The following is a 107,827-nucleotide window of genomic DNA, read 5'->3' as shown; positions in this document are numbered from 1 at the left end:
TAGGATGATGCATGGTGATCGACTAAATGCTGAAAATTCAGCAATGCTGACACCTTCTAAGAAATTCTTGAATTCTGAGAAATTTAATATATCATTTACTTTTTATTATATGCAAATAATATATAAATCTTTACTAATAATAAAACTGAAAGTCTCTCTGTCTGGATGTCTGGATCTCTGAGACGCCTGACGCGCATAGCGCCTCGACCGTTCGGCCGATTTTCATGAAACTTGGCACAAAATTAGTTTACAGCATGAGCATATGCACCTTGAAGTTATTTTTCAAAAATTCGACGTTGTTCTTTTTCTATTCCAATTTCAAGAACAAAATCGAATCTTCAAAAAATCACATTATCATAACATGTACGAGTAAACTACTATAAAGTGGACGAGAAATTTACCATAACATGGGCGAGGAAAATAACATAGCATATTGGCGAGAAATTCATCATCTATTATTTGTAAATATACAGGCATACCAAATGATCTTTTAATTTACTACGGGCAAAGCCATGCTGGTACCACTAGTATGGTGAAAAACGATAATAATTACATATTTTCTTTTGTTAAAGAATAAGCAAAAATTGGGCCCATCATTTCGAATTTATCGGGGGGGGGGAGATGGGTTTTTCGATGCAAATTTTCAAATAAAAAAAGGTAAAAACCACGCTCATGAACATGCAAATACATTAATTTTACAAAGCCAGGGGCAATGAGCCACCTGCCTTAACCCCCAAAATGACGGGCCTGTCATAAATGTAAGGTAACATATTGAATTAAACATATGATCTTATTCTAATTATGTAATGCAAATTTAGAGTCAGGGCTCAGGGTTGCCCGAACTAACATTTTGGGAAGGGGAAAATTGAAAATTTCATAGCATCATTACAATTTTTTTATGCAGTTTTCAATGCTGGCACCAAATTTTCCGAATAAGTAATTTTTTGGGAAGTCACAATGACCTCCCGTATTGCAATTTAGTAACACGCGAACCACATTGTTAATATTGAGGGCTCCCAGCAGGGGTGCCCACCAACCTAATAGCAAGGGCGCACCCCCTAAATATCGCGAAACCTCCCCTCACAAAAAATAAGAGTCCCTCCCCCCCCCCCGAAAAAGTGAAAAATGCCCCTCAAAACAACTCCCTAAAAATGCGCCATGACCCCCTCCCCTCCCCTTGATGGGCACCCCTGCCCAGCAAAGAGTCCGAAGCTATGTAGAAGTTTCCAGAAAAAAAATTAAAAACTATGTCAAGGGAATTTTCTTTCCGTTTACAACGCCTGTTCACGGTTTCTTTCTTCAGAAGCAACGACGTCACACACGCGAGCGATTTCCGTTTCAAACTGCTACTACTCCTCCCAAGCCGCAGCAGTTTGTCGTTTTGCGCGTAGCACAAATTCGTATTAGTTTTTAGTATCTCGCTTTTGGTTTAAAACCAAAACATGAACTTTTACTTTTACTTCATTATTTATCATTCTGCGCAGATGCTTACTGCACATAACATCGTGACAATGAATCAGCTGTGATCATAATTTTGAGTTCATTTATTAATTTATTTACTTTGAAAATCCGATTTGAGAATGAAATTTTTGTCGCCAGTTGGCGACTGATTCTGTTTTTACATTTTGTTTCTTCTTCCGCACAACTTTTCCCCTCGCCTGTAACCTGTAATCTACGCGATTGCTTCAGTCACGAGTTTTTAAACGAAACAGACGGGTGTTCAAACGTCACATATTCGACTTTAGATCTAAGGTGTGTCAGCGGCGATTTACAGACCCAGTAGGCAAGATTGCTTACCTGTAATCAGTCATAGAAGGATATTTTATACCGTCGCAAAGACCTACAAGTGCTTTTTACATTGTTTGATTTCGGATTTTAAACATCGGCGTTTCGTGCCTTAATACGTGAGTGCTTTTTTTTTTTGACCCATTTCATGGAATGATGTCAGTTTATATTTATGTGTTTTTATTTATTTTAACAAAATCCAATATTGTGTGTTTTGATGTTAATATTCTTTAAATCTCATCTGCTATAAACTCGTTAAAAATTGGGATATTTAACGAAGTTCTCAATTTCGTGAAGTATTTCTACTTCCCGAGATTGCATACATATTTTTCATATGGTGTTGTCATTAGATATCGGACTAAAGCATTTGTTTAATGTAGATGCGTCGGTATTTACAATTTTAATCATGTTAACGGTCAAATTTGTCATTCAATAAATATCTTGAATATGGGAGAACTAAACGGCTACCACCCTCATTAATTGTCAACCAAATTCATTTTTAGTCGTTTATAGTTATTTTATCTTCATGAAAAACCATTTGGTTTTATTTGTTTTGTGGGTTTGCAGGGAAAGATCTACGTTTCAGCAACGACTAATGCTGAAAAACATTTTAAGCTTTTCGCTCCATTTTTTTTCTTCAAAAAATAAATAAATAAAACAAAACAAAATCCAAGCTTTCTGGTGCGAAAACCATACTCTTTTTAAGCAAAATACTTAATTGCAACTTAAAGATTTTAATTTATTTACCAATACTATCATTCAATGTCTAAAAGTACCCGAAAGATATAATTAACAGAATTCGGGTAAGAACAAGGTGTTTTTTACTATTGTCAATCCCTAATCTTTACTGTTTGAAGTAATGATTTGAGGAAGATGGATTCATTAAGCTTGGATTTGGGGAGAAGGGAAAGCGAAAATGACACCCTCAAGCCTCATAAGTAATATGTATCAAGGGCGCCCATACAGGGGGGCAAGTGGGGGCTCGAGCCCCCCTCTTTTGAAATTAGAACTTCCTTGCTTTTAGTACTTTTTCTTTGCAAAAATGTAAAAACATTTCTTCTCCAGCCATTAATGAATAAGTTATAAATAATGTCGAATTTTAATGACTCTAATCTGTCCTGAAATCAGTTTCCACTGGGAAAATATCCTGCTAAACCACGGAAAAAATATTTGAGCTCCCCCCCCCCCCCTGCAACTTTGTATATGGGCGCCTATGATAATGTGTAAGGCAAAATTTAGTTGAAATAGAATTTTTTTTTCCATTCTTAATTAATTTTTTGCATTTACATACTTTGCAACTTTTTTTGTGAGGTATAGCTTAACTTGTGCAGTGCCTCGCTACGAAAGGAGGGGGGGGGGGTGTCAACCGTCTGGATATAAAACCCAAAGTGAAATTGCAAGTTTTTGATATAAAGCTAAAATGCATTCTTAAGACTACAAATTTGAAAATTTCCGGGTCACCACAAATTAGCGCCCTGGGTGTCACCCATGCTAGATACGTCACGGACGTTTGCTACATTTTTATTTTTTACCCCACTAACATCCGTAAATGTACGATTGATTCCAGTGACATACGTAAGTTTTAACGCAATGTCATACTTTTCTCCACATCACCCCACCTCTTAGTGATGAGCCCTAGGTCACGCAATGTTATACTGCGGAAGGGGGGGGGGGGTGAAGGGGTATGACACTTAGACACTTTTTAAGGCACGGGTGTCCCCCCAAAAGCAAGGGCACAACCTCCTGACTCTTAAGACTCCCCCCAACAGTGTGAACCCTCACAAAAAAAGAAAAATGCTTCTCAAGACTATCCCCCCCCCCCCCGCTAAATAGTTCAATCGCGCAGTCTACGCCATGAGTCCCCAAAGTGGGCCACCCCTGTTTAAGTGGTAGATGTCATGGTAGAAGATTTGAGTCAAAAAAGATCAGTTTAGATTACTTAGTCGGCTTTAATTAAAAATCAGCTATTCCTTTATTTTTTTCGGTGGTTTGATATGAGTTTGTATAAAATTTGAATTATTTTTACAATAACAATTCAAGTAATTTCAGAGAACTGCGTTCCCCGCTTCTCCCTCCCCTTCCCGCCAGCTAAAATACTGCCTACAATAATAAACGCCAACTAGGATCATAGAGTAAGGAAATTTCCTTACTCCATGACTAGGATAAACTTTTATTTATGTTTTTGAAATTATAACTAACGAGCGTTATTTCGATGCGTTGAGGGAGGAAAACTCTGTTAACAATTCATCTAAAAGCAACAAAGCGATGATTCATATTTGGATGACTCACTTACAAAAAATAAGGGAATGCCCATTTTCATAAGAAAGCAGCAATAAATTCAATGTAAAATTATCGCAGTCAATCGTCGGTTTCAGTACAATATTTAGCTACGCATGTAAAGACATGTGCGAGTAGACAGAACTTTTTGTGCATCATTATTAACGTTAGTTTCAACAACATTTTAGTTCAACCTGTTGAAATAAACATTCTTTAACTAAAAAAATAATATTTTTTCATCTTGTATTGAATTATTGAATATTAAATTTTAGTGTTTTTATAAAATGTCGAGAGTCGCTGCCGCCGTACGACGCTCGTGCCAGTGACGTAGCCGGAAAATACGTTCGGAGGGGGAGGGGGGTATGGCTAACTTTAGTGAGGTTATAAGAAGTGTAAAACTCTGCGTTTCGATGTGATATGTGCCAGTTCCCCTTGGTTTTCCATTGCACTTGTACGTTGTTCTAGTTTAGAGGTACCCAAAGTGGGTACTGCAGAACGCCTTGGGACCACGAGGAGAGGTGACGGGTTCCGCGAACTGTCGATGGTATCTATATGTTTCACCAAAATGAATTTTATTTGGAACAGTTGCTAGCTCTTTTTCTTTTCTTTTTTTAATACTGTTTTAGATCTCATTCCTTATCATTTAAACTCTCAATGAGGAGTTGTCCATGTTTTGATGTGAACATTTTATGCGAAGGCTTTGAAATTCTAATCCATAACCTTTTTATGTGCCGAAAGTGACGTAGTTGCCTTTTAATTGTTGTCAAAGGCAATGGAAAAAAAAAAACAGTAATAAAGTTCGTTTCAAACTTAACAAATTAATTTCAAGGGTGAACTTTTTTCAAGCATATATTTGGGTGTCCCCCTAGTTTCGCCGACACGAAATCCCCCTCCCCTTATGTTTTTCAGTTACAATCATACCTTTTGATATATTTAAGGGGGGAAGAAATTTCAAATGTCGGCGAAACTGGGGATAAACCCATGTTTGACTTTTGGATAATTCAAACTTTTTAAAAGATGCATGTTTTCGAACATTGATTCAAGTCAAGTTTGTTTAAAAGCGTAATCCACAACTGCTTAAGTACAGCTCTGAAATTAGTTTGTTCACTTTTATAAACAAAATTAACTTTGTAATTACCATTATTTTTCATTGTTTTTTTGGAAACAACTAAAAAGCGGAATTTGTGTATTGTTTAGTTTTTCTGTTGGGTTAATAATTTATTTTTCTATTTGAAATATACCATCTTGTTGTAAATATACCTTAGTCAGGCGCAGAAAGAACAAGAGGGGGACGTGAGAAAAAACATGCGGGAGAAGTGACGTATCAGAATGTAAAATTTTTTTTTCTCATCTATCGTGTGTAGTGATGTAAAATACCCGGGTATATATTTTTAGGGGTAAATACCCAGGGTATATACCTGGGTATACCCGGGTATTTATTTCAAAAATGTATATTCAACTAAAATACTTTTCTGTATGTATTCCACTATGTATATATACAGAGTGTTTTGTTTTAACCTTCAAGACCTCTATTTTTGCAACCGTTAGTCCTAGATGCATACTTACAATTGCAAAAATGTTCAAAATCAGATGCAGACTTAAGTTATTGAAAATTTGAAGTAAAAATAAAAATGAGTAAAAAAATACAAATTTTAACTTTTTACACGGGCCCCAGATCCTCTGACCTATTGATATTTAGGGAAATAATCTCCACTGAAAAACAATTACAAAAAAAGTTTGACATTAGTACGACCAATATTCACTGAGATATGAAACGCAGCGTTTTGTAACTTACACCATTTTACACTCGCCGTCAGTAACATCTTTTGGGGGAAAATATAGCAGTTAATGAGTGTTTATATAAAATTATATGTGTGCTGAGTTATTTTTCAAATTGTTCAAGGTTTTTCAGCATGTTTTGCGTATCACGGCATAACATTTGCATGAATTTTTGAGTAGAAATGAAAAATGTAATACCTTGTGTTTTTTACTTTGCCAACCTGTCATTATTCTGAAAGGGTAATAAGTTTTAATCTCATCTTCTGCATGGTCCCTTAAAACTTTCAAATGGAATATCTCCTTGAGTTTTCATTGCACAAATGTCAAGTTTTTTTGTGTCAGTAAGTTTTAAATTCAAATCATTTCTCTAAATATAAGTTAGGGACCTAGAGCTGTATAAAAAGTTAAATTTTGTAGTTTTTGACTCATTTTTATTTTTGCTTCAAACTTCCAATATCTTTACTCTGCATCTGAATATTTTTGCAATTGGAAGTAAGCATCTAGGACTAACGGTTGCAAAAATAAAGGTCTTGCAGGTTAAAACGAAACACCTTGTATAAACAACTATATACAAAACAATAAATTTTTCCCTAAAATTTGTATTTTGATCACATATTTAAAGAATTATTGTGTGAAACAACTCAGCAATCTAATATGATATTCACATTAAATGTGTTGGATATGCCTAATCAATGTTGATAGCCAAATTTCACATATAAAAAGCAATTCTACAAAAAGTAAAAAGCTTAACTGGTTACAAAAAAAAAAAAAAAAAAAGCAAACATCATCTTCAATTATGGCATTGAAAAAAAAGATCCTTTGGTTCGTGATATGTTTCTTTCATAATTTCATTAAGTCTTTCGATAAAAAATATTATAAACTGTGTAATACATATGTATCAGTTTTACCAATTGTTTCATATTTAGATTAAAAAAAAAAATTCTCATTCCCTTTTTGCATTTTTTTGTAAAATACCCAGTTTTTGGGTATTTACCCAGGCCTTGGGTAAATACCTGGGTAAATACCCAAAAAATATTTACCTACCCACTGGGTATTTACCCGATCCACATCACCGTGTGTCTTTACGATGATACACAACTTTTTTTTCCAAACTATTTTTGAAAGTTATGCTTTTAAAAATTCTACTTTCGATGTTGTCAGATCTCTCAGTGTCAGAAATGGTAAACTGAATGGCAAGACTAATTATCTACCTTAAAAATTTTATCTGATAAAGTAGATTTTCGCGTGTTGCCTTTGTTTGAACAGCGTTGGAGAAATCAATTAAGTGCATGCATGCGTCTAGTCGGCGGCCTGGCACTATAACAAGAGCCTCAGACATTGTTTGTAAATATAGTTTTTTTTAATATCTACTGGATCTAGTTTCGCAAGTTGTTTTACCCTTTGAAGAGTTAGATTTTTCTCACGATGCCTTAGTCATTAACCTCAAAAACACACCCTGCTGTCCTCACAAATACAACACCATGAACTAGTAGTTAGAATGAAACGAAATTTTACACACGTGATGGCAACATTGATATTAGTTGGGTTTAAATACGTTATTTTTAAAAAGCACTATGTTGATAAATAACAGCATGAAACACTATTTTCAAGATATTCATTTGGGATCGGGAAGTAGAAAAGAAATTACAATAATTTTTCATTGTTTTGGTAACGGTTAAAAAATAACTACGTTACTTTCGTCACGCTAATTGGTTGCGGATCAGAATTTCAAAGCCATCGCATTAAAAGTTTCAATTTAAAAATTCTCGGTACGGTTTCTTCTTAAAAGACTGCAAAAAGAAAAAAAAGTTCAGAAAAAGATTCATGCAGTTCAAAAGCGGATGATTGCGCAAAGAATGACGACATGAGTGTTGTTTAGCTAAAATAAGCTTGGTTGTCAAAATTTCGCAATATTTCATTATTTAGAAAATTTATTTCATTTTACGAATACGGAAATTATTAGCTATTATCCTTACTCTTTTTCTTCCATTATGGAAAAGCTTCTGCATAAAAGATATGATTTTGAGGAGGAAAAAATAAGTTGAAATGGATATTCCCTTTTTGTAACACTTGCCTTGAGTGTACAAATTTATATCTTGAGTCCGGATTATGTGCACAACAAAATCATTACTAAAAATCCAAAAATTATGCACTAAAAATTTGTTTACACACGCAAATTTAAGTTTTCACATTTGAATCAAAAAACACGAACGCCTTTCTATTCTTGCATTTTTTATTTCTGTGGCTTAAAATTTTTAAGTTTTGGCAACAATATGCGAAAAAATGTGTGCATAAATGGTATGCACAAAAATCAGACAGCCAGGGTTTTTGTTGTTTGCATGAAGAACAAAGTTGTTTTTTGTTGTCATTTTTATGAAAAAAAAGTACATAAAAAAATAAATAAAATAAAAACGAGTGAAAACGCCGAAAATGCAGTTACAGCATAACTTCGATTTAACGATTTCATCAATTTAATGATATATTTCACTGGTCCGGATTTGACTACATTGAATGTCTATGAATTTGTCTGTAGAATGCCAATGCTCCTCAATTGCACGATATCCTTGATTTAACGATAACTTTTTCCAGCCCTTTGACAATCGTTAAATCGGAGTTATACTGTAATTTGAAAATTTGCCGTTTTTATGTAGTTGTATTCCTTGACGTCATAAGAAGCAAAAATATGCCATTGCATATGCACATATGCATTTGCTTATATCTGGGCTGTACGTATATTTTACTAAGTAAATGAATGTCTCACAGTTCTTTCTTTTTTTTTAAGTTTTGTTCCCAAAGGCAGATTGATTTTTCAAGAAATACAGGCTGAGGATTTTTTTTTTTTTTTTTTTGAAGATGAAGCTTCAACAGTTGTGTTCGCTTTATCCAGTATCTGATTTGTTTTTTTAAATCGAAAATCAACTGTATCTTCTCTCATTATAGCATTTTTTTGCTCCAGTTTTTTCCCACTAAAAGCATATGGTTTATTTCAGAATACAATAATTTTTTATGTATGTAAAGTAGTGTTCCCATTTAAGTTAACAAAAGTACAGTGATTAATTGAAACTAAGACATACACACAATATCCAGCCCCTGGTATGCATTTGAATTTTGACGTCTTGGAATTCAAATTATGTGTTTTTAAATGACAAATTGCGATAGGACTCTACACGTTGCGCTCGCATAGGTCCATGGACCAGAGGATATGGACGTCATCGCTCAGGAGGAGGGACATGCTCGCGGAGGCCCGTGGACCAGGGGTGCCCAACTGAGGTAGGGGGGAGGGTCATTGCGCAGACTCTGCCATTGATTTTTTTGGGGGGGGGGAGGGGTGTTTTGAGGGATATTTTTTCTCATTTTTAGGGTACTCTTGCTTTTGGTGGGTTTCGCAATATTTTTTTGGGAGAGGGCCTTGATCTTAAGGGGGGGGGGCACCCCTGCCGTGGACCATAGGAGTTTGCGTTATTAGCATAGGCATAAGAAAATATAATCAAAGGAACATCAACTACGGGCAAGTAAGAACAATAAGCAATCGTGATTGCTCAAAAAATTTTTAGTGCATTGCTTGTTTCTGTTTGGTCAAAATAAGTTATTAGATTTTTGGTTCCCACGATATTGTATTGAGAGTGGCATTCTGGAAGCCACTGTGCCCCTTAAAGAGCACGTAAAAAACGCAATCAAAGCTATTGTATTTTTCAATGTAACCCTAGGATTTACAATCGATAATCCATTTTTGGATTTTTGTTTCATATTTTCTGCAGAGATAATTTATAAAATTTGCTGAAGTTAAGAAATAATAATTAATGTTTTTTTTAAAGTGCCTTAAAACACCAAAAATCTCTAAAAATGGAATGATCAAAACAATTTAAAACTATAATAAATGTCTTATTTTTTCTCTTCTTCTCCAAACTATAAGGTTAACATGTATTCAAACTCATTCATCTGCGACATTAAATTGCACCTAGCATATGAAACTTTCCATATTTGATCAGTACAGTTCAACCGTGTGCTACGTTGACCTTTAAGAACAAGTCTACCCACGGTCACAGTTTTGGGACTTGACATTCAGAAGCTTTTCCTCTACTCTCCCTCTGTGCCTCTTTATATTTTCATTTTGATGACTGCAGCTGGTGTGACGAATTCGTCACCTTCATCCTTCATTGTAACCTATTCCAACTTAAATGACTTCGCATTTTTGTTTTCGTATTCGTCTTGCCATTCAAATTTACTGGCTTATTTGTTCTTCAATTGAAAGCAAATGTTTCACTTATTGAATAGAAAAATGCCACGGAAAGGAAGGAATCATGAAATTATAGCATGGGATCATTTTGATTCCTTTCTTAATTATGTGAAAAAAATTAAACTTTAAATAACTACCTGGCATTAGGTAAAAAAGCCAAATCTGCCGGTTCATTCAGGAGATTCCCAAATTTTGATTCCTTCTCTCGAAAATGAAGTAAATGAATTTCACAAAAACAACGATTCTCTCTAATAAAGGGATTTTTCAGTGAGTATAAATTATTTTCAAATAAAAAAAGAACCGACTTCAAAAAACAAAAAGGAACTGAAAAGTAAAAAATAATGGCTCATACTTACATACGATTTTTTACCCAAACGTATGAATCAAATTTATTTTAGAATTCCTGTACAAAAATCTACTAAACTAAACACCCAATTATAAATTAAACACTGATTTTTATTACCGTACGATGAATTATTTTAATACCTAACTAATTATATACGATCTCTTAATTTTTAATAACCTTTTGTAGTCGGGGCCTCCTATAAACTACTGCCTAACGTAACTGACAACCCACTAGAGTTGAACACGAATTTAACTAAACGCGAAATTGGTCTTCAAATCTAAACCTACTCAGTTACGTAAGGAGGCCTCGACTTCAAAAAGTTATTAAAAATTAAGAGATCGTATATAATTAGTTAGGTATTGAAATAATTCATCGTACGGTAATAAAAATCAGTGTTTAATGTATAATTGGGTGTTTAGTTTAGTAGATTTTTGTACAGGAATTGTAAAATGAATTTGATTTATACGTTTGGGTAAAAAATCGTATGTAAGTATGATCCATTATATTTTACTTTTCAGTTCCTTTTTGTTTTTTCCGTCGAAAAAATGCACCATTCACGCCAAAACCACGTGACCTCCTGTGAGGTATCGCGCAGTGACGAAAAGCTGGTCTACGTATCCAAAACGTGTGAAATGTAAAGTTTCTTAGATTTCTCCGAGACCCCTCAATAGATCCGGACAAAATTATCATGGGACCATCTGGGAAGCATACCCTTCCAAAGAAAAAAAAAGAATTTTTCAAATCGGTCCAGTATTTTTGAAGAAATACGAAAACACACATAAAAAGCCGCAAGCCGAAATAATAACCTCCTTTTTTGAAGTCGGTTAAAAATTCTCGCGGAAAATCCTTAAACAGTGAAACGATCACGATCGCAAAAACAAAACCTTTTTCTTCACAAGTACAAAAATTGCATGTGTCTGACAATTTTTGATGTATGTTTATTTGATTTTCCTTTTTACTTCCTTATAGGAAAAGGAAGTATTGTATTCGCAAAAAAATTTCACTCAAAAATCGGCCTTAATTTCCGCCCCCGAATGAATATTAAGTTTTTTTTTTTCAATTCGATCACACGTGGATATATACTTATTTTGATCTATCTGATTGGTTCATTAAAAAAAAAAAAATTCTATTAATAAAGAATATTTTCTTAAAATTTTCTCAAAATGCTCCACTTCAGATGCATTACTATACTGGTAAGTATTTGTAATGCAAACAAACATATTATAAAGAACTGTTAATTCATTTTCTGCTTTTACTTTTGATAAATTTTCATGTGAGGCAGTGACGCAGCGAGAGGGAGGGATTTGGGGTAAAACCACCACCCAGAGGACTTGGTTGTAACATTTTTGCCAATCAGTAGGTTGTTCACATTGAAGGACTGTTTTGATTGCAATAACTCTCAAGCATCAGAGCTTTGTGCTGTAACTATCTAAAAAAAATGTTTTGTACCCCGGTAAGAAATGAAAGAGTGTAAAAACCACCCGAATTATTTTTCTATGTGATAAAATAAATCTTTTTGATCAGAATAAAAAAAAAAGTGGGGGGATTATTTACCACCCACATATTGATATCTCATTTTGAGTATAACTCCAAATTTGGTTTAAAAAACCTATTAAATTGTACTTTAGAAATTTTTCATTTTTTTTTTTTTTTTGTTTTAATACTGTAACGGATCCGGTGCGACTTCCAACTTTCTTGAAAGGACGACATAGTTCTTGATAAGAATACAGGAAATTTATTTACACTATGTACAGGGAAGATCGTCAACAACTGCTAAATTAATCATCAGCAATTAAGCAAATATCACACAACACCGTAAACTCAACAGTTACACACGTATTTACTTCCAAATACGAAAAACAACACAGCGAAATGCCTCGCAATAAACAGAGCTAATACACTCAGTACAAATTCTCAATCGAAACTAAACTTTGTATCATGCATAACGCTTTTTATACACACCGAAAGAGAACTCTCAAATATTCCACAAGATTCCAAATGCTTCTCGAAAATCGTAGGCCGTTATTTTATTTCTTCTTTTTATTCATTCACGAATCTTATCAATGAAAATTGGGAGGACCATATACTTCAATCGAATGTATAGGATATTCATTACAGGAATCTATTTACAGGTTACGTTACTACAATAATTACTATTTACAGAATTCGTAACAATACATACTGATAAAATTATATTTTTTCTATAATCCGTGCATTATCAGGTACATTTGGAAAAAAAATCATCAATATTAGTTGGTAAATACAGAAGTTATAATTTATTTTCTGCATGAATGCAAATTGATTTTCCTGCGCGCCAACGGCAAAAATCGTGAAATTCCAAAAACTCAGGCCCTCCATAAAATCTAAACCGCTTGAGATAGACCAAAAAAAATTTGCATTCTTTCTTAAATCTATAAAAGAACAATCATGCCAAGTTTCATCAAAATCCGATTCTATGGGTGTCAAAATCTCATTTTTTGGGTTGATTTGACATGGAATGACCCTGTTGTTAAAAATACTCATAATGAGTATTCTCAATTGGAAATATAGCTCTATGAATCTGAACTTGCTAATTTATTGATTACATTAAGTTGTTCAGTAAATCAGGTTCAAATTTACGTTTAGTGTATTTTTTACTTAAACAGCATTTGCATATTTTTGGATGTGGAGACTTGAATAAAATATTTTCTTTTCTTCCTTCGTGATTTTTATATATACTTGGAAGAGAGGTGCAATACCTTGGTAGCAGTACTAATACATACATATGAAGAAATGATTTGGATACTTATACTAATAAATGATTTGCCAACCTCTAGTATTTTTGAGCTTATCCAGTAGCATAGCCAGAAATTACCTCCTGGGTTGAATGTTTGGTCAAAAAACTCTCATATGTATATAAACTACCATATTAAGGTTGGAAATATGTGTTAAAAAACAAGGGCTCCGGGAGGGGGAGGGAACTTCCTCACGGCCTCTAAACTGTACGGCCTGTAAACTCTTGCAATACCTTCTATCAAAACGAATTCTGTTTAAACTGGTTACGTAAAAATTTTTGTAAATGACTATGTGCTAAGATGTTTACTTTAAAAACTGTATCGAAAAGGTCTCAACTAGGATGCACTGATTCATCGGTCCCTTAACTGATTATTTATAATCAGCCAGTTTTCAGTTAATAGGTAGAAAATTTACTTTGTAGTAAAAATTACTCTGTAAGATCGTTAGTTACATGCTTGCTTGTCGCTCCCCCTCCCCAATTGTACAGAAGGTGATAAGGAATTGTATCATTAAAAATCATTATGGTTAATTAACGAATTACCTTCACGGATTTAGCAGCAGGCAGCTAATTTGCCTTTTGATGCTTCCCTGGATTGGTCCTCTTTAGTCCCCTTTTTGATTGAAAGTGCTCCTCTTTTGCCCTTCTCTATCTGTAAAATGTGTTGGGAGACCGGATTCTGTAGAAATTGAATTAAAAAAAGGGAAAAATTTGTTTTTTACAAATTAAAATGTAAATAATATCATTTTCTTTGAAAACATAAAAATGAATATTTAAAGAAAAATGCGCAAAACACCAAAAAAAAAAAAAATCACCTCAATTTGGCAAATTATTAATCGAGTATAATTTAGAGTAAGATGTAAGTTTTGTAGATAGAATCAAATTTTTTGTCAGAAATGGTTCCTTTTTTTTTGCATTGTAAGATTTTAAACAGTTTTTTTTTTTTCATTTGTAAGTTTGTTACATGCATTTATATAAATGTGTGTACATTATAGATAGACATAAAATGGAAAAAATATTGAAAGTTTTACTTTAACATTTCCCCTAATTCCTAATATATATACAGTGGCTCCCAAAAGTCTTCGTACACTTACGACTTTCAACGAAATAGGCCCCAAATCATTGGTTAGAATTAATATTTCGGAATAGGTAATTTTATTATAAGATCTATGATCAATTTTTAACAAAACTGCATGAAAAGTTTTTAAAAAATATTAAAACTTAATTTTTTAAAAATCAAAAACCGAAAAGTGCCGGAAATTTTATCTCACAAAAGTCTTCGTACACTTTATAAAATGTCTATATATTATTGACTAATCTAACTTTTGATTAAGTTATTAATTAGTAGAATATCATACAGTATTCATAACACCTTTTAAACATCTGGGAATAGATTTCATTCTTTTTCTTTCTTTTTTTAGCGTAATTTCTGAGTAAGTGTTATACCACACTTCGAGTATTACTATTTCTAGCTCTATTTTCGTTTTAAAGCCCTATTTTCGTAATCTAGCCTCCAGATATCTCTAAATACGTTACATTAAGTTGCAATCTGGAGATTGAGGTGGTATTTTCTAAATTTTAGGACAATTTTCGAGGCACTAGACGCAAACGTTGAAAACCGTGTGCTTCTTATCGTTATCTTGATAAAAAACAAAGCTGTTTCCAATAACCAAATTTTTGACTAAGAGTTCAAAATTGGTTTTTAAAATATTTAAAGGAACAGCATTATTCATTATTTCATCAAAAAAATACAAACTACCAAGTCCTGTTACTGATATGCACCCTCACACTAAAACACCTTCACCGACCTGATTAACTGGTCCAACTAAGTTCTTAAGATTAAGTTCCAAATTTTTTCTTCTACTTACAGTTATACAACAATTTAACCAAAAATGTTGAATTAATTTTTTTCTGTAAGTAAGACATGATTCTAAACTGTTTTTAGCTTTTTTATTATTGATTTTGGGCCGAAAAGCGTAAGCTTTCTGTCTTTCGCACGACCAAGAAAATTTCTGCAGGAAGAGGTCCCATTTAATCCAGCTAATCAAAGAACTTGGCGAACAATTTCAGGTGAAAATTAAATGTAAAATGTTTCATTTAACTCTGCAGAAACTTTTACAGTGCTCAAATGTGTATTTTTCATTAATTTTTTAACTTTAAATCTACGATCACGTTTTGTCAACTTTGCCGGTTGACCTTTTCTTACCTTGTTTTCGGTCCGATTTCTATCTTTAAAGCATTTTATCAAGCAATTTTCTATACAAACAAATAAATTAACTAATTTAGAGACATTTTAAACCAATTTACCACTACTATGGGAAAAAATTCAAATTTTGAGTGGCGTTTGCGGTTTTTTACGAATACCAGCCATTTTACAGTAATAAGCAATATATTATGGAATAAATAAACCAGAAATTAAAGCCAAATGACTTATAAGGGTCAACACAATGCAAAAATATTAATAAAACGGCATATGATAATTTTAATCATGAATTTATTCGAAAATATTTAAGTGTACGATGACTTTTGTGGCGTGTTATTTCTCTGTCTCTTCGTTTTCTGACCCATTTCAAAAAGAAGATCCGTCAATATTTTGAAAAAAACCAATGGGTTATATTTAGAATGACATAGGAATGATGTGAAAAAATATTGGACTTTATATTCGAATTCAGCTTTGAGTTATTTTGGTTTTACTAAAAAATTTCCAAGTGTACGAACACTTTTGGGAGCCACTGTATATATAAATTATGTTCTGTGCATTTACAGTGTTAATGAAAAAAGTAGTAAATACTTTAGTGTACACAGAAACTAAATTAGCTTATAGCTTCTATTTTAAAGTTAGTGTTTTCATATGGGATAATGAGCATTAAACAGTTTTGAAACGAAAAACGCATTGGAATGTGAGTATTATAAATTTCTGAATACCTAATTTTGCACCTGAAATATCAAACTTTTCAATCATTTCCCGAATAAAAATAAACTGCAGTGGAAAAAACTGAAAAAAATCCCCCCCCCCTTAAAATTCCGTTTTTTCTTCCCGGAAAATTCCATCTCTACTCTGGACATGGTCAAGCCTTATTTGAGAATCATTTGTTTCCAAAAAGCAACAGATGCACGTTTGATTTTGCAAGCTCAAAACGCAAATTCATCAGTCGCGTGCAAGTGGTAGATGTTCTCTTCATTGTTCCATGACCGCTTGTCCTTGGAACATGTTTTTAACACCGACCTGAGTGATAAAGCTCGTTTGGAAAAGATAGATAAAATTATTCATCCCATCACCGTGCATTACCGTTTATCAACTCTTCACGGGCGATTAGTTCAACCTCTCACACTTGTTGCTTTTGGTGCAATTGATTTTTTTTTTGTCTGAGAAAATTACAGTCGTTTTGCTGTGTTTTGCATGCATAGCCTTCAGAGCCTTGAACACAAATTTCTGGGAAGGCGAAAATTTCTCAATTTGCCGAATGATTGTAATTTTTGCGAAAGGAACTTCAAATTTCGCCGAATGATGTTAATGGGGTCGTTTCCAAAATTTTAAAAGTATTTTATTAGAAAGAGCATACTTAAAAAAATAGGATCTGACCATTTTTTTAATAATTTGACTAAGTTTAATATTTAAAAAAAATTACTACGGTGCGCTTTCATTGTTTACGCTTCTGCCGATGACATCACAAATGATGAAATGCCATTCAGTGTTGCCATTCACAGATCAATATATTTAATCCGCATCATCAACGTGTACTGGCAACGATATGGTTGATAGCAAGCGTAAATTAAAGTATTTTCTGTATCTGTGTGTTTTTTTAATTTTTATTTTGCTTATTTTACCAATTTCAGTGACTTAAAGTAGTACTTTTGACTGAAGGAAACAACCCCATTTCGCCGAATAGAAATCCAAATTTTGACGTGTAACGATAATTTTGCCGAATTATCAGACAAAATTGCCAAATAAAGAATTTTTTTGGAAGGTCAGAGTAATCTTCTGTGACCTCCCCTCGGGGTGCCTGTGCGCATGGTCTTCTGGGAAAATAGCACAGGACCAGTGCTGGATCTGGGGGGGGGGGGAGAAAGCCTTTATTTTTGAGGGTTTTTTGAAGTGATAACTTCTTATGGGAGGGTAAACCGATAAGTGACATAACGCGTAACGGCGCAACTCTCGTCTGATATTCCTTTCGTTCGCGCATACGACAGAAGCACGCATGCTCTGGGAAACTGTTTTACTCTTTGGATCAGCTTTAAGAGCCATTATTTTGAAGTTCAGACAAGGTGTGGCAGTGACCATTTTTGATTTTTATAATTTTTTTATATGTCAAAGTAGGTCATGAGAAGTGAACATTCTGAAATTTTTAGCCTTCCAAAAAATTTTTTTCGCTCGTTAAAAATTCCCAAAGTTTGACGTTTTGCAGCGCTTTTTAGAAAAATTCTAAAAGTCGCGTTTCAGTGCGCTTTAGCTCTTTACAGAAACACCACCCCACGGTTATGTTTATATTTATTGGTTGTACTGTACCTAGTGATGATGACTTCATAGTTATTTTGGTTGGGGGTTGTTGCTTTCTTCAGATAAGGGGTCGCAAAGTATGGACTTTATCCGTTTTCGCGCAAGTTGAACCTGCGTTATTTCCCCCAAAAAGCCACCCCCTGAAAAAAATGTAACATATACTGAAAGTTTATACTATGAAGAGAGTAAATGGCACAAAATTTGTTTGAGGTTTAATTTTTTTTAGGTGAAAAATACCCTGATATTTTTCAAATTATCAAAAATTGTGCTTTTTTGATCGCAATTAACTCAAAACAGCATCACTAGGAAAAAAAACCTTTTATATATTATGGTACCTGGCTATGTGTAAAACATCATGAAAAAGAAAGCAGCATGGGATCTCTTCTTGTTTTCCAGAAAATAATTTTTTTTGTAGCTCATTTTATGCGTTTTTTCGTACGTAAAACATGTGTCCAGTATGCAGATTAGATCTTCTAAAACTTTAAGGATGTAGTAAGAATGTATATATGTGTGTATAGAGAAAGAAAAAGACTAGTAATACTTTATTTTTCTGATTTTTAAATTGATGGTATTTTAATTGCAGGTAATTCAGAAAACAATAAATCCATATCATATATATATATATATATATATATATATATATATATATATATATATATATATATATATCTTAATATATAAAAATCAATGTCCTGAGATAATATATATACATATATATATACATATATATATATATATATCAACGCACAGCCGAAACCGCTGAAGCTTCAGACTTGAAATTTGGCAGGCATGTCCGCATGATTACGAAAGTAACCACTAAGAAAGGATTTTTCGAAATCTCAATTAGTTCGGGAGAAATTAATTAAAACCTCTTAATTTCTGAGAAATTAAAACCTGTCATTGAATTCAAATCCCTTATTTTCGAAGGCTTTCCTCCATTCAAATCATTATTCAGTACTTCATCTCAACTTTTGGTCGATAGCGAACTATAAATTTGATATTGTTTTTGTTTCTCACGTGGTTCTTCGAGGCTTTTCTCAAGTCAAATCATAATGTTTCTGTCTATTGCTTTCATTTCTTCAAAACTAGAAACGAAGTTTTTAAGAACATCATCACAGGCGAACTATCCTTTTGAATTTAGAAGAGTACAGTTTCCTGTTAAAGTTTGCTTTGCAATAACCATTAATAAATCACAAGGACAGACATTAAAAGTAGCAGGGACCAATTTAAGAGAAGACTTTTTTTCACATGGCCAATGTTATGTAGCTTTCTCCAAAGTCAGTTCATCAAGCAGCTTAATAATTTTAGCACCAGAAAAAAAACTAAAAATGTTGTATACAAAGAAGTTCTTGCTTAAACATAGGTATATCAATAAAATGTGGATGGCCTGTGTTTGCTAAGATAATCAATACTTTAAAAGGATCGTTAATAACAGTTAAAGATCGGTTAAGGACAAAGGCATATATGTAAGGAGTCCAGGGGCCACGGGATCCTCCCCAAATTAGAAAAAGTTATAGGTAATAAGTAATTATTATAGGGGATTTTCGAAACTAGGTGCACCAAGCACTGTTAACCCCTGCTAATTCCATTACCCGAGCAATGCCGGGTACGGGAATGCTAGTATATATATATATCATGAACAATATCTGCTTCACTTTCCTCTAAATGTCTATTTTCTATGTCATCTTCAAATACCTCTAAAAGGCTGTCAGTTCTTGATAAATCAGTATTATTCGCTTTTTCTTGCTTGGGATATCAGCTAAAAACAGTTTGAATTTGACTTTTTGTCAGATATTCGTTCGGTTGGGATATTTTTATGTCTTCCATCATCTCTGTTCTCATTGCATGTTCTACTTGGTCGGACGTCTGTTTTCTGCCGGTTTTTTTACAATAAAGGAACTTTTCATAAAGAAATTCTATTTGTTTCAATGAAAATTGTGTACTTTTACGAGTTGGGAGAGCCCACCCCTCACATGAGATTTCCAAAATGTTTTCTTCTTTGTTTTCTCTTTTGTTGCAGAACATGCAATGAGAATAGAGATGATTGAAGACATAAAAATATTGCAACCGAACGAATATCTGACAAAAAGTCAAATTGAAGCTGCTTTTAACAAATGTACAAAGGAAAAAAAAGGGGGATAATACTGATTTATCAAGAACCGACAGCCTTTTAGAGGTATTTGAAGATGACATAGAAAAAAGGCATTTAGAGGAAAGTGAAACAGATATTGTTCATGATATTTCTTCCATTGCTACGGGCATAAATAAGAAAGAATTATTTTGAGATTGATACGATAAATCTATATATATATATATATATATATATATATATGATATCGACATCGTTTTCTGAATTACTTGCAATTAAAATAACATCAATTTGTAAAAATCAGAAAAATAAAGTATTACTAGTCTTTTTCTTTCTGTATACACACATATATACATTCTTACTACATCCTTAAAGTTTTAGAAGATCTAATCTGCATACTGGACACACGTTTTACGTACGAGAAAACGCATAAAATGAGCTACAAAAAAATTATTTTCTGGAAAACAAGAAGAGATCCCATGCTGCTTTCTTTTTCATGATGTTTTACACATAGCCAGGTACCATAATATATAAAAGGTTTTTTTTCCTAGTGATGCTGTTTTGAGTTAATTGTGATCAAAAAAGCACAATTCTTGATAATTTGAAAAATATCAGGGCATTTTTCTCCTAAAAAAAATTAAACCTCAAACAAATTTTGTGTCATTTACTCTCTTCATAGTATAAACTTTCAGTATATGTTACATTTTTTTCGGGGGGTGGCTTTTTGGGGGAAATAACGCAGGTTCAACTTGCGCGAAAACGGATAAAATCCATACTTTGCGACCCCTTATCTGAAGAAAGCAACAACCCCCAACCAAAATAACTATGAATTCGTCATCACTAGATACAGTACAACCAATAAATATAAACATAACCGTGGGGTGGTGTTTCTGTAAAGAGCTAAAGCGCACTGAAATGCGACTTTTAGAATTTTTCTAAAAAGCGCTGCAAAACGTCCAACTTAGGGAATTTTTAACGAGCGAAAAAAAATTTTTGGAAAGCTAAAAATTTCAGAATGTTTACTTCTTATGGCCTACTTTGAGATATAAAAAAAATTAGGAAAATCAAAAATGGTCACTGCCAAAATTTCCGTTTTGTGTCTGAATTTCAAAATAATGGCTCTTAAGCGTTAAGTCATAGTAGAAAAAGTAATCAAACTAACAGAAGATGGATGATCGTCGCAAGATAACGGAATCTCCTAACGAAAGGTGAGTTTAACAATACAATAAAATACCAATAACATTGTAATCAATATATATGCAATACAGCATTTAATCTTTAAATTTATTTTCAAAACAAAAACATTTTTGCGATTAGTTATACTAAAAATATCTCGCTTCATTTAGGGTTTTGAACTGTGATAAGGTGTACATATTTTAAACGAACTTCATCCCCGCAGACTCCGCAACGCGGGGGTTGGGGACGGCCAAGAAAACAAAAATAATAAATAAACATTGAATTTGTTCATCACATAGTAAACATTTAAAATGTTTCGTAAGTTTGAGTGTTTTTTCTGATAAACGAAATATTTAGAAACGACGCGTCATTTAATCTATTGTTAAACGTACTGGGCAATTAAAGCGTCAAAATATAAAAGCAGGAGGCGTAGCAGTTTACTCAGAATGATCTTGATTGCATAAATATTGTCACTCCAAATATAGGATTGCATGTTAATAATACTACAAGCTTTAATACGGCTACAAAAAACGATATTGGTGAAATGTGTTAGTGGAATGTCTCAATGAAGCAAAGCAACAAATTATTATTGCCAACTTATATATCTCCAAACAAAAGTATTTCAAGTATTATTCAATTTACTCATAAACAGCTATTAAATCATACACAAGAAGGTTCTGCTTTAGTTAATGAAAATTATTATACAATTCCTTTAATTTTAACCGGTGATTTATTGTTAATTTTGCTTCTGATCGAGCTAAAAATTTAGTATAGTTTCTACAATCCAACATAAAATTACAAATGATTAATAAGCCAGAAGAAGCCACTACAAGTCACGGAACTGTACTTGATGCAGTCTTAGCAAGATTTTTAGATAACATACAATGCAAAAATTTCGTTGCTTATTATAGCTACCATAAGCCAATAGTTACTTTCATAGGATTAAATAATGATAATTCAATCTTATGAAAGTTATCACTTCTGCCGAGCGTCCCGTGACGCACATTTTTTTTCTCTCGCTAAAACTGGATTAAAGAACTTCAGGGAAAATGGAAAAGGGCAGCAGTTTTAAGATTTGCCTCGTCTTGGAAAAATCATAGATCCAGGGGCACCCCGGTGGGAGGTCACAGAAGACCACTGTGACCTTCCAAAAGCTGCTTCAGTCGGCAGATTTTATCTGATGTTTTGGCAAAATTATAGTCATTTAGCAAAATTTGGAGCTCTATTCGGCAAATTATCATCATTCGGCGAAATTTGGAGTTCCGTTCGGGAAAATTATCATTGGGCGAAACTTGGAGTTCCATGCGGAAAAAAATTACCATCATTCGGCGAAATTTAGAGTCCATTCGGCAAATTGGGAATTTCCGCCCTCCCCAAAATTAAAGTTTGGGGCTCCCCTGTATAGATCTGGCGCTGCACGGGACCTCACAGATCGGAAAGCACTTCCTGTGCAACAAATTCAAAATTTAAATTCACATTTTTTGCAGATTTGTTATTTCCACATTATTTTGACTGACATTAAAATTGGTACAACTAAAACAAGCTTCAAATCGCTCCAGATTTCAACTCGTGATCTGTGTTAAATAAACTAATAAAAATAAAATGATATATATATCCAGTGTCTGATTATCGCTTGTGCAGACATGTAAAGTACGTACTCCACATGCCAAAGGGGACCGTAAACTAAAATTTTGCTTTTTCTCTGATTTCTGACAAAAGTTGAGAAAGCTAGCAAATGTTGTGATGATCACAGTGACAGCAATATTATTTTCAATGTAAACATTCTAATTCTTACTTTTATGCTGTGTTGTTTTACTTCTGTTTCCCTAAAAGATGCATAGCATTCTCATAATTTTGTTTGGTTGTTTGGTTCAATTATGTTAACTTTTTTTTTTTTTTTGTGATGGTCGAAAATGTGCAAAGGGGCTCTGTCAGCTCCAAGATTAACTAGTCGACCCGTGCGGAACTCCACACTGTGCTTCGAATCGTTTCATAAGGTATTTCGCTCTTTAAGAATTTCAAAGGAAGAACATTATGCAGAAGAACCGAAAAAAAAGTAAGCGCAGATGAGAAGGCATGTAATTTAAAGACATCAGTAACAAAACCTCGTTAAATACAACGTTGTGATAATTTGATCATCGCTCACCTTTTGGTCGAACATATTTTCAATTCAAACATAAATATCATTAAAAGTGTGGCTGAGTAGTGACTCGTGAAAAAGCAATAATTGTGCATGTAAAAAAACAGGTTGTGGCAAATACAGTTCTGCCCATGTGAGCATCTGACCGGAAAAAAAGAAACATTAAAGAGATATTTATTGGCACGGATTCGAATTGGCGCCATTCTGATTAACAGCCCGACACCCCAACAAGCCTTGCAATTGCGCCTTCCTTTTAGAAAGCTATTCATTGAAGGAATGCGTAGTAAAAAACAACAAAAAAGCTTTTTGCCAAAAAAAAAAAAAATAATAATAATAAGATCATGCTTCTATGTTTTGTCATTAACCAGCATGTTACGATTTAAAATTATTTGCAAAGCATGGAATTTGATTAAAGAATGACGAAGATCTCACGTAGCGATTGAAACGAACATTCTAGAGAAGTAATAAATTAGATTGAAAATAAGTATTTTTATCTTTGAATATTGAACTATTTCACATAGAAGGTTGCTTTAACCGTTACGGCTTAAATGCCCGCACATGTTTCTCTTTTAATCGAACACTTAAAATTCAAAACCAGAACCAGTTGAACTGAGTCCGTTTTTTAAGTGTAATTTTTCGAACGTAGACAAAATGTTTTTTTTTTTTCAGCAGAAGGCAGAGGAGTAGAAAATGATTTCTTGCTAATGAAGTTGATAATAATTTTAATGCTTTATATCGTATTCGCACGAATAAAAAATTAAAGGTTTACTGGGTGAAACTCGTAGTTTTAATTTGGCGTAGTATTTTTTCATTTGTACAAAAGGTCGAACACTGCTATTAGAAACATCTACATTTCAGCATACAATGAAAATGTTTTTCTGCACAAAAAGGATTTCCTTTAGGTAAATCTAATACTTTTTTATGCTTACATTATGCTGAGTGATCTGGATGTAGTCAAAATTTAAAAAAAAAAAGGAAGAACACCCTTCGATTAACAGTCAACTTATCCGAATGATAACTGTAGCCTGCATAAAGGAGTCGAAACACCAAGTAGCATTCCCACTGCATTTATTTTATTACGTTTGTATGTTATGAGTACATGTAATGCGTAATACTAATATAAATTTGATGTTATATCAGACAGCCCAAACTTGCCCGAAGTTCAGATAGTTTATAGTCGAACGCTCTACCGAAAAAAATTTATCAATTTAACCGAACAACTAAGTCCAGTGCTTTTAAGCTTTATTAAAATATGAACACACACACAGGCTTTTTTTTTTTGCCGAAAGCGACGTAAAAAATCGAAAACTGCATTCGAACTTTGCTTTTAAAAAATGCATAAGAACTACAGGCAGCATCAAGGTTTTGAAACAGCAAGGGGCGTTTTCGAAAACTTGATTTTTTGACCGTAAGTCTATTTTTCTTTATTAGCCAGCCTGATAAGTTTTAAAATGAGAAGGGAATAATATATAAAATAAGATATTGAAGAAACATTTTTTATTCTTGAAAATTTTTACAATTTGTTACCGCAGGCTGCTTGAACCGTTATGACTTAGATGGCAGCACGTGTTCATCAGTTAACAGCACGCTTAAAATACAAAATAAACTGAACTATGCTCTTTTTTAAGCGTAGCTTTTCGAATGTAATAAAAATGTGATAAGCTATTTTTTTTTTTTTTTTGCAAAAAGAAGAAAAAATATATATTTTACCCTTCAAATTGAGGTAGTAATTTTTTTATTTGTAAAGAGTCAAAAAACTCATTAAAAGAATATATATTTCAATATACGATTTATTACTTTTTCTGAACAAAAAACAATTCTATTGTAGTCTGAAATCTTAAACCTGTTACTTATATTTTCGCTTACATTATGCTTTAATTTTCTTACCAGAGCCAAAGCTTAAAAAGAAAAAAAAAAACGTACAATTCAGAAGTAATTTAGCACAAAATCACTTCAAGTTTTCATATCAGCAAGGAGCGTTTCCTTCTCATTTATTCTATTCCTGCATAGTTGTTAATCACTTAATTAAGTGTTCATGTAATGCGCGATATTTCTCTAATTTTTTGTTGCAGATTGTCCGGACGTGGGCCCGAACACGCATTCTCCTGGTTACGAAGAGAACGCTCTGCCGATCAAGCTATTCAGCTCTGTCGGTCATAGCGCAAATTAAAGTTATAAGTTTAACCGAAAACCTCATTCTGGTTCTTTAAAACAGGTTTTTCGGCTGAAAAAAAAAATTTAGACCGTGGGTCTATTTTTCGTCAGTAGCCAGCACCATAAGCTTTAAAATAAGGCGTAAATCAAAGAAATCGATCAAGAATTGATGAAAATCTGGCGTAGAAACCAAAAACATGCTACAGAAATAATATATAAGGATAGGATTCCAACGAAGTTTGAAAGTCAGTGAAAGTCATAAAATAAAAAGGTTTTTAAAATTGTTGTAGTTCTGGGAAACTTGGGGATTTTTCTTTAAACTGACTTGAGTTAGGGAATTTATTAAATTTGTTACAAGTCAATGGGAAGTTGATTCTACTTTGTCTAATTGCTGAGTCGAATCAATTTATTACTGTCCAACCACGGATTGTATGGAATTTTCAAACGTGCAGATGAGACGAATTTATCTGAATGAAGGGGGAAAAATAAAAATCTGATGTATTCCGCTCATTTGAATGAGACTCTGCTTCTGCAAAAGCTGACATCGCTAAAAATAATAGATTTGTCCATTTCCGGCTATAAAACGGATGTTTGTCTTTCCATACAATCCGTGGTCAGACAGTACACGGTATTTTCGTGACAACTGGGGTTACATTTTGAAATTATCGGATGCTGTATGAAAACAGCACTGCTTAAAATTGCTGAACAAAACCAGGCAAAAGAGGTTTTTAAAATGTTGAAAGTGAAATAAGTTGAAATAAAAGGGTGATAGAGTTGGGGGGGGGGGCATAAAAACATAAGCTTTTGACACTTTTGAGAGAAAAAAATATGCTACAGAAAATGGGCTATCTGCATTTTACTTTTTGCCAATTGTAAACTTCCCTATTTCCAATTCAAAATCAACCCCCAACAAAGGAGGGGGAGGGAAGCAAGGGTACAGGTTTTAGATGTTAATAAAGCTTCTATTATCTTTGATAGCTGTGTTGCCAATCCCAGAATCCAAAATACAACGTACCTTTTCTTCTTCCTATATACTTTAGTAAACAACTTCAAAAAATACCGTCATCACATAGGTCACAGATTATGTAAGTTGTGTGTCGTGTATGTTTTGGAGAAATCTAAATGAAGTCTTCTTTCGATATTGGAATTTAGTGCATTCTCAGTGCAGATCAGTTTTTAGCTTACATTTTGGCAGTGCTCTATTCTTTTATTTGTTAATGGTGATTCATTCAAGGTGACTTAAAAAAAAAAAAAAAAAACGTTTACTCATAATTAAAACTTTATCCTAGTTTTACTCTAAAGACTTTGAATGTTTGTCTTTCTAAATCACGCTGGATAGTATCATATCTAGAACATCTGCTTACCACAAAATAGATTGGCGTTTTTTCTTGTCACCTGCACTAGCTGTTTAGGGCTATGCGTAAATGATGTCATACTTTTTTTCAACATATTTGTCTCCTTTTGTCACTAAGTGTCGTGTTTCATCACGCCCCGTGCTCAACCCCCCCCCCCCTCTAAGTCTGATATCATTCAGGGCGGATACAGACTAGCATTTTAGGAGGGGTCACGCTAAAGAACATAGGGTTTCTGGTACGAAATATTTCAAAAATTGGTTGAGTGTGAATAAAAAGCACTTAATCAGCTAGGAATAAGGGACCTAGTAGGACATAAATAATACTAATTAATTTCATCAGCAATGGAAGGAAGTAATATTTAAATCTTTTAAGAAAGATTGATTCATTGAATATATTATTGCAATAGTTTATATTTTATTCAAAGTATTTGAATTCAATGTGGATGAGTAATATTGCCGACGGTTTAGGGGGGGTCATTACCCCATGATACTCCCCTTGTATCCGCCTCTGGTATCATTTGTGGACGGCCCCTTTCCAAGTTCTCATTCATTTTTTACTTAAACGTCATATGAGGCAGTGAGAAGCAAAGGGATGTAAGTGGCCTTTTTTAAAAATTCGGAGATAACCAGTACAAATGGTAGGTGAATTCCTTCTCTGTCTTGGGACAAGATATAGTACTAGTAGCCCTGGTAGGTGCTACTGTATAGCATGATTTAGAAAAAAAATCAATGTCAGCCTACCTAGGACGTTATCTTTTAAGTCGTTTTACTCAAAACGTTTCATGTCCACTTACACCTCTTTGCTTCTCACTGCCTCATAATGTTTTAGATGCTTTATTAAAAAAATGTTATTTCTTACAAATAATTTATTTTTCTTCGCAGATTAAATTAAAATCATGTCACAATATCCTCCTCCTCCACCCAGCTACGGCGCTTATGATCAGCCACCGCCTCCTGGTTTTGGTTACCCTCCTAACCAAGGTCCTTACTACCCGCAGCCTGGATATCCTCAGCAACCAACCACATGCCCTCCCGCACCGGGCGGTTACTATCCAGGACAACCGGCTACCCAGACTATGTGAGTACTTGTTTTTGCATGCGTACTTAATTGTTGAGAAAAGTATATTATGCATTTACAGTGAAACCCCAATTTTACGTTTATCAAGGGACTGTGTTAAAAAACGGAAAATACGGGAAATACATAAAGCAAAAATCAAATAGAAAAAAAAAACTAAAGGTGTTAAAGGTGACACTTTTAAAAGGTATATCTATATGTATTTTACGAAATAAGAACATTATTTTACTTACCACTTTAGATCATTTTAATTAGGTAATACGTTTAGTTACTTTGGCATCTAGGGTTAAAATAGTCCGTAACATAAAGGATGGAGCAGTAGCATTTCTGTTTTCATAGATTTACTTTCAGCAGCGTGGATTAGCATTAAAAAAGCACAAAAGAAAACATATTTCTTATTTTAGGGCTTTTGCAGTGGTCGGAAAAACTACATTTTTTTTGTAGCGAACTACAACTACTTTAGTATAAATGTAGTTTACTACAACTACAACTACTTTTTTCAAAATGTAGCAACTACAAACTACTTTTAAAAAGTAGTCGCTACTTCGCTACTTTTTAGTTATTTTTTAAAAAAGTTAATCAATAAAAAGCATTCACTTATACACCGTTTGAGGATTGAAAGAAAAAATTCATAAAATGATTTAGGTTAGTAAACTGAATCCATTTGAACATGGTTTATTACCAAGTATTATTTATTCTTTCCTTCGCTTGCTGAGCTAATTTGTCATTCAAATATTTGTAACGACTTTTACGCATATTCGCTGCAAGAAAGGATTTAAACGTGGAAGGAATTCAACCTTAAAATGTTTAATCCTTTCCTGACAGTGAATATTTCATTCAAGAAGTGCAACTCGGCTACTTGAAAATGTAAATAGATGCAGTCATAATTTGTTTTAAATTTTATATAGACATACATGTACATAAAATTGATTTAGATGAGGAAAAACATCTTTTAAACGAAAGAGAAAAACTTTAATTTTCATTATATCAGTTAATTTTATAGGAACTTTTTTTTTTTTTGCTGGAACTAATGAATTTATTTTGAGCTTCTAGCTAGAGGTCCGGACCAGAACACTATTTCCTTTCTTACGCCACTCATAAAATGAAATAAAAGCATTTTTTCAATTTCACCGAATAACCTCAAAAACTTACATTATTTAATAATTGACTTTTATCATGTTAATATATCCAACACCCAATCAAAACAAAAGTTGCTTCTACTTTTGAACAAAGTCATTGCCTGTTTGGTGATATTTTGATAGTTGAAATTGTAACCTTAACTCCAGTGGATTAACTCTAAACTCCAGTAGATAGCGTTAATTTTGTTGACCACTTTTTGGTTTCTTCATTCTCCTGAAATTACTCTTTGTCGAAATACAGCATTTCCCTGCATGTCGAACATTACCAAAGAATATTTTCAAATTATCATGTCGTGGCGTGTGTTTAATAGTTGATAACGTCAAGAGCGTTACTCGATCATTCGCTAGTATATATATGATGACATCTGAAACATGAAACATAACTAAGAATGCATACTTTACTTCAATGTGAAATTTTAAACTACAATGGACTCGCGCGACAGCGCGATTATTTAAACGAAATGGATATTTTGCGAGCTTTTCTCGAGTACTGAATTTTGGAGCTAAAGCGAATTCCTCACCTCGTTACACGAAAACTTTCGAGTGGGAATCACGGGGCTTAAGTATCACCTTCTTTACTGCCTACTAAATATTAGTTTTGTGAATAAATTTTCGCTTCCGATTCACTGAAAGCGGAAGTTCCCCAACCGAAACATCGCTTTGTTAATTTACAAATCACCACTCGCATCTTTTTCATTCTAAATATGAAGTTGATGAAACATAATTTCACATAAGCTGCTGTTCATCTAAAGTTTAAAAATGGAAGGAAAAATAGAAATCTCTGATAACTAAAGAAATGTAAAGATTTTCGATATGCTTCAACAACTAAAATGTGTATCGAATATAATTACAATATCTACTGTACAGTATTATTGTAGTGTTTCACTTTTTTTATTGCTACATACTATACGTACCGCAGTGTTTCATTTTATGCCATTATCTCCCTTTTGATTTTTGTGCAACCTAACAGTATTTTTATTCAATAACATAGCTTTTTTAAAAATACAGTAAAGCTTCAGTTCTCTATGTTTAAATTTGGTAATAGAAGGTTAAGAAATGGGTAAAAATCATTTGAGGGATGTTTTCAAATGCTTCAAAATTATTGGTATGCTCATAAAAAATCGCATTTTTCCGCCTTTTCCACAACGCGAAATTTCAACCTACGCTGGGAGTCTTGGAGCGCATCCCTCGCGTAAGTTGAGATTCCACCGTATATGCAGATGACATCTGACATGGATACCGAGAGCTTTTTCTCAAAGAGCATATTTGCAAGAAACGGAAACATTTTCGTGATCATACATTTCTATAACACTAATATTTGTTGTTAGCCGGCCAAGCCAGTTCAATATCATCCTCTTCCATAACATTTACTGTAGCTTCCATACTAGGTGGATATTGACACAATAATTTCATTGACGTCTAAAATGTTCATCCACGGGACATTCTCAGCTGCCAGAAAACAGAAACGCAGCATAGGCGCCATTTTGCATAGTTTTAGGGGAGGGGGGCAGATATTTTCCCCATTGTTTAGCAGGAGAAGTTCACATGGAAACTGATTTCACTACAGATTAGAATTATTAAAATTTGACATTTTTAATAACTTATTTAATAATGGCTGGAGAAGAAATGTTTTTACATTTTTGTGAAGAAAAAAAGTACTAAAAGCAAGGAAGTTCTAATTTCTAAAAGGTTGGGGGGTGGGGCTTGAGCCCCCACTTGCCCTCTATATGGGTGCCCATGAAACGCGGTACTACATTAACAGTTATCGCTTATTCTTTCTATGCCATTCGATGTGAATATTGGGGAAATGTGAAAATGTCGATGCTAAACAAGTTAATGGCGTCAAACAGATAGAACGTATGGTGTCAATCTGACGTCAACTCGTATTTTTTAGAGTCTTCCGGACCTGATTAGTACAAGTTTTACTCGCGTAAGACTTGCACCAGTCAGATTCGTTTGAAACCTTGTTTCTTTCTTCTTCTTCTTTTTTTTTGAAATTTTATTTAAAAGTAGTTTCCAGAAATCGCTACAAACTACTTTTAATTGTATCGAACTACTCGCTACACTACTTTTTTTGAAAAGTAGTGAGCTACACTACAAACTACTAAAAAATGTAGCTACTACAGTAGCGTCGCTACTTGTAGCGCGCTACTTCCAACCACTGGGCTTTTGTTTTTAAATTCCCGAGAAAAGCAAAATGCGGGGAATTCACAAATCACAAACTTTTCACCCTAGTTAATTTAACATTAGTATTAGAATACAGAAGAACTGAGACCCGATGAAAAAGCGTGAAATGAGGGAAAATCGGTGATTCGGAGGACTTAAAATCGAGGTTTCACTAATTTTAGAAAGCGACGACTTGGCGGATACAGGTGTGAAACTTTTCCGGGCTACTCAGAAATTCCAGGTATTGTTGTATTCTGGAATCCTGGAGTTTTTTAAATTGACGAATCCAGGAATTCCAATGTTTTTTAACTTGGCGGATTCCGTTTTTTTTTCTTCTAATGCTTTTGTTCTGTTCCAATTCTACGCACTTAGGGTTCTGAGACCCAAGCCAGTTTCACCCCTGTTAACGTCAGTAGATATTTTCCAAAGATCAAAAAGTTATGTTTTCAGTTTAATAATTTTGCTCTATTGAGTAAGTTAAGTAGGTATTTATTCAAAATATGGCTTAGTCTTTCTTAATTATATAGATATTCTTACTTTACAAGATTAAGTCGAATCGAACGATGTAAGTAGTTGTTCTTTACTTATGGCTCAATCTTTATGAAAACGTAAAAAAATATTTCTTGTGTTCTGAGTAAGGTCGGGGGGGGGGGGGGGGGAGCAGCTGATTTGTACCTTATTAAACAATAAACAGTGATGCATAATTGTTCGTTTACAATTTATGACACATGCCAAGTGAGTAATGCAAGTTTTCTCTCTTTGTATGCATCTGTAATTTCGAACAGTGTAAATAATTCTTTGTTTTCTTATATGCACCGTCCTTTTGATATTGCTTTACATATATTGATGTATTAAAGTCAAACGTTCATCCACCCTTATTTACGCAAAAGATTTCAGCTGCGTTGTTTTGCTTTTAATCAACAGTGTAAATAAATTCAATTCGGGGGTTTAAATTAATTTTTTTAAGCAGAGTGGAGACTCGTCTTCAAACTGCGTGTTTGGATCGGATCATAATTTTTCGAGAAGGAGGCAAAGTCATTTCATATTATTCTACGAAATTCGAAGTTTCGTTCTTTTTTTTTTTTTAATTTTCCACCTCCCAAAAATTGATTCGGGACGCCCCTGGTTTTGAATTAAAGAATTTAGAAATCATATCTATTGTCATTTGCAAAGCTGTTCAATTCCCTTCAACGTAAAATCTGCAAAACAATCATTTCTTCTTTTAGAAAGTGATAAGAATTTTAAGAGTATTAAAGAGACATTTTCAACTAAAAGTTAATTTTTGGCTGTAAGATTGCAGGGTTTCCTAGCTAGAAGGGACATCACGCAGATTGGGGGGGGGGGGGGGGTAAGGGTTTTTTGGTCTGGGAGTCTTCATGGCATCTCGATGAGTGTGGGAAATACAGGAAAGGTCTCACAAATATTTATGGTTGCAGTTTTGCAGTTTTCTAAAACATCCAAAAGAGAGCGCAGTGTTCATACAGGTTGGCTATTTTTGGCTTACTTTACGAAGCTATTTTCATAAATTTTTATCCGGCAACCCTGGTTAGAGTCGCGCTAATTGAAATTTAGTGAACTAGGTTAGGGTAAAGGTTGGTTGAGAAAGGGTGTACTGATATTTATAAAAATAATTCAGACCTTGACAAATGAAAAGCAACGCGTATGTTTTGCTTTAGCAGGTAGAAACAGATCTTACCCTTTTGCCCTCTTGACCTTACACCAGTGTTCAGTGGGGAGGGGGGGGGGGCAAGAGAGTGAATGGGAAAATCCCTGCCCTAGATGAATGAAGAGGAAGTTTAAAGACTCCATTATTGGCAGTTTATCGTGAACTTGCGGCAACGATTTTTTTTTGTGGAAAAGGTCGACGGTTTAATTACGCATGTATAAAAAAAACAACCAACGCTCCCATTTTTTTAATTTGAAAGAACCCTTGATTGCAACTTAGGAAAGCACAAGAAAAATCTGCCTTTTCATTTGCAATTGAGGCAGCGAGAAGCAAAGAGATGTAAATGCCAAAATTAAAAATTTAGAGATAACCAGTACAAATGGTAGGGGAACCCTCATCTCTGTTTCGGTGTAAGAGATAGTACTTGTTGCCTTGGTAAGTACTGCTGTACAGCATGATGTAGAAAACTTTCTTATGAAAACCTACCAAGGACCGAAAGTTTAAGCGCGTTTTACTCTAAACTTGCAAGCGTCCACTTTCATCCCCTTGCTTCCCACTGCGTCAATTAAGTTTAGCAATAAAAATTATATTATTATTAAGTGATTTCATTCACAAGTTTTAGTTAAGGTTTCCATGCATAGCCACTTTGGTTGGACGTCCTTTTTTTTTTTTTTTTTTTTTAACCTGGCTTGCCTGTGATCGATCTCCCTGTTTCTTTTTAAAGCGAGTTTAGTCTGTTTGTTTTAATTTGGTTAATCGTAGAAGATTCTTTATAAGCTGCTAGAAGTGCGGCAAAACAGTTGAGCTTTTTCTTAAAATTAGAAAAAATCTCGAATTTGTACTTGTCAATTTTCAATTTTTACCGAAATATAAAAAAAAAGCGTCGGAGAAAAAGAGGCAGAAAAATCATTTTAAGCAATGGGAATACAAAATTACTTTCGTTATTATCTGACCACTGTGAGAACTGTTATTTTATATTTAGCATTTAACTAGTGTATCCAGATTCATTTTGATTTTTTTTTTTTTTTTAATGTAACACCATCGTATGGCATTTTAATAAAAATGAGAACTAAAATTATAATGAAAAAACATTACGTTTCACCTAAAAAATTTGAAAACCACAAAAATGAAACTTTTTTACTGAAAAAATACCTGTTAACCCAGAAGAGTACTATCTAAAATCCCCGACTTGGTGATCGGAAAACCCCAAACGTGGGAGCTCTGGCAGTAAAACAAACGCATGTATCCAACGTAGATTGCATCAAGTATCAAGGGCGCCCATATGCAAAATTTTAAGGGGGGGCTCAAGAATTTTCCCCATGATTTAGCAAAATATTTTCCCCGTAGAAACTGATTTCAGTACAGATTAGACACATCAAGAGTTGACATTTTTAATAACTTATTCATTAATGGCTGAAAAAGAAATTTTTATACATTTTTGCAAAGAAAAAAGCACTAAAAGCAAGGAATTTCTCATTTCAAGGGGGGGGGGGGGGGCTCGAGCCTCCCTTGCCCCTTTATATGGGCGCCCTTGTCAAGTATTACTTTTTTGTTTTAGAATTCGGAATTTGAAAGACGCTTTCTACTTTCCGGTTCTTTTTCTCAGTTTGTGCGACTGAAAGTGACTTTTCAGGAGTTATTGTTCTTGTTATAAAACCAACAACAGTATTGCTTTGTTTCTATCAATGAATGATGAAAATATTCTGTAATTTTTTACAAAAAGTCGAAGTGAAATGTCAGTTTTTGGTGAACCTTTTCAGTTATTCATTATTCGAAATTAGATTGTATTATCTTAATGGGTAAACCGGGAAAATAGTTTAATATAATTCCGTGGGGGGGGGGGGGGGCGTAGTTGATGGCCAACTTTTTTTTTTTTACGCGAGGGCCATACCTTATGTTTAGATGATCCTCGCAGGCCGAACAAATGTACGTATAATTTAAAAAAAAAAAAAATCCCTTTCCAAATCTATGAAAACATGGAAAACGAAGATAAGCATCAGGTAATGATGACAGCAATTATTATTGTTATCAATCATTTAATGCTTATTCAGCATGGGTGACACCCGGGGCGGTAACCTGTGGTGTCACCACCCCTCCCTTTAGACACAAAAGAAAAAAATGTAAACTTGAAACATAAAAAAAGATGCGGGGGGGGGATAAATTTTCAAATTTGTAGTCTTGAAAATGCATTTTAGCTTCATATTTTTCAAAAATTTGCAATTCCCCTTGGGGTGACACCCGTAGTGACGCCACTGGGTTATTTGATTTGTGTTTTCTGGAAACCAATTTCTGAATATTTGGCTTAAAATTCAGTGGCATTGAGACTAATCGTGGTTTTCGATTTTTAAAATTGAACAAAACAAGAGCGCACGCAGATCAGCTTCGCGGGCCGCTCGTTGCCCACGAGCAGTTAGATTGGGTGCTACTGGTGTAGACGATCATTGCAAATTTCATAAAGAAAAACAAATTAGTTTTATCGCATTTGTGTTGTGTGTGTGCCCACGGGCAGTTGGTGCTACTGGTTTAGATCATTGCAAATTTCATAAAGTATAACAAATTAGTTTAATCGCATTTGTGTTGTGTGTGTGTGGGGGGGGGGGCGGTTCGAAGTCTAAAAAGAATATCTTGTTGCAAATGAAAAAAAAAAAAATTTAAAGGTACGAGTGTGTATTTTTTCTTTTAACTCTTTTTCCAATAAAAAAATAAGTATTAAAATTTAATGTGTTTAAAATTTATTTAAAATGTAATACACTGACGCGAAGTTAGTTTACATAACCTGGGCTTGGTGAAGTTACGTATAAACGATAAAATGAATTTATTTCACATCAATAAAATTTTAAATGAGTTGAAAATTTTTGAAAAATTTTTGAAATTTGAACTTTTCAGAACTTGCGTCAAAAAGAGTGACTTGATAATTCGCGCGTGAGAATTTTTCTCACGCCACCTATTTTTCTTTAAAAAAAAGTTTTTTAGTTCAAAATATTTCATTTAGTTCTAAACTCCAAGTGTTGTACAAAATAATAGTGTTTGATGAATCAGGTGAAATATTTGATGAAATAAAATTAAAATAATTTCTCCTTGTCTTAGTGTATTTTACTCATGGCGCAAGTTCTGGAGGGTTAACTAAAACGCTAATTTACTTTTTAGAGAACATAAACCGAAACCAAGCAGTTATCAAAACATCCGAAGTTAGAATTTTGCGTGAATTATAGTATTTGAGAAAAAAATCAATTAAAATGAACGGTACGTAAAACCTTGATTATCTCTAACAATATTATTTATTTGTTTTTCCTTTACTATTGTCGATGGTGGTGAAACTTGTATTATTAAACATTACTTCAGTCAGGGCGGAGGAGGAGGGTCTTTTTAATCGGGTGCTGTAAGTGTCTAGTTCGTTTTTCTGTCGTTTCATAGGCGGCTCGTGCAGGGAGACCGCTTCTAAAAGTATAGGAGCCTTGTTCCCTCACTTTTCAGGGTTGAAAACTAACGAATAGTTGAAAAACGGTTTTTTGCAGATTGGTTTATTTAACGAAAAAATAAACTAAAATTTTTCTAATAAATGGACTTTTCTCGTGTTTTTCAAGAGTGGAACTTTTAATTGGAAGGGGAATTTACGATGGCCATCCGGCATGATTTTCTATTACACATTTTTCAGAGTTCACTTAATCAGTATTATGAAAATCCAATAATATACAGCTCAATTTTCCGAAAAAGGGAAGCAAATTAATTTTCGGGGTGCCGCCCTCTAATCTTAACACCTCTTTTGATCTCCCACTTTTGACGCACCAGCCGCCCATGTGTTGTTTGCTGTCTTGAATTCCTTACTTGTTTCCTGTAATAAATTGTTATTCGTGAATGCTTTAAGTGTAATAATTTTAGCAGTACTCGGTATGCTGCAAAAATGAAGTAATATTTCTTTCCATTATCCATTACCAGGCGTTATAGAGCATGTAATTTCAAGTAAACTTCTTATTTTTTTTCACCCAGTTTACTTGTCGATAAAAATAAAATTTCCTGGTATAATTACCGCCATATTGCTTCCATGCGGACGCCTTGCAGTGATTTGAACTTGTTCGTTCGATGACCTTATATTCTATTCTCATCAATCTGTTTCTCCGGATTCCTTTTATTTGGGAAGTTGTATGCTGAACAGAATACCCCCCCCCCCCCCCGCCTACACATTTAGGAACATTTCTCTTATGATGCAGTTCCTGTATTTGTGTTTGTTGTAAAAGTTTCAATCGGTATGGCGCAGTTCTGAAGTGTCTTCAATTCCTGGAATATTATTTCATTACACACTTCTGTCTTGGAAGTAGAGGCTCTTCGTTGAGAGGTCACGAGATGTCGCTGTGATCTCCCCAAAATTTCCTTATCTGGAAAGTTTATGGACAGCATTGTAGTTTTGATTTTGAACGCCGTCGCCCGAAATATGTATTTTCTATTGCGAAAAAAAGTTTCAAACCACCTATTTTTATAAAAATTTATCTCTGCTTTATAAATCTGTAGCTCAGAGCAAAAAGGACGTAAGTCACATTATGGTAATTTTACAGGAGAAAGAAAACAGTTTTTTCTGATGCATGCAAAGAATGGGACGTGCGTTCTTTTAATCGCAGAAAAAAAAAAAAAATTAAACGGGTCACTCTCCAGAAAACGTAACTTTTGAACGCAAATATTTTCAATTTCGAAACCTTTTGTTTTATTTTTTTTTCCTGTTCTTACATGAAAGTATTACCTACTAGAAGTTACCATAAACAATGGCCCAGCTAAGTTCCAATTATTTTATTTTACTCATTAAAAAATTAATAAAATAAAAGAAGGCCTTGTTCATAGAAAAAAAAATAAATAAAAAAAAAACTTTAAATATTTAAAAATCGAGGCCAATTTAATATCAAAGTAGTAATTTTGTTAATTGTGCAAACAATCGGCTATTTTATTGATTAGTGGGAATATAATAAGTTCTTAATTAAAGTACGGCTTAATTGGAAGTTTCAAATGTATGTTAAAAAAATAGTATTTAGTAATTTTGAGGATATACCGGCAATTTATAATTTTGGTAGAATTTCTATTATTAATGAATTTCTCCTCCATCATTTATTTTCACCTCAGAAATAATGACATTGATAAGATCTGTCACGGAGGTGAGGATCTTTCCATTAATATAAGCCTAATAAATAAATTTTTCATGGAATTATTTTCTTCGTTTCTACAATCTGCACATGTTAATCATATGAAAACATGTTCACTTCTTTTTTTACATTAATTTACATCCCTGAAATTCAAGTTCACGGAGGTGATACGTCAGAATAACCACACTAAGTTTTTAAAGCAAAATCTATCTCCTTGTTTTTCGACAAAAATCTCACAACTTCAACTATGGCTGAAAATAAACAAGGGGGCTCCCTTGTATCATGGAAAATGAAATTTGATGTCATTACTGCCACGCGTTAATGAGGAATGGCATTTTGTGTTAAGGTAACGGAGGTGAGAGTTTATTGTGTGACATGACTTCTTGTCCTACTACAACGAACTAAAACACAATATTAAAAAATTAATGTACTTAAACAATTAGTATTTGAGACATTTGTAAAAGAAAAAACCAATAAATAAGTACAGTAAAACCTGTAAAGTTGACCACCCTTGTAAGTTGGCCACCTGTCTAAGTGGACCACTATTTTCGGGCACAGAATTAGATCTTATCATATAATTCAACCTCTATAAGTTGACCACTAAAGTAGTGCACCGCAAGTGGTCAACTTACACAGGTTTCACATACTTTTAATTAAACAAGTTATTAAGGGGTCTAAGGACCCTTAACCTTCAAAATTTTCGACTTTCTGGAAAAAATATGTTATGCATAATTTGATTCTGAACAATTTGATACTTTATTTTTTACCATACGCCAAAAACTTTTCAAGTTATCGTAAAAATGCGTAAACGTTCCCCATAGAGATTTATGTTAATAGCAGCTGTTTAAGCCTCTTTTTCTCAGGTACGGGTTTCTTCGGTTTTCTCTTTTTGCGCGCATGATATCTCAGAAAGTTTCTAATATATTTCCGTAAAACTTTTTATACATGTTTGTCTGGTATATATTTATGATCTGAACCTAAATTTTAACTAAAAATGAAAGGTAATATTAAAAAATATATATTTTTGCCCAAAATTTTGGAAATTTTTGATTATGACTTGTAAAATTTCAAAAAATAAATAAATAATTTTAAAAAAATGAAACAAATTTAGATTCAGGTCATAAATATAAACCAGACAAACAAGTATGAAAAGTTTTACGGAAATACATAAGAAACTTTCTGAGATATTATGCGCGCAAAACGAGAAAACCGAAGAAACCGGCACCTGAGAAAAAGAGGCTGAAACAGCTGCTGTTAACATAAATCTCTATGGGGAAAGTTTACGCATTTTTACAATAACTTGAAACGTTTTTGGCGTATGGTAATAAATAAGGTATCAAATTGTTCAGAATTAAAATATGCATAACATATATTTTTTCCAGAAAGTCGAAAATTTTTAAGGTTAAGGGTCCTTAGACCCCTTAAGCAACATAAACTGTTACACAAGGTGTCTGACATGCCACGGAGGTGAGAATTCACATGTTGTGAACCAAAATTATGCTAAAATAAAAAATATTATTAAAAAAATGTTGGCAGGTTTAAGATATATTTTTGATGAAATTAAAAGTCATTGTTAAATGAATTGTTCCTTAAAGTTTTTACTGTAAAAGGCGTGTGACAGAAAAGTTATTTTTTGAAGAATGACCTTAAAGTGTTTTTTTTTTTTTTTTTTTTTTTTTTTTTTTAAGAATTACGTTCACATGACTCGATGCGGAATAGGCTTCAACATACAATGCACTAATAAGCGAAAAATCGCAATTTTTGAACTTATGTCAGTCTGGCTCTGAGGTACAGAAATTACAGCGGGTTTAGTAGTCTAGACTGATTTTTTCTTTTCTTTCTTTCTTTTTTTTTTTTTTTTGCCCAAAAAATCCTTTAGCTATGAACTTGTAAAGAGGTGCGGTGCCCCAATCCTCCCCACCCTCCCCAACTTTTGACTGACTCTGTTAGTTTATATAGTTTTACATTAAATGATAATCATGCGTGAATTCCGCCGGTATGAGCTTATGTGCCGTGAATACAGAAAATTCGATTTCTATCTTTAACCCTGCTATGTTGTACTTGTAGGCTGTCAACCTTGTAACTGTTTCCCTACTGTCATTGTTTTATTGTTCAACAATTTATCTTCAGAAATATTTCTTTTATCTGTTTTGCTTACAATATCAGGTGTTTTCTACTTTTTTTGACATGAAGGACTTTGACTATGTTTTTTTGACTATGTTTTTCTTCATTGTCCAGTAAGATGAATGTGTTAACTATGACGCCATTTTATGAGTCAAATTTCTGAACAGTGCTGTTATTGATTGCTCTCTGAAATCTTAAATATCACTAAAAAACTTGAGTAATGGTCATATGCAAATTTTTAACCTAGAGAGTTGTAGAAAAAGTTCCGAAATTCATTAAATGAAGTGTCTTCTAAACTACAGTTGACAGAGATAAGTGTTTCAATAGAAAGAGGCTGGGTAAATATTGCATGAAAAGTGCCTCGCTCTACGTAGAATAATAATTAAAAATAATCAGAATTTTCGAGCAATGAAAAAACGTGTGAATGAATTTGCTTTTGCTACTGGTCTTTGGGCATCAAGCAATTTGTATTTTATCTCGACATCATGATGAATATGTTTTTTTTTTCAATGTTTTTCTATTTGCACTGATCAATACGAAATATTTCATTAAGTTTATGCCACATAACTTAGTTTTTAAAGCATTTTGGAACGAATTCTCCAAAACTTTTTTAATTTTAGTTTTTTAATTAGAAGTTCAGTTTTTCAATTTTACACCAAACGCTTAATATAGAATTGCTACGTTAAATATTGAAATAATTAGAATACTTGATTGCACGTTATACAAAGTGTAGTTTGATTTGGAGCGAATAACATAATGTTTAAAGTTTTTGAACTTAACGACAAGGTATCATTTATAAATCAATCGGGTAAAAAATGTTTTACCCGAAAATGCGTGGATTTTAAAAACACTTTTGAATGTATCTATTCGTTTTTTAAATTTCTGTTCTCTTTGAGGCACAGAACTTTTTTTTAGCAATCACGAATTGCTTATTAATTTCACTTGACCGTAGTTGACGTTGGTCTGGCTGCATTTAAAGGTCTAGCTTACAACGTGTGCTGTAATATTGACTTAAAACTGTTGCATTTGAACAGTGCTGAATAATTTTTTGCCGTTATTTGTCTTACTGGAAACGGTTTCAAAACTTTAATGCGATAAGAAATCTTTTGCCACGCTATATCTTTCTTAGCTATTCTTTGGATGATAAAAGTATTTGCCCAACCCGTGATTCACGTTTATCAGTTTCAAACTTCATCTTGGTTATCCTAATGGATCCGGAATAAGACTTGAAATTGCGCAATGGGATGTCAAAGAAATGCCTCGTTTTTAAGTGCTTTTCGCCCCTCTCACTCTAGAAATCTTAACGCTTTTTGCAGTTATATTGATTAGGTAATGAAATTTCGAGAAAGCTGGTGCAGTGTTTCCTAGCTTTAAGATCACGTGAAGTTGAACGCATTTCAGCAGTGAAACCAAGTTAATGCTAACGGGTTCATGCATGACTATGAAAATGTAAATAAACGCATGCTAATTTAGTACTTATGCTAGTTTACTTTTAAAATTGAAATAAATGAATGCTAGTTCATTGATTCTGAGGTGGCTCATTTACCATGTTGCAATCATGAGCAATCTCACAACCATTGCAGCCCGAAAGCGATTCAAAAATGCACATGATAAATGTTTTACATAGCTCTATGGTCAACGTAGGTGCCAGAGCTACAGAGTAGGAGGGAAAATGGCCGACTCCGATTCCTTTACCCCAAAATCAGTTCAACTCTGACTGTGACTCATCAGCCCTGATAGGAGCCCCAAAAAATACACTGCGACTAGCCTTCAAACCTGTAAATCGCCACATTTAAGTCTCAGAGTGCTCAGAATTGTTTCGATATCATCACCCCCAAAATGGCTAGAAAAAATAACTGAAAGCGAATTCTAACTAATAATTTTAACACGTAAATTAAATAACATCTAACACTTGGAAAATATGGTGATTATACAAAAATGCAATATTTTGTGCCCGTTTTTGTTATTATTTTACCAATAGGAAAAATGTTAATCATATTTTTTCTTGACTATTACTTTTCATTACTTTAAGTTTATAAAATATTTAACACGTTCTAACAAGTAACTCTTTCTTTCTCCCTGTTCTTTCTCCCCTCCCCTTCCTTCCCTTGTTTCGTTTGCTTTCTGTTTTGCAGAGTCGTGCACGAGAAAAGGGATGACAGTGGCGACTGTGCACGTGACTGCGCTATTTGTGCGCTTTGTGCTGCGTTGTGCTGTTTCTGCTGCTCAGACTGAGTCTTGATTCATCTGTGGATAGATAACGCAATGGAAGCTCTCTTGGATGCCTTTGAGAAAAAAAGTGCCCTTAAAACTGGAAAATATTTGATTTGACAAATATTTGATTTAGTTGCCAGCATTCCTGGAAATTGCTTAAAAAAATCAACTTGTTTTTTTGTGATCTACAACTTTTCACTTCGAGTTGTTTTAAGGTATTCTGCTACGTTTCATAGCTTGCTTTTGAAAGAAATTAGCAATGTTCAACAAATATTTTGAATGACACAAAATAGGCTTCACAATCAAACTTTTTCTACATATATTATAAACAGTCTCTGCTGTAATTACTCTTTGATATTGGAAATCTATTTCTAAACTCAGTGAAAAAGATGGCGAATGTTAAAAGTACATTTTTTCACTCCTTTATTTAAATAATATTTATATGTTTTCAAATTATTTCAGTTCTTTTGGTATGTGTGTTTTGATTTTATACCTTTTTCTGTTTGTCTCAAAACACTGCTCAAGCTTGTCAAACATATGTTTGATGTTTGTCATTGTTCTTTGTAAAATAATTTTGCAGGACACATAGAGTAATTTTTTATCTCTTAGTCTTTATCGTACTTTTCCAAAATTAATGTTTTATTTTTCATTGGAATGAGAACATAAATTGATTACCCATCTTATTGCTTAAAATGTTATCCATGAGGCGGCGGCTGTTATTGTGCATAAAATAAAGGGAAATTATGTTTCTTTAAAATGAGTTCAATCTTAAGAGTCGTATAAGTGTTGCCTAGTTGCCTAGTCATTTTCGGCTGATGGTATAAAACGTATTTTTTCTTTAGTTCACCTGATTTACAATTAACTTCTTACTAGTCCGGGAAAAATGTTGCTGTGTTCGAGTGCCTTTTTCTTTTAAGTGTTTCTTAATCTTCATTTGGGATTTAATGTAACAAATTTTGAACTTTTGACCTTCAAACCATTTTTTGACTATTGTTAAAATACAGCTGAAAATGTTTTTTTAAAATCAATTTTGTGTGCGATAGGTAGTAACTTAGACCGGTGAATGACGTAGTCGTATACCTTAAAGCGAGTTTATTGTCCGATTGTAAATTACACATGGATAGTTCTACTTCTAAATGATATTTATATATTTTTTCTACATATCAAGAACAATTCGATATTTTGTACAATCTAACAGAATCGCTTTATGTAGCGTCAATTTTTAATCCTGTTGATGTTCCTCTATGTGAAATTTAGAATCAAACACATGTAAATTTTTCATGTCGTGGAAATGTACTTCTCGAATTATATACTTACACTAATTTTATGTCTCAGTAGTTTTTTTTAAATCTATGCTAAGTATTTGATATTCCATGTTTCATTTTTTTTTTTTTTTTTAAATGTTGAACAGGTTGATTTTTCCTTTATCCCAAAAAGGAAGTATATATATATATATTTGAAAATCTTCTGAATTATTCCTTACCTTAATATTTAAAGGGGCCATTTAACTTGTTTTAGTCTTTCAAATTATAATCATCTATGCAAAGCGTCTGCTTTTAATTTGAATTTTTTTTTCTCGGCTGTTTTATTGTGTCCTTATAAATTATTTTTTCTCTTTCTATGAAAGAAATGTTTTCTGAAAACAAATTCAAAATAGAGTTTTACAACTTTTTGATGTTAATAAACCATTAATTTACTAGAAACTTTTTTTCCGCATGTAGGCACGACGCATTAGCACTTAGCTTAAGTACAATCAGTTACGTTCGTCATTGCTATATCGGATGCTTCCTTGGTTTATTAACTCTTATAGCCTAGTTCAAGCTGTATACTTTATAGCTTAGTTATAAAGTTTACAGCTATAAGGTAGAATTAGAAGGTTAGCAGGCCATAAGGGTTGGATCATGAACTGTATGCCCATTTAATAACAATGGTGCCTGCCACCAGGTAAACAATCATAAGGTTATGTATGGTGGTGGCTGGTGGGATTTCAATAAATAAGTAACAAACTGATTGATCCACAATCTCTAAGTGCAGCCTAATCTTTTGATTATGGCCTACATGTTCCGAAAAGATTTCTTGTAAAGATGCCTGCCTTAATAGAGTAACTTCTTACCTAATAAGTGTTATGTTAGACAGTAATCGTGCAAAATTTGGACAAATTACCCTTTGATTCTGTACCGTATTTTGACATGCATTTTTCTGAAGTTTAATGATCGAGCAGGGGTTCTTAAAGTCGGTGCCGCGGTACCCTGGGACGTCACAAAGATAGACGAGGGGTGTCAAGAAATGTTCAAGGAGTAAATACATAATAGAGATAGACTAGGGTGTCGTGAGAAAATTCTAATTCTTCAAAGGATGCGGCGAGCAGGAAAAGTTTGGGAACCCCTGTTATAGAGCTTAAAAACTAGTCACGTTGTGCGTTATGCGATTTCACTAAGAAAATTTGATTTTCATAAACGCTTCGATAAAAGGTAACGCAATAAAATAACTATACTTGTAATGTGTTTGTAAAGTTGAATGTAATCTTCTTGGAAATGCCTGAATTTTTAGTGAAATTTGGATGTCTAATTGTCTTAATTCTAAAGTTTAAAGTTTTGTTTATCTCTAAAAAGTAGAACTCTGTAAAAAGATAATCGTCATGAAAGAAATATTGTTTTTCTACGAGAACAAATGAAATGGTGAAATGCCTGTGTAAATGTATCTGAAGTTAAATTTTAAGTTATCAAGTTGTGCTTGTGTAGATGGTTTTTTACAGTTTTGTTGGGCATGAGGAAAGAAATGTATATTTTTAGAAAGTATTCATGTAATTGGTGTATATTTAATCAATAAATCAAGTATTTTAAACAAAATTCTTGAATCTGTTTCTTTAGGCTCTTAAGAACTTTCTTGAATATGTATAATCTAAACATTTCCAGACATTCAAGACAGTCTATATAGTTAGCAAATTTGAAGCAAAAAATTAGCTACCAACTACATTTTGAAATAGTTTGCTGTTATCGAAGACACCATGTTCAAAAATTTGCCTTAAAAGTTCCCATAAACTTTATCAGAATTAGAGTTTTAGATGCAAGATATTTAATTTTTGCTTTTTAAAATATTCAAAGAAGAAGAATTATCAAGTTTTGAAAAATCGTGTTAAAAATTATTAACAAACATCAGTTTAATGACATTCATTTCTGCTTTATGCTGCGTTGTACACTCAGAAGCAAAGCTACTAACAGCTAATCGGGAAGAATTTACCAAAGGAACAAATCTTAAAATTAAAAAAAAAACACAAATTGAGAAATTTATTTTTAAAATGCGAAGTCTCGCTGTTCAGGCTACATGTTTGGAGAATTTCATGACTAAAAGTACAATATATTCGACTGGACGAAGGTCACTGCTTTTATAATTTGATTAGACTTTTTACTTGTTTTTAGCAATATTTTTACATTATGTAACTAATTCCTTTTGTTTTTAGAATTCATTTATTTTTGTTTACATTATTATTATCTATTTTAATTTGAAAAGAAAGATGAAAAGATATTTTTAACCCGATTGTCGTTAAAATTATTATTTCTTTATCCTTTAACTCTTACAGAAAAATAAGTTGAAAATCGTTACATAATTTTTAGGAAATTTTCATTATAAAGTGTAAGAGTGCAAGACTTTTAACCATTAATGAGAAATCAATGTTATGAAGTAAATATTTTTCAACTTTTAAGAAAAACTTCAAAACGTTTAATAAATGTAACTACTAATGCGTTGAATGCATAATCTGAATATTCTCTTTCAAAAAACTAAATTTGTTTTTCCGCACCCCCTCTCCTCCTGTTTGTCGTCGTCTTCCTTCGTTATTCTCTTTCCAGAGACAAAACTGAAAAAAGTTCTCCCAAAAAAGAGAAAGAAGGTTTAGTTCGAGCAATGCATGTGTTCACTGTTGAAGCAGGTACGAGAAAGTCCATTCCAATGTTGCACAGCAAAAAATATAAATTATTGAATAATGAAGAAGAAACACCAGTATCTGCGGAGTTGGATGAGGAAAAGAAGAAATCGTATGCTGAAGATTTTAAAGATAGAAAATGTCAGTCAATAGCAACAGAAATTTCTGATGTGAATAATGACAATTGCACTTTAGAATCGAGCGATAAGAAGCATACTACAGCAACTGCAGAATTGGTTGATGAAGAATGTGAATCAAAAGCTCTCGAACTGGTTCATGGGAAATATTCTCCAACTGCTTCAGAACAGGCTGATGAGAAATATTTACCAACAGCTCCAGAACTTAATGATGAAAAGTATTACGAAAATTCTATGGAATGGACAAGCGGTAAGAAGTGCAAGCCAACTGCTCCGGAACTCGACGTTGAAATGTATCCACTTAGTGCTGGCGAGCTGGTTAAAAGAAAAGCCACACCAATTTCAAGTACGGATGACCTAACCGTTCGTACAATCGGTCATGGAAAGTACCAACTGAACATTGATGAATTAACGGGTAATCGAGGTTGCTATCCTGTTGAGCAAAGATTGGTCAACGTTACGGAATTAAATGATGAGAAGTATAAGCCATCTGCTCCAGAACTAGTCACTGGAAAATACCAACTAAGCGCTGCGGATCTGGTCGATCGGAAGTTTAGCTCAAAACCAAATGTGGATTATGAGAAGTATGACTATGAGAAGAGTTATGGTTCAATGGGTAAGCCATACACATATCCTATTACGGAAATGGAGGGACGATCAAAGCCATACCCTGCTGAAGACTGTTATACAGGAGCACAAAATTATGACTTGAGAAAACAAAAACAGGATGATGATAATGGTTGGACTGCACAGGACTGTGCCGGCTGCTGTGAGGTTACCGGATACTGTTTGTTATGCATTTTTCATATACTGTCAGCTTTTAAAAATTAGCCATTAGCTTTTTCAAAAATGTCAAAGGACAATAAAAATATTTTGTTTTAAAATGTATTTCTAGTATGCCACTGAAAATCTGACTTTTTTAATGCGGATCTGCGCACTGGTTGAACCGATATTGTGATTAGGATTGAAAGCCTAAAGTCATTATAAAGAATCTGCTAACTGACTGAAACGATATTGTGATTAAGATTTGAAAAAACCTAAAGTGGACGATGAAGAATCCCAAGTAATCGCTGAATATTTAATGTTCGAATGGGGATGATGAAAAACGTGCATTGTTTTAATTATGTTTTAGAATTGTTGGGTCGCATTTTTAATTTTCGAAAATTATACTTTACTAATCCTTTGTACCTGACAAAATAAATAAATAAAAATAAATACATAAAAATAAAAAAAATTAAAAAAAAACTTGAAAAGGAGATGTTTTTCAAGATTAAAACCATTCTGTACAGGGTGGGTATAAGGTATTATGAGCTTCTGGCCATCTTGAGTTCTTAAACTAGGGTAGACGGGGCATGTTTACGTGGATTTTTTTTCAATAAACCTTTCTAATTTTATCTTAAGCTGGGAAATTGTAGACATTGTGCAGACATAGGAAATTTTAGACATATGAAGCAGTTAATGAAGTTAAAATTTGTATGTTCAGTTTTGGCTCAGCTTATGTTTTTAACCGTGAAAAAAATGTTTTTTTCATTCCAAGTCGGTTGCGTACACTTGCCCCGAACACGGGGCAAGTTTTCGCATCGAGTTACGCACGACGTTTACGCATATTAAAAATGAGACCAAGGAGCAAGTGAAATAGATATTTAACCAAATTTAAATGTTTTATTTATCTTAAAACACTTTAAAAATAAGAAAATTAAATTACAAATAATTAAAGAACATTTTGTAGGCTAAACTAAAATCATAGGTCTTACTGCTAATTAAAAACAAACTATTTATTCAACTTCTCTTCATCACTGTTAGATTATACTTAAAAAAAATAACGTATTTCTTTTCGCATACTTGTCATGGGACCACGTTTTGACATCAAGATTAAAACCAAAAGAGACTTTAAAAAAAGAGTCATTGCCAATCAGAAGTAAAAGTAAATAATGTCAAATTTTTCATTCCTCATTCAAAGCGTTTCTTCTTACTAAAAGATCTTGTAAGTAATAACATGCAAGAAGTAAAATTTTTTGATGCATCAGCTCGTGTCATTTTTTATTACCTTTGTTTTAGGTTCATAATTGGTAACCATTTACTCATATCACTGAAAATAAACTACCCTATAAAATACTCGAAAAGCCAGCCAGGGATGCGTACCCTTTTGAATACTCACGACGCTGGGAGGGAGAGAGGGGGGGGGGAGCATTCGGTGGGTCCCGGTTGAACATTTCAAAAATCTGGCAAGCCTAACTATAGAGAAAGGTTGGAGTTTGACGTTTTTTTGGTGTGTTTTATTATTCATTATTAAATCAAATAAGCAATCTTGTACAATAAAGCTTAAGTACCATAAAAGACAAAAGTGCAAATAAATAAATAAAATGAATAAATAAACCAACCAAAAGGAAAACTGCTTTCTCTCTCTTCCCACGGCAGTGCACCCCTTTTTGAGTTTTCAAATCTCAAATAGGGGGTACACATAAAAATGTGTGCATTGTGTTTAAGACTACACTCCCTGAAAGTAACTGGGTATAAAAAATGTGACTTTATGACTGTTTGTTTCCTTTTAAATGATATATTTCCTTTAACCATAGAGACTAGGGAGTAAATGAAAGCATCCAGTTTATTTCCCCATGCGGTTGACGTAGGTAGATAATCGCCCTATACACAAGCAGTTTAGAAACTTAAGCAGTTCTACACCAACAATACTCAATTTGTGACCCTTAGGTCGTATGCGACACTCTGAATCCTCCAAACGTAATCTGAAATCATTTTAGAAGGAAAATCATACAAAAAACTTAGTTATGCACTGAATTTATGTAAAATACACTCAACCGTAATCATTGAAATAAAATGTCAACTATTTCAACAGTCTTTTCAATTTAACATTCGTCTTTATTTTCAAATCAGTCGACACATTATTCACATAATTAACTTTTTTGTAAGATAGATTGAATTTTAGATTGCTCTTAGAATTTAAATAAACATGATTCAACTACTGAGAATCTTGGAAAGTTAAAATAATAATTGTATAATCATTTCTATAAAGAATTTCACATTTGTGAGTGTTTTTATCCGGGAACTCCCAAAAATTATCCATAAACAGATAAAACCTTAGATATCGACCTGTTATCGAATATTATTGCGCAATTGATAGATTACATAAATCCTTTTTTCAAAAATTACTTTTTACATCCGAATAGCTGTTTTTATCACCCACGTATAGCAGAATTCTTATCACTCTGAAGGTACTTGAATCTGAACCGATGGAACTGCATGCTTATTCGTTCAGTACGCAATCAGTAGTTCCTAGACTGGGAAGGAGAGAAGTTATCTACTCTTCCTGCACATGTTCTGACGTTAATATTATCAAAAAAAAAAAAAAAAAACATGGGGCTAAATTTCATATAAAATGATTGAATAAAGAAAAACATGAAATAGTGAGAACTAATATCTCATAAAAAATATCGCCATCGAATAATAGTGGGGGGATGAATTGAAAACAAGCTTATGAAGTATTACAGAAATGCTTGGAAAAAGTCGAAATTAAAACCAATAAATTAGAGTGGGTATTGGAAATAAAGAGTCAAAGCGTGTGTCTCGTTCTATAAGTCTGCAAGGACCAAATTAAGAGTGATGTTTTTAGGGTTGACCCCCTTAACTATTTGCTTCGAATCGTGTTACCAATGTTAATTGCGAGTACATTTATATCAGGGTTGCATCGTTTGGCTGGCGTGGTGGTAAGGCGTTGGCTTCATACGCTTTGGGTCCAGGGATCTGCCTCCGTGGCTCAAGTGGACGGTGGATTTTCGAGACGCAGAAAATCGTCAGCGCCCGTGTCTTATGATTATGAAACACGTAAATGATTCCTTGGGTATTTGTTTCGCTGTGAGTACCGTCAACACGATTAATTCACTAGTACAGTTTTTCTCTACCTAAACGAAAATAGAAAATTGCATTTACTTTGTCGCCATGTTTGCTCTTCTTTTACTGATACCGTATTTTAAAGGGAAACTCCCCGAAAATATTCAGTAGTTGTAAAAAAGCAGTCTGAAACTTTGCACTATGGAATGAATAAAAATGACAACAACGTGTATAAAGTACAAATAAAGTAGTATAAAAGAGTTAAAAACATTTGACAATTGACATTTACAATTGACATCTACAATTGACATCATTGACACCATACACAGGAAACTTATCAATTCAACTAATAAAAATCAAGCACTGTCTAAGATGAATTATTCTAATTTGGTTGTTTTACCCTTTTTTCCAAGAATCAGTCTTCAAATTGCAAGAATTTTAAAAAGGTTTAATTTTTCAGTTGCATTTTCTCCAGTCAACAAACTTAAATTTTCGCAAGTAAAACACCAGGTTCCGGAACTTGACCGATGGGGCATTTATAGTATTTCTCGTCAGTGTCAAGAGACATACATAGGACAGACCCGACGTTCTCTTAAATTCCGTATTAAAGAACATGAAAATTATGTCAAGAAGCAAGATTTAAAACGTTCCTCGATTGCACAACACTGTTGGTCTTTCAATCATATTTTTGATTTTTTTTCTGCCAAGGTTATTCATGGGTGTTCCTCGATTTATGATTTAGATTTTTGGGAATCGTTTTACATTTGGAAAAATTCTACTTCAATAAAATGTCAGTAATCCAACGTTATTAAGCACAAAACTTGCAAATGATTGCAGACCCGTGTTTCGGTGTTACAAGGAACACCTTTTTCAATGCAAAGAAGTGTGAGCTTTTGGATGAAAAGTCATCCGAGAAAAGCTTTTCTCGGATGACTTTTCATCCAAAAGCTCACACTTCTTTGCATTGAAAAAGGTGTTCCTTGTAACACCGAAACACGGGTCTGCAATCATTTGCAAGTTTTGTGCTTAATAACGTTGGATTACTGACATTTTAATTTTTCAGCACAAAGGTATTTATTCTTTATCTACTTCAATAGTTAATGATTTGTCGAGTACTCCCCCTTTCCCCAGTGTTTGGAAATCTTATCTTTAAACAACTTTTTCCTGTTTGTGACGTTTTTCCGCACTATAGGTGTCGTTGGTGTTCTGTGACGCATGTGTTTCCGGTTTCCATGCCTATTTACTTTGCTGCCTTCCATTTTTTGCTCATTTATCGTTCGGTTCAATTGTGTGGACTTTTAATTTTTTTTGCACTGATGAATGGGCTTGCATGTGACAGCCCCGAAACAGCTGTTTGCTGAGTTTTTAACTTTTTTATACTACTTTATTTGTACTTTATACACGTTGTTGTCATTTTTATTCATTCAGTAGTTGGTTTAACATTTTGCTTTTAATACTTTTTATTTAGTTGGTGGACTATTTAAACGGAATTGTTTACGTTATTTAATGGTTTGTTCGGCACTTGACGGCATATTAAACATTTTAATGGCGTTTCTTTAATATTTTCAGGGATTTTTTTTTTTTTTTTCATTTTACCGGAGCTTTCAGTCATGTTTAAAGTCCATTAAAAAGTCAAAATTACTTATGCTGTCGCTGCCGCCAAACCAAACGTGACGGCAAATTACGAAATTCAAAATAGCCGCCAATATTTAAAATCAGCCAAGTAACGTAAAACGGAAAAGTACGGAATTCTCTGTTTACCGTACTTCTACATGTGTTGGAAAATTTCTAAAAAGCTATTTATTCATTTAAGAAGTATTCAGACCCCGAAGAGTTCCTATTTTCCCACCTTTTTTTAGCTCTCTCCTTATTTTCCTACTTTTTCTTTCTTTAGTATAGCACTTCTAATTGTTCATTGATTCTTATTTTTACAATGCTGCACAAATAATTTTCTGCATGTTTTAATTTTGAAAAGCAAATGAAACAAGCGCATCCCGGGCTTTTCATTGACTGACTACAGTAATTTCTGGAAGGAACGCCGCGGCGTTTGCGCGTTTAAAAGTTAAATTTTCGTAAGTGACTTTTTTGCCGTTGCGCGGCGTTTATGATCGACTTTTCTTTTTATCGCCCCGACTTCAGTCCTACTGTTTTAACGGTACAATAAAGAAATAGATGCTGACACATTCTGATGCAATTATATATTATTTACTCGTCAATTAGAAGCTTAGTAAACGGCCGTCTGTTCAAAAAGTACGGAAAAAGCCGAATTTCCTATTCGCCTATTTAAACAGAAAGGCAATTTAAAACCTTAAACGGAACGTTAAGGAAGCAAAAAATGAAAAACCTGTACACTGTACATATTTTATTGATGTTAGTACAAAATAAAAGGGACAGATAACAGAAATTCGCAAAAATGGACCACTTGGAAAATAAGCGCAGAAACCAACTTTTTTCATACATAAATATGATGATTGTTCATTCTAAATCGTAAATATGATTATAAAATTTAAAAAATTAAATTTTCTTTCCTTGCAAAGAGTATATTTGCAAAAAAAAAAAAAAAACCCACGGCAAAACCTACTTGAGCAAAACGTTCCCGATTTTTGGAGAAATATCGGAAATCAATTTAAATGCAAGATTCCGTTTTTATTTCTTCACATTTTTAAAAGCTTGGGACTGAGCCATAAGCAAGTATGTACTGTTTTTTTCAATGGGTATTTTCTACTCTGATATATCGTCAATATCGAGAAGTTGCTCATCATTTGTATGTGCTGCGTTTATAGCAATGCGGCATTTCTGAACATTTAAAATTTTTTTCACAGACTCTTACGCTTTTGGGGCTGCGGCAATTATACCGATGCGGCGTATCTACTGTAAGTTATTGTGCTCAGGGCACCTGATCAAAGGGGTGGGGAAGAGATATATGCAGGCATTTGATGCCAAGTGCTTCCCCCTTACTCTCAATTTCGTGAATAATTTCCGAATAAATATTTTTGTTGTATGGTGAGGACTGAGAGAAACTATGTGCCTTCCCTTTTATGCACAGAGAAACATTAGTAACTGATCTTTGTCTTTGATAAAAATGTTATGTTTACCACGAAAGCAGGGGCGGCATTTCAACATTTCATTTGGGGGGTCGAGTTTTTTAAACATGAATTTTCTCAGTGTGGAATAAAATGCGAGTACATTTTTTTTAAAAGTAAGGTCATTAAAGAAATTCAAATTTAAATATCCACACTTTTTATTTATTTTATAATCAACTGAAACAAACAAGATCTTTTCTGTTATACAGAAAAGATCTTGATACTATTGTTTCTAAAGTAAATTTTTAATGCACGATTTTTGGAATCCAGAAGAAGAGGAAATCTTGGTATATTCCGTCAATATCCAGTGGCATGCTCTTGGCAGTATAGCTGAAGATGAAAGTCTTGCTTGTCCCATCATGCACCAAAAAAAAAAAAAAAAAAATTCTCTCATCTTCTGAGAAACGAAAATGATCTTTCACAGCTGAGTTGATTGGAATCGGTGAAAAAATAATTGAAGCTACAAAGTTTGTTAGAAAACGCATCTTTAAAATTTTTCTCTTTAAAAAAAACCACGCAAGTTTAAAATTTGTGCTCTAGTCTTCATTTTTCATCATTGAAGTACACTGGCTCTTCGCAAAACAATTCTTTTTGCTTCGTTCAACAACTTTTACTTGTAACTGAAATATTTTATTTATCTTGTTCAATAACCTGCACATTTAATATTGAACTTTGATTTATCACTAAATCTTGTGTTAATTTCATTAGAAACTGAATGAATCTATTATTTGATACAAAATATTGAGTCGATCATTTGACTTTGCATCATCATGTGGATTTTTGTCACTTTATTTATTTATTTATTTTTTAATATGTCTAATAAATCCAAATTAACAAGAAGCTCTCAATAGAAGCTCAATCAAGAGTTCTAGCTTTAACTTTTGAAGACCATTTTGTACCTCACCCAGCAAAAATATCTGTTGATGCACGAATTTTTTTCAAAAATAGCGTGTCTTTTGTAAGAATAAGTTTCCATTAAAGTATACAATGTATTGAACTGCTCAAATATGCCTCTTAACAGGAGGAATCAATGTTCACTCACTAACTGAACGTATATTTAAAATATAAGCGCAACAATGAACTCAAAATACCAAGAAACTTCTCGTAAAAATTGGGCCAGTCACACTGCACTGCCCTTTCACATTGGAAGCAAAAGCATCATCTTAACAGTGCACTTACAAATATGATGCATTTAAACCATATGAGGAAATTTCTTCTTTAGTTGAAACAAACTTATTCTCCATCTATTTTTTTTTATTATGAAAGTTCTGAAAATGATTCATGAATTTCAAAGTTTTTATCCAAATAGCGAAAAACACTTGCTCGTGGCTGGACAGGTCTCGAGTTTCATCAACTTTTACTAAAGATCATCTGCAGATTTATTTATTTTTTAACTTCCTATTGCATATGATCACTGATTTGCGCATTAGGTAAATTGAATTTCCTGATTTCTTAATATTCTGCGTAAAATATTTGGGGGTGCAACCGCCCCCTCTTGCTCCCCCTATTTGCCGCCCCTGCACGAAAGGATTTTTCCTTGTTTTTTTCCGTGACCAAAATTTTGGAACAAGAAGGAGGTAAAAAATCATCAACAACAGTATTCGTTTTTATTGCTTAAAACTGGCCCGTCATTTTGATTTTTCTCCCGGGGATGGCCAGATAAAGGATGTATACTGAATGCAAATTTTATCTGAAAACAACAAAAACCTCACAAACTTGTATAGTTAAGCATTAATTTTCAAAAGCCAGGGGGGGGGGGAGAAATTGACCCCACTGACCTCAAATGACATGCCTGAAACAAAAATTTATGTTGAATGCTAAAAATACATAACATAACACACTCTTTAGTTTACTGTTTACTTATTTCGTTATTTATTTAGTTTAATTATTTTATTATAAATTTTATATCCAAAATTTAACAACAAATTTATTTTATATAGTTCTGCATTTTCATTCTTTTTTCTTTTTTTTTTCAAATTCAAACATCTGTCCCTGTTTATGCAAGAATGCATGTCAGCTGCTGATTATTTTTAACTAAAACTAATTTAATATTTGCTCTGCTTTTTGTATCATAGTTTGTGACAACAGGAGCTGAAAGTGTTATCTAGTATTTTTAACTGATAAATGGATGCTCTCGAAGGAATGTTTTCGTTTTTGACGAAACAAATCTATAACAAAAATGGTTTTATTGCACCAAAATATGAGTTTCATTATTATTATTACGTATTGTTTTTTTTCTGGTTTTATTGCACCAAAATATGAGTATATTGCGTTTTATTCTTTCAGACTTAAAAATTTTATTACTGTATTGTTGAAAAGTGTTTCTTTGTTTGGATTTTATTTTCATATTTTTGTAATTAATATCTTTGTTCCCACCAGTTTATTTTTCATAATGATTATTGTCAGCTTGTTTCCTTCATTTTGTTTTTGAGACTCGGTCTTTCGTTAAATACCTTTTAATACTTCAAAAGTACTGTTTGTTTATTTTTGGGACAGTTTTAAATAAAAAGTACTGTTAGTTTATTTTACATTAGAAATGAAATTTATGCTAAATTTGTTTCCTCTTGACATGTGTGTAGTCCTATCTCTTCCTATTTTTTCCTACTTTTTTAAGTGATTTTTTTCGTACTTTTCCTACTTTTTTTAATTTTTGATTCCGTATTTCCTACTCCCCCCCCCCCCAAAAAAAAACCACTTCGGGGTCCGAGTATAACGCACCCACTCGAATACATGCACCTATTCTTTTGAGTTATTGAAAAACCTTTGTTATTTAATAGATGTAAAAGGATAAATGAAGAAAAGAGGTCCATTTTTTTCTTGGGAGACTTCAGTGCATAAAACTTTCATATGTTCTAAGCCAGGGTTCATGTTTTTTTCAAATTTAAATAAGATTTTTTTATATTTTTTTAATCTTTAAAATTGTGTAGTTATTAATTACTTTACATTTATAAACATAATTTACATTTATTAACACAATAATACATTTATAAACATGTTTCATTGAGTAGAGCAGTGCTTCTCAACCGGTGTACCTCGGCATACTGGTGTGCCGCGACAAGGTCCTTAGTGTGCCGCGGTATTTTCGGAGTAGTAGAAAAAGGAAGAACACCTATTTTACCTGTGCAAGAAATTACATATAATGTTCCCAGTTTTCCCAGTTCCATCAATTGTTGCTAGTTTCATCAAATTAATAACAACAGTGTCAAGATTTACTTTACCAACATATGTAAAGAAATTGGACAGGGAACGATAAGTTCGGATGCAATAGTGAAGTGGTCAAAGTGCCAATTCCAGACGATGTTATCAGGCGACTAATTAATGATATGATGAGTGACATAAAAAACAATGGTTGATAAATTGTAGTTGATTTTTTTTTAATTTCAAGTTGATGAATCAACAAATATAAAAGAATCACTATTCTTGTTGATGAGGACGGCATTCAATTTCACTCTATTTTCTGCAAAGAACTTTCACAATGTGCAACGGGTGATGAAATACTCTGCGTTGCAGCTAAATTAATAAAAAGCAACGGGATACAGTGTTACAACTGCACACGCGTATGCTGTGTGATGGAGCAGTTACCAAGATGGGAAATATCGAAGGGTTCTTGTTGCAAAAATCAAAATCCAGGTGCGCAAATCGGTTTTCTCTCCTGGCAAACAATATGAAATATGAACTGAAGTTAGCCATGGTTGAGGCAGTAAAAACCGTCAACTTCATACAACTAAAACCACTTAATTCTCATATTTTTATTGTACTTTCGGACGATATGGGGGCAGATCATCACTCCCTGCTTCTTCACACGTTGGTTCGCTGTTTTTTGAAAAGCAAGGTTCAGCAAAGAATTTTTGAGTTGAGGGATGAGGTACAAATTTCTGATGTTTCACGACGAAACGGGACATACCAGTTTATTACAAGACAAAAATGTTCTCTGGGAAAACAAGTGAACGCGGCTGATATTTTTTAGAATCTTAACGAACTGAATTGAAGAATTCATGGACGCGGTGAGTATCGTGTTCATATGAATGCACAACGATTTAAACCTAAAATTCAGCAGTGGAGAGAGGAATTCTATCGTGACCCACTAGACACGTTTAAACAGATCAACTATAGTTGGAGTAAACCTATCCTGGCAGTATTATGAAGGATACGCAGATTCAAATTACAGCGTTACGATGCTGCCAGGTTAGGTTTGCTCCAACTATATATACCTTGAGAAAAAAGCTTAAAATGGTAGTAGAACATTTGGCCATGATTCAGAACAAAGTTTAAGCACTACTTCAAGTTGACTGGCACAGAACAATATGACTGGGTCCGTGATCCGTTGACGCATCAGCAAGGAACTTTCTTCATAAGAAGAATTTATTGATCTCAGAAGTGGCCGCTCTTTATAACTGAGGTTTAGCGCCTTTGGGAAAATATCTGCTGTTAGAGAAAAGAATAGACACCAAAAAATTTCTGATCACGTAAATCATGAGCTGTTACTGTTACCATTATTCTTAGCATTAACACTTATCAAGAACAACAAAATAGTGTGGCTAGATCCTCGATTTAAAAATCTTCCCGTAGTTCTTCTCATCATAGAGCTGAATAAAGAGGGCCACTTTCCCTCAAGATGGGCACAACTTACTCAATCGTGTTAAGTGAAAATTTGTGACTTGCTAGTCGTAATAATCACTGAAATTCATGATAAACTTCAAATCAATTTCTTAAGAAACTGAAACATTTAAATGATTAAACGTTAAATCCACATGGAAACACTTTTTTCCCTTCCTTTCTTCGATTAGTGAACGATGAAAACATTGTCCCCATTGACATATGAAATTTGGTTCAGTGTGCCGTAAGAATCGAGCCAACTATCAAGTGTGCCGTCAAGTCAAAAAGGTTGAGAAGCACTGGATTAGATGATCCATTCAGCTTACTTTTAAAACTAAGATAAGTTTTTTAGCTATTCAATACCTTTTTAAGATTTATAAATACGGTATAATACTTAGATAGGGAGTGATTTTGTTTCATGCTTTGCTTAAAAATAAGGTTTCCATCATCTGATTTAAATCAACGAATCTTGGTTCTAGCTCATAGATATTGATTCCTACTTATAGTATTTTCGGTGGTTTTGAGTTATTTCACTTAATTGAGAATGTATTGCATATCATTTTGGCAATTTATTAAACCATGATGTCCATTCCCCAACCTTTCGTTCGTGTTCGTTCTCCTCCATCTCCTTTTCTAGAGAAGAAGATGAATCTGATTCTTCACTCAAAGAGAAAGAAATATTGAATCAGGGAACGAACTCTTTCCATTCTGAAATTGGAAAATATAAGAGTCATCGAATGGCATCACTTAATAAAAAACATAACTATAAGCCAACTATTCATACTGGTGGGAGCAATGGATATAAATCTTTCGCTACTAAACTGTATGATCAAAAGCAGGGATCAAGCACGCTCGACCGTGAGAGAAAGTTCACTTACGAACAATTAGTTGCTGAAGGCGATAGTGAGAAGCACAGATTGGTTACTCGAAAAGGAGATTACCGTGATGTTGAATCAACTAGTGTGAAGCATAAGTTGGTAGCTCGAGAAGGAGAACATAGTAATGTTGAATTAGCTAGTGGGAATCATAGGCTGGTAGTTCGAGAAATAGGTCACAGTGATGTTGAGCCAACTTATGAGAAGCATAAGCTGTTAGCTCGAGAAGAAGGCTACAGTGATGTTGAATCAAGTAGTGAGAAGCGAAAGTTGGTAGTTCGAGAAGGAGTTCAAAGTGATGTTGAATTAGCTAGTAGGAGTCATAAACTGGTTGTTCGAGAAATAGATCACAGTGATGTTGAGCCAACTGAGAAGCATAAGCTGTTAGCTCGAAAAGAAGGTTACAGTGATGTTGAATCAAGTTGTGAGAAGCATAAGCTGTTAGCTCGAGAAGAAGGCTACAGTGATGTTGAATTAACTAGTGGGAAGCATAGGCTGGTAGTTCGAGAAATAAGTCACAGTGATGTTGAACCAACTTACGAGAAGCAAGAGCTGGTAGCTCGAAGAAAAAATTACAGTAATGTTGAATCAACTAGCGAGAAGCATAAGCTGGTAGTTCGAGAAGTAGGTCAGAGTGATGCTGAACCAATTTATGAGAAGCATAAGCTGGCATCTCGAGAAGAAGGTTACAGAGACATTGAACCAACTAGTGAGAACCATAAACTGGTAGCTGAAGAAAATGGTCAAAGTGGTGTTGAGTCCACTGTTCTAGAACCGAATACTGATAATCTTAAATTTGACTCGAATAATGCTAAGTGCGAACCTGTCGTTCCAGAACATCATGTACAGTTGAAACTTTCGTCATTTGAATTGGAAAACGGTAGATTGAGGTCGGAAAATTCTGAAAAGTTCTTAGCTACTGTAAACGTGGATCACAAATATGAAATACCTTCATTTCAACGTCGTAAACACCAGCGGTATCCAGAAATGGTTTTTGGAAAGAATAATGAGATGCACAGACTACTAGACGCATACTTTAGAAATAAAACTAATCAACAACTTCGTTTGAATAATAAAAACCAGCCAAAAAATTTTGAAAGCGTCTATCAACGAAATATCACCACAAAACTAGCCCCTTCCCGTACAAATGGTGAATCTTACAAAACCGATTTTTGTAATGATGAATATTGCGCAGGTGACTGTGGCAGAAATGACTACAGTAGATCAGAATATTTCGAAGAGACTTGCCTAAATGAGAATAGTCAAACCAAAGAGCAAGAATGTTCTTCTGCAGCTGTTGCGGAACTCGAATGTCGCAAGAACTTGCTACCAAAAGTTCTGATTAATAACCGTCAGCTTGAAACTTTGAACAAAAGCAGTCATCGAGTCATCACCACACAACCTACTTCTTACAATTGGAATGAATCTGATGGAAGTGATTGTTGCAATGAGGATCGCTACAACGATGAGCAAAAAGCCTCGAATGCAGCAGCTGTTGAAGTCATATATCCCAATTATCTGCCTCAAAAGGTTTTGAATAACAGTGTCCCAGTAGGAGATCCAAAAAATAGCACTCAACGAGTTATTACTGCCGAACCCATTCCACCCAACAGATACGGCGAAAGTGACTGTTTTGCAAGTTGCGGTGATAACTGCTGTAACAATGATTGTTGCAAGGGCGACTGCTCTTGCGATGGGTGCTGTGAAGATAATTGCTGCAAGAGATGTTGCAAGCAGGGCTGCTGTCAGCAGGATTGCTGCAAAGATGGTTGTTTCGAGGATGGCGTTTGTGAGTATTGTAGTGATTTCTTCGATGATGTATGTAGTTGTTTCAGCGAATGTATTTGTAAATGCTTGGAGGGTTTTTGTGATTGCTTCTGCGAGGCATGTGACTGCGATGACTGCGATTAATAACGGCTGCTTTATTATGAACTTTTTTTCGGAAAACTTTAACAGCAATCTATGGATAATTTTGTCAGAATTATGAGTACACTATTTTGCTATTTCTGAACTAGTTTGTGTAAACATTTTTCTCTTCAAAATAAGTCTTTGTAAGGAATACTTCTATTGTGTGTTTCTATTAAAAAAAACTGTACTAAGTGAAAAATGTGTGCTGAATTTCTCATGATCATTGAGAAGTTTGAAAAATCATCTTGCACAGCTCTAGAAAAATATGATGAAAATCGCAAAAATTTCGAAGCTTGAATCCCCAATAAAATAGATGGTTTCATTATGAGATTACGTGACACTCACTTTATGAAACATGAACCTACTTTTCGCAAATTTATCTAGTTAAAAATGTTGTCAAAATTATCTGTTAAAAAGGAATAAGATCCCATTTTTGACCAAGATATCTAAAGGCATTAATAAAAGTTCAAATAAAGCTTATGTTTTACTAAGTGTATTCACATTTACATTTCTACTATACAAATGCATACGTTAAAATTCAATTCTAGAGCTAAACTTGTTTGAATCGGAAAATATGTTGTAGCTTTTGGATAGTACTAACCAGGAAAATACATGTTTATGTAAAAATGAAAATAAATAAATAAATGAGTTCATAAGTAATATTAACTGAGTATAAGGTATATCAATTGAAAGAGCAATATTGAGTCGTGTTTAATCGTTGTTTTCGACAGATGAACCATTTGACCCCTGTTATCGAAACATGAGGTCTTTCAGTTGGGCTACATTTTACAAACAGTCGTCGAATTTATCTAGAAATGTGCACTTTAACTGTCGCTGTAACTTCGTTAACATTCAAATTGGGGGAGGGGGTTGAGCACCCTCTTTCAGTTGAAATGGGAAGCTAAAATTCTTCCTGTACATTGCTATCCGCAAGTCTAAAAATATTGAGGGATGTCCTGGTATCTAGGAGAAACTTTTTTTAACACGTATTTTTGAACCACCCTACTGGAGGACACTTATATCATATATTATATTATGATAAAAGATTTTGGTTTGAACTCTTATTTAAATTTTAAAATAGTCGCTTTATTTAAGTTCTGACTCATAACGTTTAGTGATTGGAATTCTATTGCATGATTTAGGTTTGGGCGTCGGGCTGACGTTCAATTCGGCTGGCGAATAAAGGCTTACAGTCGTGGCCACAAATAACATCAATTTGCATAAAATACACCGCCAGCGCAGATATTTGTGCTTTGATTTCAATCTTTGAGTTGAGCCGCACTATTGCTGCGGTCAATCGTCTGGTGTGCTAATACTATATGTGCTACTAGTTTGTTTGGCTCTCTTGGCTCCTTTAAGAGATTTTCCACCTCCAGCTCAGTTACTTCCTATTCGCGGCTGATGAGGGCTAAAAAGCACGAAACTGCAGCCCTCGGTGATATGACTGGTAATAACTGAACTGGCGGTGTATTTTATGTATTTCTGCCTTAGCCCTGGCTTAGGGCGGTAACTTACTTCAAAATAACTTCAATTTACTTAAATTTTGACTGCTTTAGATTAGCTTTTTGAGCATGGAACTAGTGCAACTTATGTGAGACGCATTTTGTCCTCAGAAAACTGTTCAAAACTTAACATATGTTGAACTTGACAATCGGAAAAGACAACTTCTAAGGCATGATATGATGTCGTGCAAGTTTTCTAGTACTCACTGGTTCCACGTGCCAACAATCAAGTTCTCGAAAAGTTAAACTAAAAAGAAGCAACTTAGAGTAAAAATCTACAACAACCCATTCAAAAAAGGTTTACAAACGACAAAATATTCAGTTCCATTTAAGTAGCTTCTCTCTCTGCACCCAGATGGTAATTTTTAAAACTTACTGACGCGAACTGCTTTATATACCACATTTTATCAATTTAAATGGATAAATATAATCATACTTGATATTCATACTTTTTTAAACAATAAAGAGTAGTAGATTAAGTGTGAATCAAGAAGTGCTTATATGATAGTATTGTTCTAAAGGTAGATAAAATATCTTCTGGCCATACTTTATTAGATCAAAGAAGGATAATTATTGAACTTTGGCTGCAAAAAGCGTGCTCATTATTTCAGAAATATTTACGTATGCGTTAAGTTAGAATTACAGTAAGGCGTTACTTTTCGTTGATAACTAAACTTCAACTATAATTTGGCTTTTGTAGTCTTATCGATTTCACCTTATTTGAATAAGTACGAATGTCTGATGTGCAATTTTAATCACTGAAATTTTTAGTAATCAATTCAGTACTTGTTCAAATTTTATGCTGTAGAAAAGATAACCACAGCGCATCAAGGCATAATATCATACTTCGCGGTGTGTCAGATTCACACATTAGGGAGTCAAATCCAAGCTGGGCTGGTGTCCAGCGCACCATAGCTGCAGGCCATTATTGGCCTCCAATCCAGCCATACGGCGAGGGGGGAGGGGGGGTTATAGAATTAAAACTCCCACTGAAGATTTTCAAAATAACTCCAAAACATGCCTTTTATTATACTGTTTTTTTTCTTTTGAAAAACGTTATTAATAATTTATTTTTTATTTTATTAATTTTTCCATTTCACTTGAAAAATAAAACTATTACTATTGAAGAATTGTATAAAAACAGTGATTTTCATTGCAATGATGGCGAACATCCTTTGTTAAAAAACAATTCAGCGTTTACCTTTAATTTTGGATTTACCTTACTTTCCACAGACATTTAAAATTCCTCCCCCCCCCCTTAGTACATAAAAAGGTAAGGTTGAAATTGAAAAACGGGTGGGGGGGATTTCTTGTTGGCGAAAGTAGGGAATGCCAAATTTTGGATGCCTGACGCTGCAAAAACATCCAAATTCTTTACATTTGAAAGTATCCATTTAACCTATCTTATGTTAAACAGATTAGCATAAGATATGTTAATCTCTGTTTAACATATCATATATATATATATATATATATATATACTAGAGGACCCGACAAACGTTGTTCTGTTCAAACTTCGTAAATTGAAAAGTTGAAAAACTTCAATAAACTATCAAGTGTTTGAACCGTTTTGTTGAAAAAAATAAGTAAATAGAAAATATTTTAAGCTGCTTGGTGTCAAAATGCGTATATTTATTACAACTTGATTTATCTAGTGCCCACTGAGCAGTTGCTTCATCAACTATTTTTTCTCGCGTACTTGGAAGATCTTCATAAATTGTATGGTTTGTTCCATCAGCCATACCCAAAGTATAAAACTCATCCTCCGATATTAAGTTTAAAAAATTAACTACCCATGTAGAAAAAACGGGAAATCCCGCTGCAACGTCCCTCATATGGAAAAGAATAAAGCAATCGAATGGATATCGTTTAAAAAAATGATAAAGATAAAAACAGTACCCTGAATAAGCGAAAATTGACCCCCTCCCCTCCTGATGTAAAATATAAACGTTCGTCAACTAAAATGACTAAACACTCTTTAAAAACCAAAAACAATTCTTTGCAATTTAAAATATTTCGCCAAATGAACAAAAAATACAATAAATTACATTGACAGTAGTAAACAAATAATCACGCAACTGTATTGTTATGGCCAATGTCGTCAAGCCACCACGTTCCTGTAATCTGGCCGATCAGTAAGCGAAGCAAACTCCGACCGGTTAGCGATCCCATCTTTTGAACTAAAACTTCATATATTTGCCAAATTTTTTTTTCCAACAAAGCTAAAAATCTTCCGCTTCATTGATCTTGTATGTACAGAACTACCCTGTTATAATTTACCTGGACGAAAATAAAATTTGTTTCGTCTTCAAATTCCACCATCTTTTCCTTTAATAATGTACTGATTAGTTTGATAATTCTTTAAGTATTCTTGCCATTGGTGCAAAAACTCAGATGGATTTTAACCGAGAAACAAATGTTGTTATGTACGGTACTATCCGATCATTTCGTTAGGAAAACCTAAAGCACCGACCCGGTCACATGGTCTTTGGTTTAACTACGACGAAAAATACGCGTTTTGTGTGAACCTAGTGAAAGAAACCCGATTTCTTCCAGTACTTTAAAATAATCACTGGACCTAAAATCGTTGCTTTCAAGAACTGAAGGCTTAACTCTCTCTCTCTACGTATTATCTATTCTCAATTATTGACATATCACAGTAGGAAATTTCATTACAAAAAGCAGAGCTGGCTTTCTTATTGTCCTTTGGCAACGGGTTAAATATTTATTTCAGTTCTCGCTCAACAATAGGTTAAAATAAATATTTATCATTTGGGAGATATAAGCATCCAATGTTTTAATTAATTAATTACTTAACAAAAACGTTTTCGATTCGATCCATCGCGCTTCGAAACCATGCTTGCCACAATTTAATTACACACAAAAAATTTGATCAAAATCGGTCCAGCCGTTTGAAAGCCTTATGGTGACAAACGTCCGCACAGAAGATTTTTATATATTACGATATATATATATATATATATATATATATATATATATATATATATATATATATATATATATATATATATATATATATATATATATATATATATATATAATGTTTAACATACCTTATAAGTGTCAAAAATAAATAAATAAATAAATAAATAAAATAAATTTAAGAAATATTACTCCGAATGCGCCTAACTCATATACATGAATTCGAAGTAATGCTTCTTAAATTCATATTTTTATGTGAAACACGCACTTCTCCTTTTGAGTTGTTAAATCGTCAATTTTAAATATTTCATTTCTTTTTATTATCGGCGAAGTCTTATGTAGTGTGCACATCAGATTTCTTTCCTTCATTGAATAAATTAGTAATTTTTTGCATTTGCTCATGGTAATGACTTAAAGCAGCACCCACTCATTTAAACGACCTATAGAAACAAAAATCAATAGAATATACAGATGAAATTAATTTATTTGATCATCTATATTTCACGAGAAATAAGTTTCGTAAAACCCTCCCCGAAACAAAAGTCTGGCTACGGCTCTCTGAGGGAGGGGAATTTCTTCGTAGACCCCCCCCCCCCCTCCCCTTCCGTGTTGTACATTCTCAGGCTACTTGCTGAGGTTGGTAAGGTGGAGAAAAGCCATGTCGGATATCCGATTTTTCTAAATTCTTCGAATTCAGCGTATTTTTACAGGAATTACAAAAAAAAAAGGTACATATTGCTTTAATCCTGATGCATACAAAACTTGATATCAAACTTGCATTTCTCCTAGTCAACTAAATGTTTTCGATTTTCTATTTTTCAATATCTCTAGTGGCCAATCGTGACTCAGCAAATTCTGAAGACAGATCATTTTTGAAACCGTCTCATGAGTATTTAGACTTACTTACAATAGTCTTTCTTGCCCTTGCTAGAGCCGCTCCTTAAGCCCTTGCTATAGGCGCTGTCGAAGGAGGCGATTGCCCTCAAAACCGGTCTACCTATTTTAATCTTTTATTTGCGACTATTGACGTTGTACTATTTAAATATATTCTTGGTAGTCTACTGAACTCCAAAAGCATCATTACCGAATTTTTGCTGTTTATGTCTTAGAGTTTTGCGATCAGATTGGTACTCGCTGTTCATTGTGTCAAATTATATAGTAAACGATTTCTATAAAACCCCTTAATTTTTGTTGCACAAACCAAGTTTTAAAGAGCGAAGAGCTGGAACAAATGCAATAGAAATTAGAATCTGTAATGCAGAAAAGAAAAAAAAAAAGAAAAAAAACGCAGAAATTAACGTAAAAAATACCCGCTCGTAAAAATTATCGTCACAAAACACCTTTTTTTAAAAAAAATCCTGTACCTTATAGCGAGAAAAGTTGACATTTTTTTCCTTATTTTATTTAATTATTATTGTTATTATTTTATTTTATATTTTTCAATTATTACTATTTTTCTTTTTTATAGATTTTTTCCCTCATGTTTGATTTTTTGTTTTGCCTTTAAACTGTTAAATTTTCTATAATTTACATAATAAATTATTTCAACAAATACATAATATCACGATAGACTTACCTTGTATGTTTTATTTATTTTTTAAAATAATCTATATTTTTGTTTGAAAGAAAATAGAGTGATTTGAATATTTTTGTTACACAGTTATGTAGTGTCATTGAAAATATTTCTTTATCATCGAATTGAATGTTGGTGGAGCATTGTTTGATTTCTATTTCATTATCTCTCTTGAGTTTATCTTATACTTGGTTCGTAGATTATGCAGCTGTTCTTTGTATTATTTCTCCATACAATTTTGTGTCATGTACAATACTGATAACTTTACAGATAAAATACCTGTAGGTGTGGGTATAACTTAACAATTCAATATTAGTATTAAAATCAAAGGGCAGATTGTCTAAAGAGAGAGTGTAGAGGCGTTGGAATAAAATATGAATATTTAACAGAAATGATGCAGTAGTTTATAAAATGCCATTTATAATTATTTTTCTTATAAGATTTCTGCATAGTGAAATGAACGTGTGTTAACACTTCAAATTGAAACCCGCAATACTCTCATATACCTCATGAGAATCAAAACATACAGTTATCGATTAATTTTTTTTTGATCCGCCGTTGTTGTACTATTAAATTGATAAAAGTTCATCTCGAACAAAACAGGGTGATTAAAAATGAGTGGTAGAGTTTTAAACGTGTTTACTTCTAAAAGTGAAAATTGTACAAAAATGAAATGTTTTTGCGTACTTAAATAATTTTTAAGATGTTCTGCGTGCCCGCCTCCTGACGCATGAGCGATATCACCGACACCTGTGCTCAAACTTCTGTCGTACACGTTGTATAGCATAAAACTGTTCCAGATGTTCTACCTGCCCTCCTCCTTACTCCTGAACGATATCACATCACACCTGTGCTCAAACAAACTGTTGCCTTACGTGTTGTAGCATGAACTTAAATCATTCTCAAGATGCTCTATCTGCCCTTCTCCTGACGCCTGAACGATACCACACTTGTGCTCAAACCCCTGCCGTACACGTTGTAGCATGTACTTAAATCCTTCTCAAGATGTTTTATCTGCCCTCCACCTTACGCCTGAACGATATCACATCACACCTGTGCTCAAACTGTTGCCTTACGCGTTGTAGCATGAACTTAAATCATTCTCAAGATGCTCTATCTGCCCTTCTCCTGACGCCTGAACGATACCACACTTGTACTCAAACCCCTGCCGTACACGTTGTAGCATGTACTTAAATCCTTCTCAAGATGTTTTATCTGCCCTCCACCTTACGCCTGAACGATATCTCATCACACCTGTGCTCAAACTGTTGCCTTACGCGTTGTAGCATGAACTTAAATCATTCTCAAGATGCTCTATCTGCCCTTCTCCTGACGCCTGAACGATACCACACTTGTGCTCAAACCCCTGCCGTACACGTTGTAGCATGTACTTAAATCCTTCTCAAGATGTTTTATCTGCCCTCCACCTTACGCCTGAACGATATGACATCACACCTGTGCTCAAACTGTTGCTTTACGCGTTGTAGCATGAACTTAAATCATTCTCAAGATGCTCTATCTGCCCTTCTCCTGACGCCTGAACGATACCACACTTGTGCTCAAACCCCTGCCGTACACGTTGTAGCATGTACTCAAGTCCTTCTCAAGATGTTTTATGTAGTGATATGTCAGATCGTTAAAAAAGTAGATCCGCGGATACGGATACTGAGCCGGATCATTAGTGTCAAGATCCACGGATACGGATCTCAAAATTTTTTTTAACCCAAATTAACTACCCAAGTGTAAAATTTGCTACGGAAAGTATTCCCGTTAGGGTAATGGCACTGTTTCTTCAAAAAATGTCATCTACGGTGAAAATATAAACAAGACTCAATTATTTACTCTTTAAATCTCCATTAAAATGAGGTGGAATTGGAAGGAATGGGTACTACATTAATGCTTAGATAGAATATGAAAAATTAATTCTAGATAGACTGGTAGATGTAGGATAGAGGAGCTAAAGTGTAAAGCTGCTTCTGGACAGGATAGAAATAATTTTCCGCTATTTATTTCAATGTAAATGCAGCGTTGACCCATTCCACCCAACTTACCGCGACCGACGAAATAACAAAGCCGGGAACACCTTTGCAACTAGTAAATGGATAATTTAGTCTCTTTTTTTTTTTTTTTTTGAAGGAATCCAAGAGACAGTATTTTTTTTAGTTGAAATTAAACAGATAATTTTGGTAAAAATTTTTCAAAAATTTCATAAAGGGATCATGTATCCCCACATCAAGGGATACATGACCCCTTCACAATTTTGTGTCATGTACAATACTGATAACTTTACAGATAAAATACCTGTAGGTGTGGGTATAACTTAACAATTCAATATTAGTATTAAAATCAAAGGGCAGATTGTCTAAAGAGAGAGTGTAGAGGCGTTGGAATAAAATATGAATATTTAACAGAAATGATGCAGTAGTTTATAAAATGCCATTTATAATTATTTTTCTTATAAGATTTCTGCATAGTGAAATGAACGTGTGTTAACACTTCAAATTGAAACCCGCAATACTCTCATATACCTCATGAGAATCAAAACATACAGTTATCGATTAATTTTTTTTTGATCCGCCGTTGTTGTACTATTAAATTGATAAAAGTTCATCTCGAACAAAACAGGGTGATTAAAAATGAGTGGTAGAGTTTTAAACGTGTTTACTTCTAAAAGTGAAAATTGTACAAAAATGAAATGTTTTTGCGTACTTAAATAATTTTTAAGATGTTCTGCGTGCCCGCCTCCTGACGCATGAGCGATATCACCGACACCTGTGCTCAAACTTCTGTCGTACACGTTGTATAGCATAAAACTGTTCCAGATGTTCTACCTGCCCTCCTCCTTACTCCTGAACGATATCACATCACACCTGTGCTCAAACAAACTGTTGCCTTACGTGTTGTAGCATGAACTTAAATCATTCTCAAGATGCTCTATCTGCCCTTCTCCTGACGCCTGAACGATACCACACTTGTGCTCAAACCCCTGCCGTACACGTTGTAGCATGTACTTAAATCCTTCTCAAGATGTTTTATCTGCCCTCCACCTTACGCCTGAACGATATCACATCACACCTGTGCTCAAACTGTTGCCTTACGCGTTGTAGCATGAACTTAAATCATTCTCAAGATGCTCTATCTGCCCTTCTCCTGACGCCTGAACGATACCACACTTGTACTCAAACCCCTGCCGTACACGTTGTAGCATGTACTTAAATCCTTCTCAAGATGTTTTATCTGCCCTCCACCTTACGCCTGAACGATATCTCATCACACCTGTGCTCAAACTGTTGCCTTACGCGTTGTAGCATGAACTTAAATCATTCTCAAGATGCTCTATCTGCCCTTCTCCTGACGCCTGAACGATACCACACTTGTGCTCAAACCCCTGCCGTACACGTTGTAGCATGTACTTAAATCCTTCTCAAGATGTTTTATCTGCCCTCCACCTTACGCCTGAACGATATGACATCACACCTGTGCTCAAACTGTTGCTTTACGCGTTGTAGCATGAACTTAAATCATTCTCAAGATGCTCTATCTGCCCTTCTCCTGACGCCTGAACGATACCACACTTGTGCTCAAACCCCTGCCGTACACGTTGTAGCATGTACTCAAGTCCTTCTCAAGATGTTTTATGTAGTGATATGTCAGATCGTTAAAAAAGTAGATCCGCGGATACGGATACTGAGCCGGATCATTAGTGTCAAGATCCACGGATACGGATCTCAAAATTTTTTTTAACCCAAATTAACTACCCAAGTGTAAAATTTGCTACGGAAAGTATTCCCGTTAGGGTAATGGCACTGTTTCTTCAAAAAATGTCATCTACGGTGAAAATATAAACAAGACTCAATTATTTACTCTTTAAATCTCCATTAAAATGAGGTGGAATTGGAAGGAATGGGTACTACATTAATGCTTAGATAGAATATGAAAAATTAATTCTAGATAGACTGGTAGATGTAGGATAGAGGAGCTAAAGTGTAAAGCTGCTTCTGGACAGGATAGAAATAATTTTCCGCTATTTATTTCAATGTAAATGCAGCGTTGACCCATTCCACCCAACTTACCGCGACCGACGAAATAACAAAGCCGGGAACACCTTTGCAACTAGTAAATGGATAATTTAGTCTCTTTTTTTTTTTTTTTTTTTTGAAGGAATCCAAGAGACAGTATTTTTTTTAGTTGAAATTAAACAGATAATTTTGGTAAAAATTTTTCAAAAATTTCATAAAGGGATCATGTATCCCCACATCAAGGGATACATGATCCCTTCATGCGGGATACTTGATCCCACTTAGAAAATACATAGACTTTTCATTAGATCGGCAATTTATTTATGGATTTTAATTTTCTACATAATGTTTCTAAAAAATAACATCATTTCTAATTTTCTTTATTAGATTATAATAATGTGAGCACAAAATAACATAGCTTCAAATTTCACTAAATGTTTGTAAAAAAAATGTACACAACTTTCATGAACCTATTATGCTTTTAATCAGTTACTTATTATCCAATACTTTTGTGAACCAATACTATATTTTATAAATAACAATTTTTTTAAAGTAGCGTAATGAAACTAAAATTGCAACAAATAAAAAAAATAGGATGACAAGCACGAAAATCATCTTGTTTGCAAACATCTTGTCTTGCAATAATAAAATCAAGTGTTTTATTAATTTAATTAATTTTTAAGAAGAGGGAATAAAAATGTAGCTATCAGTGTACTAAAAAAAAGAAAGCCTATGTTATATGTTTTCAAAACCTGAAAAATCAAATGCAGCCAATTCGTTTGTTGTAGTTCTTAAAGTTCAGCTCAACCCATCTGGATGCATGCAACTTAACACATTCACTCTCATTTACTACACTTTTTGTCAATTTTTCAAGAAAAGTAGATTGATTAAGCATGTTACCTTTTCGCTTTAGAAAACTTATTTCCAACTCTAGAAATCCAACTTAGCATTCCATCGGCTAATGGGTCTGCATAATGGGCAGCTAACTTTTGTGTTGTAAATCTAACTATAGCAAAACCATTTTTTTTTCTTTCAAACAAAGATTTGACATCTATTTCAACTTGTTCAAGCTCATTTGAGGATCAGAACATAATTTATCAGCAGAGTTAATTTATGCTTAGATGTTTGAGGTGTTCTGCATGTTACAATTGCGAGCTAATTATTTAATTGTAGCATATTTACTGCAGTGATTGATTAAATCTATCACTCATTCTGTGATAAATTTTATTATGTTAACATGGTTTTGAATGTTTAAAGTTAATGTCAACTAAGTAAACAACATTTATATTGTTTTCATTGTGTTTATATTGTCATATGGAGACTTGGTCCCTTGGATCATGTATCCCTCTAAACGAACTACAGTAGAACCTCTCAATAGGGGACACTAAGGGGACCAGACATTTTGTCCCTTAAATAGAGGTGTCCCTTATTCGGAGGTGCATGAATTAATGGATGCCGTGTACTTAGTAGTATAATATCACAATAAACAATAACTATTAACACTTAAGATTAAATGCTGAAAATGTCTCATTATTTAAAATAAAAAACATAATTATTCACAATTCTAAGTTTATATTATTTTATTAATTGAAATTTAATAAAAATATTTATAATGGCAAAGTTTTGTTGCATACAGAAATAATTTTGAAGTGATTCATTACATGTATTGCTTTATGTTACGTAATTTACAATGCAATACTGTGTGAATTGCAATTAATGCTCAAATTTCTTAAGTTTTATATACAAAGCTAATTAGTTGCCGTTAACTCTTCGTCGGCGCTGAACCAACTTGAATAAATTGTTGAGAGGGCAAATTATGCATTTTAATTTCAGCAAGTTTTTTAAAAATACATTACTTGTTTCCTTCACATATATTTATGTCAAACATACCTCAATTAATTTTTAGAGGAAAAGTGAAACTTGAATTCCAGTAAATTCACTATTTCTTATGTGCTTATACATTATTTCTTGCTTTTTTTTGAGCAATCACGATTGCTTATTGTTCTCACTTGACTGTTTTTGGCGTCTTTTGATTTTTCCCACCGCCACCCTCCGCACCATCACCGTCGACGGGCTCTTCACGATGCTGCACTTCTAGCGAAAGCCGTCTCCAGGTTGCATCCATGTCCTACACACACGCGCATACATACACAACTACACACATGCGCACATACACACACGCACACACACACACACATACACAAACACATAAAAACATACAAACACATACACACACGCATACGTACTGACACCCACACATACACAAAAACATACACACACATACACTCAACTATCCACACATTCATACCTGCGCACAGACACAAACACACATGCCCACACACACATACACATAGCCCCTACACACAAACACACACGCCTACATACACACACTCGTGATTGCGAAAAACATAATTTGAATTCAAGATGTCAAAATTCAAATTAATTTTTTTTTTGTGATTGTCCCTTAAATAGAGTGTCCCTTAATTAGAGGTAAATACATGGAAGTCCCTATTCCAAGGGACTGGGACCTGAAAAAACGTCCCTTAAATACAGGTGTCCCTTAAGGGAGGTTCTACTGTATATGAAAACATTCTATGGACACTCGCCGCTGACGTCATCAAATCAACCAATCGGTTAACTGGTTGCTCTATTCGAATATACCCTATGGTGTAAAATATCTTTTTGTTTCAATAGGAAATAAACAAAGTTTTGTAGAACAAATATACAACTGTATTTTGCTACTAAATGTTGGTTATTTCCTGTAACTTCTCAGCACAAAGGTATTTATTTATTTCTTACCTTTCTGTTTTGTTCCAAAGAAGTATTGAATAAGCCCTCTTTCCAATTAATCATTGCATCTAAGCATATTGTGGTTATATAAGTGATTTTTTTTTTTCACTTCTGACACTGTGTCATCCTTTGTTTCTTTTTGATATAAGTTCAACAGAATGCTATGAGACTTAGTATTTTTTCACCGATTGCTTTTATTTATTATTCTCCGCTTGCGTGTTTCACATTTCGGTGAAAAATCTAATTATGTAGTGCGTGCAGATGATTAACAATGATTTTGTGACTTTTGTAGTTGTCTAGTGTAGTCTTTTTAGACGCATATTAAAAGCGTCACAAACATTTCGATAACAGATTTCCTACATTGAATACGTAATAGAGAACACCGCCCCCCCCCTTCCGCTACCCCCCCTTTTCTTTGTAAGCTCATTTTTTCAATATTCTTCAAAGGATGACAATGCATTACTGTTCAACATGAAGGAAACAAAATTCTTTATTGCCTTTTGTACCAAGTTAAAAAAATACTCTTCATTGATGAATTTATTATTATCATTATTTTGCTTTTATATTGATTCTCTGTGTGACGTATTTCTTGCTCGTTAACAAGCTTAATTCCCCCCTTAAAGACACCATTTCATTTTGTAATCATTGACTTGGAAAATGTAAAAAATTCCTGTAGTAAGATTTGAACCCACTTGCGCTGGAAGATAATTTCATTTTGTTGAAGAAAACCTTTTGATTTTTTGCTAAAAATAGCTGTTTTTCATAACTTTACCTTCACTAAGGCACTGGTTAATATTATCCGATTAAGCTAAAACTTTGCAAATCACATTTTTTAGCATATTGGTACATTTTAGGGGCTGTTGTGAATATTGTGGTTTATATTTTGTGACTTAATCTTGTAATGCCATTGATGATATCCACTGCGACCTGACTTGAAAAATCACGAATACCACTCTACAATTTCTATCGAGAAAGTGGATGTGAACAAACTAGGAGTCAACGAAATGTACTATGAAGTGAGACGAAGCAAAGTTTTTAGGATTAACAATTTTTTGTGTTAGGGAAAATTACGATTTTTTTGCTAAAAATCGCTGTTTTTCTCAACTTCACCCTCATTGAGGCACGGGTTAATAATGTGCAATTGAGCTAAAACTGCAAATCACGTGTTCTAGCCTATTGGCACATTTTAGGGGGGTGCCGCGGTTGAAATTCGGAAATTGATTTTTTCGACCATCTTATAGTTGAACCCTTAATGCCTCGTATTGGATTGTTTTGATTCGTGCATTTGTGAATTTCTTGCCAGCGCAAGTGGCTAATGTGTATCATTATGATAATTTTAAGTACTAATAGCAAGATCATTTCCCACCCTTTCGTTTGTGTGCGTCTTCCTTCGTTCGTTTGTATGCTTCTTCTTTTAGAGAAAAGGGAGAGACACCCGATTCCTCTCCTCCCGAGGAGAAAGAACAATCGGTTCAGGGGAAAAATACTTCTTCTGCTACCGTTGAAGAATATAATTATTTGCCAATAGCTCCAGAACATGACAAAAACGAAGTGGAGGGTGAAAAATACAAGCCACTCGCTCCAGAATATTGTGTAGGTAATCAAAATTCAATCGCCCCTAAAACTGAGTGTGAAATGTACGAAGAATTACCTCCAAGTTATGATGATATCTTCCAGAAATCGATTGCTACTGAAGCAGGTGGGAATATATACAAACCGATACCACTAAAAGGGGTTGGTCACAGTCAGAAACCAATTTTTCCTGAAATTCATGGTGATAAATACAAACACTTAACTCCAGAAGGAGTTCACGTGGATGACGAAGAGACTGTGCCGGAACATGATCGTGACAAACACAATGTTCCCGTAGAGAAATGCAGATCGTTAACTCTCGAGGAGGACTGTAGACCAACAGCTCCGGAATTGAGTTGTGGTGAGCTGAAAGGAACTCCTGGGAAATACAGTGAGAAGCGCAAGCCATCTTCTCTGAAAGAGGATCCTGAAAAGATCAAACCATCAGCACCCGAAATTGATGATGATGGTCTACCATCCTCAAAGCAAGATAATCCAACAGCCACTACTAATATTGTTAAATTTAAAGTATCATCATATCCAACAGTTTATTACCAGCGACGAAAGGAAAACAATTTAGGTAGGAGTAATGAGATGCACAATTTAGCAGTTGTGGGACTTGAGGATCTGAATCCTCAACCACAACATGGTTTTACTAATAATTACAGATCATCTAATTTTACAAATAACAGTTATCCTATTATTACTACTCAGCCTAGTCCATACAGCAGATTTGATCAATCTGATGGAACTGATTGCTGCAATGATGATTGTTGTGCTGGTGACTGTGGTGGAGAAGATTGTTGTAATGATGATTGTTGTTCAGGAGACTGTGGTGGAGATGATTGCTGCAACGATGATTGTTGCAAAGATAGCTGCACTGACAAGGAAGCTTTTGAGTTTTGCTGCCAGTGTTTTTGTATTTGTTTGTTCGCATTACTCGAATCCTGTAAGGATAAATCATAATAATGTGGCTGATCAAAAATGACCCAGGAATTGTATTATAATCTTGTTTTTTTAAAAATTCGGTGCTTTGTATAAATCTCAAATTCTGCTGTTTGCTGAGTAGTAGCTGATTTGTGGAAGTCATTCTTTCTGCAAAATAAACGATTTTTAAAACAATGCATATTGTCTGAAGTATCTATCTTTTATGATGTTTAATCTGTTTAACTGAGTTAAAGATTTATTTCTTTAATTACCAGGAAATAATTATCAACAAGGCGCTTTTTAAATCCAAATATTAGGTTATCGTTACATAATCTCATTTATAAGAACATAAAGATATCATATACGTATGTTTCCCGTGCATAACAGTCTACTCTAGCATTTCCCCCTTTGCAAGAGCGCCCCGATGTTAGTTCATTGTGATCATTCAAAAAATTTCTTATTCTGCAACTTTTGTCTGATGATTCGGCAGAATTATCACCATTCAACAAAGTTTGGAGTTCTATTCAGAAAAATTATCATCATTTGGCGAATTTTCAGTTCTAGTCTGCAAAATGCTCATCATTTGTCGAAATTTGGAGTTCCATTCGCTGAAATTATCATCATTCAGAAGCTTTTGGAGTTCCATTTGGCCAATTAAGATTTTCAGCCCTCTAAAAGTTTAAGTCCGAGGCGTCCCTGTCTTTTTGTCATGCTATTTTTTTATTGACAGATATTTGAAGCTAATTGATCTAAATCTATACCTTAATCAATTATTTTTGAATATCTCTTAGCTTGTAATATTTTTTTATCTTGCTTCAAATTACTTTGTGGTTTTTTAGTTGCTTTACGTTTTTTGCAGATATGATTTAATGCTCATTTTTTTTAACAATCTGATATTACGCAGATTGGATAAACTTTTTCCATGTGTCAAAACGTTTTACAAAAAACTCGAAGAAAGCTTTAATTTTTTAGTAGCATGTTTTTTTTTTTTTTTTTTTTTCAAATGTGTTTGTACATGTTGTCACATGTACTACATAGCCTTAAGACACAGTTTCTCTATACGTTGTACATATTTTCGAATATCAAAGAGGAATTCTTGACGAATTGTTCTGCCATATTTGATTCGTTTCAGAAACGAAAATTTCATTAGCACTGTTTTGGCTTATGGCACGTTAAATTTCGCACTAATTTTCAATAAACTACTTGATCTTGAAAATGTACAATAGAAACAATATACTGAATTTTAAAATAAAAGGCGAAGGAATATTATAAGGATTTTTTTTTTTTTTTTTTTGTAAAAAAATTATTTCGAACTGCACATGAGCAAACGGACACAATTTTTAATCCTTCATAATTCTGTGGTGCCAACTATCATATGCCTTGATCTTCAAAAGTTACTTTTCCCGGACTGGAATAGACTCATGTGTGACAACATAATTAAATTATAATACCTACCAGGTAGGTGGCAATAAGAACAGAGTAAATATTTCACCATTTTACTTAGCCCCACTATTTCACTCTACTCCACATTCTCCTACATATAATTTCAAATTCGTTTAATTATGCTTGAACTATTAGTGATATTGGGTTGTTTTAGCACTAAATAAAAATTGTTGAAAAATCCAGCATTGTAGGATTTAGGTATATGTGTGATAATTATACTAGGGCGCTGCAAAACATTGGTCGTTGCACCGTAAATTTTCATACTTTGTGGACAGATTTCTATCAGAATTTAAATTTGAAGCACCCCGAATGGAAAGTAATTTCAACATTTTTACTTCCTTTTACAAAAAAGGAAGTATTGTATTCGCGAAAAAATTTTCACTCAAAAATCGCCCTTAATTTCCATTTTGCTCACCCCCAAATGAATGTTGAGTTTTTTTTTCGATTCGACCACATGCGGAAAAGTGCCTAAGAATGTATAGACACGCGAAATATCCATTTTGACCATCACCGAGGTAATTACAACGACTTTTCTCGTGACGTCTGTATGTATGTGTGTATGTGCGTATGTATCTCGCATAACTCAAAAATGGTATGTCCTAGAAAGTTGAAATTTGGTACATAGACTCGTAGTGGGGTCTAGTTGTGCACCTCCCCTTTTGGTTGCTTTCGGATGTTCCTAAGGGGGTCTTTTGCACCTTTTTGGGGGGAAATCATTGTTAATATCAATGCAAACTTAAGTGGTGTTACAATTTGGCGGACACTTGGCGATATATCGCCAGTCTTTTGGTCGCCAAGTTTTGTCGCCAACTTGGCGGAAAATTTGGCGATTTTTTTTATCTGGTTTTAATTTGGCCATCGTTTTTAATATTTAGAGATTAAACTATTGAATCACATTAAAATTGCCAATAATGGGAAAATGACATTAAAATGGAGTAAAAGGAAGTCATGTGAGGCACACATCAGCTCGTTATTCAGAAGATGTGGGAAATAGTTAATTTTCTTTAGTTTTTTTTCTTCCAAGTTAGATCACATTGATGGTTTTCTTAAAAAATAATATTAGTTCAAGATCTTCAACTAATTTTGGAACATATTAAATGTTGTCAACTATTTTAGTGAGATACAATTGTAACATAAAGTGAAAATTATATTAAATTGCATGACTTTTTAGAAATTAGAAAAAATAACCCTGAAAATAATTTTTTAATAAGTGTATGTTTTTTTTTCTTTTTTTTTTTTTTTGAAAAATATGACAACTAAAAATCAAAATCAATTTTATTTTGTTTAGTTAGTGATAAATAAGAAACACACATCGACACATATTTTATTTTCGTGTTTATTTATATTACACAAATTTTATTATTCAATGAAAAAAATAATTTTTTTTTATTCTCCATTCTTACATATTAAGATGAATAAATACAAATGTAATAAGAAAACAATTAATAAAAAATAAATTATATGTGTTCAGTTATAAAAATGCACAAATAATTACAGCTGCTACAATAAGTAAATTTATGAACTGTTAAACTTGAAACTCGTCAATTAAATAAAAAGAAATTCTCGAAAATTTTGTATTGCGCGCTAAAGATATGTAAGGGGGAAAAACATCATATGTTCAGTTTACATACCTGAAGAATGTAACAAACATCAATTCTGGATCCTGAATGAAAAATAACTAGTTAAAAGTTTGTGCTCTAATGAAAATTTAAAATCAAAGCTACCTATGTATTGCAAATATTATAGTACAAAACTGATTTTTCAAAATAAAAATATCGTTAAAATTGTTTCACCGATAGTTGAACAAAATTTACTGCGTTGCATTGTAGAATCTAGAAATGTTAGATTTTTTGCTGAAACAATTCATACACAAATTAATGTTCAAAACGTTAAATTTTAATAGTACGTAGGCTGTTCAGTAATAAGACTAATTTTACTGCCGTGAAACCACTCATGGTAATGTCATGGCTGTTAATAAATCCTGTGGCATGAGAAATGTCTGTGGTCTGTACTAACAAAAGTTACCGATAGTTGGCACGTACAGACTCATGTTCCCGAGTATCACGTGACTGAATTGAAACCTGTTGGTTGGCCCCTACAAGAAATAAAACTAACTTTAGTGCTGCGAAACCATTCGAAGGAATGTTAATTTGTGTGGCAATGAAAAATGTCTGTTGTCCGCATTAACAAAAGCTACCGATATTTGGTGGGTACACACTAGTGATGTGCCAGATCGTAAAAAAGTAGATCCACGGATACGGATCATTGGTGTCAAGATCCGCAGATACGGATCTCAAAATTTTTTTTTACACAATTCAACTATCCAAGTGTAAAATTTGTTACGGAAGGTATTTCTGTCAGAATAATAACACTGTTTCTTCAAAAAATATCATCTACGGCGAAAATATAATCAAGACTATAATTTACTTAATAAAGAAATCTCCGTTAAAATTGAGGGAGAGTTGGAAGGAACGGATCAGCGCTGCATTAATGCTTGGATAGAATGTCAAAAATTATTTCTAGCTTGCTCGGTAGATGTAGGATACAGGAGCAAGAGTGTAAAGCTGCTACTGGAAAGGCTAGAAATAATTTTTAGCATTTTATTTCAGCATAAATGCAGCGCTGACCCATTCCACCAAATTTTCTCCGCTCGACAGAATAACAGAGCCGGGAACACCTTTACAAACAGTAAATAGAGAATTTAGTCTCACTTTTTTTGAAGGGTGCGGAGAAAAACCAAAATAATGAATAACAGAAACCCCAAATCAATAACAAAAACTACAAATATTAGACTAAAAATTTGAAAACATGTCCCAGAGGACCGACCTCATATTAAGATGGATTTCGCGGGTTGGAAAACACTTTGTTAACAAATATGAACTGATAGCGGATAGAAATTTCGAATCATTGAGCTTTTTCTCCATATGTTCCGACTATGAAATCGCTACCAATCACGCGTGTAAAGTATTTGAATTGTATTTAAAATTTACTGAACAAGATTATAGCTCCAACTGTATACAACTTGGAAGTTCCAAATAAATATCAAACGCAGAAAACTTCGTTATTTCAATTTTTAAGTTTTTACTACTATAATTCTGATAAACGCTAAGTCGGTTTTTATTAATATCTCCGGTAATTAAAGTTCCACAAAAACGAGGCCGAGCTAAGAACACTTTCAGCCAAGTCACCTTTTGAACGAAAAAAAAAAAAAAAACTAGTATGTTGTGGCCATCACGAAACTTTCTTCTATATTTTTCTTTTTTTTTTCTGATCCCTCCCCATGCTTGACGAGGAAGCAATATTCCCAACAAAAACAAAATTACACATGCAAAAACTTGACTACCATCCCAATTCGGAACTCCAGCGCTCGAATACGCTACCTTGCGGTGATTTATAAAACTGCGTCTGCACCTAAAACATTGCCACGTTGCGCATCACGTGTGTCTGTTGACGTAAACGCGGTCAGTTTGTTCTGAGTAACGCATTCAACATGTCTAAGAACGCCTTCAACAACAGAAATTAATTCGTCCCTTAGTAGTATTCTCGAGCTTCTCAAAATAATGTTAGTTTTCTTTATTTCTTTCAAAAAAGTATTAAATGGTGGAAGCGTAAACAAGAAAACTCTGGATTAACAAAATTGGATAACGTTATACCAGGTAAAATTTTTTATTGTTTTGTATGAATTTGTAAGAATATGGGGTTTTTTTTAATCTTAAATTAATTAAACTTACCATATCTTACAGCAGCATTTAGTTGGAATGGACAGTATGCAAAATATTTTCTTGAATATATTATCGTAGAACAAAATGAATAACCGAGAAAGAATTTACTTTATTCCTTTTATTCTCAGCTGAAAGGTTTCGCCAAATTTGTTTAGGGTTATTAATTTTTAGTATTGTGCGAGCAAAGTAGCCTTGGCGAGATTTCGCGTTTTTAGTTAAACCATTTTTAATTTTTATCATGAGTGGAATAAAATGGTAGTAAGATTACAGAATTCGATAAGTGAAAGGAAATAATGGTCAATCAACTGAAAAGAAAACTACCACCATATATCCGTGAGAATTTTGTTGATGATTTGCATAACATGACACAATTAAATCGTAACTCAGAAATTAGAAAAATCGAAACAGAAAATTTTTAAATGAACCGATTCGGGAATTCGAGAGAAATAACTCAACTACAAATGGAAAAAAAAATAAGCGCTAGCCAAGCAAGGCAAAAAAGTATCATCTTCTTTCGATAACAATTTGTAATGTCACATTGAATTTTCTAGCATTAATTGTTATTCTTGTCAGGCCACAATTATTATTTAGTTTTATCAAGAATTGATAAATATCGAATTGAACATCGTGGAAATAGCTGCTTAGAACTACGAACTACGTAGTTTGCATGAATCTTTGACGTTTAGTAATGCTTCTTGAATTCTCATTTCTTTCTACGTGGGCCAGAATATCCACAAGACTTTGAAAATTAATTTTAAAAGAATAAAGCGAAAAAATCATACGTACGAACAAAAATCACAACACTTTTAGCATTTTCTTCGTTACCATGTGCGTTTGTTGTAGTTTTCAATTCCGCCATTAGACAGTGACTTCAGTGCCCCCTATAGTTCGTTGGAGTTGCGAATGTCTGAATTATTTTAAAAGCAAAGCAAAGAGCGAAAATTGAAAGTTATTTTAAAAGCCTTGCTTGAATTAATTACAAATATTTTATTTGTTAACAAACATAAGATGGCAACAGTTAAAAATTTTAAATCATTGAGATAATATTTCCGATCATTTCCATTCAATTAAAATCACGAGAAATACGCAGACGACAATCTATTACGATTTATCTTTCTTATTGTTGCATTAATAAAGCTATTTTTATTAAAAAAAAAAAAACACCTCTTGGAGCGATTGGCGTCAAAATTGAACCAATGCCTGTTTACGTATGGATTCACATATATTCCAAATTTCAACCAGAACGCAGCATTACTTCTTGAGATAGGGCACTCACAATGGAAAAAAAGAACGGGCGATTGCGCTACCCCCTTTTTAGCTGTTGACACCAAAATAAAATCAGCTCTTATACCCACTAAGGACTACTTGCCGATAAATTTTTCTTTCATTCTGTTCATTATTTCTTGAGATACAGCAGTCACAATCGACGACAAAAAACGTTCTATAGCTCAACCCCCGTTTGAGTTATTGACACCAAAATTGAATCAGCACCTGTTCCTGTTAATGACAACATATGGACCAAATTTTGTCTGATTCCGCCAGTTACTTCCTGAGGAATAGCAAGCACGCGTAACTCAAAAAACGTCCCATTGCTCCACCCCCCTTGGAGGAATTCGCGCCAAAAACCAATGGGCACAAGTTCACATAGGGGCACATATGTGTACCAAATTTCGTTTGATTTCATGCGGTAGTTTTTGCTGTAGAGCGGCCACAAAAAACTGGTCACACACAGACTTGACACACACACATACACACACACATACATACACACACACATACACACACACAGACAGACAGACATTTTCCAAAAATAGTCGAAATGGACTCAGCACACCTCAAAACGTTCGAATCCGTCAAAATTCGAAATTCGAAAATTTGCACGAATCCAATACTTTCTTCTATGTATTAGATATAGAAGAAAGTAAAAACTATCAAAAACAGTTCATCTGTTTAGGAACAACGATGCCACAAATAGACACACAGATACAGATACACTTTTAAAAAAATTTACCCGTTCCTTTTTGGGACGGCTGGTACAAATTGGCTTCTGAAATGATACCTCATAATTTGAATAGAGAATAAAACCTAATTTATACGGAATTTTAGTCTTTTATCCTAATATTTGAGAATTTTTAGAATATAAAAGATCCGTTTAAGACCTTCCAAAAAAGTAACGGATACGGATACAGATCTTTATTTTCCCTCGGATACGGATATCCGGAACATCACTAGTACAGACTCATGTTCCTGAGTATCACGTGATTGAATTGAAGCCTGTTGGCGTGCGCCTACAAGACGCAGCCTGTTGACAAAATGGAAGCTTCGTAGGATCAAAGTTTTGCGATTAAAGTTTGTTTCCGTCTGCAAAAATCAGCATCGGATATCTTTGATAATGATACATGAAGTTTTCAACGATGAAGCAAGGTTTAGAGTCAGTACTTTTTGCTGGCATAAAGCTTTTAAGGAAGGCAGGCAAAATATGGGAGATATTGAATGTGAGGGACAACCTTCAACGTCCATCACAAAGACAATGATTAACACTGCTGCTGTTATTATCTAGTGGAATCTCAGAATTATTTTACATCAGTGAGTTCTGGCTCACTGTCTAAACTCTGCGGGGGCGGCTTTGAAATAGCTCTCACAAACGTAACGTTTACAAGTTTTTAAGAAGTGAACAGAACGTTGGAATAAATGCATTTAATCCTGCAGAAGTTATTCTTAAAAAAAAAAAAAAAAAAAACCATATAAATTATGACGATTTAAGCTGTTCTATATTTTTTTTTATAAATTTAGTCTTATTACTTACTAGCCGCCTGCGGCGACCAGCTGGTCCGCCTTTTTACGCCATTCGCCTTTTTACGCTAGGGGTGCCGACTTCGGCGGCTGCTTAAACAATTTAGCGACGACATTAATCAATGTTTTTCTCTATAAATCAGTATTATCATTCGTTTTTTTACGCCAATGTTGCCGCCTTCGGCAGCTGCTTACATAAATTTCGTGGCGGTGTCAATCAATCTACATCTATCTATATCATTAATAATTTGAATAAAATATTTCCTAGATCTGTCTCCAGTTTCGTCGTTTGGAATATTTTTAAAGGAGTGGGAGGGGAGACACAAACGACGCACTCTTCATGCAAATTTTGTCGAAAAATAAACAAAAAGCACTTCCACTTTTAAGTGAAAGCATTGTTTTTTCAAAGTCATGGTGTATGTTGGGAAGGGAGGGGGGCATTGACATCCAATGTGCAAGCAGCCACCTACGGCGGCTGTTTGGCTAACTTGTCATTTACCTTTTTACTTCAAGTTTGCCGTCTTCGGCGGTTGTTTAAATAAATTTGGCAGCAGTATTAATCAATGCATCTCTATCTTTTTTTTGTGCCATTCACATTTTTACGCCAAGATTGCCGCCTTCGGCGGCTTTCTACCTTTACAATCTATCTCTACATTTTCTTATCCATCTCTATTTATTTTGACCTCCTCACCCATTTCCTAATAAAAACAAAGAACACTCAAAAAACCGCTTTTTTTATTTAAGTAGAGCAAAAAAAAAAAAAAAAGGTCAAATTCCCCGTAGTGTGCAAAAAGTAGCGTTTGACAAAGATTAAAAAAATCTCGCTGTTTTTATTGAATTAATGCGCACAACTATGAAATGTAACGTAATATAGATACAGCGAAAGGTCCAGCTTGGGGGTGGGGGGAGATGGAAAAAGAAATAAATGCAATCCCTAAATAAAACAAAACAAAAAAAAGGAAAGAAAAAAAGCAAGCGCTGCCGAAAAAACACGTGGTCATTACATCAGAAAATGTAGAAATAAGCTATATAGTAAAAAAAAAAAAAAAAAAGATTAACATTGCTTGCGATTAAGATTCCATCGTAAATATCGAATCGAAACCCAAGTAGTGACGTCACAGGCATAAAAGATTGAAGAACGCTTTTTTCGACTGATGCGTGAAAGGATATGATGTGTTCAGCATTGAAAAAATTGTAAAAAAAAAAAAAAAAAAAACTATTGCGTATTTTTAAGAACTTTTTTCTTTTGAAGAGGGCGAAATGTTTTTATTATTACCAACTTAAATTTCAGAAATGAGGCTTTGATACTTCTCGCAGGATGATATTAGAAAAAAATAAAACCCAGAAAAACATTCGCCTTTTTACGCCAAGGTTGATCGACGGCTGCTTAAATAAATTTTGGGTTGAATGTAGTATTTTCTAGATCTACCTCCCGTTATGTCCTTTGGCATATTTTTAAGGGGGGGGGGAGGGGAGGCACAAAGGGCATCATATTCTTCATGCAAATTTTGTCGAAAAATAATAAAAAGCATTTCCACTTTTATGTGAAACATGGTTTTTTCAAAGTCATGGTGTGTGTTTGTGTGTGGGTTGGGGGAGGTGGGTGTGGGGGGGGGCTATTGATCCCCCGTTGAAGTTCCTCTATTTTTTACTGTCCATCTACTGTATCCACCTCTATATTTGTCCACCTTTCGTTCTCTCTAACTATCTATCTATACGATCCATGCATATCTACCTCTGATAGTAATTAACAATCCTTTCTATGTAAAAAAAAAACATTTTTTGCCCACTTAATATCATCTCTCTATCTATCAAACATAACCACCAATCCCTACAAAAATCATGCAAAAAACAGCAGGCTTTATTTATTTACTTAAAATTACACGCAAAAAAAAGGCTCTATGTTCCCTGTAGTGTGCAAAAAGCAGCGCTTGCAAAAGATAAAAAAAAAATCACCGCTTTTATTGAATTAAAAGGCGCAAAAATATTTGACCAAAAATAAATATAGCAAACAGTCCAGAAAAAAAAAAGTTGGAAAAATAAAGATCTGAAATCTCTGAACGTTAAAAAAAAAAAAAAGTGAAGAGAAAGCAACGATTTCAGTTAGGTCACGTGATGAGAAAGTGCGGAATTCAGCCGGCAATGCTTACAGGTCGCGTCGTGTTCTGCATTTAAAAAATTGTAAAAAAAAACTTTTGGGTATTTTTAAAAACTTTTTTCTTCTGAAGGGAGTGAAATGTTTTTACTATTACCAACTAAAATTTTGGAATTGAGGGCTCAATACTTTTTGGGGGATGGGTTTCGAAAAAAACTAAAGCCAGAAAAAAATGCAAAATTAAGGTTTTTTGAAAAATTTATAAAAAATACAAAAATTGCTCTATCTTCAAAATTTTTTCATTCATCATATTTAAAATTAAATTTCCTACACTATAGTACAAAAACTATTTGTGCGGTGCGATTAGTTCGGGGCCTATGAGGTAAAAAGTACTAAAAAGTGCAAAAAAACGCATAAAACATTAAATAACTTTTTTTCTATTAAAAATATCAAAAATCGAAGCCCGAGGTGCACAACTTCAGCAAAAACTGCACCTGTATATCAAATTTCATCTTTCTAGGCCTTACCGTTTTCCCGGGATGCGCGCCACACACACACAAACATCTTATTTTATTATATGTATAGATTGAACAGCCCTCGTAGTTTTAAAATATTTTACTCAATAAATGTGTACCGTATAAGGGTCGTTCGCAAACCATGTCGTGCTTTGAGGGGGACCGAGTTCGTGAAATTGTGACAGTATGTGACAAAGGTTAAAGAGAGGGCAACAAAAAGTATGACATCAAACATTTTTTTTTAAAACTATATGAGAAATAGCGTGGCATGTGACAAAGGGAGGCGAGGGGAAAAGGTGAAGTTTGAGTTTCTGACGAGGGAGGGAGTGTGTAATAACGTTGAAAAATGTGACATCATTTATAAACAGCCACGAACTTGCTAATCAAAGTACATACTTCCGTACAAATTTTATAATTCACTTTTGTCACAAAATATTACATTACATTGTTTTTTTTTTGTATTAAAATATTTTTTTAGGGATATATAGGTATTCTTTTACCGAACTATGTTAATTTTCTGCTCTTAGGGCCTTTTAAAAAAAAAAAAAAAAACTATTGCAAGAGAAAAATTTCGTTTGAACAGTATCTTTTTGTTTTGTTTTATGCATAAATGAAATTAGGTATATAGAATAGGAACGCGCCGATTAACCGCCAGTAATCGGTAAACGATCGTTTTGTCGATTATTGATATCGTCAAAGTTCATTCAATGTTCAGTCAGTCATGTCGATTATTCATATATAATCGGCCAAATTTTGTCGATTAATCGGTTGTGAAGTTATTGTTGAAATACTATTTCTTTGAAGTATCCGTGAGCAAGAAACCGTGATGAGTAAATTTATTAACAATTCATGAATGTAATTTTATGCAACATATGTATAACAAGTAGTATGAAAGTGTACTGACTAAAAACAGAACAAATAATGCAACAATAACTGTATGAAATATTTCATTATTGTGAATTATTAAGCCCGAGTGTTTTTAAATTGTACTTTCAAAAATACTAATATTTCAGCAATATCTGGACATAACCTATTTTTTGCTGGTTCATATAAAATTTCTTTTTATGCTGAGTTATCTATTACTTGATTTTATTGTTTCACTTATCGCTTGATTTTTAAACATTTCATGCACAAGTTTTATTTATTTAATTTTTTTTAAATGACGGCTGAAAAGAAATGTTACTTTTATTTTTGTTAAATGTTTTATTTTGATAAATATGCACGGATTTGCTGTGTTGCAACATTTTTCATGTGTTGAAACTCTTCTTTACGCTCTATCTTTAGCATGGTACTTTAAAATTACCTCATAATTTTTTATGAAGAATAAAAGTCTGATATTAAGTGGCAACTAATGATAAAAAAATAGCTACAAAATTAAGTGTCTGCTGAATACAGGCTACTTATTAAACATTTGAGTTCTCATGTCTAGTTAACATAATGTAACTTTATTAACAATCTTTAAGAGCCATTATTTTGAAATTCAGACAAAAAACGGAAATTTTTCGGCAGTGACCATTTTTGATTTTCCTAATTTTTTTATATGTCAAAGTAGGTCATAAGAAGTAAACATTCTGAAATTTTTAGCCTTCCAAAAATTTTCTTTCACTTGTTAAAAATTCCCAAAGTTTGAGGTTTTGCAGCGCTTTTTTAGAAAAATTCCATAAGTCGCATTTCAATGCGATATAGCTCTTTACAGAAACACCACCTCACGGTTATGTTTATATTTATTGGTTGTACTGTATCTAGTGGTGATGACTTCATAGTTATTTTGGTTGGGGATTGTTGCTTTCTTCAGATAAGGGGTCGCAAAGTATGGATTTTATCCGTTTTCGCGCAAGTTTAACCTGCGTTATTTCCCCCAAAAAGCCACCCCCGGAAAAAAAAAGTGACATATACTGAAAGTTTATACTATGAAGAGAGTAAATAGCACAAAATTTGTTTGAAGTTTAATTTTTTTAGGAGAAAAATGCCCTTATATTTTTCAAATTTTCAAAGATTGTGCTTTTTTGATCGCAATTAACTCAAAACAGCATCACTAGGAAAAAAAAACTTTTATATATTATGGTACCTGGCTATGTGTAAAACATCATGAAAAAGAAATCAGCATGGGATCAATTCTTGTTTTCTAGAAAAAAAATTTTTTGTAGTTCATTTTATGCGTTTTCTCGTGCGTAAAACGTGTGTCCAGTATGCAGATTAGATCTGCTAAAACTTAAAGAATGTAGTAAGAATGTATATATGTATGTATAAAGAAAGATAAGACTAGCACTACTTTATTTTTCTGATTTTTACAAATTGATGATATTTTAATTGCAGGTAAATCAGGAAACGATAAATCGATATATATATATATATATATATATATATATATATATATATATATATATATATATATATATATATATATATATATATATATATATATATATATATATATATATATATATATATATATATAGTGATTTATCGTTTAATCGTATCAATCCCAAAATAATTCTTTCTTATTTATGTCCATAGCAATGGAAGAAATTTCATGAACAATATCTGCTTCACTTTCCTCTAAAAGGCTGTCGGTTCTTGATAAATCAGTATTATTTGCTTTTTTTTTTTTTTTTTTTTTGCTTTGTATATCGGCTAAAAGCAGCTTGAATTTGACTTTTTGTCAGATATTGTTCGGTTGGAATATTTTTATGTCTTCAATCATATCTGTTCTCATTGCATGTTCTACTTGATCGGGCGTCTGATTTCTCCTGGTTTTCTCACCATAAAGGAACTTTTCTTAAAGAAACTCTCTTTGTTTCATTGAAAATCGTGTACTTTTACGAGTTTGGAGAGCTCACCCCTCACATGAAATTGACAAAATGTTTTCTTTGTTTTCTCCTTGTTGACTGGTAGATGCCTGACCAAGACCATAAGAAACAGAACTCTGAACAGGTATTTGAAGATGACATAGAAAATAGACATTTAGAGGAAAGTGAAGCAGATATTATTCTTGAAATTTCTTCCACTGCTATGGACATAAATAAGAAAGAATTATTTTGGGATTGATAGGATAAAACATATATATATATATATATATATATATATATATAATATATATATATATATATATATATATATATATATATATATAATATATATATATATATATATATATATATATATATATGAGATCGATTTATCGTTTTCTGATTTACCTGCAATTAAAATACCATCAATTTGTGAAAATCAGAAAAAATAAAGTATTGCTAGTCTTTTTCTCTTTCTCTATACACACATATATACCTTCTTACTACATCCTTTAAGTTTTAGCAGATCTCATCTGCATACTAGACACACGTTTTACGCACGAGAAAACGCATAAAATGAGCTACAAAAAAATTATTTTCTAGAAAACAAGAAGAGATCCCATGCTGTTTTCTTTTTCATGATGTTTTACACATAGCCAGGTACCATAATATATAAAAGGTTTTTTTTCCAGTGATGCTGTTTTGAGTTAATTGCGATCAAAAAAGCACAATTTTTGAAAATTTGAAAAATATCAGGGCATTTTTCTCCTAAAAAAATTTAAACCTCAAACAAATTTTGTGCTATTTACTCTCTTCATAGTATAAGCATTCTGTATATGTCACATTTTTTTCGGGGGAGTGGCTTTTTGGGGGAAATAACGCAGGTTAAACTTGCGCGAAAACGGATAAAATCCATACTTTGCGACCCCTTATCTGAAGAAAGCAACAATCCCCAACCAAAATAACTATGAAGTCATCATCACTAGATACAGTACAACCAATAAATATAAACATAACCGTGAGGTGGTGTTTCTGTAAAGAGCTATAGCGCACTGAAATGCGACTTTTAGAATTTTTCTAAAAAAGCGCTGCAAAACCTCAAACTTTGGGAATTTTTAACGAGTAAAAGAAAATTTTTGGAAGGCTAAAAATTTCAGAATGTACACTTCTCATGACCTACTTTGACATATAAAAAAATTAGAAAAATCAAAAATGGTCACTGCCACACCTTGTCTGAACTTCAAAATAATGGCTCTTAATAATAAAGCTGAAAGTCTGGATCTCTGTCTGTTACGCGTATAGCTCCTCGATCGTTCGGGCAATTTTCATGAAATTTGGCACAAAATTAGTTCGCAGCAAAGCTGTGAACACCTCGAAGCGATTTTCGGAAAACTAGATTTTTTTTCTTTTTCTACTCTAATTTTAAAAACATTTTACCGAGCAAATTATCATAACATGGACGGGTAAATTATCATAGCGTGGGCTCATAACATGGGCGGCAAATTAACACAACAAATTGGCGAGAAGTTCATCATCCATTAATGCACAGACGAATCAAATGGGCTTATAATTTTCTACTACAGACAAAGCCATACAGGTACCACTAGTAATAAATAAATTGACTCATATCAATTAAATATTACAATATTAGTTTGAAATAAACAAAAGTTATGAAAATCGAAAAAACATAAAACATCTCTCAGAAATAAACAATCAACTATTAATTTCTTAAGTCGGCCGATTATCAACAGCCGATTTGACTGTAACTAAAAGCAAATTTCTAAAGCCTAACATAAAAAGTTAAAGAAATCATAATATACTTAACTTATACTTACTTGATTATTTATGAAAAGTAAATCGGTATTTTCTTCAGTAGATCACACAGCTTGTCAATTCTTTATCAAAAATTAACGTAATAGAACTATTTTTAAATTTTATTTTGACTTTATGACGCTCAGGATAGCGGTTGCATGATGTTTTGCCTAAAAAATAAAATGATACCTTTTTATGAAATTTGGTTACGTATTAAGAAAACTATGGTGTTTCCCACAAAAAAACAGGTTTTGAGTGATAATATATTTTCAGCAGACCTCATTAATGCGGACTAATATGGGATTTATTTCATCCGACAGACAGTACAGAAGACACAACATAACCTTTAAATTGAAACAAGGTTCTACAACAAAATATTGTAAACAGTAAAAATTGTATTTTAAATTTAAGAGAATGAAGTACAAAACTGCATAAGAGAAAATTTAGTATGCATTGTAAACATACCCTAGTATGTAAAAATACATTATTGCGTTAACTCACCTTTTATTTATACGGTATGTACTAGGGATGGGTAATGTAGGAATCTACATTGTGGTAGCTATGCATAACGATTTTTTTGTTAAAACTTTACTTAAATTTGCATGTTTTAAATTTCAAAAAATACATACAATATTTAATTAAAATGTCAGCTAGTTACGCAGATTCTGGCACTACCGAGAAATTTAAAAAACCTGCTTCAAAAGATGTCAGCTGAAGGAAGTAAAGTCATGCATTCCATCCTCAAAGTCATGTTTCTTGCATTTAAAAAAGTAACAACAAAATACGTGTTACCTTGTAACAACAAAAGACGTGTTTGAAAATTTTGTTACCATTTTGCGCGCTTTAAACTTAATCTTGGTTTTTTCTTTTTTTCTTTATTTCTTACTTTTTTTTTTTTTTTTTTTGATAAGTGATTAACAATAAAATGTGTTCATTAATACATTTTCTGAAAAAAAAAAAAAAAAAAAAAAACAAATATTTGACTTCTTACATGTTTTGCGAGAAGAAAGTCCTTGTTTACTTGTGATACTTCCACCAACATTTGTTTCAAAGTATGCTATAAACTATTTCTCCAAACCATTATTGGTAAAAAGCCAGATGGGCTTGGACACTCTGCTAAGTTAATATTGTGAAAAAATTAGAGATTAAAATGGCAATGATCGTGGATCGGCACGGCGTCTGTATATTGGTAGGTTTAAGTCTTCTTGAAAAGGACTACGAGCCTAATATCTGTTTGATAAAGATATATTACGTGCATTAATCGTTTGATTACTGAAGAATTTTCTTGTAATTATGCTATAGATCGGGGAGGTAAAATGCACATATTGAAAAATTATAGAAGCGTCTATATTCAAAATACGCATTTTACTGTAATTTTTACACAAAAGGTAAATTTTTTAACAAAACAAATATTTTTTTTTTTTTGCTCACATACCACAAAAGACATTTTCTTCAAAAATTTCATAAATTCCTTATTCACATAGAGCGCAAATTAAGTTGCATGGTTAAATACTGCTGTTTTTTTTTTTTACTGCGTAAACTTTACACTGCGAAACTTTTACCCCCGAAAGCTTTTTATAGTAATTAGTTTTTGATACTTCCTGTGATATTCTTGGGTTGCTAGCTATTCATTCCCTTTTTCGACAATAAAGCTCGTAGTAAATTGCAGAATATGTAGTGTGAAAATTATAGCAACAAACAGCGTGATCACATTTCTACTGACTCAACACAAGAGCAGAGCGATAGCTCTTCCTTGAGCTCAAGTTAATGGTAAAGGAAGTAAACATCAAATTATTTTAGACGTTCGCATATGCCCTATGCAACGTTTTCATCAAGTTTAATCAATCCTTTCGATCAAAAGCTTCTGAGGAAACGAACGCTTTCAAATTATTCCATCTGAAGACATTGCATTTATAAGTAAAGCCTTTTTCAGCATGGTTTCAGGGCTTTCATTCTCAATGGAAGCGCTAAAAACCGGTGCTTTGCAATGACATACTGAATTATTTAAATGTAAAATGTGTCAGGAAATTATGCAAATATTTTCATGGTAAGATTAACGGATATGTGAGAGACAAATGAATAAAAAAGGAGCAAAATTTGATTGAAACCGCTTGTGCATTAAACTTCAGAAACAGGTATGTTAAAACTCCGCCATTTCAATATTTTTTTTTCGCGAAACCCCCTGAAAACCTCTCGCAAACCACCGGTTATTTACCGCTGGTCTACTGTATTATCATTCAAATAACCTACGTTTGCTCCAATATTTACCGGTACGCTTCACTCGCCAGGTTACAAAGATGAATTTGTCATTTTCGATGCCATCTGCTCTCTTCAAGACAGCAAATCTCGAACTAAGTGCCACGTCACCTCTCTTCCGGTTAATCAAGGTTATAAGATTCTTTTTGTCAACTTATTGCACAACAGCGAAGAAACAAAATAAGTCATTCAATAAAAATGTTAGTTCCAGTCGAACTAAATCAAATCCCAAACACCTTAGAAATATTAATCTTTTAAGCACTCTTTGAACTGCACATTTATTGTTTTATCGATGACGTTGCTTAGCAACTTATTGAATAATATGCTTTGCGAAGATAAATTGGGTTATCAAGTGAGCCTTTCCTTGTCAATTTTTTTTCTTGAATCAATTTTTATCGACTTTTTGTTTTGAGATAATGTTGAATAATCTCAAGGAACTTAATTTTTTGACGGTCTTATCAAACTGTCAACCATAAACTGGTCTTGAGAAACCCTTTAGCATCCCATAATACAGTCGACGTTCGTTACAGCGACCCCTGTCGCATAAAGAAAATCGATCGCTGTAATGTGAATATACACAAAATTAATGTGATCATAATGAAGAACGCTGGAATAATTTCTGAAAAGTTATGCTAAATTTAAAAAACTAAACGTTGAGCGTTAAAGTATTACATTTAAACAACTTACAGTTACTAAAGTGCCTATGTCTTTTTTAAAATTCGGGTAGCCAAAGATTGTGATTTGATTTTTGCTTCGTTTGAAATCTTTTTCACAATATAATTAACCCTGATAGTGAATTATATTTCAAAGTTTCAAACGCATTTCCATCAAATAAGTTCATATCAATATGTTTAATATTTGTGTGAAGTAATCTCGGATATTTTGATATCAATCTATTCATGAATTGAAAATAATCTTCCGTTTTCCTTCTCTTTCAAAAAATTATGAAATCGAGATGAGCCCCTCACCAGGAAAAAATTCTGAGTACAGTGAAACCTGTGTATAACGATACTGTCTATAACGATAACCTGTCTATAACAATATATATATACAGTTGGATCCCGCTACATCGCGATCCGACTTACGCGAAATGGCTATAACGCGAGTTTTTCATGAGTAATGAATTTTTTAGTGCGGACACAAGTTACTTGCCTTCAACATGAAATTTTTCGGAAAAGAGCGGCGGAGAGTTAGAATGGGCTTCGTTGACACTAAATATTGGTTTTGTGAATGGACTTTCATCCCTTTAGCATCACTGAAAGCGGAAGTTCACCCACTGTATTAGTCTAAACAACGCTTTGCTTTAGTTTATACAAATAACCGCTCCGATTCTTAACTTTTTTTTTTTCATTTTACATATGAACGTTGATAAAATACATTGATAACATTCTGATCGCGCTGCATAAACCTTCTTCATTTTTTAAATTACAAATACATTTACTATATCTATACTGTTAAGTGCTATAATAATGCTCCAGTGTACATACTGTAAGTACCATACTGCTTTATTTTAAGTTTCTCTCCCCTATTAATCATTGATTTTGTGCTAAATAACAGAATTTTATGTCAAATAATAACGCTTTTTCTAAAATACAGAAAAAGTCGGTTCTTTGTAAAAAATACTGCAATATATAGTTAATAAATGGTTTGAAACTAGAGACGTACCGAGTACTCGGTAACTACTCGGTACTCGGCCTACTCGGCCAATTTGCCGAGTACTCGGTACTCGGCCAAATTCTGATCAGATACTCGGCCAATACCGAGTAGTTGCAAAAAATTGAATATTGTCCAAGGCAGATACTAAAATTTATAGAAAAAAGAGCAAGCATTATATTCTGCAATCATTTACAATTAAAATTTATAAGTCAAATTTTAAATTTTGAGAATAATGAAGTTTGTAATGCTTCAATGAAATAAATCTTTATTTTAATGTCCCCAAAGTTAATAAAACTTATTTATGTAAAATTATGCAAAAAAAAAAAAAAAGTATAGAAAATGGGGAATTTTTATATTAAAAATGGATTTTTGTTAAACAAAAATTAGTTATAAAAAATTATGAAAATACCTTTGCTTAAAAAATAAAAGGAAATAAAACAACGTTAAAAGCACAGTGCAGGAACACTGCAGACACTTGTTTTGGCATTACAAGGAATTCCTTTTTCAATGCACAACATGGAAGCTCCATGGATTTAAAGGCATCCGACAAAAGGCAGATTTTTTGTCGAATGTCTTTACATTCTTTAGCTCACATGTTATGCACTGAAAAAGACTTTCCTTGTAACGGGGGGAGGGAGGGGGTCAGAAACACATGTCTGCAGTGTTCCTGCACATTTGTTGTATTAAAATTATTTATGTTTGGCGAACTAAAACTATAATTGATTGGTATAAATTTGTTTTAATTCCAACTTGTTTAATCATACCTTTTATTTATTTATTTTTAATTTTAAAAAAATTTTTGTAAAATTTTTGACACAAACAAAATTGTTTATATAATGCGTAAATTGAATTTCAGCAGGAATTTAGTTTTAAAAACTATTATATGGACAAGGAGGTCTATACTACTATTCCAATAAGTTCAAAATTCATCACATGTGTGTCGTTGGTTCTTCATAAAACATAATTGGTACTTGGTAACTCGGCCGAGTACTCGGTGACTCGGTACTCGGCCGAGTACTCGGTAACTCGGTACTCGGCCGAGTAGTAAAAGGCCGAGTACTCGGTACTCGGCTACTCGGTCAAAGTGCTACTCGGTACGTCTCTATTTGAAATAATATGAGGGTTTTTTTTTTACAAACATTTGAAACAATTGGGTATGCTTATAAAAAATTACTAAACATACCTTGTTCCACAACGCGAAATTCCGATTTACGCGAGGTGTCTTGGAACGCATCCCTCGCGTAAGTCGGGACTCGACTGTATATGTATTTTTTTTGGCGCCAGCAAAATATCATCATGAATAATCAAACTGTCTATAACGATAACCTGTCTATGTTACGATATTTTTTTTAGGTCCCAACAATATCGTTGTAGACAGGTTTTACAGTATATAAAACTCCCCCACTCAGGAAAAAATTCTTCTCTCAACCCCTACCTCGGAGAAAGTTCTGGCTGAGAGTTGTGTCCCAAACATATAGCTTATTTTTTTCCGTTTTACCTTCATTTTACGAGATGAACGGTACCATGCTTGCTGACTTGCACTAAATGAATTTTAGCTGCCAATGTGAACGTAGTACGAGCTTCAATGATATGACACCCCTATTATCCGTTTACCAGTAGAGGGAACTTGCTCCAACTTCGTCACGTGGTATCCGACGATTCTATTTCACTGTTCTCGGAAGATGGCTATAGTAATCATAGCGTTTTGCAGTAGAATCAGTGGTTTTTAGAATTAAAGAATAACGAAAGTAACAGCAGAAAAGCGAATTAAGTGACGTGGCGACCCTAAAACTTTTTCCCATATTTAAATGCGCGCCAAAGTAAGGTTGTCTCGTTTACAGGCACGGGAATATGTTTTCGCCGATCACCTTTGCGCTAATCAGAACTCTGGGTTCGGGTAGGCGGAGCAAAGTGCCCATTCGTTGTGAACGCACAATACCTCCACCCCAGTTATGGCTATTCCGGACTGATGATCCCTAATAAGGTTGAAACTGCCGTATTTGGATGTTGTAATTGGGTTATCAGTGTATGCTTCTAAAATCAAATATTTTCGGTGTGAGTTTAAGTTTTTGTTCCAATCAATATAAATACACTTTTCGTCAAAAATATTAGTACTAATCAATTACTACTAAATGGTGAATTAATATAGAAGTTCAATTAATAGCTGCATTAATATTTTTCTTGTGAAAGTGTAACTGCTTTGTATTAACATATTTTTAATCATGTACGATTTCTTATCAGTTAAAAAAGTTAAACTGCAATTTCACAAGTATGAATGACTTTTCTCATGCACAATAATTTTATCACAAAATAAGTATTAAAATATTCTCTCAAAATAATTATTGATAATATTCTCACACAATAATTATTGATAATTTTCTCACAAAATAATTATTTATAATGTCTCACAAAATAATGATTGGTTATTCAATATACTCACTGTCAAAAGCTAAGCACGGAGAGAAAAATGTTAACTTCCAGAAGCTGAATTGGCAATTTAGGGGCTCCGAAAAAGATCCGTTTCTTCTCTCTTGTTTTAAGAATGATAGACGAAGGGGACCCCGCTTTTATTTAGTCCGCCTTTTCGCCAAATCGTGCCCCGGGCCCTCTTGAATTGTTGTGAATTTTACATTTAAAAATAAGTTTCATCTCAACTTTTCCCGTATCTGGCCCTTTTTCTGCCCGGTCCCTATTGCCGTTGTACACCCCTAATCTCACGAATCTAAAAATCCTCCACTAATGGACAAAACTGCAATTTACTGCCAGGAGCGCTCCAATGGGAGGTTACGGTAAACTCCCAATTATTTCCTTATTCGGCAAATTTTGTTTAATAATTCGGCAAAATGTGGAGTTCTATTCGGCAAAATTTGATGTTCCATTCGGCAAAATTTGGATTTCTATTTGGCAAAACCATCATCATTTGGCGAATTTTGGAGTTCCATTCGGCAAAATTTGGAGTGCTATTTGGCAAAATTATCATCATTCGGCGAATTTTGGAGTTCCATTCGGCAAAATTTGGAGTGCTATTAGGCAAAATTATCATCATACGGCGAAATTTGGAGTTATGTTTGGCAAAATTCGGACTTCTATTTGACAAAATTATCATCATTCGGCGAAATTTGGAGTTCCATTTGGCAAAATTTGAACTTCCGTTCGGCAAAATTTGGAGTCCCATTCGGGAAACTGAGAATTTCCGCTCTCCCAAAAATGTAAGTTCGGGGCCCCCCTGTTTAATGCAGAGGTAGAGTGAGCGTTGTATTTACAGATCCGTGCTTAACTTATGGAAGTGAGAATATTAATATTGCCTGTGCACAGATGCTTATTAAGATTACTAACTAGAATGTTCTTCCTTCTTCTCTCCTCCTGCACTTCCCTTTCCCCTCCTGTCTGTATTTTGCAGAATTGTGCACGAGAAGAAGCAGGACGACTGTGCCAAGGACTGTTGCATATGTGCACTGTGCGCAGCGCTGTGCTGTTTCTGCTGCTCAGATTAGTGCCGTTTTCCACATTATTCGCAGAATGTGCAACATTTGAGTATATTTTATTCCATAGCTGGATATGGAAGGAGTTCGTCATTGAATGTTTATAGAATTGATTTATCTTTTAATGGCTGGATTGTTTTACATTTTACTGCTATAGTATGGCTGTAATGAGATGAGGTCTGACCTTGAGAGCGTTTGTTTGTGCTTGGAGAGTTCTCTAAAAAAGGGGAAGTTTTGTTGGCACATATTTGAGTTGGAATACCTTCTTAATACTAATATAAAAGCAAACCAACTCAACTCAGTGCGATTAACTTTCAGTGAACTCTCGAAACTGAAGTTCAAATTTTCAAGGACAGGTTTTATGTTATCGGAGTCATACTATATTATCTGCTAAATTTTGATCAGTGTTCTTCATTGTTCAGTTTTGAATCAGAATTTTTACTGCTTATTTTTCTGAAAAAGGAATTTATTTTTATTTATAAGGTGCTGCAGATATTCTTTTTAACAATCGAAAATGACACTTGATTACGTAAAATAAATCTTTTAAAAGTATTTTTTTTAGATGAGTTTAATATGCTAGTTAAGATTATGCTCCGAACTTGGTACGTTTTATAAAATCATCTCGGAAAATAGAAATTATTTCGGACATTTTTTAGAGCAATTCACGGAATATTTATGCGCAATCGCATCCCTTTGCCAAAAAAAAAAAAAAAATGTTGCTGCTAAAAGAATTTAAACAGTTAGTTATTTTGTAATATTTATTATTTAAATCTTTATTTTTCGTCTGATGAGTATAAATTAACTAAATAATAGAAAAATTCTTCCAAAAAATAACTAGCTATCAAAAGCAATTTTTGCAATTAGATGATTTGAATTAGCTTCTATTTGTTGGATAAAATAATTTTCTTCTCGAATTATTTTCAAATGGTGTTTCTGATAAATTCGATCAGAAATTTTCATTAAAGTATATTAAGTTTTGTTGTTTAGTGCAATCATGAAATATGTAATCTTTAGAGAGCATAAATCCAATGCTCTACTTTTTTTTTAAATTGCATCTAAATATATGAGTTTTTATCGGTGGAAAATTTAACGATTTCATTGGAATTAATTTATATTTGTATTTAAGTATTTATTGAAAGCTGGATTTCTGTTAAAAATTCTTGCACATAGTCAAAAACCTGCTCAAGTTTTAAAATTGACTATCAAATTTAGCTTTAAAATTGAAATTTATTTTAATCTCTTCCAATCAAAACTAAATGAGAAAATTTCGCAATTTGTCGCAAAAAGTATTCTGTTTGTAGTAAATTTATGTGTCAAGGAAAAATTAATCATATATTGTTTCAATCAAAAGATCATTATTAATTATTGTGTCCTAGAAATTGAAGAGTTGTATTTGTTACATTACGTAAAAATGTGACGTTCAAAAAATTGACTGAAATAAGTAATTGTTGAAATTGTCTCATTTTTATGAGACAAAGATGCAGCTATGTCACTCATAGTTGGGGCAAACCTGACCTGGCGGCATTGTGAAGACTTCGCTGATCCTAATCGTAATAGCATTACGGCGCTGGCCGGCTTGTCCCAACTATACAATTAATTTAATAAATGTATTAGTAACAACATTCCAAGTTGTATGTGGCCAAAATAATTTAAATTTAAGAAAGTTTCCTTATGAATTTTTGTATCTTGATTAAGTATAAGTTTATATGAAGTTTAAAGAATGTAATGTTTTGTGTTAGTGATCTTGTGGAGACTGATACAGATTTCTGGTTATATGAACTGAAATACACTACAGTTTGATGTATAAAGATAAAAAATGTATGAAACATATAAATTTATGAAAGTAATTTCAGTATCAGCTCGGTTTTAGTTTATTCTATGAATATCAATTTTACTTTGTACTTTTCATTTAAAAAAATTTCTTATTGCTGTCAAAAAGATTTTGAATTGTATTTTTATTCGTGAAAAGTTTTGTAATAGTGGCGTGTTTTGTATTAAAAGTTTTTTTCTGAATTTTTAATGAATTTTTTTTATTTTCTAATCACAAAACTTATGTCTGATAAACATTTAATTTTCATTGGTTATTGTTTTTTTAGTCGAAATATATGCATAACAGAGCAATGGTAAACTTAATCATGTCTTTTTATGAAAATTTAAACGGAAAATATTCCGCTAAACTAAGTGCCAAATGAAATCAGACTTCATTCAAAAATTTGTTTTACAATAAAAATAGTTGATTCATGAATAAAATATTCAAAACCGCTCTTTTTTTAGATCTGTGAAAGTTAATATTTTGACACATGATTAAAATTTCAAGTTGTAATTACGTTTACGTAAATCGTATTTACACTCTCACACATTTTCTTTAGTGAGCTAAAAAGTAACTTTGATTATAATACCAATATATTTTTTACAAAATCTACCTTTAAGTAAAAAAGTTCTATTTTAAAATTCATTTACTTTAGGGGTTTTTTTTTTTAATGTTTGTTTTTGTGAACGGATGAAAAAGTGTTTTGGATAAGTTCTTTGATTTTTTTATGGCTCATTACATCAATAAATAGTGATTAAAAAATTGTAGCTTGTTTAAATTTTCCATATCAAACAAGAACAAATTCAATATATAATTAATAGCTGACTAACTTTCATTTGGATTTTTTTCCTGGTAAAAGTTACTCCAATTGACAAAAAGCTGAAACTTTAAAAAATTACAATTTTAATGCTTTTTTTGACAATTACTGTACAAAAACTACCGATTTCGATTTTCGCCTTAGAATATGCGTGATCTTTGCAAAAAACATGAAACAAATGACACCTCACCCAGCTTTATCGCAGAAATGACGCTATTTTTCGTCCTAACTGCTAATGCAAGTATCACACATGTTGATTTTGAACTTTGTAGCACTTAATCAACTGTGACCTTACTCACCCTTCCAGAGAAAAATCATTTCAATTGGATGGTCAAATTATTTACCATATCCAAGTTAAAACGGCACACAGAATCGATTGTCAGCGAGTTGATGTTTTACTAATGTGACCAGACGTCCCGCTTTTGGCGGGACAGTCCCAATTTTTGTCTTACTGTCCTGCTGTGGGAATGTCCCGCCAAAGTGTCCCGCTTTGTCGAGAAAGTCCCGCTTTTTTTGTTAATATATCATCACACAAGAAATATAACATACAATCTAGATTTTTAAAACGCTTTTTCGATTTTTTGCTGTCGGTAAACGTAAGAACGTCATGTAAAATGTTATTCTTTAATGTTTAATACGCTGAACTACATCCACCATGATTTGGATTGAAGAGGAGGAGCTGTTAAGCGTCAGATGTTGGCCACGAACGGGAGAAAATAAATTCTTTCATTCATCGTGATTGTAACTGTTATACGTTTTATGATTATCATAATTTTACGGGTAGGCATTAAAGTTCACTAGGCACTTTTCGAGATGGGGAAACGTAAATGAGTTTTGATTGACAACTTGAAAAATAAATTTCCATTTCTCAAAAAAGGCGACAAAGTGAAGTCTTTTACGAAAAATGCATTCATTCAGTATATCCCACGGAGGACTGTCGGATGTAACAAAACATATATAATATTAAGCCTGTGGGGGAAAAAAAGAACTACTCTACCCCCCACTCCCGGCATGTGTCCTGATTTTTAGCTTGAAAAATCTGGTCACATTATGTTTTACAAATTTTTTTGATGAAAGAGCAGGAATTAAATTTCTTTTACCCGGAACGAAAACAAGTAATAAAAAAATATTAAGTCAGTTCTTACTTAGAGCAACGAAGAAAAAATTATTCCTAAGTTTATATTCTGCTAAAAATCTTATGCAAGAGAATTTTTTTCTCTCATATAAAACTACAGTACTGACCAAATTATTAGACTAAGACTGTTTTAAAAGCAAATTCTTTATTGGTAACATAACTATAAACACATTTACGAACAGTGAAATAATTATCTAATATTTAGTATGCATTCCTTTGTTCTTGATGAACATTTTAAATCTTTTTGGCATACTTTACACAATGTTTACACCATTTCTTAACTTTTTAAATAAGGAGGTAAAAACTAACCTAAAACTAATTTTAAATATAATAGAACACACTAATAAAAGTAATAAAAGAACTAGTGAACTGTTTAAGCTGATTGAAGTTATGTTCCTGGTAGGTAGATAAACAAAGAACATAAACAAAGCAGATAGTGCTGCCACCTACAAATATTAAATTATGCTAAAATAACGTAATAATCAGTGTACAGTATGTACTGTACTTTAACAGTAAAATAAATAGCATTTTAGTACAAATAGTGTACAAAAAAACAAAAAAACTCTGTAGTCTAATAATTTGGCCAGCACTGTAATATTAAATTTAATTAATAAATTAATTCAGTAAGTTACAGTTCCTTAAGAGGTTTTCCATCTCTAGCTCAGTCACTTTCCTATGCTGGGCTGATGAGTGCTAATAAGCACGAAACTGCAGTCCTCGGTTGGAAATGACTGAGCTGGCGGTTGTATTTCACGTAATAAATTAATGTTTGAAAAACTGCATTAACTTCAAGTGTCATTAACTACAAGTTTAAAAAAATGTACTTAAACTTGAGTGGATATTAAAAAGTATTTTATTATCGATTGAAAATTTGAATAAGATGTTTAAATATCTATAAGAAGAGTGTCGACTAACAGTTGCGAGAATTGAAAAAAGGCTGAGTGCGGATCCGCCTTTCACTTTACGACGCAAAGCCGCATTATGTTTGCAGACCCTTTGCTGGTATGCTGAAATAAAATTTGCTACCAGTGTGAAGGTACCTGGCTCTGATATGTTGACTCGACATCGAAATAGCAATGTTTGAAATACAATTAAATACCGCTTATCGTTTTGATACTTGCGCTTGAGCAATATAGAAATAAAAAGTTTTACATTTTTTAATGTAACGAATTTTATTGCAACAGATGCTATCCAGTAATTGTTTTCGCAGAAACAGGAAATCTGAAAAAGGCTGGTGTGATGATTGTTGGAAGGTATGCCTAATGTGCTGTGCTGCTTATTTATGTTGCTGTTGCTGTCCGCTCCACATATTTGATTAAATCTGGAATTGGTATAAATATCTTTCTCATTTTGTGTCATTTAAGTTACTTTCAGCCTTTCTCTTTTTTCTGTGTGAACTAATATTTTCTCTACATGGGTGATTTTCTATAAATAGGCCGAGGAAGTGTTAAAAAAACCTATTTTTTTTTATCAACTTTGTTAAAAAAACATGATTTATTTTTCTATGAGTGAATCTGAGCTTATCCACATGTATATTAGGAAAATTATCCCAATCAGCCTATCACAACCTTTACGTAAGTGAAAATAGCTGCAAGGTTGGCCTGTTAATTATTACTATTTTTTTTTAAACATCGATAATTTAATTTCTATTTTATAACATGAGTCTAATTTCATCACTTCCTCATAAGTTATATACCTTCCTCACATGAGTAAATGAAAATTCAACAAAATGGCCATTTACTTTTTAACAATTGTTTGGATTGAGAATAGGCTGAGTGAGCTTTAAATGCACCTAAATGCTTATAAATGGATAGTAATGAGACATTTTTAATGTTTACCGGTACTCAGTTGAGACTGATAAGGCATTGATGAAGTAGAAAAAAAATTCAGTTCATTTTCTTTTGAAATTTTCCTCATAGAACAATAGAATTGAAAATCAAGTAATTTTTTCTTTTCTTTTTCTGTTTTTTTGATGCCATGTGTTGTGATTGCTACCAAAATATTCTAATTCCAACAACTAGCTTTAAATACCCTCTAGTAGCAGTTAGAGGAACTTTGTTAGATCAGTGAGGAAGGCATGTAAGCAGGTGGGGACAGCGGACATACATATTCTAGACCCTATTTGAACATAAATCAAATTATTAAAAAATAAATAATACATTGATATTTTAATTTTGCAAAGCTATATTTTAAAAATTGAAATCTTGTGTGTGAACAGTATGAGGAAATGAGAAATGATTAACTTGAATTGCACAAAATTGATTAATTTCAGAAGACACAGAATTAATTTAACTATATAAATTATAAAAACTACCAAAATAACTTCTACACATATTATGCATGCCTGTTAAATTCATTAAAAAAACAATGATAAACTAATGAGATATAGGCTTAGGACATTAATTCGGCCTAGAGAGAATCTCCCACTTAGAATTCATGAAATAAGAGCGCAATGATTTTTCGGAACAGAACATTTCCACAGAAAATTTTATCATCCCCTTCTCCCCACATGGGACAATTCCGGTGTGCCATTTTCAAGAATTAAAAGGGGGTTACTTATGTTTCAACTTAGAGAATGCATTATAGTAATTAGGCCGTAGTGACATTATAAAACAAGTGCATCAAAGTCCCATCGCTATTTTCCCTTCTCCCCTGCTAGATTCATTCAGATGGAATCGTCCTAACTTGGCCGCTTGCCAGTTTCCACGTGTTCTGTGGGCAGACTGTAGCTGCTCATTCTGCCGATTCGTTCGAAGGACCCCCAAATTTCGAAGCGTTCTTCCGAACTCCCTAAAGAAGTCACTATCCCTACTTTTCATCAAATCGGCGAAATTCCCTAAAAATGAATTTTTCAGTTATTAGAATTATGGATAAAATCCCTACAGTAAAACGAGCAAGATCGCAAAAACGAAACCTTTTCACCCACGAGTATGCAAAACGTATATGTCCCAACATTTTTGAAACATATGTATTTCAATATCCTTAATTTTTTTAATTTTTCTTCTCAAACATTTTTTCTGGTGGAACATTTCTGATTTTTCGCTGAACTTCCTAAATGTTTGCCTGCTGCAAGGAATGTTGATTATCACTGATAATCAGGGCCTGATTACTGAATAGGCCAACTAGGCCGAGACCTAAGGCCTCACTTTTTTAGAGGCCTCCAAATTGCTAAAATTACTTTAGCCAAGGGCTGAAATTGTAAGGTTTGAACAATAGTTATTATTAAGGTATAGATTTGCAATGGGGAATCCGAAAAAACGGTTTGCTTAGGATCTCTCCATGACTTAATCGGCCTTGCTTATAAGAGGAAACTAAACTAGTTCCTATTTATTTATTTATTTTTTTCTAATCTAAAAGAAGTAGTTTTTTTAACTTTAAAGCAGTTAACGAATTTCGGATCTTCTATAAGACTTAAATTTAGAAATCGTCTTCTTTCCATTAACTTTATTGTAAAAAAAAAAGAAAAGAAAACTTCTGTAATGACGAAATGTTCCTGCGACCTTTATTTCTTGTGATTCCTAGAAGTGGTCGTATTGAGATAATAATAAATAAGTTACTTTTGTTGTGTAGCTGTATCTCCCACGTCTTTGTTAGTAAAGTTTGTTCAGCTGTTCATTAGGGACAAGCAGATATCGTATAAGAATCATGTTCAGTTTTTCTCTTTAAAAAGAAGGCATTTTTCGAATACTTCTGTATCGCTTTTAAATTTTCACGATTAGTACTTTATCTTTTAGATAAATATCTATTTGAGATCTTTCATGTATTTTAAAAGTCTTCGTATAGTGATCCTCATATTGTGCAAACTTTCAGGTTTACTAGATCGTAACGTACGTTTACGTGATAGCTAATATACACAAAAGATAACTAAATCTGGAAATCATCAACCAGTAAAACTCTTTACTTAGGATCTGAGTCTTTGACAACTATTTCAACTGAATTGCTTAAGACTTTTGCTGGTTGACGGTTTACGAATAGCAATTTTCTTCTTTTCAAGATAAGTATAATATTCTGCCATAATCGGTAGAAATTTCGAATCGCATAAAAAAAATTATTATTATTCAGATTTGATTAGCTTTTGCGGCTGCACCGCAAGATATTTGAATGTAAAAAAACTATTCATACTTTTAAAATCATGATTGCGTTTTTTAGCTATAATAATCTTGAGTGCATGGAATTTACGCAAAGGAATGCTTTAGTCACAAATATTCTATATAGAGTTCATCTGTTTATCTTCTTCTAACTGCTCCAGATGGTCCTCACAGAGCAAGCTATACAAATATACTGGAAAATCTTCAGAAGTTTACTATGGTCATCTACACATGAGGCAGTGAGAAGCAAAGGATGTAAGTGGACATTTTCAAGTTTTGAGTGAAACGCGTTTAAAGATAAGATCCTAGGAGGCTTTCATTGATTTTTTTTTTCCTAAATCATGCTGCATTGCAGCAACTACCAGGGCTACTAGTACAATCTTTTGCCCCAAGACAGAGGAGAGGTTCACCTACATGCGTACTGGTTATCTCCAAATTTTAAATTTTGCCACTTGCATTCCTTTGCTTTTCACTACCACAATTGATGAAATTCTCTTATGTGATTGAGAAAAAATTGATGTCATATTCGAAGCCAGCGCACCTAATAGAATAAAAGTCAATCATTACCGTACAATCACTTTCTCATGATCCAAATTTTGCAGGTCTGTGTAGTTTTAGATAATAAACACTTTCTATTTTCTAACTGTTGCTGAAATCAATTGTCTTTTTACTTAATCCCGGTATCGATTATTGGCATAGATGAGGATAAAAAATCCTAAGAAATCAATAAATTTCATGCTTGCTCCAGAGAAGACTTGATTCAAAATTTTCATTATGAGTACTATTAATACTGCTGTTGCAAGGCAACGATTCTTTTGTGACAATGGATTTTATATTTAATACTTTAATGGGGAAATTACGTGAAACTTACTGTTTTCCATCATAACTTTTTTAAACTAAGTTTTTTAGAAATAAAATGTAGCCTATGTTGCTTCCCGATAATGTAGCTATCTATGGTTTAAAAAAAATGGTTAAAATCGGTCTAGTAGTTTTGAAGCTTATCCCGGACACACTTACATACATATACAGAAGTAGCCATTATGTGTGTAGATAAATACATATCAACAGGGACAATGATTGTATGTTTCTTTAAGACAACTGTGAACTAGATGTCTTGCTCCGCGGACAAATCCCACGATCATCAGCTATAAAAATATTGTTGACTGTATAGAACGCAACATTAATGTTACTTGAGTCCCGTGAATATTTGCTTAAAACAGAAAGATTATCTAAAAGACTTTGAGATATCATTAGCATACGTTTGATCTATTCAAGTTCCAGGCTAGGGAGAAACCGCTACAGTGAAAGATTGCTCAATCCATTTGCATGAACGTGACTTTTTAACTCATTATTTGCACTTGATTCTCGGAATATAAAGCTTTGGCTTTTATTTGTGTATATATTTGAATAAAAGAACTATTCTGCCGTGGACAGGTAAAGGGCAGAAACTGCAAATGTTTCTTTTTGTTGGCATTTTTGTAATCTATTGTACGATGGGTACTGATATGATATACCCCCCCCCCCCCCCCATTTAGCGACATTCGATTTTTTTGCACAAAATTGAAATATTTTTTCTCGCCAATGAGGCGATAATTTTTTAAGC

General features: G+C 33.4%; 1 protein-coding gene across 2 annotated transcripts; it reads left to right on the top strand.

Annotated features, from left to right (window-relative positions):
• The first annotated feature begins 1,371 nt into the window (after nt 1–1,371).
• Nucleotides 1,372–75,974, top strand: LOC129219636 (uncharacterized). 2 transcript variants are annotated; one of them, XM_054853898.1, is made up of 3 exons: nt 1,372–1,904; nt 27,491–27,686; nt 74,731–75,974. In XM_054853898.1, the coding sequence occupies exons 2-3, from the start codon at nt 27,505–27,507 to the stop codon at nt 75,848–75,850; spliced, it is 1,302 nt and encodes a 433-aa protein (XP_054709873.1). In that variant the 5' UTR covers nt 1,372–1,904; nt 27,491–27,504; the 3' UTR covers nt 75,851–75,974. The 2 variants fall into 2 exon arrangements, with proteins under 2 accessions (XP_054709873.1, XP_054709874.1); XM_054853899.1 differs by lacking the exon at nt 74,731–75,974 and adding an exon at nt 45,967–50,162.
• The last annotated feature ends 31,853 nt before the right edge of the window (nt 75,975–107,827 follow it).

Source organism: Uloborus diversus, chromosome 4, assembly GCF_026930045.1.
Source record: "Uloborus diversus isolate 005 chromosome 4, Udiv.v.3.1, whole genome shotgun sequence".
NCBI lineage: Eukaryota > Metazoa > Arthropoda > Arachnida > Araneae > Uloboridae > Uloborus > Uloborus diversus.
This window is presented reverse-complemented; position numbering and strand designations above follow the sequence as displayed.

Coding starts and splice junctions, on each gene's coding strand:
- LOC129219636 (XM_054853898.1), top strand. CDS start 27,505: ATGTCACAATATCCTCCTCCTCCACCCAGCTACGGCGCTTATGATCAG. Junction 27,687..74,730: donor CAACCGGCTACCCAGACTAT/GTGAGTACTTGT, acceptor TTCTTCTTTTAG/AGAAAAGGGAGAGACACCCG.